Source organism: Saimiri boliviensis, chromosome 4, assembly GCF_048565385.1.
Source record: "Saimiri boliviensis isolate mSaiBol1 chromosome 4, mSaiBol1.pri, whole genome shotgun sequence".
In the NCBI taxonomy this organism is placed as follows: domain Eukaryota; kingdom Metazoa; phylum Chordata; class Mammalia; order Primates; family Cebidae; genus Saimiri; species Saimiri boliviensis.
Window position 1 is genome coordinate 89,673,562 of NC_133452.1, and position 143,867 is coordinate 89,817,428.

General features: G+C 46.2%; 1 long non-coding RNA gene and 1 other non-coding gene across 4 annotated transcripts; one reads left to right on the forward strand and one right to left on the reverse strand.

The window, feature by feature from the left end:
- Positions 1 to 31,598: 31,598 nt before the first annotated feature.
- Positions 31,599 to 80,569, forward strand: LOC141584296 (uncharacterized). 3 transcript variants are annotated; one of them, XR_012517265.1, is made up of 4 exons: positions 31,599 to 32,044; positions 58,705 to 58,803; positions 68,724 to 69,462; positions 79,419 to 80,569. It is a non-coding gene; the product is annotated as an uncharacterized LOC141584296 (long non-coding RNA). The 3 variants fall into 3 exon arrangements; XR_012517264.1 differs by lacking the exon at positions 79,419 to 80,569 and having other exon boundaries at positions 68,724 to 69,658; XR_012517266.1 differs by lacking the exons at positions 31,599 to 32,044; positions 79,419 to 80,569 and adding an exon at positions 34,966 to 37,634 and having other exon boundaries at positions 68,724 to 69,658.
- Positions 79,664 to 79,770, reverse strand: LOC120363388 (U6 spliceosomal RNA). Its single transcript, XR_005578944.1, has one exon. It is a non-coding gene; the product is annotated as a U6 spliceosomal RNA (small nuclear RNA).
- Positions 80,570 to 143,867: the final 63,298 nt, after the last annotated feature.

Sequence of the window (143,867 nt, forward strand, 5' to 3'; positions counted from 1 at the left end):
GTGGAGAGATTTCATTTTATAATAATTCATATAAATTGATTTAGTGTACAGTATTAGTTGACTACAAGCTCATTGTAGGCCAGCAATGTGTTGAGATCACCAAAAACATTTGCCCCGTCTTAGAATACTAGGGAATCTAGGAAGGGAAGGGAGGGATTCATTCATTCATTCATTTATTCATTCATCCATCCATCCATCCATCAGATATTGAATGTATACTTTGTGCCAGAGTCTTCAATCAAGAACAAAGAATAAAATAGGCCTAGTTCATGTTTAGTAGAGCTTTTAGTTTTTTAAGAATGACAATTAAAATCCAATGTGTCAGACACTTACTTAAGTGTTGGAGATAAGCAATTACTAAGAGTTCGTGCCCTCATGGAGGTGACATTAGTGGGGAGGAGATACTAAATATGTACAGGGAAAGTATCAGATCATGAGTTTTAGATTCTATGGAGGAAATTAAAGTAGAGTGATTATGAGATAGTGAATGAATGGCCATTTTAGATTGAATGATCAAAGAGACCTCTTGGAAGACAGCTATGCTCACCACTATACCACCACACTATACTGTACCTTATCACTATAAGCCGCACAGCCAAAGAGACCTCTTAAAGAAGTAACATTTAAGATAACATGTGATTGACATTTTGGAAGGGGCCATCCTTGTGAGATTCAAGGAAAGAACATCCCAGTCAGAGTGAATAGCAAGCATAAAGCCTCTTTTGTGTTTTTGAGGAGCAAGAAGGACAGTGTGGCTTTTCTGTATATAAGGCCTGATTTTATACAGTCACATAAATCAGGCTATAATAAGGAATTTGGATCTTTAAATATGGTAAGAAACTAAGAGAAGATTTAAGCAAAGGAATGACATCAGATTTGGTTTTAGAAACATCACTATCTCTTTACTATGTGATATCTCACCGGGCTGGAGATAGTGAAGCCAGTCCATTTAGGAGCCTGATGCAGTAATCCAGGCAAAAAATAATAGTGACTCTAACTAGGGTCCAGGTAATAGTAGGGGAGTTATGTGGAAAGACATGATAGGTATATACTTAGTAGTCTTATCAGACCATAGATTGATATTTTCCGGGTATACAGTCACTTAAATACTTTTTTCATTTAGTTCTGGGTTTTCTAGGAAATACTTCCATATCATCTGTGAATAATGATAATGTTTCTTCTGATAGTTTTATTTCCTTTTATTGCATGTTTTGTTATCTGAAATGTTTAGGACAATGTTAGATAATAATGATGTTAGATATTTTTGTTTTTTTCTCATTTTAATGGGAGTGTTCATAGTTTTTACCTTTAAGTTTGCTGTTGGGAGTTAGAGAGTCTTTATCTGAAAGATAGTGTCTCTCTTAGTTTTTAAAGAGTTTGAATTAGAAATGCCTCTGGAACTTTCAAAAACATGCCATTTGGGCATCTATTAAAACATTCATATAATTTTTCTCATTTAATGTTTTGATATGAGGTATATTAATAGATTTTCCCACATTAAATCATCTTTGCAGTCCTGGAATCAGGTAGATCAATTTTTTAAAGAAATTTAAAAGGATTTACAGTTTATTTGCATTTTTTTGTAGATTTGAATTATATGTATTTAAAATTTAATAAAGGCTACTTTGGTTTCAAAATTTGAAGTAATGCACATACTTATAGCCTAAAAAACCACCAAGAATTACAAAATTTCAAAAGTTGCAGTCTCAATGCATTGTAAACTGCATATGCATTTGCCGCATAGCAGTGCCACTTGAAATGGTGAACAGACACACAGTTATCCTTCGTTAGTATCCTGTAAAGCCCAGGATTCTTTACCAGCACAACTCAGCCATTTTGGTGATGATTTTAACATTCACATTGAGGCCAGGGGTGGTGTCTCATGCCTGTAATCCTAGTACTTGGGGAGGCCAAGGTGGGAGGATCCTTTTAGCTTAGGAGTTCAAGACTAGCCTGGGTAACGTAGACCCTGTCTCTATTAAAAAATAATAATAATAAAAATAACATTGACTTTGGTGTTGGTCTCTCACAGGCATTCATTAAGGTATTGTTGAAACTTGTGTTAAGCATGTTAAAGTCTCAGTAACTTTGGGACAGAAATAAAATGTGACAAAAAGCTGAAAGAAACCCCCACGAGGGATAGTCCTTTTTGAAATATTATAGACATAATGCTGTCTAATAAACAACGTCAAAGAGAAACCACACTACAATGATTGCAGAGTTAATGTTAGCCAACCATGCATCCTCCCTAGAAATGCATTTGAATTTGATTTACTAATCTTTTATTTAGGAAATTTGCATTTTTTTACATGAATGAGATTGGTCTTTTGGGCTATTTTTTTTTTGTTTGTTTGTTTTGTGTGTGTGTGTGTGTGTGTGTGATGGAGTCTTGCTCTGTTGCCCAAACTGGAGCACAGTGGTGCAATCTCGGCTCCCTGCAGCCTCTGCCTCCTGGGTTCAAGTGATTCTCTGCCTCAGCCTTCTGAGTAGCTGGGACTACAGTCATTTGCCACCAGACCTGGCTAATTTTTTATTTTTAGTAGAGGTGAGGTTTCACTCTGTTGGCCGGGTTGGTCTTGAATTCCTGACCTCAGGTGATCCACCTGCCTCGGCCTCCCAAAGTGCTGGGATGACAGGTGTGAGCCACCACGCCCAGCCTGGTTATTGTATTTTGACATTGAGATTTTGCTAGCTCTCTAAAATAAATAGGATAACTGTATATCTTTTTCTGTGCATTGGGCAAATATAATATGGGAATGATTTATTCACCAAAGGTGGAAAGTCTGTACTTGTAGAACTTTTGAGTTCACAGCCCTTTTTGGAAATAATTTCTTTATAACTGTCAGTTTCTTTTGTGACTATTATGTTATATATTCTTAAACTTAAGCAACTTTAAATTAAAAAATTTGTTTTAAAATATATTTTTCCTTTTATGTTTATTATTTAGTAAATTTAAGTAATGTATACATTTAAAAAAATATTTTTATTTTGTTGAAATTTAAACATCTGTTGTTAGCAGAGAATTCTAATAGCAATCTCTTTTCTATTAACCTTGCCATTTCTAAGTTCTAAGAAATTTACGTTCTCTTAATTCTTCCACTTTTTACTTGACTTGTTAAGGATACACATTTTCTGTTCAGGAAACTAGTGTTTTGATTTGCATATCGATTGTGATTTTATTTTAAAATATGTTAATTTCTCAATTTGACTTATTTTGCTTTCCGTAGATTTTTTTTTTTTTGACCAACTTTTTGAGGCTGATGTTTATTTTTTGCTTGTATACAAATAAATGTGTTGAAGGCTTTTGAACTATCTCTTAAGCTCAAGTATGTTCACATCCCAGCCATTATGATGTGTAGTAGTCTTGCTTTCTAAGTAGTTTATCATTGTGTTTTAAATTCCTGGTTCAATAATTCTTTCAAAATTTCCATATAGTTGGCTTAAAATTTTTTTTTTTTTTTTTTTTTTTTGCTAGTTGTAGGATTTTTACCTTGTGGAAAGAAAACGTGGTTTATGTTGTTTCTGTTTATTGAGGTTTGGGGGCCAGGCAGCTTTAAAAACTGTTCTATGGATGTTATAAATGAAGATTTATTTAGTTTGTTTAGGACAGAGGTAAATGCGTTTTTATTCAACCAGTTATTCAAATTTAATGTTCTTATTGTTGTTATAAGAATAATAATGTTTTCTTCAAGTCTCATAGTTATTTCCCTCAATTTCATATGTTTCTCTAGAGCTTTTGCTTTGTGTATTTTGATACTGTTATTTAGTATATAAATGCTTGTGTCTGTTACATACAATTCATAAGGGATACTTCATAGCCTAAAGCTATCCTTTTTGTTGTGTTTATGCTTTTTGCCCGGAATTTTACTTCCTTTGTTATTAGAATTTCTCTTCTTTCTTTGCTCATATTTGCATGATAAATTATCCTTTTATTTCAACTTTCATATATAATTTTTAGTTGTCTCTTAAACAGTGTATCTTGTTGGATTTTGTATTTCAAACCATTTGGAGAGCCTTTGCCTTTTTATTGGGTCTGTTTCATTTTTTTATGCTAATTAATGACTTTAGTCTTCTGTAATCACGTCTTACACTTTTTCACTGATGTCCCTAAAAGGGATTGTAATTTCTTGGTTTTAATTATCTTAGTGATTTAGAAAAGATATATCGTCTTTTAAGTCTTACCAATTATGGTATCATTCAGGGTTTAGAAACTGTTCAGGAGAAAGAAAGCAATTCGGTAATTTGAACAAGGAAGACTCAGTATGAAGATTACTGACTAGTAGTGGGGGGGTTAACTACTAAGAGGGACAAAGACATCTCTAAATAAGACAGGAATGGCAGATGTAGGGAGCAGCTGCTACCTATAGACAGAGTAACTGAAGAAGGACTTGAAAGAGCCCTTTCCGCCTCCTTGAAGGCTGAGATTCACATTTCACTGAAGAGAGTGTGGTTGGAGAAGTTTGCTGAGGTGCCACAGTCTGGGCTGGCAGGCAGGATGCCCCAGGGAACTTCACTAGGAAGTTACTTGCTGGGACTGTTGGTGATAGTTGGAGGAAAGCTGCCTCTGGGGCACTAGCAAAACTCCAGAGCACCTGCACCACTGGGTCTCCCACACCTCCCCGGCAGAGAGAAGTGCCCCATGTGGCAAGGAAGCTGCATTCTGAAAGAGACACAGTAGGAGTAAGAAGGAAAAGCCCAGAACCAGGAGAAATGGAGACCCTTCCACTTGTCGTGTCCCTCAGTGGCTGTGATATTGTATCTACTGGCAAAGCGGAAACATGTCTAGGTTGCAACTCCTGTACCACAAAGCAGGGCAAAAGGGTGAATTTGGAGCTGGCACGATAACCGTTGTTTTTCAAAATCACACTGAAGCCTCTAGTTTTCTGGACTTCTGAGTAAAGAATGAAGCAGTGGTTTGAACCAATTTTAATTCCGTTAGCAGCTCCTTTACATTGTGGTCAGGGGATGGCCTAGATATGTCTTTGGGGGATCTCCAGGGTATGCATCCTATTTCATTATTTAAGGCTGTTTATTTCATCTGGTGTTCCCTGGTGGCCAGTCTTTGAGTTTGGTTCCAAGTGTTTCACCTCTGCCTGGCCTCTTGGGCTTGGATTATTTGTTGAAAGTGTTTCTTTAGTTCCCCATCCTTCCTGCAGTCCTACATTATGTCCTTGGGCCTCCTTTGCACCTTTGCTGTCAGAGATAAGGCCAAGGAGGGGAGTTGAGGCAATACTACAGTAGTCCCCCCTTGATGTTTCACTTTCTGAGATTTATAATCTCAGGTTTCACCATGACCCAAAAATACTAAATTGAAAATTCCAGAAAGAAGTAATTCGTGCCTTTTAAATGACACACAGTTCTGAGTAGTGTGATGAAATCTCTTATGATCTCACTCCGTCTTGCCCAGGAGGCAGAATCATTCCTTTGTCCTCTGTATCCAGCACTGTTAGCAGATCAGAACAAACAGTACAGTTACTCATCACTTGATGGGGAGGATACCTTTTGAGAAATGTGTTGGTAGGTGATTCTGTCATTGCGTGAGCATCTTAGAGTGTACTTACACAAACCTAGATGATACAGCCTGCCGCACACCAGCCTACAAACCTGTACAGCACATTACTGAATACTATAGATAAGTGTAATATAATTATTTGTATACCAAACATAGAAAATGCATAGTAAAAATATGGTGTAAGGCCGGGCGCGGTGGCTCAAGCCTGTAATCCCAGCACTTTGGGAGGCCGAGGCGGGTGGATCACGAGGTCGAGAGATCGAGACCATCCTGGTCAACATGGTGAAACCCCGTCTCTACTAAAAATACAAAAAATTAGCTGGGCATGGTGGCACGTGCCTGTAATCCCAGCTACTCAGGAGGCTGAGGCAGGAGAATTGCCTGAACCCAGGAGGCGGAGGTTGCGGTGAGCCGAGATCACGCCATTGCACTCCAGCCTGGGTAACGAGCGAAACTCCGTCTCAAAAAAAAAAAAATATGGTGTAAAACATAAAATGGTGCACCTGTGTAGGGCACTTACCGTGAATGGAGCTTGCAGGACTGGCAGTTGCTCTGGGTGAGTCAGAGAAGGAGTGGTGATTGTGAGGGCTACGATATTACACGACTGTAGACTTACACTGTGCTACACTAGATTTATTAAAAAGTAAAGTAATTATGTTACACTTTATGACAGCTATGATGACACTAGGTGATACGAATTTTCAGCTCTGCTGTAACTTCATGGGGACTCTGTCATGCATGCTGCTGTTCACCATAACATTGACAACAGGTTAGTAATCTCAATGATTAATAATAGGTTACAATTTTAAAGATAGGCTTAAATATTTCAAAAGCTTTGTTCTGTCTCAAGATTTTTTTCTTTGAAAAAAAAAAAAGACAGTAACTTAGTATATGCATATTAAAATTAGCGGTTATAACAGACTTGTTAACCTACCATGTAGAGCTGTGCTGTCCTGTATGGGGGCCACTAGCCACATATGGTTGTTGAATGCCTGAAACATGGCTATTGCAAAATTTGAGGTGTGCTATTACGTGTAAAATACTGGGTTTTGAAGACAATATGAAAGTAAATGTAATACAGCTCGATTTTTTATATTGCTTACATGTTGAAATGAGAGTATGGTTGACCCCTGAACAACATGGGTTTGAACTGCGTAAGTTTAATTACACAAGGATTTTCTTTTCCCTCTGCCACCCCTAATACAGCAAGACCAGTCCCTCCTCCTCCACCTCCTCCTCAGCCCACTCAGTGTGAACATGATGCCAATGAAGACCTTAATAGTGATCCACTTCACTTAACTAATTCTAAATATATTTTGTCGTCTTTAACAATTTTTAAAATAACATTTTCTGGCCAGGTGTGGTGGCTCATGCCTGTAATCCAAGCACTTTGGGAGGCTGTAGTGAGAGAATCACTTGAGGCCAGGAGTTTGAGGCCAGCCTGAACAACATAGCGAGACAAACTATGTGTTAACCCAGTGTTTATGTAATGGTAAGACTTCCGGCCAACAGTAGGATATTAATTAAGTTTTAGAGTAGTCAAAAGGTGTACTCAGATTTTGACTGCATGGGGGTCCAGTGCCTCTAACCCCCAACATTAAGTGTCAGCTGTATTCTGGATATGTTGGGTTAAATAAAATGTATTATTGAAATTAAGTTCACATGTTTCTTTTTACTTTTGTGGCTAGTAGAAAAATTTAAATTACATATGTGGCTCGCATTCTATTTCTACTGCACAACACTGAGGTTTTTGTTTGTTTGTTTGTTTGTTTATAATTGGTTTCCAATTCCACTGTGGTTTAAGAACATACCCTGGATTATTTCAGTCCTTTTAAATTTATTGAAACTTGTTTTATGGGCCTGCAGATGGTCTGTCTTGCTGAACGTGAGATCACAGGTGTGTACCACCACACCCAGCTAATTTTTTATTTCTTGTAGAAACAGTCTCACTATGTTGCCTGAACTGGTCTCGAATTTCTGGGCTTAAGCAGTCCCTCTCATCTAGACTTCCCAAGTGTTGAGATTACAGGCACTGAGTTGCCATGCTTGATCAGGTGAATGTCATTCACTTGAAAATAGTGTGTATTCCACAGGCTATAATGTTCTATAAATACCAAGTAGGTCAAATTGATCAGTAGAGTTTCTCTTTCATATTCTTAATTGCTTTTTTTCTCCACTTGTTCTACAAATTACTGAGAGGGGTATGTTGAAATTTACAACTATAATTGCGGGTTTGCATGTCTCAGTTGTCAGGTTTTTTCTGGTTTTTTTTTTTTTTTTTTTTTTGAGATAGAATCTTCCTTTGTACCCCTGGGCTGGAGTGCAGTGGCACAAACGGCTCACTGCAGCCTCAACTTCCTGGGCTCAGGTAATTTTCCCACCTCAGCCTCCTGAGTAGCTGGGACCACAGGCGTGCATCAACAAGGCTGGCTATTTAAAAAATTTTTTTAGAGATGGGGTCTGACCATGTTTCCTAGGCTGGTGTCGAACTTCTGGGCACAAGGGATCCTCTCATCTTGGCCTCCCATAGTGCTGGGATTGCAGGGATGAGCAATTGTGCCCCCTCCCATAGTGCTGGGATTGCAGGGATGAGCAACCGTGCCCAGCCTCTGTCAGTCTTGCTTCATCTGTTTAGAAGCTTTGTTACTGCACATTTAGGATTATTGTGTCTTGATGACTTGACCCACTTGTCATTAGGAAATGCCCTTCTTTGTATTTGGCAACACTATTTGCCCTGAAACCTACTTTTTCTGACATTAATGTTGTTACTCCAGTTACAGTGTTTGCATGATTATTTTTCTTTCATCCTTTTAACCTCACTGTATCTATATAAAGTGAGTTTTTATAAGTATTATATAGTTGGGTTGTGGTAGGCATGTTTTTTACACTGCTTGACATTCCATAGGTCACTGAGGTTCTGTTATTTTTTTGTGTCTGTATAAATTTTGAAGTTTTTTAAGTATACTGATTTTTTTCCTGCCATGTCTAACTTGTCATTAATCCATTCCAGTCAAGTTTTCATTTCAGATATTGCATTTTTCTTCTTTAGCAATTCCACTTTTTTCTGTTTTTACATCATTTCTCTCCTCATTATGTTCACATTTTCCTTTACATCCTTAAGCAAATACAGCAGTTTATAATGGATTTTTTAACATCTTTATCTGCCAGATCCATGATCTGTCATTTCTTGGTCTGTTTCTATTGATTTTTCTCCTCGTTCTTGGTCATTTTCTAGTTCTTTGCAGTCTAGTACCCAGAAAGAATGGTACACATTGTGAATGTTGGATTGCTGGCTCTTGTTTTCCTCCTTTAAACTATATTAGACTTTATTCATAGTTAATTTACTTACAGATCAGCTTAATCCTTTTGAGGCTGGTTTTTTAAGCAAACTGTCCCATGCCCATACTCATTTATGTATTATCTATGGCTGCGTTTACAACAGTAGAGTTGCAATGGGGACCATGTAGCTTGCAAAGCCTAACATATTTACTCTCTGATCCTTTACAGAAAAACTGCCTTTCCTGGTCCTAATAAGTGCTTCTTCTTACTATTTTTTAATGAATTTGTAGCTAATTTTTTTTTTGAGACAGAGTCTCACGATGTTGCCAGGCTGGAGTACGGTGGTGTGATCTTGGCTGACTGCAATCTCCACCTCCTGGGTTCAAGCGATTCTCTTGCCTCAGCCTCCCGAGTAGCTGGGACTACAAGCCTCCTGAGAAGCTGGGATTACGGGTGCCCACCACCACATCCAGCTAATTTTTGTAGTTTTGGTAGAGCCAGGGTTTCACCTTGTTGGCCAGGATAGTCTCAATCTCTTGACCTCATGTTCTGCCCACCTTGGCCCCCTGAAGTGCTAGGTGACAGGTGTGAGCCACCATACCCGGCTGTAGTTAAGTATTTTAAAACATTCTCAGTTTAAATTACCAATACAGCAGATATCAATAGCTATCAGTATCAACTCCACAAACAAGTTTTTGGCGTCCTCAATTTTTTTTTTTTTTTTTTTTTTTTTTTTTTTTTTGTAGTACACTCACGTCATTACATAGTTCTGATCCTAAACATAGTTCTCAAATCTGTTTTTTGTTAGTTTGTGTCCTAGACCCAACATCTTTCTTTCTTTTTCTTTTTTTATAACGTTCTCTGGGAAGTAGGTAGCTGCCAGCGTTCTGTGGGGACTTTTAAGCTCTTACGCTGACCCAGAATCCTCCTGGCCTATCCTTAGAGTGATGTGGACTCTGAAGCACCCAGGGAAATTGTCGATGACTGGACAGTGAAGAAGTGATGGTAGATGTGCTGAGGCTAGCAGTTGCCAAGTGCAACATAATAAGCAGTGTGGTGTAGCAGTTAGAAGCATGAGCTCTGTGGCCAGAAGACTATGGCCCTGCCTCTGTCCTCTAGCTGGGTGATTCGCTGAGCCTCAGTATCCTCATCTATGGAATGGGGATGATTTTATTTTATTACTTTTTTTTGTATTACATTTGCTTTATTTTTTTATTTTTATTTTTATAAGAAAAAGAAAGAAGAGGAAGAAAGAGAAAGAAGAAGAGGGAGAGAGGATGGGGGTATTGCTTTATTGCCCGGGCTAGAATGCAATCTAAATATGGGTATGCCTATAATTGTCCTTAATAATGGAGATATAAAGAAAATGAGGGAAGAGAATAACAAACAAGGAGCCAACCAACATTTCGTTTAAACTTCTAAGTTGATATGATGTGGTACTGATCTACTTATTCCTGTATTGGGTGCGTATATATTTAGGATCTTTAGCTCTTCTTGTTGCATTGATCCTTTTATCATTATATAATGTCCTTCTTTGCTTCTTTTGATCTTTGTTGCTTAATTGTAACTTCTGCTTTTTATTTATTTATTTTAGCTCTCTGGTTGGTAAATCCTTCTCCATCCCTTGTTTTGAGTCTTTGTGTATCCTTGAATGTGAGATGGGTCTGGATGCAGCATACTGATGGGTTTTAGTTTTTTATTCAAATTGCCTGTCTGTCTTTGGATTGGGGGATTTAGTCAATTTAAATTTAGAATTAATAATAATATATGTGAGTTTAATACTGCCATTTAATATTAGCTGTCTATTTTGCCCATTAGTTGACGTAAATTCTTCATTATATTGATGCTCTTTACTTTTTGGGTTTTTTTTTTTTTTTTTTTTTTTTTTTTTTGAGACGGAGTTTTGCTCTTGTTACCCAGGCTGGAGTGCAATGGTGCGATCTCGGCTCACCGCAACCTCCGCCTCCTGGGTTCAGGCAATTCTCTTGCCTCAGCCTCCTGAGTAGCTGGTATTACAGGCACGTGCCACCATGCCCAGCTAATTTTTTGTATTTTTAGTAGAGACGGGGTTTCACCATGTTGACCAGGATGGTCTCGATCTCTCGACGTTGTGATCCACCCGCCTCAGCCTCCCAAAGTGCTGGGATTACAGGCTTGAGCCACCGCGCCTGGCTGCTTTTTGGTATTTTTTAGAAAGGCTGATACTGTTTGTTCCTTTCTATGTGTAGTGGTTCTTTCAGAAGCTCTTGTAAAGCAGGCCTGGTGGTGATGAAATCTCTGAGTACTTGCTTATTCACAAAAAACTTTATTTTTCCTTCACTTGTGAAGCTTAGTTTGGCTGGATGTGAAATTCTGGGTTGAAAGTTCTTTTCTTTAAGGATACTGAATATTGGTCCCCACTCTCTTCTGGCTTGTAGGGTTTCTGCTGAGAGATCTGCTGTAAGTCTGATAGGCTTCCCCTTGTGGGTAACCTGACCTTTCTCTCTGGCTGCCCTTAGTATTTTCTCCTTCATTTCATCCCTGGTGAATCTGATGATTATGTGCCTTGGAGTTGCTCTTCTTGAGGAATATCTCTGTGGTGTTCTCTGTATTACCTGGAGTTGAATATTATCCTGCCTTACTAGGTTGGGAAAATTTTCCTGAATAATGACCTGAAGCATATTTTCCAGCTTGGATTCATTCTCTTCGTCACATTCAGGTACACCTATCAAACGTAGATTAGGTCTTTTCACATAGTCTCATATTTCTTGGAGACTTTGCTCATTCCTTTTTATCCTTTTTTCTCTAATCTTGTCTTGTTTTATTTCATTGAGTTGGTCTTCGATCTCTGATATCCTTTCTTCTGCTTGATGAATTCGGCTGTTAAAACTTGTGCATACTTCACGAAGTTCTCATATTGTGTTTTTCAGCTCCATCAATTCACTTATATTCCTCTCTAAATTGTGTATTCTTGTTAACATTTTGTCAAATCTTTTTTCAAAGTTCGTAGTTTCTTTGGATTGGGTTAGAACAAGTTCTTTTAATTCACAGAAGTTTCTCATTATCCACATTTTGAAGCCTGCTTCTGTAATTGGAACACACTCGTTCTCCATCAAGCCTTGTTCCGTTGCTGATGAGGAACTGTGATCCCCCGCTGAGGGAGAGGTGTTCTGATCTTGGGTATTCTCAGCCTTTTTTGGCTGTTTTCTTGCCTTCGTTATAAATTTATCCATCTGTGGTCTTTGTATTTACCGTCTTTGTAATTGGTTTTCTGAGTGGACGTCCGACTTATTGATTCTCAGCGCCGAAATCTGAGCAACCCACTGCATCGACTAAATCAGCGGCATTAAGATTGATGGTGCTTTTCTGATTCTGCACCAAGAACCGATGCTCCAAGGCGCCGGCAAAACCACCTCGCCTGTCACAAGAGTCGCGCTGGCGACCCGTGGGGCTCCTCTGCTGGGAATCTCCTGGTGCGTGAGCAACAAGGATTCATGTGAAGGTATGGCGTCCTCTCGTTCTTTGCGCTTTCACTGGGAGCTACAATCCCGAGCTGCTAGTGATCAGCAATCTTGGATCTCTCTCCAGAATGGGGATCAATTTTTTTTTTTTTTTTAAGTGTAAAGGTATCCTAAGACCAACAAATTTAAGAACTATGAATTTAGATTAAACTTGCTGGATAGAAGTTACGACTTCTGCCTAGAGAATCTGTAGTTATCTTGTCTCTGATCAGGAGTGTTACGGGACACCCTGCTCTCTTAATCCCTTCCAGCCCTACCTACCTTGGCTGGGAAGGGGTGGGGGTGGCTGTCCTCTGTGTGCAGTGAGTGAGTCACTTTCTTTTTCTTACTCTCGAACTCCCGGCCTCACGGGATTCTCCTGTCTCAGCCTCCCAAAGTGCTGGGATTAGAGGTGTGAGCCACTATGCCTTGCCTAGACTAGAAGTTTCAGACGTCCATAGAAGTTTCCAGTGTCTTCCCTTAAAGTTCTCTTAATTGGTTCTGAAAATCTGGTGGAAGAAAAAGGAGGATGGTAGCTGCCCCCATTATTTTTTGTAGAGATGGGGTTTCCTCATGTTGCCCAGGCTGGTCTTGAACTCCTGGCCTCAAGCGATCCACTGGCCTGGGCCTCCCAAAGTGATGGGATTACAGGTGCCAGGCCACCACATTTTATTTTAGTGTTCTAGTGGCAGGGAACCAAGAGGCTTGGCGGGAGCGAGCCACCTCAACTGTGCTTGCTGAGTTAGGAGGAGCCCATGTAGGTAAACAGCTACTAAATACTTCAGGGAATTAAGGAATTGAGGCTGGGAGGACTGAGCTCCCAGGGAAGGCAGGATCTTAGCAGTGATAAGCGTGCAGATGAGGTAGGTACTAAACTAGAGGGATTTTCTTCCGACTTCTCCTGTAGAAGGTGTCCTTTTCTAGGGGTGAGGTGGAACTAAGGAGACTCACGACATGTGGACTCTGTGAGCTGCAGACTGGGATTTTCTAAATCACCTGTTTCGATTTTTTTTCCACTGTTGCCTTTATGGTAATTAATTACTAATACTTTGTTCTTGTCTTTAATAAAAATCGGTCCTAAAGTGACCCAGCTGGACGCCGTGGCTCATGCCTGCAATGCCAGCACTCTGGGAGGCCGAAGTAGGCAGATTACTTGAGGCCAGGAATTCTAGACCATCCTGGCCAACATGGAAAAACCCCATCTCTTCTCAAAATACAAAAATTAGATGGGTGTCATGGCATGTGCCTGAAGTTCCAGCTACTTGAGAGGTTGAGCAGGAGAATCGCTTGAACCCAGGAGGTGGAGGTTGCAGTGAGCCAAGATTGCACCACTATACTCCAGCCTGAGTGACAGAGCGAGACCCTGTCTCTAAATAAATAAATAAATAAAATGACATGCCTATATGGTTGGTTAAGGAAGTGGTTGGACACCTGGGCGACAGAGTGAGACCCTGTCTCTAAATAAATAAAGTGGCATGCCTGTTTGGTTGGTTAAGGAAGTGGGACATCTCTTCTAAATCTTCCAAATTCTATCCATCTCCTCTCCGTCCAGGCCTTCCTGGGGTGTGGTCCCAAACTGGAACCAGCTGGCTCAGCCCACCGCAGCTGTAGTGCCATCTGGTGGTTAAACAGAGGAATGCCTTTTAACCAAAGGATCAAGAACCGGGTTAAGAATTTTTGACCTTCAAATCTGAGAAGCAGAGCATGTTCATTCTCAACTGTCATCACTATTTTTAAGCGAACTTGCTTTTTTTAAAAAAAATTATTTTGTACTAGATGAATTCCAAAACAATACCAGGTCCTAAAATCCCTAGCAGATAATGAAACAAAAGCAATGCTTTTGCTTGATGACAAAATCGTAGCAAATATGTGCAGGGTAAAACCTAAACCAGACCAATGCCCTCTGAAAAACAGGATCGTTCGACCTGGGATTTAAGTCTCCTGAAACAGACTGAGTGTATACGGTGGAGCTCGCCGTATTTACCCTAGTCGGGGCTCCAGGGGTGTGGAGGAGACCATGAGACACGACTAGGGCGTGGCTTTAAAGTGCCACGGCTGATTCTGCAGCTGTTTCATAGGCAAGAGGGCGCATGTGTGTGGCTTTTGTCCATGTAGTCCCCTGGAAAGCCATGTGCTTACCGTGATCATGCTGCCAAAGAAAACGTCTTTGGAGCTGTTTACTGGGATTGTTTTGAACGTCTCCAGCGGTGCTCAGGAAAGACTGACCTGGAGGCAGAGCCTGTAATGGGGTTGGAGAAAAAAAGAGACTGAGGCAGGAAGATGGTGAGAAGTTAGCTGAAGGAGTCTGTGGGCGGGTGATGAGAGTGGGATAATGGAGAAGGAAGCGGGGTGTATCCAAGAGCTTTGGGGAGGCAGAGTGGAAGGTGTTGGTGCCCAGATATGTCTCTGATGGACGATGATGATACCTTTGACAGAAGGTGGCACGAGAAAGTCATTTTGGAGAAAAGAGGAAATGTTTGCTATTACTGGAAATATCAAGCAGGTGTTGGAAAACATGGATCTAGAGGTCAAGTGGAAGGTGGTTTTTGGACATTGATCTGTACTTATTTATAGAACAAACATTGTAGGTACCTCTAATTCTAACGGCTTGTATGGAGTAAGCATCTGACATACTAAGGATGAGGTTAAACCTGTCTGTTCCTTGTCTGATATGATGCTTACGAAACAGAAGTGTAAGTTCTCTGTCTTCCTCTTATAGATGGAGATCAAGTTTGAAAGGGCAAATTCAACCCATTTCCTTCCTACTGAAGACAAAATTAAGTGAGAGACAGGAGGAAACAAGAAGAAACATGAAAAATCAACTCATTCCTGATAAAAGCAGACAGGGCTTAGATTCATGCTAGCGGTGGCTTCCTAGAGCACCCGTCACCCTGGGCATCAGAACTGCCCTTTATAGGCCTGGGCGAGTTTGCAGAGTGGACTCCTTCACCCAGGCCGATGCCTCATTCTGGTCTAGGGTGAGAAAAAAAGGAGAAAGAGGCCTATTCCATGACTCTAGGATTTTGGCTGTCACCCGCTAGTCTGGTTACTCCTCCGTCTCTGGGCAGGAGACCAGGAGAATTTAGGGAAAACCCGTCTCTTAGAAAGCAGAGGAATGGAGAAAGAGGGTTCCCCGCGCCTTCCCAGTATGATTCGGTAACTTGCAGAGGACACACATGAAAGCAGAGGCTGCATTCAGAAGACAGACAAGCCACGATCCCCGGCTCAGAGGAACTCGGACTGCTCCGCAGGTGGGGAGGGGAGGTCAGGTGTGGCAACATGGTGACTATCATGTAGCAGGTTGTAAAACAGAGCTAAGAGTCAGGGGCCACGGAACACAGGTGGGAACCACAGCCTGGACAGGGCAGGTGGTGCATGTGGCATGTGGGGTTGCATTTGTTGTCCTGTAGGGCACATGGGCTTTTACAGCAAGAGAGGAGAGAAGCTCATTCAGGTTGAGGCATGAGTAAAGGGATGGTGATGTGAACAGCCACCGGGGGTTTCCCGGGGTGGAAAGGGCAGGGAGAAGTTCAGGATTCCAGGGCTGGACTCGATGCTCATCACTCATTTTGGCCTTAGAGTATGTGTAGTCTCTTGGTACGTTTGGGGAATCTCCTCCTTGCTTCCTACCGTTGAAGCTGAAAGCTCACTCTCTTGTCTTCCTGGCAGTGAAACCCACCAGTCAGGTGCTGCTGGGTTGTGGCTCAGGAACCAGGGATGCACAGGAGCACAGGCTGTGTGGAATCCACACTTTCCAGCTCAGAAGGAGCGATGCATGCAGTTTCAGAGACAGTGTCACCACGGGACGAATGTCCGGCAGAGGTGGTGGTGGTGGTGTGAGCCTCAGGGCGTCTACCCAGTGGGCATAGGACTGATTCCGCAGGGTGTCTTTTGGACATCATTCTGGGCAACACAGGCACCATGCCTGGTTCTCTGGGCCTGCCTGAGATAGTGTGAGCTATCAACTCCCTTTCTGCTGAGACTGGTCAGAAGTGGTTTATGTTGCTTGCAACCAAGAATTCTGGTGGGTAGCCCAGTAATGGGTCCATATGGGACGGTGGGGATGGACATGCAGGAGGCAGTGAAGGGAGGTTATATATTGACAGATTGGGATACTGGGCTCTCTGCTTCCTTGTTTGTGCCTAAAAGATCCCCTAAGCTCTATTTCTTCCACGGAGCATTCCGGATGCCTTAAGTTCCAATCAGTGAGTTCCATAAATTTTCATTGCACGAAAATTTCACACAATGAAATAGGGCCCAACGGTTCTTCATTCTTCCATTTCTTCATCGTTGATTTGACACTCGACCTAACCTGGGCAAATAAAATCCTCTCTACTGGGAATCTGGAGCTGAATGAGAGTTAAGTTTCCCTTAATGGCAGCATGAATGTGGAAAGCCAGGAGCAGAAGCGCTACCACGTTTCATCATGGGGACGGAGGAACCAAGAAAGCCATCTGCAGAAAGGGGCAGAGATGAGACCTGGGGAGAATTCTAGTGGCTTCATTCTTGCTTTCAAAATCTTCTTGAAAACTAGCTGCAGACCTCCCTTGGTTCCTGTGAGAACCCCTGCACATCAGCTAACTTGTGTTGGTTTCTTTCTCTTTTTTTTGAGATGGAGTTTTGCTCTTGTTGCCCAGGCTGGAGTGCACTGGTGTGATTTGGGCTAGCTGCAACCTCTGCCTCCTGGGTTTAAACGATTCTCCTGCCTCAGCCTCCCAAATAGCTGGGATTACAGGCATATGCCACCACACCTGGCTAATTTTGTATTTTTATTTAGAGGCAGGGTTTTACCATGTTGGTCAGGCTGGTCTCGACCTCCTGACCTCAGGTGATCCACCTGCTTTGGAGTCCCAAAGTGCTGGGATTACAGGTGTGAGCCACTGCACCCAGCCACTTGTGTTGATTTCTGTTACTTGGAACCAAACTATTCCAGCTAATGCCAAAATGAAAGACTGGGGAAAAAAATGGTGGAAAACTTTACTTAGAGGACAAGGAGAGTTTCCAGCAGAGGTGTAAGGAGGAGGAGTCAGCACAGGCAAAGGACTGCTGGAGGCCAGCTTATGGGTCAGCAAAGAGCAAGGCAGACCTGAGCCATGGTGGCAGTAGCGGTGGTGAACGAGATGCTGACAGGTCTGAGGGGTTAAGGCGAGGGCAACATTAGGAACAGGCAGCATCGGGGGTGACTTCCAGGTTTCTCGCCTCCATGGGCATCCAGGAAGAAGACTGTATATACAAATCTCCCAAAGCTAATCTCTCAGGGCTTCTGAACTACAAGTTTGTTTGTTTTAAAGACTGGATCTCCCTCTGCTGCCCAGGCTGGGGTGGCACAGTCATAGCTCACTGCAGCCTCGAACTCCCTGGGCTCAAGCAATCCTCCTTCCTCAGCCCGAGAAGTAGCTGGGACTACAGGTGTGCACCATCACACTTGGCTACTTTTAAATTTTTTTGTGGAGATGGGGTCTTGCTCTATTGTCTGTGTTGGTCTTAAACTCCTGGCCTCAAGCAATCCTCTGGCCTTGGCCTCCCAAAGCACTGGGATTACAGGTCTGAGCCACCACGCCCAGCCCTATCCTATACATTTGGATGGGTTCTGGCAACTTCCTGGAGGTCTGCCAATCGCTGGTTGCCGCAGGTGAGTTTATAAAGCAGAGCTGAATTCCTAGAAGGAGACAGGCTCCATTGATGCTTGTTTCAAAAGAAGTCTCCCTTCGGCAGGCAGAGAAGACCCAAGAGTCAGGGCTGGATGATGTGGACTCTCTCTGTGAACCTCAGGGCATTGAGGTCTGCCGCGCCACTGTGGACCACAGCGTCAGCATCACCGGCTCTGCTGCAGGGGATTTGCCTTTTAATGCAGGTGGTGTGCATGCACGTCGAAGTTTGGGAAACACTGCTGGAGCCTCACCTGGGAGCTGCCTATACATGAAGGAGAAGCTTGTTTTTCTCCTGGCTGTCCTCTGCTCTCCAGATGGCTTGATTAATATTCTCCTCCCTGCAGAGGTCTTCCTGTTCTGAAGGCAACAACCGGCCCTTCCTTCGATCACTCATGATATTAACAATTTGTCCGTTATTTGCAACCAGTGAAAAAAGCCTTCTCAAAACATGGCCTGAAACTCATGGGGCATATGTGATAACTTACTCAAACCAACCTGATACTTATTTAATTTCCCTGCATAGTCCACTCCAAAGAGTTTTTAAAAAGTAATTTTCTGAAAACATTGGATAGGCCATTTGTTGCACTACAAGACTTTCTCCCCAGAGGGATATGTGATTATACCTGGAATGAGAAAGCTCTGTTATTAGAAATAATATTTGGCTCTAGAAAGCTCTAAAGGCGTTGGTTGGAAGGGGGAATGTAGAGAGGGTGGGGGAGCCGGGCTGAGGGAGGGGAGAACAAGGGGTCTCGCTGTATCCACAGTTGCCAGGTTTGTGCTTTGACAAAGGGTCAGAAAAACCCAAGGAAAAATCAAAGTTCAGAAAGGCTCAGGTTCTTCCAGAACTTTGCTGTCCAATATGGTAGCCACTAGCTATGTGCAGCTATTAAAACTGGAATTTAAATGAGCTAAATTTAAATAAAAGTAGATATGCAGTTCCTCAGTCACCGTAGCCACCTTTTTGTTATCATAGAAAGTTCTGCTGGACAGTGCTATTCTAGAAAGTCACATAGGGCTGCAAGACAAGCTTGCCTAACCTGCAGCCCGCAGGCCACATGTGGCCCGGGATGGCTGTGAATGCGGCTCAGCACAAATCCGCAAACTTTCTTAAAACATGGTAAGATTTTTTTGGCCATTTTTTTTAAAGCTCGTCAGCTATTGTTAGTGTTACTATGCTTTATGCATGGCCCAAGACAATTCTTCTTTCAGTGTGACCCAGGGAAGCCAAAAGACTGGACATCCCTGCTGTAGGACGTACTGATTTCTAAGTTGTAATCATTGATTTCTGGTTCAAGACGGCACTGTATATGCCAAGAGGGGCCTCCAAGTCCGGACGGTCTTCCCTGAGGATGGGTGGGTAAGTGTACCTTTTTACTCTGCCATGCTTTGAAAACTGTCAATAAAATAGCAATGCTGTGGCCACTGCCTCTGTGGAATTTACAAGGAGCTGTAGGCCACATGGTGAGCTCGAAACCAGACACCTGGCTTCCTTGCCTGCCTCATGCCACACTGGACAATTGGTAAAATCTTGGTGTCTTTATACAAAGACAATGTCTGTCACCACCTAGCAGGGTGCTGGTGGACAAGTGAGAAAATGCAGCTGTGAATGGCACACAGGACTTAAAGGATGAAACCCTGTCTGAGGCTGGGCGCAGTGGCTCCCGACACTTTGGGAGGCTGAGGTGGGAGGATTGCTTGAGCCCAAGAGTTCAAGACCAGCCTGGGCAACATAGTAAGACACTGTCTTCACCAAAACTATTAATAAAAGAAAACCAAAACCTTCATGAACCCTCATTTAGTTAAGTAAAAGAGCAACAACAAAATTGAACAACAGCAGAAAATACACTCCTGTCTCCCGTCCGCCTACATTTCTGATGATGTGCATACTAATTGCTCTAGGGGAAAAATCACTGGTGTATGTGCAGAGGTAAGTTTTTTGTTTATTTGTTTGCTTGTTTGTTTTGAGACAGGGTCTTGCTGTGTTGCCCAGGCTGGAATGCAGTGGCGCCATCACAGCTCACTGCAGCCTCGACCTCCCAGGCTCAAGTGATCCTCCCACCTGAGCCTCCAAGTAGCTGGGATTACAGGTGCATGCTACCATGCCCAGCTAATTTTTTCTTAAATTTTTTTAGAGGCAAAGTCTGATTATGTTGCTCAGGCTGGTCTTGAACTCCTGGGTTCAAGTGACCCTGTCACCTCGGTCTCCCAAGGTGCTGAGATTACAGGCATGAGCCACAGTCCATGGCTTATAAATTTCTTTGTAAAACTGTATTAGAATATGAGGTATACAAGTTTAATACTGCTTTTGAGATTTAATTTTAACTGGCTTGAAACTAACCTTGAAGCAGGCTGTTTTACATAACAAAATCTTAGTTTGGCAGCTTAGCAAAATGATAGTTTAGACACAAAGGTATTTGCATTCTTATATAGCTGCACAATTCACATAAGGAAGGGTTTGCACTTAACGAAATGTGTCTGTTTCCTGTCTGACATTCAAAGCATCCTGGCCCCTGCAGTTTCTTCTGTGTCAGTGAGGGGAAAGCTTTCTTCCTCTGACTCTTTTGGCCAACACCGTTGATTGGTTCCCCTCGTACAAGTAAAACAGCATCTGAGTTAACTCAAAGTTTTTGCATTGGTCTTTGAAAGTATATTTCAACATATTTCAAACTCAGCTGAGATCACATCTTATAGATATTGTGTGAACACAAATACAAACTGCTGAGGGCCGCTGGAGGGGAAGAGATAGATAAGGAATGCCTACATTAGGATCAACATTTCAGAAAATGTTAGGATGGAGCACAGGTCAGTCCTGCTTCTATAGCCACACACTTCTCAGTCTTGCACCTGCTTCACCGCCTTGTGGCTGGGGCTATGGGGGTCACTGCAAGTCATGTCCTCCTGACACCATTACAAACAAGCCCTGAAAATGATGATACATCTGAAAACCTGGGCACTTTACTGAAGCACATAAAAGAGATTGTTCATTGTATTTGAGTCAATGTGGAGTTCACCAATTGGCCCAGGGCCTCTCCTACATTTGAAAAGCTTAGGGTAAGCTCATAAACCTTGATTTCTCTACATTTTCTCAAATACGTGATCAGGGCACACATTACCACCTCACTGAGCTGACAAGAAACAAGAGGGCAGCTCTGGGGTTGTTTTAGCACAGTGGAGACGGAGGGGAGCAGGGCAGAAGAAACCCATGAAACCCGGCAACACGAAATGCAATTAGAATACCTGGGAGAGGCTGGCACAGTGGCTCACACCTGTAATCCCAGCACTTTGGGAGGCTGAGGTAGGCAGATCACTTGAGCTTGGGAGTTTGAGATCAGCTTGGGCAACATGGTGAATCCCCATCTTTACAAATATTACAAAAAGTAGCCAGGTATGGTGGTATGTGCCTATAGTCCCAGCTACTGAGGAGGTTGAGATGGGAGGATCGCTTGAGCCCAGGAGTTTGGGACCAGCCTGGGCAACATAGGGTGACCCAGTCTCTACAAATAACTAAAACATTTGCTGCATGTGGTGGCACACACCTGTGGTCCCAGCTACTCAGGAGGCTGAGTTGGGAAGATTGCTTGAGCCCAGGAGTTCAAGGTTGCAGTGAGGTATGATTGTACCACTGTACTCCAACCTGGGCAACAGAGTGAGACCCTGCCTCAAAAAAAAAAAAAAAAAAAAACCTGGGAAACACTCTTTGTTCTTTAAGTGAGCAATTCCACATTTAGGGATTGATCTGGAAGGGAAATCCATCATTACCGCATTGTGATTGTGAAAGACTGAAACGTCTTAAACGTCCTTCAGTGAATTAAACTCATGGCAACACCCACGTGACAGAGGACTGTGCTGCCCCCACCCTCAGGGTGAGGGTGCCTCCCCCGTCATCCCCACTCCAGGCTAGTCTCCTCCCCATGCTCTCACTGGGTCCTCTCCATTCTCTCCCCTGTCCAGGTCTGGCCTGGCTGGCTTCAACCCACCCTCCGTCCAGAATCCCTGTGGAAGGGCAGCCCTACTCTCTGCTGAGCCTCAGTCCATAGCTTTCACGTCATGTCATAGTTTCTTCCTGGGGTCACATCTTGACTCCTTAGCTAGGTCCTAAGCTTCTTTAGACCACGCCTTCTGCTTATCTGCCCAGAAAGGGGACCACTGTCTCAGCCTCTCTCTCCGTCTCCATCTCTGTCTCTCTCCCTTTTGTCCGCTGGCATGTCTGGCCCCAAAACATCAGGCCCCCTTGGCAGTGTCCATCCCCAGCACCCACACAATGGATGCCCCTCAACTCTGGATATTACCAGTTACTTTTGCTGCTCCACACAGCAGGGAATGGGAAGAGGGTAAGACAGTGAGGAGAAACTTCTCAGAAACAAGAACAAGCTCTGTTCTCAGTCAGAAGTCCTGGATCGGAGTCCTGACTCTGTTATTTTTAGGCTGTGTGACTTGAGACAAATTACTTGGCATCTCTGACCTTGACTGCCCTGTGTGAAGTGCAGCTGTTACTGCTCAAGTAAAGGGGATCATGTGTCAGGTTGTTTGTCTCTGAGCCCCGAGTGCCCGCACCTGAAAAGCTTGAATATCACCCATGCCCTTCATGATACTGGGCTGTAGTTCATAGAGAAAGATATCAGGATGAGCCTCACACCAGATCAGGGCCACGAGTTTGGTTGTTTCGACCAAAACTTGGTACTTGGAGAGGAAGAGAGGGCTTGAGCACCTGGAGACTCATCATTTTGTGGGGTCTTGTCTCAGACGTCCTTGGTATCGGTTTATGGCTCATCTCTGGCTCATAGCTGTGCTTGGTGAAACAGAAGCATAACCCAAATAGGTCGCTCTGTAGTATTTTTAAAAATTAACGTGAAGAGCTCGTGTGGCCAGATGAGTGTGGACGCACATTTCAGTTTTAGTTTTCACCCATTTAGCAGATGTGTTCTGAAAGCCAGTCCGGTAAAACATGCTTCTGTCACTGGACAGTCAGCTGGGTGGTCTCTGCCCGCCTAGTGCTGACCTGGGTGCAATGAGGGTGGCACTTGTCATCGCCTGGCTCGGTCAGCGGAGTGGAAAGAGCTTTGAGTTCCTGTAGGCTCTACCATGAAGGAGCTGCGTGACCTTGGACAGGTTACTTCCCTTTGCCAAGCTTTGATCTCTTCACCTGTAAAGGAGCAGGGCGGTGGGGGGGGGGGCCTTCCTTTACCAGGGCTCGAGAAGGTGAAATGGAAAGCATTTAGGACCATTCCTGGCATGCAGCAGGCCTTCAGTCGGTGGTAGGCATTACTGCCATTTAAAACATTCAGACACGGGAAACAGAAGCAGACCACTGTTAGCCTGGGTTTTCTGTTACGACTGAACTAAATTCCAACGAATATACTTACTTTACAGATAAATTCCACACTTTGGAAAGGAATCCAAAGTTATAAGCCCCACATTTCCTACACATGGCCTAGCCTCCAAGCCTGTTTAATATTTTAGCAAAATCACCAGCACTCTCTCAATGGCCACTCTCTGCCGTCTTTAACAGTCAATCTTCAAAGCCCATGTTAAGAAGGTGGCGTGTCTAAGTCCCGGCTGGTGGAACAGAACAGGAATGGTGAGTGCGAGTCATGTTCTTAAGATGGGAGAGGCTGCGCCCCCTTCTTCCCTCCAGCCAGCTACAGACAGACACTAGTGGCTGCGACCCTGCGGCCACTGTACCTGCCACAGGGAGATACTGGGGAGGGAGGCCGGGCATGGGGGAGGACAAGACAGCAGGGGCCTGGGTCCCCGACACCACGGAGCGCCACGCCAGCCCGGTTCGACCATCTCTGGACTTTCTGAATGTGCCAAGATGACCCTAAAGAGCATGGTCATTTCCCCAGCGCAGACCTTAACATTTCTGGTGGTGGAACCAGGCCTTCGGGAGTGCCTGATGAGGCCGGGCCAACTGTGAATAAAGGAGAGATACAGGCATAGGGAACACTCCAGCCAGTGTTACTTTTCATGTAAAGTAAAACTCTTTATTAAATAACAGTAAACGTCAAGAGAAAGACTTAATGACTACCTTTGTGTTGATAAAGCTTTGTTTTATAAAATGATGTAACTATAGTCAAGATAAGATGATATTTAAAAAAATAAAAGCACCAAGGCACAAGGTCAGCACAAAAAGTGTTGCTGATTAAGGGAATTGTGTCATCCCCAAGGGTGGTATCTGGCAGTGTGCCCCCGACTCTGCCCTTGACCTTGGACTGCTTAACTATTCCAAGCATTAACTTGTATGAAAGCCTGAAAAGCACACTTACTGCATTCTGGGGTGATTTGATGCTGGTCGGGAGGGCTCTTTTTTTCGAAAAATGTTGCAAGATGCAAAAAATATTTTGACCAGAGTGACGAGCTGAACGTAACAGTATGAAATGAGATGATGACGAATAGAAGAATCTGACTGATTTGGGGCCTAGATACCAATGGCCTCCGTATAAGACTAGCAGGGGAATTGTGTTCAGTTGTGAATGTTTTGGGAAACAGAACCATCAGGGTGAAGAGATGGGGGTGATGGCTGGGCAGAGAGCTGGCGGGGTGCGGGAAAGAGGCGTGTAAGAGCCCCGTGTTAGGTGCCTATGACTGCCGTAACGCAGTGCCGCACATGGCGGGCTTCGACGACAGACTTTATTGTCTCTCTGTTTTGGGGGCTAGAAGTCCAAGGTCAAGGCGTCATCAGGGTTGGCTCTTCGGGGGGCTGTGAGGGAGGACCTGTTCCTTGCCCCTCTCCTGGCTTTGACAGTTCGCCGGCCATCTTTGGCATTCCTTGTAATGTAGTTCCTCACCCCAGTCTCTCTTCTCACCTTCCCATGGGATCTCCTGTGTGCTTGATTCTGCCCACAGCTTCCCTTTGTTATAAGGACACCAGGTGTATCGGATTTGGGGCCATCCTAATGACCTCATTTTAGTTTGCTCATCTGCAAAGACCCTATTCCAGTTAAGGACACATTCACAGGTATTGAGTTAGGACTCTTAACATCTTGGTTTGGAGAAGACACTGTTCATCCTGTAGCACGCCCTTTCCAGATTTGAAAGGCTGTCACATGCAAAAGGCCTAATGTTCTTTCATGTGACTCCAAGGAAGAGAAGCAAGGCCAGGGAGGGCGATTCCAGTCCAGCGAGAAGACCTCAAAGTATTAATTAACCCGTTGTTGGCTGTGTAGCTCCAGGCTTCTTTACTCTCTCACTTGTGCCTAACAGCCATTTTTCCCCTTCTGCCCCCAAATAAGCAAAAACAAAGATTCAAATAAACCACTGAGCATATATTTAATAATTTATGATCTAAACTGGGACACTTCTGAGAGTGGTAACAGTGGAGGTGGTGAAAGCAGTCCAGGAGGACTTACATTGACTAAAGACTATGTAAAGGGGTAAGAACTGGTCTGCTTTTCATTATCACCACGCAGCAGCAATCAGCAATTCTGAACCATGTCAGGGATAAGCTACCCTTCCTTAAAAAAAACCTTCTATTGGTTTAACTCCTAAACAATTGCTGTGGTTACTATTGTGTTAATATACAGGTAAGCTTCAAATTAGCTTGTTTTAATTTCTTACCTTTTTCACCAGCATGGTGAAATGCTGTCTCTACTAAATATGCAAAATTAACCAGGTATGGTGGTATGCGTCTGTAATCCCAGCTACTCAGGAGGCTGAGGCAGGAGAATCAGTTGAACCTGGGAGGCAGAGGTTGCAGTGAGCTAAGATCGCACCACTAAACTCCAGCCTGGGCCAAAAGAGCGAAACTCTGTCTCAAAAAATAAATAAAAATAAATAAATCCAGGCGTTTTCCCCTGGGGGTTGAAGACATGAGCTGCTCACTAAGCCTGATGACTTTGAATAATTATGAATTTATTCTCAAAAAACAAAATGTATGTAGCACACTCCAGGGATCAACTGTATAACTGCGCGTTTGTCTAATTAACTCCCATGTAAATGTGTTTATTTAGTAAAAGGTGCAGTGGTGTGATCTTGGCTGGAATGCAGTGGTGTGATCTTGGCTCACTGCAGCCTCCACCTCCTGGGCTCAAGTGATTCTCCTGCCTCAGCCTCCTGAGTAACTGGGACTACAGGTGTGCATCACTACGCCCGGCTGATTTTTGTATTTTTTTAGTGGAGACAGGGGTCTCACCATGTTGGCCAAGTTAGTCTCAAACTCCTGGCCTCAAATGACCCACCTGCCTTGGCCTCCAAAAATGAACTCTTAACTCAAGGTGGCGTGAGTATGAGCACGGTTATTACTCTTTATACTTCTCTGTACTAAATTAAAAACATTCTCAAGAGACAATTTGGATCATCCAAAGCATTTTTGAAAGACTTGAGTATATCTTTAAAAAATCAGCATAAACAAAGAAAACTACTGAAATATCATTTGGCAACAGCAGCATTCTTTAGCAAAATTGCAAATTATACAAATTTTACCTTCCAAATTCCTCATTCCAGTTCCTGCGCCCAGCCCCTGCCCTGTGATCACGTCCCTGTGGTTGCTGCTGTTCCCCGTGGTGTAAATGCCGCCACTCGTGAGTTTCCTGTACAAAAATGTGTGCTGCGACCTCTTCCTCATTCACCTGGCCTTCAGCTATTTTATTTTTGATTTGGGCCTCAGCATTGTTCCCTTCCCTGAAGACGATCAAAGGACCTGCATACATCCAAAGTTTTGCTCCGAGACAGCAAAGACTTCTTCTTGATTATGATTTTGTAAAAGCTGCGTTTCAGAAACAAAAGTCAAGATGCCAAGTTTACAGAGGATTAGCAGCTTGTAGCCCCGTTTTAAACACAAAGTAAAAATGAAATCGAATTGGCCAATTTATTATTTACTGACTAAATTATGTCTTTAAATGTAATACATCCAACTTGATATTAAATAACAAGTGAATACATTGCCTCAGTCCAAAAAGGATCAGAGGTGATATCAAATGAGATGATTTGTGAGCAAAAGATAGCACCAGTTATAAAATAATGAAATTATTTCATGTCTCTATGTTCATGTTCCTTGTAAACACTAGCAAACTCCCTTTTCCCCATCCCATTTTTTCCATTTACTTGTCTCCTCCATAGTTTGAACATTTTCAAAACTGTACAGTTCCTGCTTAAAGAAATGAACAACTCGTGGTGGAACTTTCAGGTGCAGACACCCAGTTTTGGACAGGTCATGTTGTCCAACATAAAATGACTCGTGTTATCTTTTGAACACTGAATCATCTCATTTGATATTCTCTCTGATCCTTTTTGGACTGAAACAATGTATTCATTTGCTATTTATTATCAAGTTGGATGTATTACATTTCAAGATATAATTTAGTCGGCAAATCATAAATTGGCCAATTGAATTTCATTTTTACTTCGTGTTTAAAATGGGGCTACCAGCTGCTAAGCCTCTGTAAGTCTGGCATCTTGACTTTTGTTTCTGGAAAGCAGTTTTTAATCACCGTCAAGAAGTCTTTGCTATTGCAGGCTGCTGTAGGTGAACAGGATTGTGCCTCTGGGAAGTGAGAGGCCTGGTGCTGATAACTGAACATCAGTGCAGGTGCAGACCAGGGTTGGGGATAGTCGGGAGAGAGGACAGCGGTGTGTGTTGAGGTCATGGAGGACATGCAGGGCAGCTTCCCTTGAAGCTGGAGGGACATACTTTGCATACCAGTTCCTTTTCTGGATCCTGTTAGTGGTGAAGCTCTGAGTGTCCTTGTCACTGATGGCATGGTACAGACCGCCTGGTCAGGGGACAGCCCTTGCATTATTAGGTTTCCAGGGGCTCAGAGGCCTTGATGCTTTCTTTGGAGGATCTCTCTGCCATTGTCCGTGATAGGATAGATCAGCTGCTCTGTGGCTTGGTTTTTCTGACATCTCTCTTTTGGCCCCCTCCACCTGGTACCGCCACCGCCTTTCCTCTTCCTGATAGGCTTCTAGAAACCTTCAAAGATGATTCCTCCTGCACCATTTGGATTTTAAAAAGAGACAGTGGAGCAGACACTCTAACCCAAAGAATAAAATGAAAACTACTCTGTAACAAGCACCTGCTGTGTATCAGGAGCTTGTACAAGTGTTACCTTATTTAATCTTCACTACAACCCTGCAAGGTTTTGCTTCCCTAATTAACAGATAGGGAAGTGGCGGCCTGGGGGTTTAGGGAGGTACAGTCGAGCAGTCAAGTTCACAGAGCTGGAGGCCCTCTGGTGGGGCTGGACTTGGATACACATTTGATAGAGTCTCAGTCTCTAGGCCCTTCTCCTGACATCGCCCCTCCCCTCCCATGCTGCTTCAGGGCCTGGGCCCAGAGCCCACCTGGGAGGCAGGACCCTTGCCCCTTGCCTGCGCCTAGGCTGCCGTGGGTGGCAGAGGAAGGGCTCTCTGGTCCAAGCTGCCCTTCTGTGGCTTGAACAGGAAAAGACAAAGGTCCCATTTTAAAGCTGCAGTCTGTTTCCATGTCTCTAGTTGCTGAACCACCAGGAGGAAAAGCATTTGAGGTATTTCCATGGGAAATGGTAGCCAAGGAAAGCGCCGTTGGGTGGTATTCTAGTTAATTGCAGGAAGGCGGGCAGCCCTCCAGGATATTACCTTTCTTGGGCTGGAAAGTGTTTCTTTGAAAAACGTTTTGGTTCAGCCGAGGCCTCCTAAGTTTTCGCAGATTCGCTTGTTCATAACTATGAAGAGAATCACCAAGCCGGTCCTTCGAGGGGGCAGGGAGGGGGTACGGTGGAGGCAGCATCGCTGGGAGGGAACTACTCCGATGACAACTCTTTGCTAAATGATGGCTGGAAAACATTGGATTATATTTCCCCCAGTATAAATTCCTAAAGGGGGCCATTCCCCCAAGGCCTGCCTCCCCCAGACAGAAACAGAATCTGTGACCCTGAATGAAATGTCTCATGACCCTGCGAAGGGGAGAGGGCAGGAAATGAAGAGAAGTGATCGCTCTTCTTAAACGCACCTTTTTTTTTTTTTTTTTTTTTTTTTTTTAACACTGAAAAGAAAAGCATTTGCAAAAGTGTATGAATCCAGGCACGTTGCTCCCGACACATCGGTTTTGCATGTGCCTTTGCCTTTTCGGAATGTTTTCAATTCATGGCAGCCCTGGGAGGCGAGCAAGGCCTCCATCCATTTCTGCACTGAGGGGTGAGAACACTGAAGTTAAATGGCTTACCCTGCAATGCAGGTCCTCCCACTGGTGAGACACGGATCTGGCACATTCCATCAGTCTCTCGTGGCCAGATTCCCGGGCACCTCTTCTGTGCCCAGCCCAGGGCTGTGAAAAGGACGTTGAGGTGGCCACTGTCTAGCTGTGGATACACGTGCCTCATTTAAGTAGAACGGTGCAGAGCGGCCCAGCAGGCGGTACAGCCCTTCAACTTGGAGCTGACCTGGGGCTCTGTGCTGCGGCTGCCGCAGGTGGGTTGGAGGGGGAGGACAGGCGAGACTTCCTGAACAGCTGCTGAGATGGCGGACCCCCGAATGGTGCTCTTTCCACCAGACGTCACGGAAATCTAGGTGCTGTTCCCCAAATGGGACATTTTAATTACTGCTGCCGATGACACATTTTATATCTGCTAGTTGTTATAAATGCAAAGATAGAGAAATAGGAAGTAAAAGATCCACGCGTCATTTCCTGTACTCCTGGCAACCCCAGTTGGCCCACGACCCAAGATGAACACAGTTTGATATGCTGGGGTGTCTCTTTTGGACATTCTCTTATGCATACAAGCTGTATGGGCCTCTGCCCTGCCTGCCTCCTCCACCCTACTCTCTGCTCAGAAGCTGACCAGTGTGTACTACATCAAAGGGCTCAGCCTCTGGAGGGGACAGGAGATGCGGCTGGCAGATTCTTTTCGCTGGCTCCCTATGTGCCAGGTCAGGCCCTGTGGTCAGAGGCTGGTGGCAGCCCTCTGCTGGGAGTCACAGCTCCTGTCAGGTGGCCCCTTCACACATTTCCCCTCTCCGGATTCCTGTAATGACCTCCTCCGTTTACCCTTCAGCCTTGGAGATGGTTACTGGTCCCCCTTCCCTTGTTAATTTCCTTAAACTCTATAAGAAAACTTTATTAAGCTCTTTTCAAGTCTCCTCACCCTATGTTTTTCAGAATCTTGCCTGAGAATAAGCACATATGTTGTTTTGTAATCTACATATTGTGTGTGTGTGTGTGTGTGTGTAAAAAGGAGTTATTATAAATATTATGTAAAGTCATGAAGTCGTGGAGGCCTCACATAAAACCATAGAAGGATGTTACTGTATCACCACATTATTGATTAAGAAACAGAGGCTCAGAGAGGCAAAATAAATGCAGGAGTGGCCATCCTAAGGTCAGTGTGGTATTTCACAGTATTCTAGTGGGTGGATATAGATTATTTATGTAATCAGTCTCCCATAGATAAACATTTATTGTTGTATTCAGTTTTTCTCTTTGATATCAAGGCATCCCCAAACACAATACATGACTTCTTCTGGAAGCCTGAAGCAGGCACAGAGCAGTGGGAGGCACAGAGGGTGAGGCTGAGCCAGCTTTGAGATCTGGGGCAGGCCGTTCTGCTTCTTCCAGCCTTGATTTCCCCAGATGTCTACTAGGAATAGCTTAGACCATTGGCCTTTGAGGCATGTGAGAGCCTGAGATTCTGCCGAGGCCTGGTTTTTGAACAGCTGCTGTCCTGAGGCTGGAGTGTGGGCAGTGGTCAGCTGGCCACCAGGGAGGTGGCTGATGACAGGGTGCCCTTGCCCCCATGTGGCTTTTGTGGTGCCACCCTCCCAGGCACGTCCCATCCTGCTCATGAGCTGCAGAGACATTTGCTTCTGCAGGAAGCACTAAGGGGAAAACCAGCTGTCAGTACTAGGATTGAAACAAAGAGAAAATGAAGGTTCTGAGAAAGTGATCGATCTTAGAATCAGGCAGTGATGTGGGGAAAACGATGTGTTCTTTGGGCATTTAGAGGAGGAAATAGGTCAGTTCAGGAGAGGGTGCTTGCCACCGCAAGCTGATCTAGCTGTCTGCACCCTCAGCTCTGTCCACGTCCCTCTTCCTTCTCGTTCTTGAAGGCTATGCGGGGCCTATGCTCCAAAGAGGACAGATACAGTGGCCACTTGTCCTTCCCTCCCCAAGGACCCAGAGCCCTCAGCTCCAGCAGCATCTCCAGCCAGCTGCCTGTCTGCAGCTGACATCACCAGGGCTGCAGGATTGGGTGAATTGGCCCCTCTTCTGTGGCTGACCAGGTCCCGAGCTTCCTTAGGGCTGCAGGCAACGGGGTTCCTGCAGGGAATCTGGGATGATGTGTATCAGGCGGCCAGCAGGTGTCACTGCTGCCCCAGAGACGGCCCGCCATGGGCTGCAAGACACGGGGAGCCGGACCGGCTTTGTTCCCTCTTCACAGGCTTTACCTTACAGCAGGGTTAGGAGCCTGTTTCCCTGCACTTCTGCCTAGGGAAAGGGGTAAAGCCCGTCTCCTCCTTCCCTCCAGAGGACCCCATGGAGGCCTACTGGGCTGTGCCCTCCCTCACTGGCCTGGCCAGGGCATGTGGGGGCACCCAGTGCCCGCCGGGCTCTGCCCTGGGAGCTGTGCGGCTCACAGCCCTATGAACTTCATACGCCTGCAGGGGCATGGGGCAACTTGAAGCGGAGTTGGTAGGTGTGACAAAGCGGGCCCCAGCCTGGGTCTGGCACACTGAGTCCTCCTTCCCGGCCGCCTCTCCTTACTCCGAAGGCTTCCCAGATGGTCTTGCCCAGGTTGTCAGGTGCTCCTCTGAGTGATGGGTTAAGAGGAAGCAGCTGCTGTGTGTGGGGCTGTAGGGAGACCAGCTGTTCTAGCTGGCTCATCACTGAGAGTTCCCGGATGCGCCACTTCGGTGCTAAACTCAGAAAGTCCTGGGCAACCCAAAACAAGGCCGTCATTCGGGCGGGGTACCAGCCGCTTTTCAGGATCCACCTTGCAGAACCCACAGTGGTGGTCGTGTATATCTACCCATTGTAAAGAAGAAACGAAGGTTGGAAGAGGCTAAACAAGCTGCCCAAACTCTCCGGATGGGGAGGGAAGAATGGACACTTGAATTTAGGACCACTGGACCCATGCTGTTTCTCCTGGATGCCTCTGAGGTTGAGAGATGAGAAGTGGCCTCCACCGGTGCGAATCTGCGATGCCCAAACGGTAGGCAGCTGTGGGCCGTGGGCATGGACAATTATGCTGTGTGCTGTGGCGGTCATCTGAACTGGGGCAGCAGCCCAGGAGCCCCTTGAGGGCATGGAGGTCTGAGGGGGGCAGCACGTTGGGAACAAGGGATGTGGGGGCTTTTAGGATCCCGTGCTTAGTGCACAGGTAGCAGAAAAGCACATACTGGGCCAGGCCGAGGGGGCACAGCCAGGCTGACAGGGCTTGGAAGGGAAATACCACCGCCAAGAAGGCCCCAATGCCTGCAGGTACCTCCTCCTCGGCCCAGACGCTTATCTAAAATATCTTTTAGGACAAGGACCACACCCCTAAGCCTGGTGAGCCCAGGACCTGGCAGTGTCTGGCTGGCTGGGGTGGGGGCTGCGTAGGCAGAAGCAGACGCTGGTGGAGGTTCACCCAGGCCTCCTTTGCCAGGTGGGCAGTGACAGCCTCGGCCACCTCCACAGGGGCCATGAAATGGTGTCAGCTTCTGACAGGCGCTGGAGGGACATTCAGCCTGAGCCTGGAAACCAAAACAAAGGGACCTGTGGGGCCCTGGATTCACTGGGGAAAATCCATTCCTATAGCAGCCAGGCAGCTGGCAGGCTGGATGCTGTGCTCAGGGCTACTGTTACAGAGAAGCCCCAGCCCTCCAGTGCCTGCAGAAGAAAGCGACCCGCCCAGCAGCAGACAGGCCCCTCTGCAAGTCGCTGTGAGGATGTGACAAGGTTATCAAGGTGGCTGCTCAAGGCAGCAGATGGCTACCCCCAGGATCTGCAGGTCTGCTGGGCAGGGCTGATGCCTTGACAGGGAGAATTCGGAAAAAGTGCCCTCTCTGGATGGGCACAGCCTTCAGCAGCACAGCTTTGCAAGTGGAGTTCATTCCCCACTAACCTCCTTAGCTGGACACATTTGTGCAGTGCATAAACTGCACAACTGTACATGGCTGTCCCGCCAGCAGAGGGTGTTTGCATCAAGGACCGATAGCCCTTTTGCAGGAGCGAAGTGAGAGGTACCTGAGACCTGGGTGATGCCCTCTCCATCTGGTCCCTTCTGTGCTCAGAGTGGTCAACTCTTCCTGGGAAGCATGTAGGAGAAGTTATACAGGAAGACAAGGAGAAGGACAGGCCGACTGGGTGAAGAAATAGAACATGTGCAAATGCACAGAGGCATAAAACCTCCCCATCCTAGAGAGTAGGGTGCAAGGTGAGGACAGCAGGAGAGGAGGTGGGCAGGGGCCAGAGTTAAAGGCCTGGTCTCCTGGAGGCTGTTCTGTATTTGAGGCTCAGGGAGGTATGTGCCAGGCTGGAGGGAAGAGGGCAGCAAGCGAGAGCCAGGTGGGAGGTAACCTTCCTTTTAGTAGGCTCCTCTAGAGGCTTATTTCCACACCACATCAATGATATTCCCAGAAACCTCCAGCAATAGTTCTGAGCTCTGTCTTCTGCCCATTGTGCCAGCTTCTGCTGGGAATCTTGGAAATAGAAGTTGGAGCCTTTACTCTCAAGCAGAAATGCCAAGGCTGAAAAGGGAAGTCATGACCACACACATGTGCCTGCTGGGACTAACCGGGGACAGAGGGCGCAATGGGGGCTTGGGAGGAGCAAGCCGCTGCCTGGGCTGGTCTGGGGGGGACTTCTCATACCCTTCCCACTGCTTGTGCACACCTGGGTGTGAGCGCAGCCTCCACCCCTGACCGGGGCACTGGGTGAATCACACCCCCCCACTTAGTTCCTCCACCTACAAAAGGGTATAGCAGCCCCCACCCACCCAGGGCCCAGGGCATAAACTGCCCCCATGCCATGATTATTTACTCTTCCTCCTGGTGGGTGGCAGCATCTCAGGGACCAAGTCTTGCCTCACCCATGTGTGCAAGAGTACAGACGGAGGTTTGATTTGCCGAAGAAGTTAACTATTTTCTTTTCCTCTTAAGTTCTGCTTTCTCCTTTTGGAAGGTGTAGGAAAGAGGCTGGACAGGGCCCCCTTGACTGCTGCCCATCAGGAAGGGGTGGGAGTATGTGGACAATGGCTGGTGGGCCAGGCTGGCCATGTCCCAGGGGCCAGGCCCCATGCTGGGCTGTTCTAACAAGAACTTGAACTGAACCGAACCATGACCCCCAAATTGGAAAACAGTGCCCTGATTCACTGAACCTGAAACCGAATCCAAATATTATTATTTTTTGACTGAACTCTGAATTGAACTAATGTTTTTTCTTAAATACCTACCAAACCAGTTCGAACTAGACACAAACATATGTGTTTTCTGAAACTATTGAACCTGAACTTCAAAATAATCTCCTATCCGAGGGCAAAGTGAGACTTTATTTACTCGGGAGTGTGCTGTTCACAGCAGGCCAATAAAGCCTCCTTTATGGCAGAAGTCACTTTCACTTGTCCAGCGCTTTCATTTTCCTTCTCTTTTTAAAAAAACCGGCGTAGAATTTACGGAGAGTGGAATGCATCCATCTTAAATGTACAGCTTGATCAATTTTGCCAAACGCATATGCCGGAGGAACTCGGAGCAACGCCAGTCAAGATCTGGTGCCTTTACGTCAGCCCGGAGGGTTCCCTCTGCCCCTGTCCCAGGCCATTCCCACCCCCACCAAGGGACCACTGCTCTGACTTCTGTCTCCTTTTGTTTCTCATTTGGGGCTTCGGAACAATCTCCCACCTCCACCGTAGAAGGAGGAAAGATGAATGTGAGGGTGCCCATTTCTGCTTTTCTTTTTTCTAATGTTTTATTCTAAGTTCAGGGGGTACATCTGAAGGCTTCTTACATAGGTAAAGTCTGTGGTACAGATGATTTCATCACCCAGGTATCAAGCCTGGTGCTATTAGTTAGTTTTCCCGATCCTCTCCCTCCTCCCACCCTCTACCCTCTGATAGGCCCCAGCGTGTGCTGTTCCCCTCTATGTGGTCTGTGTGTTCTCAGATTATACCCATTTTATGGACAAGGGAATGAAGGCTGAGCTAAACAGAAAGGGCTGTCTGAGCTCATAGAGCTAAGCAGTAGCAGTGTTAGACCCAGCCAGGTTTCTGGTCTTCTGGCTTCTGTCCATCTCAGGCCGTCTGTCCAATTAGATACCAATAAAGGATCAGTGCCTCCATGGACTTCCTAGGGAACGTATTCCATCTCTGGGCTCCAGGGCACGATGGGCCACACTCACCCCACAAGCAGGGTGGTTTTACCTATTTTTAAAGACCTCTCAGCAGAGAGCCTGGCGTGTCTCGTTCTGGGCTGAGCCACCCCAGCAGACGGGACATTCTCCTTGGGCCTCAGCACATCCCTCCGATGGCAGCCCGCACTGGGGTGTCTGTCCCCTGTCTCCAGCCTGCCTGTGTGTGGCTGTCTGCCGGTGTCTCTGGCTGCCTGTATGTAGACAAACTGTATCTGACCCCCGAGAAGCGGTGTTTGTCTCCCCTCTCAGTCGAGCAAGAGAATATTGACTAGGTTCCCAGGCTGGGTTTCCTAGGGAAACATTTTCCAGAGCCTACAACAATGTTGTATTTGATTTGATTCCCCCCGCCCCCACTCTTTTGCAGGCGATTGTGTGGTTTGGGGTGTTTTGCTCCTAGTTATAATCCAATAAAGAGCAGCTGCTGAGATTTTTCCAAGAGTACCGCTTTCAACCGCCCTCGTTGAAAACGCTCTAATTTATTTCAGTCGCTTGTGGGAAAACCAGCCTTAGCTCAAAACAAAGGCGTCCTGTGCTGATGTAATTGCCCCAAGAGTTTCTCCTCAGCGCTTTGGGCCTGCGGATGCTCACCAAGGAGACCCAGGAAGAAGTCTCCCTTCTCAAGGGCTGAAGTTGTCCAGAGGAACCTTGCTGTCTTCCAGCCTCTCAGGAGGACGCGGGAGTCTCAAAGCCCAGTGTGGGTTGGGGCCAAGGTGTTCTCCATGGCTAGTCAATTTCCTGTGGCTCTCAGGGGTCAGTTCATCAGTCAATCACACCTTAGCGTGAATTAATCTGATTTTTTCTGCTTATGTACTCGAGCCCTGTCCACTGAGGGGCTAGCACTGTGGGTGAAAGGATTGATTAAGAGAGAGTTTCTGCTATACAGATCTTCAGCGGGACCCAGGCTTAGGGGAAGCTATGGTAGGGTTCTGGGCAGTTGGAGGTGGGTGAGTGGGAAGAGATACCGAATAGGGGTTGGAGGAGGCCTCCAGGGTCAGCTTGCCCTGGGGCCGTTCACGTTTGCGTGTTCTGTCTCCCGTCTGTCAAGGCACCACTCAGCTCCTAACTGCGGTGATTAAAGCGGGCCTCATTGGCGATGACGTTGGATCGTGCCCAAACGCCTTTCTTTTTGGGAAGCACAAGGGCTTCCTGGACTCTAAAATTTCAAAATGGCAGCCCCATGGCAGAGTGACGCGTGAAATGTTTTTGTTACTTTGTCAACTCACAGATGCGACTCTGATCAAATTACACCTGGTGGTGCTGTGTGTTTGGCTCTAACTGTATTTCCAGGTGAGCGACTCTAGGGCTGTGCTTTGGGGTGGGCTCTCTCCAAGGCCCTGTTTTCCATTTCATTTGCAAAGCGATTTTCATAGAGCCATGGAGATCTCTTTCTTTCCAAGTCAGAGGAAGTCACCTGCCAGGGAGCATTTGCCTGTGAAGGGCCCTGCCTGGTCCACGGGCTGCCCTCTGCCCTGCTGCTCCCTCCCTTAGAACCACCTGCAGGGGCCAAGTGAATCATGTCCACAGAGTCTTGCACAGGCAGGAGCCAGCCCTCTTTGGGTCTTGGATTCTTAACAGTTATAAAGCACTGGTGTGGTGTAGACAAAGAAGAGGCTCAAACACTTTAAAAGTGCTGTACAGATCTCTAGCGCACATAGCCTTCGGAGATTCTGGTTTAGTCTATCTGATGCGGGATTCAAGCATCTTTATTTTTCTTTTGGAATGTCTTCAGTAAGTCTGTTCATCTAGAAAATTAAGACAATGTCAGCCATAATGGTTCCCTCCCTCAGATCCTCACAGTGAACGTTTTTGCGACGTTCCTTTCCTTCCAGGCTCTTTCCTGTGCATACATTTATATTCACATCCGTGCTGCACACTCAGGCTGGTGTCGTTTTCCTTTGGGCATCAGGAGTATTTTCCCATGACATTTACTATTTTTTGAAAGTGTGGTTTGTGCCGGCTGCACATAAGGGAATCTTTGTCTGCATGTCTGATTATTTCCTCGAGATGGGTTCCCAAGTGTGTGAGAAAGCTCTAGAGTAGTTTTAAACACTTAGCTTAGCTCATTTCCTTGTGCTGGATTCCATTCCCCCAGTGTACCCACCCCATCTCCTGCCAATACGGAGCATTTGCTCATTTATTTTCTTAGTTTTAGAATCACAAAAGCGGTACATACTCCAGCAATGAGGAGTCTATGAAACAAAAGCACCCAGTCTTTCGTTTCCCTGCCGTACCTGTCCCCCTGACACTGGCACCATCAGTTTGGGGTGTATCTTGGAGAACCTTCGTCTTCAGCCTTAGTTTTATTTTTAATATGCTTCTCAGATACTGCATGGGCAGCATGGGAACTGTTGGTGTCGGGGAAAGGACAGCCTGGGAACCTGAGAACCCGAGAGCCGTCCCTGCCCCGCTAGAAGGTGAGCACAAACATCCCGGACCTCGCTTTCCTCTTTATAGCGTGGGCATAATGATATATTTGCTGTCTGCTGGTAAGATTGTTCTGAGATTTGATTAACCAGCTGTAGCAAAAATACGCAAAACAACAATGAAACAAACAAAACCAAGGAGGATGCTTAGTTAAATCTGAATTTCAGATAATGAATAATTTCTGAGTATTAGCATGTCCCATGCAATATTTTACCTGCATTTTATCTGGCAGCCTACCTGAGATGAACACGCAGAAGTGACTCTGAAATGGGTTCTGGCCAGAGGGTCCTGGGGCCCCAGTTGGCTCTTTCCTTTTGGTGAGAGAGGGCTCCTTGCTTTAGTGGGGATCAGAGCTTGTCCATCCTTGGACTTGAGATAGTCCCTTAAGCACCAACAAGCGGCAGGAAGGAGGAGCCCCTGCAGCAGAGGGAGGAAGTGGGGTGCGCCGCTGTTTACTGAGCACCTACTCTGTGCTAGGCTGTCGGTAAACACCCAGTTTGTGTGTGTGCCCCACTGCTTGTTGGTACCGAGCCTGCTCCTGACTCCCATGCCCACCCAGTCCTCAGCCCCCCTATTCCACTGCCTGAACCCATTCCCAGCTCCTGCCTCAGCTGGCAACATGTTCAGAAATGCTCCTTGGACTTGAGCCCTTGGCTGCCTGCACGTGCCCTCAGGCTGCCCGACACAGCCCTGGGCGAGGGGAGGGGGGGCAATGAGGTTCCTCCAAGACCCTGCCCTCCCCTGGGGATGGGCCCATCTGGCCTCCCCTTGGGCTCCTCTGCTGTCCCTCAAACCCAGGCTCAGTCTTCGATGCGGGTCTAAGTGGGTGGCATTGGTGGTGTGATTTGAGGGCCCCAGGACCCTTGCCATTGTCTCCCTTCTTTGACGATTTGCATAGACGGCCCTTCCTGGACATCGCTGGGCAGAGGCAGAGGAGCGTGCGAGGTCCACTTCCTCTCTGGGGCTGCTTCCCGGGCTGCCGGGCGTGGTGCTCTCCCGCAGTGCCCTCTGGCCCTCGTCTGGCACCCCTTAGCCTGGCCCTTCACCAGCTACTGTCTGCAGCTGTGGGAGTCAGGACTTTGTGGAGCCCCATGAGATGCAGATATATTGTAGCCACAATGTCTGAGTGTGGTGCAAGTTTGTTCTAAATCAGATGCCATTTTAACCAATATTACACCATAGGCCAGTGGCATTTCAGGAGAGACACATGTACAGTAGGGGAATGCCTTCATCTGAAAACGTCCTACCCACCGTGGGTATTTCACTCAAGTAGCTGCGCACCTCCTTCGGGGGCTGAGTTTGAGAACCTCCTGGAGCTTCGCCATTCCTGCGCCTTCAGGCCCCCAGGGAGTGGTTAGGAACTCAGAAGAGCGGGACACAACGTTTTGCATATATTATTTCTCCTGGCTAAAGTCACTAGCGCTACTATGTCTGCCTTATAAATAACGATGGTAATATTATCTCAAGTTTATACAGCATGTTAATATTTTTCTAATTCATTTTAATAAGATTTAAAACAATATTGAGAAAACAGTAGCCTCTTCCCTGCTCCCAGTTCAGTTCCCTTTATCTTCGAGTTTGTTGCGAACACAGTTTGGGTTATAACCTTCTAGACTTTTCTATCCATACACGAACTATACGTGTGGCTTTTTTTTCTTTTTTTAACATGCCTGTCGTCACACTACCCATTTTGCTCTGTAATCCTGCCTTCGTACTCACAGTAGATCACAAGCATCCAGTTCTTGTTTTTCCTTCTTAATCGCACTGTCCGGTGTTTTCTGGGTGTATTCCAGTCTCGTATGAACCTCCTCCTGGTTGACATCTAGACTGCGTCTGTTTTTTCCACGATCACAAACAGTGTGAGGCAGTGAACACCTCTGTGTTAACTGTGTGCCCAACTGTGCCCAATTAACTTAGAGAAACTCACTTCCATCTGATAGCTGGTGTGTGTAGGTCAAGCACTAGCCATCCACTTTACAGATGCAAAAACCGAGCAGGGAAGGGCAGAAGGTTCCTGTGGCCACACGGCCAGCACGGAGCGGAGCAGCTTGCTTTTGAGGCCCGGTCTCAGGCCCTCTCCACGTCCTCGCAGCTGCCTCTTCTGGGAATGAGAGCATTTTAGACCAGCGCTTCTCATTGTCCCACATATGCACACATGCCCTGGGGACCTCCTTAAAGTACAGATTCTGATCCAGTGGCTGGAGGGTGGGGCCCAAGAATCTGCATTTCTCACAAGCTTTCCAGCAACGCCCGCGCTACTGGTCTGGACCCCACTTGAGTACTGAGGCTTTAGTTTAGTTAAAATCACAAATGTCTAGGGGTTTTTTAAGGGGTGAAGCGGGGAGTCGAGGGGAGACATGTGGTGCGTATGCCTTCATTGAACTTGAATCTTTGATGACAGACACTGTAAGCACCAAGGTTAGAAGTGGCTGCAGCATCACACGACCCACAGCAAAGACGATTCCAAGAGGCCTGCAGGTTCAGGGCACTGGGCCCGTCGGGAGCTGACTTGCCCAAGCCCCGCAAGAGCCAGGGCTGCACCAGATGCCACGGGACACCACCCAGGACTTTCCACCTAGGGGGCCCAGGGATGCTGGGATCTGGCTGCCCCCCATGGATGGCTCCTGGATCCTGGCCCCCAAGAAATCTCTGAGAGCCCTTTCAATATGAACATCCTGGGGTATGGTTTGAAGTGGGATGAGAGAAGCTGGGATTCTCATTGATTTTGATTTTGATTTTTAATTTTTTTGAGATGGGGTCTCACTCTGTTGCCCAGGCTGGAGTGTGGTGGCAGGATCATAGCTCACTGCAGCCTCAACTTCCTGGGGCCAAGTGATGCTCCTGCCTCAGCCTCCCAAGTTCTTGGGACTACAGATACGTGCCACCATGCCCAGCTAATTAATTTTTTTTTTTTTTTTTTTTTTTTTTTTTGGTAGAGACAGGGTCTCATGATGATGTTGCCCAGGCTGGCCTTGAACTTCTGGGCCAAGCAATCCTCTTGTATCAGCCTCCCAAAGAGCTGGAATTACAAGCCTGAGCCACTGCGCCCAGCTCAGGGTTATTTTTAAGGGCTTCCTTAGAAAAACCCAAATCATTCCTGGGTCCAAAGACCACACACGCATCACACCAGGAGAGACAGGCAGACAGAAGGAGGAAGAAAGAGAGGCCCAGGTGGCCAGGGGCAGACACGGCGAGGGATGCAGAGAATAGGAAAGACAGGAGTAGAGACAGACAGGGAGACAGATGGACAGGGGAGAGCAGAGGTGGAGTGGAGAGAGGGACGGGTTGTAGCGGGGAGCACAGGAAGAAACGGAGGCTCTCAGCTGGGCCTGGGTCAAGAGTGGAGCCTGCACACCACACCCCTGCCCGAGCATCCCGGTCCCCCAGAAGGGGGCGCTGTCTCCAGCTTCAATTGAGTCCACCTCAGCCCTGTTCCCATTATTTCATTTCTCATGTTCATGTTTGAAAAAAGACCTTCCCTTCTCCCTACCCTCCCCATCACCAGACTCTTGCCACCATCCCAGCCCTGAAGAGGAAGGACAGAAAGCCCCTCCATTCATCAGGACAGAGCCCGCGTAATGGTGGTGAGCGAGGGGCTGGAACTACCATCTGATTGAACATTAGTCATGCTGCACGTTATATTCTCTAATGAGAAAATTATTTCAAACTGCCTCAAGGGATGGTTGTGATTAAACGATTTGCCTTGACTTCCTCTGCTAAATTGAACGTGTGCGCTTGTGTGTGTGCGAACACACACATGCACACAGCTTCCCCCCACCAAATGTGCTCACCAAAGGCCTTGGAACACATCCTCTGAATTCCAGAGGGTTTAGCTTCCAACCTGTTCACAGTACACCTTTTCCTGCTGCAATTCAGGGCCAGCTAGGTCCTGAGAAGGGAGAGGAGGCTGTTGGCGGAGCTGTATCAAGCCCTGCCAACCAGCCCTCATTCCGCAAGGTCCTAGTTGCCCATATTCTAAAGGGCGCTGAGCTTCTGTGGACGAGCTTCTCTTGGGCGTCAGATGTCTGTCTCTTAAAGAGAGAAGCCTTTTTCAGGAAAGAATTTGGAGCTCTTTTCAGATCCCTCTTTATTTTCTCTGCTGTGAAACTCCAATTTTATTTGGACCGTCTATGTAGAAGCTGGGCCAAGCCATTAATATGCAGCCCCTGTTTGCCATTTTTGAAGGTTTTTGAAGCATATTTCAAAAGAGAACCAAAGCATACCATTAAGCAAGGAATTAGAAAGTTTTTATGCAGAATTTATAACATTGAAAAAGAACCCCAGAGTGCATGGTCTTGATTATCAGGACATCAGTATACCACTACCCCAGTTCTTTTCTCTCTAAATCCTAGCCACACTTCAAGGGCTAGCACAAAGGGTTCCTTCTCTGGAGTCTCTCTCTGACCATCGCCTCAGTCACAATGAAGCCCTCCTCGTTCTGGGCTCCCATGGCTTTGTCTCTGGTTGATAGAATTCAACAAATGCTTATTGAGTCCATATCAATGAGCTGTTGCTAGGTTATATTTGCTAAAAAGAAAACCCAGTGACTCAGTGGTTTATGGCAGTAGCCTTCCATGTCAGCCACACACTGGCCATGACACTGCCTGTTCTTCTGGGATCCAGGCTGAAGTCACAGCCCCTGCCTGGGACGTGCCATTCTCTAGGTAGACAGAAAAAGAGGACAATCATCAAACCATGTGTGACTTTTAAAACTCTGCACATATCACTTCCATTCACATCCTATTGGCCAAAGCAGGTCACGTGGCCAAGCCTGATGTCAGTGGGAAAGAATCATCCTTTTATCAGGAGGCTGTACCGTGAGCATCTCCATGTGCCCATGTGAGATGTCCTGGGGATATAAGGATCAATTCAGTGCCTTTGGACTCATCATTTGGAGCAGTTCCGTGTCTATTCTTAGCCCTCTACCAAAGTCCTCTCCCCATGATTATTAGAGTTTTTACAGTCACCATATTTAATAATCCTATTTTCTTTTTGTAGGCAAGTTGCATGCTACTTGATATCTTGGCTGCATGTGATTCTGTTGACCACTCTCTTCTCTCAGCTTCTGGGACGTAGCTTTCTCCCAGTTCTCTTTCTACACCCCTGAATACCCCGCCTCAGTAGCTTTTAGGTCCATCTCTCCCTCCTCTTCTTTCAATTTCTTTAAATGTAACAGTTCTCTTTGGATGGGGGAAATCTCTTTCTTGGAGTTAATTTTAGCCTCTGCTTCCATCTCTATGACCATAAACTCATTTTTTTCCCCCCTGAGAAACCTAGTCCTCCTCTTATGGGGCAGATTAAATATGGGCCACATCATCTTTGCAGCTCCTCCTATGAAATGTGAAATTGACTTCCTCTCCCCTGAATCTGGCTGCCCTTGTGACTTGCTTTGACCCATGGAATGTGATAGAAGAGGCGTTGTGAGAGTTTGAAAGCCAGCTGCCATGGGAAGAAGCCCATCTAGCCTGTTGGAGGATGAGAGATGGAGGAGAACTGAGGTATCTCAGGTGACAGCTAGTGCCAGCTTCCAGGCTCAAGAGTGGGGCCAACTTGGACTTTCCAGCCCTGCTGATCCTCCAGCTGAATGCAGCCAAGTGAGTGAGTCTAGGCATGGCCAGCGGAATAAACATCCAGCTGGCCCCCAAAGCAATGATAAAGCTTTGCTGTTTAAATCACTAAGTTTTGGAATGGTTTGTGACGTGTGGTAGATAACAGAAATATCCTGTATCCACTAAATGGGTTAATGGCACTGCTATCTAACAAGTTATATAACCACTGCTATCTAACGGCACTGCTATCCAACCCCTAAACCTGGGAGTCTCTCCTTTCTTCTCTCTCTGCTTCAACTCCACATCCAGTAGGTCAATGAGACCCATCAAAGCGATCTAAGGGGGAAACGGGAAGCTGGAGTTGAATGAGTATAGGGTTTCAGTTTAGCAAGATGAAAAAGGTCTGAAGACTGGTTGTACAACAATGTGAATATCCTCAACACTGCTGAACGGCACACACGAACTTGGTTAGAATGTTAAATTTTGTATGTGTATTTTGCCACAATTAAAAAAATGATCTAGGTATTTCCTGATTTTGCCCCCTCCTCTCAATCCCCACCCTCCACACTGCTTTCTTTCTGAAATGCAGCTCCAAGCTCAACACTTATTTTAAAACTCAGAGCCTTCCTCTCTGCCCTCAGAGTAAAATCTGAACTCTGTACCAGGAACTGTAGGGTGACCTGTCTGCCCCTGTGTCCCATCGTTTCTGTTCTAAGGTTCTCCTGTAGCTTGTGTGCCTTTCTGTCTCTCCCTTGCTTCCAGACCTCCTTGCCTTTGCACAGGAAGTTTCTTCCACTGGGATGTTCTCACTGCTTTTTATTAATGTTGGCAACACTCACTGGGTCTTCAAGGTTCCTGTTTTTTAATGCAACTTAAGCTACCAGTATATGCAAATGTTTACTTTTTTTTTAACCCTTTGATCTAGTAATTCTAATTTGAAAACTCCAACCCATGAAAAGCCTACAAATGCCAAAAATATAGCAAGACCTTGGGGATAATGGCTGGGAGTAGATGAGAGGGCAGGGAAGAAGCCATGGGTCACTGTGACAATCTCGTGATATCACAGGAGGTCATGATGTAAACACACGGTGTCGCGTGTCTCTCCAGCAGCTGTGAGTGTCTGTCACGTAAGGGTACTGCCCCAGACATCTTCCATCTGTGTCTCTGGTTCTTATCACACCCCCCACGAGGTGTTTACTGCTGTCCCTATTTCACAGATGAGCAAATTGAGGCTCACTGAAGTATAACACACATATAGAGATATACACATCATATAGAGGAAGCCACGTCCTGTAAGCTGAGAGAAGAGATTGGTTGACAGAATCAGATGCTGCCGGGATGTCAGATAGCATGCCATTTGCTTTAAAAAGAACAAGAGAACCATGCGTGGTGGTTCATACCTGTAATCCTGGCACTTCGGGAGGCGAAGGCGGGAGGATCACTTGAGCTCAGGAGTTCAAGACCAATTTGGGCAATAATGAGACCTGGTCTCTATAAAATATGTTTTAAAAAATTATCTGGGTTTGGTGGTGCATGCCTGTAGTCCCAACTACTTGAGAGGCTGAGACAAGGGGATTGCTTCAGTCTGGGACATCGAGGCTGTCGTGAGCTGTGATCGTACCACTGCACTTCAGCCTGGGCGGCAGTGAGAGACTCTCTCAAAAAGCAACTAACAAAAAACAGGAAAAAGAAAAAAGAATCACTAGATTTGGTGAACACCTCAATGGATTAGTACAAAGGGAGCATGTCTGTTGACCATTGCCCAGAACAAGAAAGAGATCCTGGCTTCTAACAAGTCGGTGGGCCATTTGTTGAAAGCTGTGCTGTGAGGAAAGGGACTGGTGGCTTCTCTGCTGCTCCGTTCTGTCACACGAACCCCAAAGGTGGACAGTGTTCTGGAGGCAGTGGGAATTTCTTTGTAAATTACTCAGCCTCTGGTATTCCTTTATAGTAGTGAAAATGGGCTAAAACAGTGAGTCAAGCAGAACCTCCCAGCTCTGCAGCATCCCGGTCCTGACTTCGCTAGGTGTGGGTCTGGCCATCAGTGCGTCTGGGGAGAAGGTCACTCGTTTCTCAGCACTCAGAGAAAGGCCTGCCAGGGGAGCCTCTCTCTTTTTGTCTGCCTCAGGCAGGGGCTTGGTCTTCAAGGTATGTGCCTGTGCACACAGACACACACAGACACCCATATGATCTGTCTCCAGCTTAGAGGCTATTGCAACTTGCAAACCTTCCTAATAAATCCCTGATCTCTCCCAGAAAGCTGTTGTTGAACTCAGTGGAAGGAAAGCTTTTAAAGTGACCCTCCATTTAAGCCCTGAGTCAAAGCCTTCTGTGTTTTCTTTCCTTTTCTTAACTGGAAGGTTATGTGTTTCTTAGCTACTGGTCAGACTGGATGAGACTGCCAAAAAGCTTTCAGGGAATTTCCTCACCATGTAACAAATTTATGAGTCATATGAAAAACTGGGAAATGCTTCAACCAGCTGCCTCTCATTGACTCAGAGCCTTTCTCGCAACACCTTGGTGCTGAGGCGTTGGATGGAGCTGGCAGCTGGGTTTATGGTAACTACAAATGGCCTGCCATTGTCTGGGAAGAAGCTGTCTTTATCTCTCTTCTTATCTCCATTCTCCTGTCCTCCCCAGCAGAAAGCTATAAACGTTCTCTGAAATAGTTCAGCCACTGAAAGGGCAACTGCAGAGGTCTTGATTGTCCTATAAAGGCCTGGTGGGTGGGTTGGTGGGCCAGCGGGTAGCTGAAGGCAGATTTGGGACCTCATTCTCCATCTGTGTTAGATAACCTTTGGGCTTCTCAGACTTAAGCTGCCTAAAACTGAGCTCTGAGCTCCCCTTCTTCCACCCCCTGCTGTCTTCCCCATCTTAAAATGCTAACTTCATCTGTGCCAGATTATATTTCTCAAAAGTGGCCCCTGTAATATCCCTCATCTCACATATCCTTCTGCAGTGTGACTTTACCACTCTCCCATCATTAAGGTAATTTTTCTACCCTCTTGACATAGGCCAGGCCCTGTGACTACTTTGAATTATAGAGTACATGGTAGAAGTGATGTGGTGCCAGTTTGGGGCGTAGCTCTTAACCAGCCTGGCAGCTTCTACTTCCACCTGGAAGCCAGCCATCCCCACATAAGAGGTGGGACTACCCAGGGACCACTGTGCTGTGAGAAGCCCAAGCCACATGGAGGAGCCCTAGAGGATGAGACAGCAGAGAGGGGATGCGGTGGGGAGGGAGATAGAGAGACAGACTAAGATTCTAGGAAGCACCCAGCTGCTGCATGGGGGTAGGGGTGCCATTTTGGAAGTAGAATCTTCACCCCAGCTTCCCCAGCTGATGTCACATGGAGCAGAGGCAAATTACCCAGCCAAGCTTTTTCCTAGTTCCTGGCCCGCAAAATAAATGCTTGTTTTAAGTTTTGGGGTAGTTGGTAAACAGGAAGAGGTAACCGGAGCACCATCTTCCCAGTTGCCAGACTAAAGACTTCCTGAAGTCACTTTGGACTTTCCTGTCTCTCATACTCACATCCAATCTGTAGGCAAATGCTGTGCATTTATCTTCAGACTATATCCAGAATATTTCCACTCCCCATCACTTCCTCTGATCCTGTGATTTCTAATAATATACATATCTGTCCTTCCCACCCCTCATGCCTGGCAGCCCCTGCATAGCCTCAAGATGGGAGCTGGTCACTAGAATGACCAAGGCAGGATCAGAGGGTTGGGATTTTCAGCCCTACCCCCATCTCTGGAGAAGGGAGAGGGGCTGAAGGCTGAGTTGATCAGCAATGGGTAATGATGCAATCAATCATGCCTGTGTAATGAAGCCTTCATAAAAGCCCCAAAGGACAGGTTTGGAGAGCTTCCAGATGTGTGAATGTGTGGAAGTGCCTGGAGGATAGTGTGCCAAGAGAGGGCATGAAGCTCTGTGCCCCTCCCACATGCTTGCCCTGCATCTCTTCCATCTGGCTGTTCATCTGCATCCTTTATTAAGAAAACCAGTAAACATAAGTAATATAGTTTGGATATTTATCCCCTCCAGATCTCATTGAAATGTGATCCCCAGTGTTGGAGGTGGGGCCAGGTGGGAGGTGTTTGCGTCATGGGGGTGGACCCCTCATGAATGGCTTGGTGCCTTCCTCACCCTCGTAGTGATGAGTGACTTCTTGCTCTGTTAGTTCCCTCAAAATCTGATTGTTAAAAAAGCCTGGGGCCTCCTCCCCACCTCTTTCCTCCTCACTCACCGTATGATGCCTTTCTCCTTCTGCCATGATTGGAAGCTTCCCGAAACCCTCACCATAAGCAGATGACGGCACCATGCTTCTTGTACAGCCTGCAGAACCATGAGGCAAAAGAAGTCTCTTTCTTTATAAATTACTCACCCTCAGGTATTCCTTTATAGCAATGCAAATAGACTAAGTGAGTCAAGTGTTTCTCTGCATTCTCTTTTTTCCTCGATGACAACTGTGTTTCTCTGCATTCTGTGAGCTGTTATAGAAAATTAATTGAACTGAAGGAAGCGGTCGTGGAAACCTCCAATTTATAACTCAGTCAGAAGTGTAGGTGACAGTATACTACTTGTGACTGGTGTCTGAAGTAGGGCCAGTCTTGTAGGGCTGAGCACTCACCATGTGGGATCTGATGCTACTTCTGGGTAGATGGTGCCAGAAATGAATTGAATTAGAGGACACCTGCCGGCGTCCGCTGGAGAACCTGGTGTCAGAGTGTCATGTTGCATGAGCATAGTGAGCAGGAGAAACACAGATTTTTTTTCTTACCTGTGTCTCCTACTTCACTGCTGTTGCTCCAGCCCAAGCCACCAGCTTATTTCTCACCCTCCTAACCACACCCTTCAGTTTGCTTCTGCGCAGACATGGCAGCCTGCAGGATCCTGACAAAAACCAAGTTAGCCCATGCCTCTCTGCTGCTCAGAACCCTCGGGAGGCCTCGCTGCACTCAGACCCTGCTCCCTCTGGCCCTGTCCCTCTATTGTCCTCCCCATTGCTCATCTTATTCTGGGGCACCTGCTTCATGGTTGCTTCTCTGTGCAGCCTCAGGCCCTGCATTTACAGCTCACTTTTGCGGACACACCCTTCACCACATGGTGGCACGGCTCTCCTCTGCACAGTCCTGATGCAGGTGACACTCCAGTAACACCCTTCTCTTGCGCTCACCCGCCCTGCTGTATGTACTCCTGCCACCCTTTCCTGTTTCTCTCCAAAGATGATTTTTCTTGATAGCATTTGCCCACCAGTGGCAGCCTGTCAACCTGGCCCACAGATTGGCAAATGCTGTGAAGAAAAATAGCGTTTGATTGCGTCTCAGCCTTTCGACTAAGATCGAGTGAAAAACAGTGTTTGGAGAAGCAGGGTAGGGCGATAGGAGTGTATTCAAAGGAATGAAAAGTAATGGCAAAAACTGCAATTACTTTTGCATCCGCTGAATATTTAGTACCGCATGTCTTCTCACTAGAGTGTTGTCTCCAGCGGGCAGAGATTTTGGTCTGTTTTGTTTACAGAAATAACCCTAGAGCCTAGAACAGTGCCAGCACCCAGTAGGGGCTCAAAACACACTTGCCCAATGTGTGAGCCTAGCTTTTCTGAGCCTCCGTTTCTTACTCCAAAAGGAGAGAAATTATAGTTGCTTTCAAGGCGTTGTGAGGACTAAAGAATAAAACGTATGTGCAGCGCATCGTGTTGGGTCTGGTACAGAACTGCCCCGAGAAGCTGGGCAAGGAGAGGGTACCATCTCCAGTGTCTCTTTAAATAATGCCTATCCTTTTGGGGCAAATAACATATTTTACGTTACCTTTAGAAATTCCTGAGTCATAATGGCAACTAACTCAGAATCTACGATATATGGACTTTGTGTCATTTTCTCCTAAGGCGTGTCCTTGAACTTGCTCCATTAAAGCTGCAGCTGCTCGTTCACACAGCCAGGGCTGGTCCCCAGGGTTCTTCCTGGTGGGATACGGGATGGACAATGTCACAGCAGTCAGAGAACTTAGAACTTACCTTCTAATAGCCCCATGGTGTCCTTTACTGGCAGGAGAACTGTCCAGCTAAGGGAAATGAGGTGCCCAAAGCCACACAGCCGGGTTGGTGGCCGAGTGGGGACTTCACCACATACCTCTGGACCCTGAGGCTCTGGCTCTTTCAATTCTCCCCTGATTCCTGGGGGTTAAATGACACACCAGGCAGAGGAGAGTGAGGCCCAGGGAAAAATCTCATCCCTCCCTTGTCCCCTCCGTTCCTTTCTTGTTTTGTGTCATTTATTTGCACATTCTAGTAGTTGCTGAGTGACTTTTTTTTTTTTTTTTTTTTTTTGAGATGGAGTTTCGCTCTTGTTGCCCAGGCTGGAGTGCAATGGTGCGATCTCGGCTTACCGCAACCTCCGCCTCCTGGGTTCAGGCAATTCTCCTGCCTCAGCCTCCCGAGTAGCTGGGATTACAGGCACACACCACCATGCCCAGCTAATTTTTTGTATTTTTAGTAGAGATGGGGTTTCATCATGTTGACCAGGATGGTCTCGATCTCTTGACCTCGTGATCCACCCACCTCGGCCTCCCAAAGTGCTGGGATTATAGGCTTGAGCCACTGTGCCCCGCCAGAGCCTGTCTCTTAAAAAAAAAAAAAGTGGCTGGGCGCGGTGGCTCAAGCCTGTAATCCCAGCACTTTGGGAGGCTGAGGCGGGTGGATCACGAGGTCGAGAGATCGAGACCATACATGGTGAAACCCCGTCTCTACTAAAAATACAAAAAATTAGCTGGGCATGGTGGCACATGCCTGTAATCCCAGCCACTCAGGAGGCTGAGGCAGAAGAATTGCTTGAACCCACGAGGCAGAGGTTGTGGTGAGCCGAGATCGCGCCATTGCACTCCAGCCTGGGTAACAAGAGCGAAACTCCGTCTCAAAAAAAAGAAAAAAAAAAAAAAAAAAAAGAACTTCCTTCAATTTTGCCTTCACGGTGCCTCTCTTGTCTCTTCTCATCCTGGCTGTCATGCAGCCAATGTGTTGCTGATTTCAGTTAAACAAGAAAGCCTCTAATGAAGTAGTTCCCAAACTTCAGTGAGCATCAAAATCACCTGGAGGGCTGGTTGAAAGGGGGGGTGATTAAAACAGAAATTGCCAGTTTCAGCCCCAAAGTTACTAATAGAACAGGTCTGGGGAAGAGCCCATGAATGTGCATTTCTGTGAGTTCTTAGGTGATGCTGATGCTGCCTGTCCAGGGACAGCCCTTTGAAAACCACTACCACAGAGACCTGCGGGGTGGCTTGAAACTCTTGAGTGGCTCCGGGAAGTTCCAGGAGCAGCAGCTCCTCTTCCCCATGGCCAGGCTGATGTGCGTTGGTTCTTTCTGTTCTCTGGACTTGGTTGCCCTGGCTGCTCGTGGTACTTCTTCTGCCAGGCTCCTGAGCCCAGAGACGCTGGCTTAATTTATGGGACTTGGCAGACACTCAGAGTCTGAGGAGGACAGAAAACTTCTAATACATTGCACGCTGGCTCCGGTGTTTGGGCGTTCTTTATTGCGCACTGGGGAGAACGTGCGTGTGGAAAGCCTGTTCCCTTACTTGCTATAAAACTTGGTAATGGAGTGAAACAGGCTAGTTATAGAGTTTCTCGGGGGCTGTGTCTTTGCCCACCCTGGAGCAGGCAGAGAGGGTCTCTCTGAAAAGTGCGGGAACTGGCGCTCAACGGCAGTTGGCTGGGACACCTGCGCCTGGGGCTGTTGAATGTCATTGTGTACAGCGTCTCCTTGGCTCTGGTTACTCCCTCTCTCCCCCTTCTCTGTGCCCATTTGGGTGGCCCAGGCAGGAAATGGCCATTTAGGCTGTCTGGTCAGGTGGTGTCATGGGGGCCTGAATCCCCATCCAGTAGGCCCTTGGGAAACTCGTGGCAGATGACAAGGCACCCAGGCGTGGCTCCCCTTCTTGGAGTAGTTGGATAATCAGCTCTCTGGGTGCTCAGTGATAACTGCTACCCTTTATTGATCACCTGAAGGTTATATTATCTCATTCTCTTCCTAACAAGAAACAGTGAGGCCCTAAAGCCGAGTGCCTCACTCCTAATGTAGGCTCAGTCACTCTCTGCTGATGAGGGAGTGTGGGCTTTGAAGCTGGCGCTTTCTCACCCCACGATCTTGTTCTTTCTGCATCACGAAGCAGGGATTACCCTCCTCTTGCCCACCCTGCAGTGACTGGTTTGTTACACACACTGCAAACACCACAAAAAGTCAGGGCTCCATGCCTTTCGGTTTTGGCTAAGTGTGAGCAGGAAAACCAGCAGATGAACGAAGAGGGACCAGCCATTTGTCCTTTGGGAAGGTCTTCCTTGAGCTCTACAAATAGCAGAAGAGCCAGCCAGGGTCACTCTCGTTGGGTGTTGGGGTCACATTCGGTCTTGACTGATATTATCTCTTTTGTAAAACCGACAAGAACAGCTGGAGGCAGTGAGGAAGCCAACCTCCAAGAAGTCACGAAGCTCTCTGGAGCAAAGGAAGAGCAGATGGGCACTGTCCCCGCTTCTCCCAACTTGGGCTTCCCCAGACCCAATGCTGCCAGTCACATTGCCAACTGCCCTCTTTTGCATTCTAGACATAGCGGGTGTGGGGGTGAGATTCTGTTTCCTCAGTATAGCTAAGACTGCTTGGAATTTTCTAGAAAAAACTTTCTTAAGAAACCAAGGATCAAGCCAATCCCCTTGATGGGTAATAACCAAAGCAGTCGGCACTTACAGGCGTGCTGGGCCAGGCACTCCCTCCAGGTCTCCCCCTCTGTGAACCCCTTTAATCCTCACAAAAGCCTAGGGTGGAGGTGCATTATTCGTTTCCATTTGTGGAGGAGGAAGCGGATGCTCAGAGAGTTTCGGTTGACATGGCCAAGGTCATACAGCTAGGAAGTAGGGAGCTGGGATTTGAACCCAGGCAGCCTGGCTCCTGAGAGTGGGCCCACCTGCCTTACCAGTGCACCTCCTGCTTCTCCCCCAAGTTCTCTAGAACCGAAATCCAGGATTTCTCTCCCTGTTTGTGAAGACTGAAGGCTTTTCTAGGCTTCTTGCCATTTGCATGCTTGGTCTCTCCTGAGGCAGGCTGTTTGCTTGAGCTCCTCTCTGCCGAGTTCCCACTCACCTGTCTGGGCCCGGTGGAAATGTGTCTTTTGGGAACAGCCTTCTTAACCCCCTGCATGCACTGGCCAACTGTCCTCTGTGCTTCTGGAGGCGATTCCATCACTGTGCTACACTCAGGAATAGAGACAGCAGCTGTCTCCCTGTGAGGTCCGACAGCAGAGGCTTAAGGCGGCATCAGCAGTCTGACTCCTGGGCCGGTAATTTCATACCAGCATTTGGTTCTGTTCGCTTCTCTGCAGCAGCCACATGGTCTCTGTGGCAGAGGTAGTGCGTTGACCCTATATCCATGTTGCCTTCTTCCCCTGTCAGAGAACTTTTGGCTGAGCTTGTCGTACCCAGAAGAGAAATTCTGTTTCCCAGCCTTCTTTGCAGCCAGGTGCATCCATGTGACCAAGTTCTGGCCACTGGAATAAGGGGAGAAGTGACGTATGCAGTGTTCGGGTTGTGCCCTTAGAGGAAAGGAGCACATGCCTCTCCCCAGCCATGTCGGTTGGTTGTTGGACATGGTGAAGAGCTTCCTTGACCATGTGAGTGGTGGGCACACTCTACAGATGGCAGAGCAGCAAGATGGGAGGAGACTGGGCCCAGCTGCTCTCCCAACTCAGACTTCTACTTCAAAGAGAAAGGAACATCTACCATGCTCAGGTGACTGATAGCTGAAGGCTCTGTCCATTATGCCCAAGTCTATATCCTAAATAAACACCCACTCTCCCATGTAGAGGATTGCCTTGCCCTGAGAGCTGCTCTCCAGTTTTCTTGGCAGTTGGAGGTTGAAAAGTCATTTCCTTTTCAAGTGCAAATCTTCCTACAGTTCATATGCGAGAGGCACGTGCAGATCATGGCCAAAGTCAGAGCAATGAATCCCAAACCTGGTCATGCATTAACACGCAGGGATTGGTCTCCCCGCAATACCCAAACCTGACAAGTTGAGAATCTTTGGGCACAGAACCTAGACACTGGTGTTTTTAATAAGCTCCCTAGGAGACGTGGCCCCCACTGGGCCTCAAAACCAGTTTGTTACGTTCATTTATGCTTTAGGATATCCCAGATTGGCCATAAACAAATAAATATTGTGTTTTTTTTTGAACAAATATTTACTGGGCAAGCATCTGTTATGTGCTCGGTGCTGCTGGGATATGGGCAACGTCCCTGCCTTCGTGGGGTGCACTTTCTAGTAGAGACTGGCCGTGAACAGCTGAGCATGCACATACATAACTACAGGTCGGGGAAGGGCTTTGCGATAACAGGAAGCAAGGTCGAGAAATGGAGGATAGGGAGGGGCTGGCTCAGGCTGGCTGAGAGAGAAGGCTTCTTTGAGCAAGTGGTAACTGAACAAGAGCAGTGTGGCTTGTGTTTGTTACAGGCTGAGCCGATGCGTCAACTAGACCCTCAAAATCAAATGGCTTCAAAAATAAGGCACATGGTGATTTCTCAACAGTCCTTCAGAGCTGGTGTTTAGACTGAGGGGCTGGCTCTCCTCTCCACACACATTCAGGGACCCAGGCTGATGGCTGCTCTACCACCTTTAAATTATGGCTTCCAAGGTCATCTTGACATCACCATCTGGTTGGCTGGAAGGTAAAAGAGCTTGAAAGAGCCTCTTGGGGGTTTTCTGTGGCCCAGTCTGAATGGGACAGTTACCATTTATGCTCATGTACCACTGGTGTGAACTTGGTCACATGGTCATCTCACCTGCAAGGGAGCCTAAGAAATGTAATCTGGTCATGTGCCCATGAGTTTGGTGGACAGCCAAAGGCAGGGGGCCTCAGCTAGAAGCAGAAGGGACAGCAGGTACAAAGACTTGTATGGGGGAGTGAGTTTGGCGTGTCAAGGAGCAGCGAGGAAGCCAGTGTGACTGGGGTGAAGTGAGACTGGGGTAGAGCGCTAGCGGGTAAGGATGGAGAGACAGGCAAGGCCTACAGCTCGGTTCTCCCCCTCCCACCCATCTTAGTAAAGGCTTAACAATTTTGATCTTTTTGAGCACAGAGCATTTTTCCCATGTACACAAAAGGAAGAATAACATAATCAACTGTGAAGCACCTATGAGCTTACCAATGTTTTGCTAAACCTATTATAATTTAAAAACAATGTACAAATTTCTCAAGTAGCAAGAAGAGAGACTGAGTCTCTCCTAGATTCCTCCTTACCTCATATAATCTCTCAAGGAAAATCATGACAAGTATTTGAAAGCATTTTGGGATTTTAGAAGAAAAAAATATCGTAACAATCCTGTGATTATTGCTGCTTTTATCAGAATTTCTGATTTTCATGTTAAATGATTAATTTTCATGTTAATATTTTTAGAGATGGCATTAGTTATCTTTTGCTGTGTGACTCATTACCCCAGAACGAAGTGGCTTAAACTGACAATACACATTTACTGTTTTTCACAGTTCCCATGGGTCAAGAATGCAAGGGTGGCTGAGCTGGGTGGTTGTGACTTGGAGCCTTCCATGAGGATGCTGTCAAGGTGTTGATCAGGGTTGCAGTTTGAAAGATCTGCTCCCAAGGTGACTTATTTACCTAGTTGGCAAGTTGGTGCTGGCTGTTGGCGGTAGGCTTCAGTTCTTCCTTCACATGAGCCTATCCTCAGGAATGCTTGAGTATCCTCACAACATGGTGGCTGACTTCTCTCAGAGTGAGTGATCCAAGAGAACGAGGGGGAACCACAATGCCTTTTATAAGCTAGCTTCAGAAATCACACACCATCACTTCCATAGTATTCTATTAGTCACACATACCAGCTTTGACTTGTGAAGAAAGAACTACACAAGGGTGTGAATAGATCATTGTGGGCCATCTTGGAGACTGTCTACCAAAGGCCTTAGCTAAGGGCATGATAATAATCTGTTTGGGGATGTGACCCACTGTAGAAGGGCCATTTTTGGAATTGGTACCCAAATAGGAATAAACAGATTTCTGATGACTGATTTAATAGGACTGGGGGACTTTATAGTTAAGAAGGAACTTGGAAGTAATTTATTTCTACACTTCTGTTGTTTACAGAGAGACAGAGCCGGGTGAGTTTGTGGCTGAATAAAGATTAAAGATCCAGTCTCCTAACTCTTGGAGCTGTGGTGCATGGGGCGTGAATAGAATTTTGGATTTGAAACACCGTATATTCTCACTCATAGGAGGGTGTTGAACAATGAGAACATATGGACACAGGGAGGGTAGCACTACACACTGGGGTCCGTTGGGGGGAAATGGGGGAGGGGCAGGGGGTGGGGAGGTGGGAAGAGATAGCATGGGGAGAAATGACAGATATAGGTGAGGGGACGGAAGGCAGCAAACCACACTGCTATGTGTGTACCTATGCAACAATCTTGCATGTTCATCACATGTACCCCCAAACCTAAAATGCAATAATAAAAAAAAAGAATTTTGGATTTGGAGACTGGAGATCTGGCTAGAGGTCTCTGAATGGGTGACCCATTCCCTGGTCCTTTCTCTCTGAGCTTGATCATCTTCTGGATAAAAATGTTGTCTTTCTGGAACAATGTTAAATATTCTCAATGAAACTCAACATGTTCTTTAAAATGTTAGATTCATGATGCTTTGTGGCCTTATCCATTTACTTATTCTGCCTCAGTAGACAGAAGTCACAGATGTAAGGCCATGTGACAACTTAGTTCAGTATTGACCTCTCAGACATGCTGTCCAAGAAGCAGTGTACTAGGGCACCCAGGGAATACCAGAACTGTCCTGTCCATTAGTTTAGCTTTTTTTGTTTTATTTTTGGTTGCATGCAACAGAAACTCCTTTGACTAGCTTAGGCAAAGGAAAAATGGACAGTAATTTCTTAGATGATCCATGGGAGTACCTTGTAAATCAAAGGAAGGCTCAAACAACTAAGATTTGGAATGAAATGTGGCTGACCCTGATAGTTTAGCAGCAGGAGTGTCTGGATCCTCTCTTCACTGGGCTCCCATGAACACAACACGATCCAAAAGATTTCCAGCCCATAGATGCTCAAGTAGATGTCAAATTCCCAAGAAGCAGAATGTGCCAGACCCACCTGGGGTCATGCATCCAGCTGTGGCCAGTGGCAGGATCATGTAGCAGAGACATGGCCTTTGAGCCCAACACGGACTTTGAAATGTCTGGCTGTGTCTACCACTGACGGGGGAGTTACAGTGAGCCAAGAGGCGTCTACAGTACCTCGTGAACTTCTACCACACCAGCAAGGCTGCACCTTGGACAGTGTAGAAAGTCATTCCCACCACCTCACTGTGCATCCTTAACACTGCTATCAACTCACTTGTTTTTACTTATTTTATGCCCAGAGCTTTGGGACTCTGGCCAGGACTCTTTCCTTCTTGAATTTACCTTCTCATCTATATATAGAGGAAGTCAGTCTTGCTGATCTTTGAAGTCCTTTTACCTTCTAATAACTTCTGGCTGTGGCAGCTCAATTGTCCCCCGCCCAGTGTTCATTATTCCCTGGCTGGGTCTCTCACCGTGCATGAGAATGCATGTAAGCAAATGTGAGTGAATATAGACTCTAAGAGATCACACGTGCTCATGCACTCCCACACCTTCTAAACCGCAGTGGTGATATTCTCTTAATGAGAAGGGCTGGTTGAGGCCACTGCCTTCGAACTGAGCTGGTCACGTGATGAGTAGGAACCATCTGAATGGATTATTACATATTCTAAGCAGGAAATTCAATGGCTGGTATATCTCTCTGTGTGATGTATAACTGTTGGTGCCATTTATGCTAGAACTGGGATTAGAATCCTTCTAGGGTTTGGCTGATAGGAACTGCAGTGATAAGTGGGAAATGGAATGGGACAGGCGGGTGGGGAGCAGAGAGGTAATGGGTGAATGAGAATGAGACTCCAGACAATCTTACACAAGCTCCTTAATGGTCCATAGGTTCATCAACTTGGAAGAAAAAAATCTGTGGGAGGCTTGGAGGAGCTCTCCAATCATCAACTGGGAAAACGCATCTTTACCTCATGATTCATCTAGGGTTGTGGGGTGGTGATAGGAATAGGGGTGAAGAATGTGTGCAAGGACCCATCCCAAGCTGGGAAACACCTACCACCAGACTCTCAGACATCACCCCAACTGTGTCCCTACCCACAACGTGAAGTCCAACTCGGAGGTGGGTCCTGAACCATTCCACCCTTTTCTCAGGATCCCAAGTCAGAATCTTGGAGTTAGACTATGGCAATCAGCCAAGTCCTCTAAGATAACACAGCTCCTAACACTTCCTTCCCAAGTTCTCCTAAACTCAAGGAACATCTTGGTGGGTGCACACAGGAAGGTAAATTTCCCCTCTGTGGTCACTAGCTCTGCGCCTTGCCTGCTGCTGCAGAGATAAGCATCTCACCCTCACACAATTCAACCATTCAGAGATTATCACTTTTTTTTATTTTATGGAAGAGAAGCTTTCTCGGAACCCCCCAACAGACCTTTCCTTTGGTCTCACTGGTCAGAGGAAGTGGGTCAAATGCCATCCTAAAACCGATCACTGTCAAAGAGCAATTGGTGACCACACCCAGCTTAGATTACTTCTGCTTCATTCTCTGGGGCTGGGGACCAGGCAGCCCTTCCTTGGGCCCTCGGCTGCTCACCAGGTGTATGCACAGGAATATGGCGGGTGGAAGCATGCAAGGTGGGGGTGCTTGAGTGGGGAGTGCTACTGGCTGACAGTGACATGAACTGTGATGGTGCCCCACTTGGCCATCTCATTCATCCTTGGGCTCTCAAGTGGCTTGACCATGGTTGCCAATAAACAGGTCATGTAGAATTTTCTAAAGTCTGTGTGTGTGTGTGTGTGTGTGTGTGTGTGTGTGTGTGTGTGTACAGGCACAAAAAGAGAGTTGACAGAGAGTTATGACCTTAGGCCTTATAATGTTCCTTCCTCAATTAGACTTGAGGAAGTGCACCATTTTTGCTTTAAAAGAAGTGTAATGAAGATGGATTATAGTTCAGGGTCTGATTGGAAAGAGCCAGGAACTAAGATTAATTGGCAGCAGCATGTGGTTTATTTTCAAGGTCGTTTTTACTTGGCTTCCAGAAATAACTGTCGTAATATCTTCAAACTCTCACTGAACTTTTCATGTGCAATGAGGTGGAGGACTTTGTGTTCTTGTTTGACCGGGAGAGGCGCTGGCCCTCCTGTAACACTCTCTGGGCGGCCAGCCCCTGTCACTAGCCACGTTGGGATGTCTGTGGATGGCCACCTCAAGCTCAACCAACCCCTCCCACTTCAACCCCTCCCACTTCAACCCCGTGAGGCTTCGAGGTGAATTGCTTTCCAGCTGACATTTCTCAGGGGATGTGTGGGTGCTAGATTTGAGGGTGGTTTTTAATTCTGCAAGCTGTTTAAAGCCTCCTAAAATTCCTCATCATCTTTTCTTTTTTATTAGAGCTTACAGTTTCCAAGATTTTCCAGAACAGAGTGACAGCTTTAAAATAGCCCAGTCACCCAGCCCCTGAGCCCGCTGAATGTCTAAGCAACACTACAGGTAATACCTTGGTTAGCACTCAGAAATGATGCTACTTGGTCTTTCAGCCTTTTCTTTTCTCCTATGACACTTTTGCTTCCTTCTACCCAGGGCCACCTCTTCTTCCTACAGGAGGACTAGCTGTTCCCCTGCTGGTAAGACCATCAGTAACTTCCCCCAGCCCTTAGTATAAAAGCTCGATTCCTCACTGTGGTTGGCGGGGCCCTGCCTCTGCTGGCCCCCAGCTTTTTCCCATTCTCTCCAGGCTCCTGGGACAGTGGCTTTCTTTGGGTTCCTAAAATAAGTGGATATTTTTCCTGCTTCACAGTCCTTACAGGCTGTTCCTTGTGCTTGGGACATGCCCCACGTGGTCACTGGCTAATTCCGTCTCACGTTCCAGGTCTCAGTGTAAATGAGAACTCCTCAGGTGGGCCTTCTTTGCTTCTTCCCAAAGTGGCCTTTTCTTTTCAACTGTCTACCAGCGCGTCCTGTTTGGGTCTTCCGGTGTACTCAGTGCAATTTCCCGTTATTTTACCTATTTGTGCATAGACTTGTTTGATCTGTCTCCCCTATGACAGAGAGGACAGGATCTTGCCAGCATGTTCATTATTGTATGCCCAAGGCAGAGCTCCACAGGTTCTGGGTCAGAGCTGGCTGATCAGTACTAAATTCCTGCCTCTTTGGGAAGCTTTCCTGGGGCCACCATCTGGGGTCACTCCTCTTGCATTAATTGCTCCTTCCCCTGACATGTCTCTGGGATCCTTGGAGGCAGTCACCAGATTGGATGTGTCTTTATACCTCTCAAGGCTCTTGCCTCTGGTGACTCCCCCTCCAATAAATAGTTATTGACTGATTAATTAAAAGAATTCTGTTTCCAAGGAAAAATCTTCAGCTTTGGCTCAACTAACCACTGTGAACTGAGCAAGAAACCAATAGACATTAGGCATTTGTATCAGTTAAGATGCATTTGGTTGCAAGAATGGAGGGGCTACTTGGTAGTGGTTTAAATAATAAAGATTTAATGACCTCACATACTCACGGAACCCGTATGGAGGATCTGCTGCCTGCCAGCCTTTGTTCTAGGTGCTTTCCATGTATTCATTCATTTAGTCTTGACATCATCCCTATGGGGAGGTGCTATTATGGTCACCCTACTACCAATGGGCAGACTGAGCCTCAGCAGGTTACACACTCTGCCCAGGTTCATGTGAGTAGTAGAGCCAGGACTTGACTGGTTCTAAGGTGATCTGGCCCTAGGGTCTACATTTACCTACCACTATGTCATGGCAGGTCTTGAGGTAGGTATTCTGAGTTTGATGGGAGCTCAGTGACATCAGGATGCAGAGTCAGTGTGTCTGATTCCCTGAGCCTCCCCCTCATGGCTCCGTGCCCCCCTCCACTACATGACTTCTAGAGCAGGAGGCTAGGGGTGAGAGGTGGGGTGTGTGAGTGTGTGGATGAGGCAGCTGGGGCAGGGATCAGGCAGGGGATGATGGCTGGAGGTGGCAAAAGGGACGCAGCATGTTTTTCTTCTCTCTAGAATTCTGGCCCCATTGGATGTGTAGTTTATGCTGGGATTTCAGGCTCCGCTGACAGGTAGTGTATGCATGTGGGGTGGGGGAGTGAGAAGGAGGGGCAGTCACTTCCTGTCCAGTGCAGGCCCTGAGCACCTGCTTGGGTGACCTGAGAATGCACACTGATCACTTGACAGTGCTGTGCTTGGTAGCAGGAGCTTGTGCCTATACCTCAGTTAATTTTCACAACTGCCCCATGAGATCAGTATTATTATTTTCACCCCTGATTTTAAATTGCTTCCTAGAGGCACCACTTTGGGCAGCAAGTTTACTTAACCTTTTCTGTGCCTCCTTTTCCTTCTCTGGGGAAAATGGGCATGACAATAATTGCCTTCCTTACACAAAGCACTTAGAACGATGCCTGACACATAGTAGCCAGTGAATAAAGGCTAGTATTGTTACTGCTGTTAGTTTTCAGATGAGGAATCTGAGGCTTGGTAAGTGTGGCACAAATGCCTGATCACATTCTAGGATAAGCTGAGTCAGGCTCTCCTGATAGCTATGAGGATGATGACAGAGGAAGAGGAGGAGAAGGAGAAAAAAAGAAAAGGAGAAGGAAGAGAAAAAGAGGACAGAGGAGGAGGAGGAGAAGGAGAAGGAGGAGGAGGAGAAGGAGGAGGAGGGGGAGGAGGAGAAGGAGGAGGAGGAGAAGGAGGAGGAGAAGGAGGAGGAGGAGAAGTAGGAGAAAGAGGAGGAGGAGGAGAAAGAGGAGGAGGAGGAGGAGAAGGAGTAGGAGGGGGAGGAGGAGAAGGAGGAGGAGGAGAAGGAAGAGAAGGAGGAGGAGGAGAAGAAGGAGGAGGAGAAGGAGAAGGAGTAGGAGGGGGAGGAGGAGGAGGAGAAGGAGGAGGAGGAGAAGGAGGAGGAGGAGGAGGAGGAGGAGGAGGAGAAGGAGGAGGAGGAGGAGAAGGAGGAGGAGGAGGAGGAGAAGGAGGAGGAGAAGAAGGAGGAGGAGGAGAAGAAGGAGAAGTAGGAGAAAGAGGAGGAGGAGGAGAAAGAGGAGGAGGAGGAGGAGAAGGAGGAGGAGAAGGAGGAGGAGGAGAAGGAGGAGGAGAAGGAGGAGGAGGAGAAGGAGGAGGAGGAGAAGGAGGAGGAGAAGAAGGAGGAGGAGGAGAAGAAGGAGAAGTAGGAGAAAGAGGAGGAGGAGAAAGTGGAGGAGGAGGAGAAGGAGGAGGAGGAGGAGAAAGAGGGGAAGGAGGAAGAGGAGGAGGAGAAGGAGAAGGAGGAAAAGAAGGAGGAGGAAGAGGAGGAGAAGAAGGAGGAAGAGGAGGAGGAGAAGGAGGAAGAGGAGCAGAAGGAGGAGGAACAGAAGGAGAAGAAGGAGGAGGAGAAGGAGAAGAAGGAGGAGAAAGAGGAGGAGGAGGAGGAGGAGAAGGAGGAGGAGAAGGAGGAAGAGGAGGAGGAGAAGAAGGAGGAGGAGAAGAAGGAGGAGAAGGAGGAGGAGGAGAAGGAGGAAGAGGAGTAGAAGGAGAAGGAGGAGGAGGAGAAGGAGGAGGAGGAGAAGGAGGAGGAGGAGAAGGAGGAGGAGGAGAAGAAGGAGGAGGAGGAAGAGAAGGAGGAGGAGGAGAAGGAGGAGAAGGAGGAAGAGGAGAAGGAGGAGGAGGAGAAGGAGGAGGAGAAGGAGGAGGAGAAGGAGGAGGAGGAGAAAGAGGGGAAGGAGGAATAGGAGGAGGAGAAGGAGTAGGAGGAGGAGAAGGTGGAGAAGAAGGAGGAGGAAGAGGAGGAGAAGAAGGAGGAGGAGGAGAAAGAGGAAGAGAAGAAGGAGGAGAAGGAGGAGGAGGAGGAGAAAGAGGGGAAGGAGGAAGAGGAGGAGGAGAAGGAGGACGAGGAGAAGAAGGAGGAGGAGAAGGAGGAGGAGGAGGAGGAGAAGGAGGAAGAGGAGAAGGAGGAGGAGCAGAAGGAGGAGGAGGAGGAGAAGGAGAAGGAGGAGGAAGAGGAGACAAAGAAGATGATCCTGGTAATGATAATGATGTTGGTGGTGATGACAATGTTGATGATGATGAAAGAGCAAGAGGAGGAGGAGGAGGAGAAGGAGGAGGAGGAGGAGGAGAAGGAGGAGGAGGAGGAGAAGGAGTAGAAGGAAGAGAAGGAGAAGGAGGAGGAGGAGGAGGAGCAGAAGAAGGAGGAGAAGGAGGAGGAGAAGGAGAAGGAGGAGGAAGAGGAGACAAAGAAGAAGATCCTGGTAATGATAATGATGTTGGTGGTGATGACAATGTTGATGATGATGATGAAAGAGCAAGAGGAGGAGGAGGAGCGGGAGAAAAGGGGAAAGATGATGTCAGTGCCTGGAATGATGTTGACGACGATGATGGTAAGATGAGTGTTGATGATGTTGATAAGGCTGATGACGATAGTGAGAAAGACAAAGACATGATGAAAACCAACAATTACTGAACATTCACCACGTCCAAGGCACTGTGCCAAGCATCTCACATTTATTGACTGAGGAAACCAGGGCACCAAGAGGGTAAGAGCATCACTGGCATCACGCAGGTGGTGAGGGTGCAGTCAGGACTCATGCCCAAGACTGCCTGACTCAACAGTCCTTAACTGCATGGGTGTCACCATTTTGAGAGACTCTAGACTGGGAGCTCAAAAGAATTGTCTCAATCTTCTCCATAGATCAGAATCGCCTAAGGAACTTTTAAAAAATACCAAGGCCTGAGTCTCAACCTTAGAGAGTCAGAATCAATCCTCCTCCTCCTCCTCCTTCTCCTCCTGATACTGAGCCTGGGTATTAGGTGGAGCCTGGGTGTCAACATGACTCATCCAGGTGATTTTGAAAACCACACTGCCCAGATGGCTACTAAGGTTGCCCTGTCCTGGCATTTCAGGCATCTCTGATCATCCTCTGTTCTCCCTGCTGAGGAGACTGCAGGGAGGGAAGTCTGTTGAGACATCTCCAGGAGGAGACGGGAGCTGGAAAAGCTGGAGTCAGGTGAGCCCTGGGCAAGCCAGGCTATGAACTGTGAAAGAGCACATGAATTGGCCCTGGGCAATGTCACCATTTTCCTCAACTTTCTGGCCATCTGCTGATTGTGGGGCATTTCAGAAATAAAAACAATATTCCCTGGGTGTTATTTCATAATAGGGTTCCTCCCCTAAAAGCAAAGGCAGTGTGTTGTCCTGGGAGTGAACTTAGAATAGTATGATTTTATTTTGAAACAGTCACCACCTTAGAGAGTTTGTACCACTCAAGCTTTTTTTTTTTTTTTTTTTTGAAATGGGATCTTGCTCTGTTACCTGGCACTATCATAGCTCACTGTCACCTCAGACTCCTGGACTTAAGCAATCTCCCCCACTCTCCATCCCCCACCTCCCAACTACCTGGGACTACAGGAGTACACCACCATGCCTGCCTAATTATTTTAGTTTTTGTAGAGATAGGGGTCTCACTTTGTTGCCCAGGCTGGCCTTGAATTCCTGGGCTCAAGTCATCCTCCCACCTCAGCCTCTCAAAGAGTTGGGATCACAGAGTGAGCCACGGAGCTCAACCCCAAGTTTCTTATTTGTAGTGAGGAAACTGAGGCCCAGAGAGGGACAGTGGCATGCCCAAGCCCAAGGGACCAACTTACTATCCCTTGGAATGGCCTGCTGGCTGCTGCTGTGAATGAAAGCACTCCAGGATTCTTGCTATGAAGCCCTTATTCAAAAAAAAAAATCAATATGCTTTATATAATTTTTGTTCATCTCTTGGAAAGATGCAATGTGGCAGTTAAGTCCACAGTCAATATTTTTATGAACTCTGTGGAAAATATGATGTTAAAAGCTTTTGGTAACCACTTCATTAAGCTTGGCTTTTTCTAGGCCACCACAAAAGGTAAATAAACCCTAATGAGTAATATGCCCAGATTGAGATCCTGTAAACTATCCAAAAAGTCAGCGCCTCAAAGCACATTCATCCCCCCACACCAAGCCTCAGAGGAGTCTGAGAAAGGTGATCCTAGCCCTGTGCTGTGCACCAAGACCTTCAGACAAAGACTTATTAACCCACAAATTAGATACTAACTAAATAGAGCCAGAAATTCCACAGACGGAAAAGAATTGCACAGCATCGGTAATACCGTGAAGTTAGCATGCTGCCAGCTGGGCTCCCAGCACAGTAGAATTCCCTGGTAACCAGCACATAGAGATTAATGGGGCTGCTGGGCCTAACAATGACCCCAGGCCTTATTCTTTCATTCTTTCCACAAATTAAATGCTAGGTATTGGGGATTCAATAGTGATTCACACAGAGTTCCAGCCCTTCAGGAGCTCATTGTCTTTTGGGGAGAAACTGGCATGAGTACAAGGAAACAGACTTGTCATCTAGGGGTACAATGGGATGTAAGGGGAGTGAATGCCCCAGACTGGGGAGCAGGGTCACGAATACTTCCTTGGAAGGACTGTAGAGTTGAAGGAAAGAGCTCATCTTTAAAACAGGAGAAACTTGAGTGTATTTACAGATGACGGGAAAAGCCACCAGAAAGAGAAAGGTCAGTTAATGGCGTGAGTTTCCTAAGATGGTATAAGAGAATGGAGCTGGGTTGGGGATGAGCCTTAGGAGGAAGGAGAACCTGCCTGTGAAACAGATGAGAACGAGACAAGGGTGGACACAGATGTGCGTGCCCTGGTGGACAAGAACTGGAGGTAAGGAAACAGGAAGGGGCGGCTGCTTTGGGTCAACTAGGAGGTGTGACATCATCTCAGAGTATAGGGGATGGTGAAGAGGAAAGGGCTTCATGAGAGGGGAGAGTTTAAAAAAGTGCCAGGAAGAACTGACATGGGATTTACTGTGTCATAGAGGATGTCTACTGGGAGGTGATGGGGACCCGGCTGTGACCATTAAAGAAGAGTAGGGCCACAGCGAATGGTTGGCTGGGCTTCTGAAGAAGTCCCCAGCAACATGAGTATAGGCACAAAGAAGGCTGGCTCCATTTAGGATCAGTTTGTCCAGGTAGATATAAGGGCAAAAAAAAAATCAGGCAAAAGAATAAAGAGTTTTCCTAAGACAGGCTGAAGTGATGGCATATGATGGAGTGGAGACAGAAAGGGCTGATGGAGTGGAGAAAATGAAGCAGCTGAGGGTCTTCAGGTCTCATCTTTAAATATAGGAGAAACTTGAGTGTATTTACAGATGATGGGAAAAGTCACCAGAAAGAGAAAGGATTAAGGTCAGTTAATCCGGTTAAAAACAGATGCTGTGACATTAGTGGAGGAAAATGCTAGAAGGACAGTGATCCTTAGAGGACTGTGAAAACTTCAGTTCCAGATAATGAGCTAAGTTATTTGGACCAACTGCCTGCTGAAAACAATCAAGAATGCTGCATAAAATATAAAAACATCTTAAAGGTAGAATCGTAAGGAATTACCAGGCCATTGTGGAAGGGAAAAAAAGAAGCCAGTGAGCGCAGAATCTGCTTTGGCCCTGAAGGATTCTGCCATCTTAGCAAATCTGAATTTTTGTTTTGTCTACCAAAATCAAAACCAAAGGCCAGCGCAAAGTGTAGGAGTCTAATAGGAGGCCTTTGGCACTATAAGCTGGGCTTTCTAAGACTATTTCCTCTAAAGTAAGAGGGGAACCGAATTAAACCAATTCTTACATGGTTTTACAGCTCAGATTTGTACCACCTAGGTGGTCCAGGGAAATTCAAACCTTGATTTTGGATTAAGGTGAGATTTCCAGACACATATCCTCTATAAACAATTTTTCAATAATAATGGCCAGCACACAGTCAAAAATAACTAAATATACTTAGAAATAAGATACCATGAGGAACACACACATATAACAGACACATAGATTTCAGATATTGGTACTATTAGATACAGACTATGAAAAACTATGCTTACTATGTTTAAAGAAATAAAGATCAGTCCTGCAGGGAACAGAAACCCCAAAAAAATGACATGGCGGATTTGAAAATCAAATAGAATTCTTAGAACTGAAAAATCCAATAATCAAAGTAAAGAATGATGTTGGCTTTTGAGGTTTCTGAGATAGACCAGTTGCTAGTGTTGATGTCCAAAGAATGGCCAGTGGGAGTTTGCAGCTGAGATGGAGTGGAGGAGTCATTCAGGGGATTGAAGTGATACAGAAACTGGGAGGCTAAAGGGTTGGGGGGATTTTTCACATGGCCTGTGAAGTCATCCAAAATTATGACAGGACTGGGGTGGGGAGACAGGTGCCCAAGATATCACTGGATGAAGGGAAGATTAGTGGACAGAGATGAAGAGAGAGTAGTCTTGACAGTGAGACTGAAACATAACAGAGTAAGGAATTCCAAGAGAAGTGAAGAAGTAATCTGGAAATGGCCCTGAGGAGTGAGAAGGATGGATCCCATCTCTCTGCCAAGAACTGTAAAGGGTCTGGGATTTTATGCTACTTACAGGCTAACAGCTGAGCGTGCCACAGCTTTGTGGATGCTGACAGAAGACTTGAGACTCAGGTTAGAGATGAAGTTCAGTGTATTACTCATGGCAATGGCAGCAGCCAGAGGATCTGCATTTGTATTGATTCTTTGAGTTGCAATTCATACAGGAGGATGCAAAGAAGGTCAAGTCATACCCACATGTGAAGTGAGTTATTTTTTTAGGAGAGGAACCCTGAATTTATGTACTCTGAATCTTTTATCACAAGCAGTAAGTCTGCCTGCTTTTTGCTCTGGAGGGAGGCATTATCTTTGTTACACTGGTCAGTAAGCATACTTGCCAGGGTTTAGAGAAAGTGGTATCCTCAGAGGCCAGCAGGATTTTAGGTAGAGCCAGGAGGTAGGATATATTCTATGAGAAAGTTAAGAATTTAGAAAATTTGTTCCTACTCACTAAAAAGAAAAGTGCTTGGATCATTAAAAATAAAAATGTGTACCAAAATTATGTTTAGTACAACATGCTACAATTCAACACTGTATTGTAGTGCATTCCAGAAAAGACAGAATGAAGGAGGGGCTGGGCACTGGACAAGAAATGAGACCTGCATGGTGGTCCAGCTCTCCATCAACAGCACACTTTCCCCTCGTGGTCATCGTTTCCTCATCTGTAAAGTGAAAAGGATGGAGATAGTGAATAGTTTTGAGATCTCTTTGTAGCTCTGTTAATAGAAGATTTTCATGCTTAGAAAATTGGCAATCTAAATATAATACCTAAAGAAATTCTCTGTTGGCCAGAAAATCCTACTTTCTAGGACAGAGTTTACTAAAAAGGCAATGAAGAAGGTGGCAGTGATAACAATGACTGCCAAACAGTAGATGGAAGCCATGGCTCCCAGCCTGTGCTTCCCTTTGTCTGCTTTGGATGCCAGAAGTATCCATGGATATTACTGCTGAGAGAGTAAGTTTGTTTTAACTTTCTGGAGAGGCTGACTGACCAACCCTGATTTCCTAATGTACAAATAGACACTTAGAGTCTCAGAGAGGCAGCATGTGTCAGAGAATGAATGTGGGCTTTGGAGTCCAACAGACCTGGGCATAAATCCAGACTGTTCCACTTGCAGGCCATGAGACTAGAGTGTTACTATTTTGTGGCCTGCCTCACATCCCTCTCTTTTGGGAGCTGCACACTCACTTTCTGGAGCTTGCCCATACCCCTACTCTATCCATGCGGTTCTTGTGGGAAGTGACACTTTCTTACATGACCAGGCCCCCTGGACACAATTGATTGGTTAAGGGGCAGGTATCTGGCCAAAGCTGAGCCAATCAGAGCCTTTCCCTGGGATTTCTGAGATCGGAACTGAGGAATGGCATCAGTCCTCTTGTGGGCAAAGGCTGAAGATGACAGGCGTGTGGGAATGTAGGCAGACACACACCCTGCCATGTGCAGAAAGCCAGTCCGCAGTGACAGCAAAGCTGAGAGGTAGAGAAACAGGCCTGGTGGCATCTGAGCCACTGCTTCTAGTTGTTCTGAGGCTTGGCTGCCCCTTGCCTTTCCCATGCATGGTTTGGTTCTTAAACACTTTGTTGTATTTCCCGAACCATCAAGTGTCCCTTTTTGTGTAAGTTTGTCCCAGTTGGCTTTGATCATTTGCAACCAAAAGAGGTCTGACTCATTTAGAAATCCTGGGCAAATCGCCCTCACAGTTCCTCCATTTCCTGATTTATAAAATGGTAAAAATTGGGATCAAAATGTATAGTATTGCCGTAGGGGTAGCTGAGAAGATTAAGTGACAAAACATATGAGAAAGCCTGGCACTGCGCCTTGCCAGTAGGGGAGCTTAAGAAATATTATTTTCTTTCCTTTTTGGCCTTAAAGTCATCCAGGGTGCTATTTTTAAAAGCTAACATTTATTGAGCACTTATTCAGAGCCAGGCATTGTACTCGGCGTTTACAATGCGTGATTGCATTTAGCCCCCACAATAATCCTATGCAGTAGCTACTATGATCTTCATTTTACAGATGTGGAAACCATCATGAGGGCGTGGATAAAGGGACTGTGAACTGTTTGCTGGAGTGAAGGCCTCCACCCCATCCCAAAGCCTGCACTGCTGGAGGCTCAGAGGAGGTGAGTTCAGACAGTTAAAACACAGATGTGAGAGCAAATGTTGAGAACTTACTACCTGGAAAAGAGATTTAGGCTGAAAACAGAAACAGTTCCGAGATGGTTTGGCTGAGATAACTAGTAATGGGCTACAGAGGGGTTATTAAGGGAGGGTGAGCCAGGTGGGGCCCACCTTTTGAACTTAACCTTATGGAGGAGACACCCCCTCCCTCACCTAATGGAATCTCCCAGCTCCCTTGCATGACACAGCAATGTCCCAAGAGGGCTTATGGCTGCCCAGAGTGGAGGGGAGAGAGATACTATGGCTTGGATGTCAGTGTCCCTCCAAAACTCCTGTATTGGTCCCTAATACCCAATGTGATAGTATTAAGAGGTGAGGCCTTTTCAGGTGAATAGGTCATGAGTGCTCTGTTCTCTTGAATGGATTAATGCTCTTATAAATGAGTATGAAGGGAGAGCCTAGATGCCCTTTTACTCTTTTGCCCCCTCCACCACGCGAGGACGCAGAGCTCGCCCCTTGCACCACGTGAGGACGCAGCAAGAGGATGCTTTCTCATCTTGAAAGCAGAGAGCAGGCCCTCACCAGATACCGAATCTACTGGCACCTTGATCTTGGATTTCCCAGTCTCTAGAGCCGTGAGAAATAAATTACTATTATTTGTAAATTATCCACACTAATGTATTTAGTTATTGCAGCACAAATGGACTAAGACAGGAGGGAAGTGGATTAAAATCCTGTTGGTGCTAAGATGCTGTCCTGTGCTTCAAGGGACATGAAGCTTGGACACAGGACAGAGGTGGGTTGGGAGCCAGGGAAGGTGAGGAGCTGAACTGGAGCAGCAATCAGGGTGGGTGGGGGATGGGATGAGAGCCATTTCTTAAGATGGTTTCTTGGACAGACTGAAGATATTGAATAAATTTTACTACAGAAAAAAAGAAGGAAGGAAGGAAGAAAGGAGGGAGAGGGGAAGGAGGGAGGAGGGAGAAGTGGGGGAAGAGGGAAGGAAGGAAAGAAAGATAAAAACAAAAAATCAGACTATAATGATTAATGATTGGCATGTTTTAGAAATTTCCTTTCTGATTTTGGAGGCCCAGTTTGCATACATTTCAAGAGACCTGTCGTTGTCACAACATGTGCATTTCTGGCTGCTTCTGTCGGGAATCTTTGTAGTTCTGGCGGTCTCCAGGAACAAAGCGTAATGATTTTGACATTTCAGAGGCTTGGTTTGGAGGTCGGGTGGTAGAAGCAACATGGTGTGGCGCTAGGAGCACTGAGTTCTGTGTTTGAATTCTAGTGGCTCTCTTAACAGGCTGTGTGATTGATACAAACAACTTGTTGCTTTTCTCTGAGCTGTGCAGGGAATAGTTTAAATTTCCACAGTGGCTGCCTCTGGGCCTGCTGAAGGGGCATGGAACCCCACCCTTGCCCCTCTTCAAGAGCCCCTACCTTTATTTGCTTTAGACTCTGGGATCTGGAAAAAAAAATTTCAAGTTTTTAAAAACAAGTATTTTTTTTTTTTTTTTTTTGGTTTGTTTTTAATTTGAAAAAAAAAAAAAACAACTTTATTGTGTATATTCAAGGTATACAACAATGTTATGGGAGATATATAGATAGTAAAAAGGTTACTATAGGAAAACAAATTAATATATTTGTCACCTTACATAGTTACCCTTTTTTTTTTTTTTTTTTGTGACAAGAGCAGCTAAAATCTACTCATTCTGCAGGAACCTCAGTTACTATTAATTGTATTTCCTATAAGCCCCTACACCGGAGAACTCTGGACTTGTTTATCCTACATATTTGCTACTTTGTATCTTCTGCCTACATCTTTTCATTTCCTCCTCACCTCCCACCCCAACCCCTGGTAGCCACTGTTTTGTTCTCTATCTCTGTGTATTTGATTTTTAAAAAAGATTCCAGGTTGGGTGTGGTGGCTTATACCTGTAATCCCAGCACTTTCGGAGGCTGAGGCAGGCAGATAACCTGAGCTCAGAAGTTTGAGACCAGCCTGGCCAACATGGTGAAACCCCATTTCTATTAAAAATACAAAAATTAGCTGGGCATGGTGGTATGCGTCTGTAGTCCCAGCTACTCAGGAGGCTGAGGCAGGAGAATTGCTTGAACCCAGGAGGTAGAGGTAGCAGTGAGCTGAGATCATGCCATTGCATTCCAGCCTGGGCAACAAGAGTGAAATTCCATCTTAAAAAAAAAAAAAAAAAAAGATTTCACATATAAGTAAGATCATGCAATATTTTTCTTTTTGTGTCTGGTTTATTTCATTTAGCATAATGTCCTCAAGGGTCATCCACATCGTGGCAGATGACAAGATCTCATTCTTTTTAAGGGATAAATAATATCTCATTTATCTATCTACTATCTATCATATTCTCTTTTTTTCCCTTTTACTGATTGTATTTACATATTTATAGGGTACATGTGAGTATTTGTTACATGCATAGAATGAGTAATTATCAAATCAGGGTATCTGGGGTATCCATCATCTTGAGTGTTTCTCATTTTTATATGTTGGTGTCATTTCAAATCCTTTCTTCTAGTTACTTTGAAATATAAACAATATTGTTGCTAAGGATAGTCAGCCTAGTCTGCTATCAATAATTAAAACTTATTTCTTCTATTAACTGTATGTCTCTACCTCTCTTCATCCCCTCTCCTACTAGCTGCGACTCTTTCCAGTCTCTGGTATCCTGTTTTCCCAGCACCGTTTATTCCTTTTCCCAGAGGATGTTCTTGGTAGCTCTGTTGAAGATCAGTTGCCTGTAAATATGTGCCTTTATTTCTGTATTCTCTATTCCGGTCCATTGATCTATGTGTCTGTTTGTATATCAATACCATACTAGTTTGGTTACCAGACCCTTGTAATATGTTTTGAAGTTGGGTACTGTGTCGTCTCCAGCTTTGTTCTTTCTGCTCAGGATTGCCTTAGCAATTTGGGCTTTTTTGCTTTCATATAGATTTTGGGATTTTTTTTTTTTCAGTTCTGTCAAAATGACGTTGGGATTTTGATAGGGATTGCATTGAATCTGTAGATTGATTTGGGCAGAATGGTCATTTTAAGAAAATTAATTCTTTTGATCCATGAGCATGAGATATCTTTCCATTTGTTTGTCGTCTTCAATTTCCTTCATCAATGTATTCTGGTTTTCCTTATAGAGATCTTCCACCTTTGTTAAATTTATTCCTAGATTTTTTTTTTTTGTCTTTGGTAGCTCTTGTAAATGCGATTGCCCTCTTGATTTCTTTTTTGGCCATTTCATTATTGGTGTACAGAAGCACCACTGATTTTTGTATGTTGATTTTGTATCCTGCAATTTTACTGAATTTGTTAATGAGTTTTAAGAGTTTTCTGGTGGAGTCATTTGATTTTTCTAGATACAAGATTATGCCATCCACAGAGACAATTTGACTTGCTCTTTTCCAATTTGGATGCCATTGCTTTTTCTTGCCTGATTGCTCTGCTTAGGACTTCCAGTACTGTGTTGAATAGGAGTGGTAAAAGTGGGCACCCTTGTTTTGCTTTAGTTCTTAGAGGAAAGGCTTTCAGCTTTTTCCTGTTCAGTATGATGTTAGCTGTGTTTGTCATATACAGCCTTTATTATTTTGAGGTATGGTTCTTCTATGTCTAATTATCATGAAGGGTGTTGAATTTTGTCAAATACATTTTTATCATGAAGGGTATTGAATTTTGTCAAATACATTTTTCTGCTTCTGTTGAGATGATCCCTGTGGTTTTGTCCTTCATTCTGTTGATGTGATGTATCATGTTTGTTGATTTGCATATGTTGCACCATCCTTGCATCCCTGGGATAAATCTCATTTTATCTTGTTGTATTATCTTTTTGATGTGCTGTTGGATTTGGATTGCTAGTATTTTGTTGAGGATTTTTGCATCTATGTTCTTCATAGATCATAGATATTGAACTTAGAACATAGAACATAATCTTCATAGAACATAGATATTGGCCTATAGTTTTCTTTTTTTGTTGCGCCTTGTCTGGTTTTGGTATTAGGGTAACGCTGTCCTCATAGAGTGAAGGAAGATTCCTTCCTCTTTAATTTTCTGGCAATAGTTTGAGGAAGATTAGTATTAGTACTTCTGTATACATTTGGTAGAATTCCATAGTGAATCTATCTGGTTCTAGGATTGTCTTTATTGGGAGACTTTTTTTTTTTTTTTTTTTTTTTTTTTTTTTTTTTACCAGTTCAATCTTGCTCCTCATTATTGGTCTATTCAGGTCTTCTATTTCTTCCTGATTCAATCTTGGTAGGTTGTGTGTTTCGAGGAATTTATCAGTTTCCTCTAGGTCTTCCAGTTTGTTAGCATATAATTGTTCATAAGAGTCTCTGAGGACTTCTGTATTTCTGTGGTATCAGTTGTAATGTCTCCGTTTTCATTTCTGATTTTGTTTATTTGGATCTTCTGTCTTCTTGCTTGGTGTAGTTAATGGTTTATCAATTTTGTTTACCTTTTTGAAGAACCATTTTTTGTCTTACTGTTGTGTTTTTTTAGACTCCGTTGCATTTAGTTGTGCTTCTGCTAATTTGGGGTTTTGTTTTCTCTTGCTTTTCTAGTTTCCTTTCTAGGTTATTTATTTAAAGTTTTTCTTTTTTTCTTTTTCTTTTTTTCTTTTTTTTTTTTAAATAAAGCTGTTTATTGCTATAAACTTCTCTCTTAGCACTGCTTTTGCTGTCTCCCACTGGTTCTGGTATGTTGTGTTTCTATTTTGATTCAAGAAATTTTTTGATATTCATCTTAATTTCTTCATTGACCAAATGGTTGTTCAGGAGCATGTTATTTAATTTCCATATATTTATACAGTTTCTGAAGTTCCTCTTGGTATTGATTTCTAGTTTAATTTCTTTATGATCTGAGAAAATACTTGGTATAATTTTTATTTTTGAAATGTTTTGAGACTTGTTTTGTGGCCTAACATGCGGTCAGTCATGGAGAACATTCCATGTGCTGATGAGAAAAATTTATATTCTGCAGTGGTTGGATAAAATGTTCTGTAGATGTCTGTTAGGTCCACTAGATCTACAGTCCCATTTAAGTCCAATGTTTCCTTCTTGATTTTTTTTTTTAATTTATCTTCCTGTGGTATTTCAGGAATCCTTGCTGATTTTCTATCTAGATGGTCTGTGTAATGTTGAGAGTGCTGTGTTGAAATCTTCTACTATGATTGTATTGGAGTCTCTTTCTTTCCTTAGATGTAGTAGTATTTGCTTTATGAATTTGGGTGCTCTGGTGCTGGGCACATATATATTTAGAATTGTTACATCTTCTTGCTGGGTTGATCCCTTTATCAATATATAATGACCTTCTTTGTCTTTTTTAAACTGTTTTTGACTTGAAGTCTGTTTATCTGATATAACTATGGCTACTCCTGCTTGCTTTTGGTTTCCATTTGCATGGAATATCTTTTTCCATCCCTTTACTTTCATTCCATATATGTATTTACAGGTAAAGTGAATTTCACGTAGGCAGCATATAGTTGAATTTCTTTTTATTCATTCACCCAGTATACGACTTTTAAGAAATAGAATTTAATCTGTTTACATTCAGGGTTATTATTGATATATGAGGTTTTATTCCTGTCATATTGTTCATTGTTTTAGGGTTGTTTTGTATAGTCTTTGTTTCTTTCTTTTTCTCTTATTGATTGTCCTTGTGGTTTGCCGATTTTCTGTGGTAATACCATGTGAATTTTTTAGATCTTTCTCATTTGTGTGTTTGCTTTATTAATGCATTTTATATTTGTGTGTGTTTTCATTATGGCAGCTGTCAACCTTTAGTTTCCAGGTTTAGGACTCCCTTGAGTATTTTTTGTAAGGCCAGTCTAGTGGTGATAAATTGCCTCAGCACTTGTCTGGGAAGGACTTTGTTGCTGCTTCATTTATGAAGGATACTTTTGTAGGATGTAGTATTTTTGAGTGGCAGTTTTTTTTTTCTTTTAGAACTTTAGATACATCACCTCATTCTCTCCTGGCCTATAAGCTTTTTGCTCAGAAGTCCACGTTAGTGTAATGCAGACTCCTTTTTAGGTTACTAGATGCTTTTCTTGTGGTTTTTAGAATTTTCTGTTTGTCATTGACTTTAGACACTTATACTCTAATGTATGGTAGATACCTTTTTTTGCATTGTGTCTGATTGGGGATTGCTGGGCCTCATGTATCTGAATGTCTAAATCTCTTGCAAGACTTGAGACATTTTTATCTGTTATTTTGTTAAATAGATTTTTGACCCCTTGTTCTCCCTTCGTCTTTGAGAATACGATTTGATAGCTTTGTGGTGTCTCATATGTCATGAAGACTCTGTTCATTCTTTTGTATCTCCTTGAGCTTCTTCTTGAGTATTACAGTTTTGAATTTCTGGGATTTTGTGAATTTCTTTTTGATTGGGATCTGTTGCTGGGAAATCATGTGTTCCTTTGGAGATGTCCTATTTCCTTGCTTTTTTATGCTTCCCGTGTCCCTCTGTTGGTGTCAGTGCATCTGATGTTATAATCTCTTCTTCCAGTTTTTGAATTTGCTTTCATAGGGGAGTTTTTTTTTTCTTTTCTGAAGATGTACCAGTGGTGTTGGTTGGATAGGGTCCTTTGGCTCTGATTCTGGGTGCATGCAGTAGTCTAGTCTCTGTGTGATTTCTTTGGCTGTAAACAGCATCAGTTGTATCTGTGATCTCCTTGGTAGTTTTATATGTGGTTATTAGGAGGTTACAGTGAAATTTTGCTGGGGACAGGGATGCAAGGTGGACAGGGATAACAAGTGGGCCTGAGTGGTGGCAGCAGTGGACTGAATGTGCCTGTTCTTGGGGCCCAGGGTGGTGTACACTGGCATTGATATTAGAAGAGCCAGGCAGGCTATTTTTGGGTCTCCTGATGGCTTGCTTAGATGCCAGTAGTGGTGGTTGGCTGGGTGGGTAAGCAGATTCTTGGGTCCCTGGGCAGCTGGTGTGGTATGGACAATGGCAGCACCAGTGGGCAACTCTCTGGATGCCAAGAAGTACACACTGGTGGTGCGGTGTTGGGTGGCCACCCACAGCCCAAGATACCCAGCTCTCAGGCTCACTCACTCTTAGCAGTAGTAGCACTGCAGCGCGAAGCAGTGGGAGCAGTACCTGCCTTTCATGCGTGGGCCTGGGCATGGAGGCCACATCACCACTGGGGGTACAGTTTCCACTCATAGCCTAGCTACTGTCAGGGTTTGTGTGGTAGAGGAGCTCTCTTGTGGTTTCAAGTACAACAGTCTGTGGGTGGGGAGGGTGTGGACCACTGAGGTTCTCTCATGTATCCATTCCCTGCGATACTGAACCCCTCCAGGCTCCTGGCTGATCACAGTTGTTCTCGCCTAAATGTTCTATTCAAGGTCAGTTTATCTATTCATAGCATTTGTTCTTTCTGGAGAGGTCAGGTGTCTAATGTCTCTAGTCAGCTATCTTGTCCCCTTCACCCATATCACAGTTTCTTTATCCATTTGTCTGAAGATGGACAAATGTCCCCTTCACCCATATCACAGTTTCTTTATCCATTTGTCTGAAGGTTATTTCCATGTCTGGGCTATTGTAAATAATGTTGCAATGAACATGGGAGGGCAGATATTTTTAGGAGGTGATAATTTCCTTTCCTTTGGTTATATGTCCAGGAGAGGGATTGCTGGCTCATTTGGTAGTGCTAGTTTTCATTTCTTTAGAAACCTCCACACTGTTTTACATAATGGCTGCACCAACCTACAATCCCACCAACAGAGTACGAGAACTCCCTCTTCTCCAAACCCTCGCCAGCATGTGGTATCTTTTGACTTTTCGATGTTAGCCATTCTAGCAGGCATAATATGGTATCTCACAGTGGTTTTGATTTGCATTTCCCTGGTGACCCAGGATGTGGAGCACCTTTGCATAATCAGCTGTTGGCAGTTTTTATGTCTCCTTTGGAGAAACATCTATTTAGGTTTTTTGCCCATATAAGAATATTTTTTGGTTTTTCTACTCTTGATTTGTATCAGTTCTTTATATATTTTTGATATTAACCCCTTATCAGATATATGTCTTGCAAATATTTTCTCCCAAACTCTAGGCTGCAAATTTCATTTTGTTGTTTGTTTTCTTTGTTGTGGAAGCTGTCTCGTTTTATGTAGTCCCATTTATTTATTTTTGCTTTTGTGGCCCGAGCTTTTTGTGTGATATCCTGAGAATCACTGTGAAAGCCAATGGTTAGGAGGGTTTCCCCTACTCTCTTCTAGAAGTTTTATAGTTTCTGATATTTCATTTAGGTCTTTTATCCGTTTCGAGTTGATTTTTGAGTATGATGTAAAATAAGGGTCTAATCTTACACTTTTGCAAGTGGAAATTCAGTTTTCTTAGGACCACTTATTGAAGAGACAGTTCTTTCCCCATCGTGGCCTGTCGGTGCCCTTGTCAAAAATTAGTGATCTGAATATATTTAGACCTCTTTCTGGGCTCTCTCTTTTGTTCTACTCATGTCTGCTTTCATTATAGTATATAGCCAATACTATAATGTTTTACTTACTATAGCTTTGTAATACGGTTTTAAATCAGAAAGTGTAATGTCTTCAACTTTGATTTTCTTTCTCAAGATTGTTTTGGCTGTTTGGGACCTTTTATGTTTCCATATGCGTTTCAGAATTGTTTTTACTATTTCTGTGAAGAATGCCTTTGGAATTTTGATAGGGAATGTGTAAGGCTTTTTAAATCAGTGGATGAGGCTATATACCTAAAGGTTCTTCCAGCACTTACATTTGTGGGTTTTCCAACCACAGAAGGCCTTAAAGGATTATGGCAAGAGCTAGACATGACTTCACCATGTGCTAAACTGGGGCACTCCCCATGTCCTAACTTTTCTGGTGTGAATTAAGAACCCCCCGTGTGCTAGGGATGCTGCTGACCCAGACAGGGAGAGAGTTTGTACCTGCACCTGGCAATCATTACCTCACTTGCTCGGAGGGCCCTGTGCTCACTGGGAAGCATCCGCCTGCTGCTAGCAAGGACTCGGTTTCGCTTTCAGCCTAACAATTTGGACATCAGAAGGTTTCAGGTTACTAGTGCTGCTTTAGTCCCACCTGAAGGAGTAAAAGGGGAGCAGTGACATCTGAAATCAAGATTCTGATCGTCTTTCGGGGGTTTTTGATGTTGGTTCAAGCCTGGCTGTTGGCTCAGCCAGAGCTTCCAGGGCAGGCCCTGCCCAGAGGCGCACAATGTGGCAGGAGTAGAAGGAGCTGTTACTTGAGCTTATGGCCAGGTAAGGAGAGACAGCTCCCTTTAGACAGCAGATCATGCCACCCACTCATTTATCCCAGGCTATGCATGGCTCAACCCATCCTTCCTGCCCAGTCCTGGCAGCTGTGCTCCTGCAAGCTCTTCCCTGGTCTCTCTCGTACACTGTGACTCCCTTCCTCAGGAGGCATTGGGAAGTCTCCCCTGGATGCCACTCTGCCGCCTCTGGGATTCTCTCCCACTCGAGGTGTGTCCTCCCACCAGTGGTCCCTGGACTTCCCGGGGAGACAAAGACCTGCCCCAGCTGGCCAACCCTTCCTTGCGTGTGGCCCTAGATGGTGGCCTTTTCTGGCTCTGCTTGCTTCCTGGCTCTGTCCTGACCCTGAAGCTCACCCTTGGCCTGCCCTGGGCTGGCTTCCACTGGAAATAAAACCACAGGGTCTTAGAGAGAGCCCCACCCTGGCTTACTCCCATTCACCAAATGAGTTAGAGATGAAGCTATTTGATATCTAGAACCCCCGAAGTGCCTGTCGTAGCAATCCCCATAGCCACAGCTTTGAGCCTGTTTCTTTTCTGTTGTGCAGTAAATAATAATCAAATCCAGTCTTTCAACACCTCCTCATTTTTAAGGAATTAAATACACACAACTCAGTGTGCAATTTGAGACCCTGCACAGTCTGGTCCCAGTCTACCTTCCCAGCTTCCTTCTCCTACTCTGTTAACACATAGCCTTTGCTCCCATCATTTTGCTGGGAGGCCACTTTCTGATTCCTGAATATGCCGTGAACTGCCTGCTCCGTACCATGATTCTGAGGTCTTCTGTCTGAATGGCCACCCCCACCCGGCCAACCTGTGTGTGCTGGATGCTGGACCACCCTCCCCAGCCCCTCCCCAGCTGCCCTGTCCCGCCCTCGCCCCAGCCTTCTCTGGTTTGGGGGTAGGTTCCTCTTCCCTCCCTTCCTCCCTGCCTGTCTGTATTCCTGAGGGCAGGGACTGCAATTTCATATCCCTCACAGTGCTCGTACAGAAAGGGGGCACCCTGAGTTTATTGTGTGAGTGGAAACGGAAGGGGATGAATGGCAGCTCCCCTTGGGCAACAGATCTGGCCTTGGAGTGAAGGGAGGAAGAGGGAGAATGAGGTTTCAGGGGTCTTCCTGGGCCCCCCAGACTGTGCTTGCCTGTGACCTCATGGTATGTAATGTTGGCACTAAGGCAACACTCATTACCATCAAATACACTTTTATGATTAAATTTTTTCCCTGATAGACATAGGTTTGGGAATATTTTGTCTGCCAAACAAATTGCATTTATTTACTCATCTATTTTCCTATCTTTGTCATTCAGAGGCCCATGTGGCCACCACTGAGAACTTCAGACCAGAAGAGACAACCAGAGATACTGCAACACACTCACCCAGAGCAGAGAAACCCTATTTTGAGTTTACCTATAGGACCTTATAACAGGCAAACAGATGATGTCTTCATAGTTTTAGAAATAACAAAATGAAAGATCATATCAGTGACCTCCTGAAAGGTTAATTGGAAATCTCTGGATTACTCTTTCTCATTTTCTCTTCTTTCTTTTAATTAAAAAATACGAAATGCTTCACGAATTTGCGTGTCATCCTTGCACAGGGGCCATGCTAATCTTCTTTGTATCGTTCCAGTTTTAGTATATGTCCTGCCGAAGCGAGCACAATGTTTCTCATTTTCTCTTAAAATACAAATTCCCTGGTTGGAGTAATACTTGAACACTGTTTGTTAGGTATACCTTAATGAATAGGGTTATTAGGGTTTAAGAGGATGAGGTCATCGGTGTGTATTAAACCATCAAGGGAGAGGACTAAGAGATGACCCTGAGACACCCAGTAAGGCAAATATTTGGAGACAAGTTTCCAAATATTGAACCCCTACTTGCCCTCAACAAGGTCTGCATGTTCAAATATTGGTTGAGAGAATTCCAAAGTCAGAGTGGGAGACCACGTTGGTCATACCCAATGTCCCAATTCTTCTACACAACGCAGTTTCACTCATGAGTGGGGCACTGCCCACTCTGGCTACAGGGGAAGAGCCTGGTTCCAGGCCGTTTCCCTCTGTCAGTGACTGTTTTGGTGATGAACGTGTAAGCCATTTCTGGCCGATGGTTTATAAGGGTGTTGGATCTCGCCCCTCTCTTGTAAGGTGAGGAGGAACTTCCTTCTTCACTCCAGCCTGCCTTCACACATGGTTCTGTGAAGATGTAACATTTGGTTTGTGACAGCCATGTTGTGACCACAAAGATAAACCACAGTAAGCCTTGGCATCACCATGGGGCCGAATCATCCCACCCACAGGCCCCTGACCTCTAGACTTCCCATTATGAGAAATGATAGATCTTATTAGTTAAGCAACTGCAGTCAGGCTGTTTTGTTCCTTAAAGGCACATCCTGATGCATCCAGGGGTGCCACAGGGAGGACAGGCAGCGGCATGGCAGCATGGGAGAGGGAATGCCCCCTTTGCTTGCCCACAGCCTTATCATTGTGAAGGCAGCCCATGGAGGGCAGGGCTGGGCCTTCCCTGGAGCTGGAGGTCTCTGGGGCACTCTCAGCCTCAGGAACAAAGGGCTTGAGCCCTGAGGACTCTGGTAGCTCTCGAATGTACCTAGCAGGGACCCACTCACCCAGCCCCACTTCCCGTCGCTTCCTGTTAGACCCCTGGAATGGGGTGTGAATGGTCTCTTCTGTGACAATCTTGCACATCCCGCCACTGATCCAGGCCCTTTAAAAATGGCTTTCATTCTTGTCTGGCATCTTCTCACTTCCTTCCCATGCCTTTGAAGTCCATGCCTTTGCCAAGTCTGCTCAGACTGCCCTTCCGCCAGCCCCTAGCCCTGGGTGATGATTTATCCTTTCACTGTAGAGCTCACCAGACCTCATTATGGTGGGGGATGAGAACTACATTTCCATTTGGTCATATCTGTAGGGGACCTTTCTGGCACCTGGCCATGCCTCCTGCCCACCTCCATTCCCACACACACTGCTGGGGTCTTGCTGCAGTACCTGTGACCAGCTGCTCGCGGGCTTGGCTGGAAGCCCCAGGGAGTCTACTCTGGGGAGCATTCCTTCATGGGCACCATGGTGCATACCTACCCCGGCTCTCTCACCCGAGTGGGGCAACTGTGAAGCACGCCCTACACAGGCCCTCAGGTACCCTCAGTGGTTACCTGTTCACAAACACACCCTACGGTGGCTTTCTTCCCTTCCTTGTCTCACTAGCCTACTTCCTGGGATGACCTCCCAAACAAACCACCTACCTCAAAATCCTTGTCTCAGGGTCTGCCCCTAGGTGAATTCAGCCCAAGTCAATATCTTACCCCCCTTACCCATGGGATCAAGACCTGAATCCATTGCCTACCACACCTCAAATTAGACCCAGACTCCATTATCAGCTCAGGGTCTGCTTTGGGTTCTCCTGCAAGGACAAACCAGCTAAGGATCTTTTGCTCTGTTTTTTTTTTTTTTTTTTTTTTTTTTTTTTTTTTTTTCTCTCTGACCACTGGCCTGGTCGTTAGTACTGGGTCCCCACTAGCCCCATGTTCATCTGCTACCATCTCCCTTGACCCCAGAGTCCAATCTTATTCCTTTGTTCCCTGCTGTGAGCTTCTCTGCCTTCCTAGAACAACTTCATCTTGTCTTCTCCTCCCCTGGGCCAGCACATCCCACAGCACGCAGCATGGTCAGCAGCTCTTCTGAGAAGCCATCCTCAGCTGCTCCACTCAGAGCCGGAGATGCCCCTTCATCCCCCTAGGATGCATGACACTCACCTCTGCTAGAGCCCTCCCCACATGGCTGGCCATGGAGACATTCATCTTCTGTACCTGGTGCGTGAATGAAAAAAGGTCTGCCCCGCCTTAACTACGAGCTTCCAAGGGACAGGGCACTTCCCTAATTCTTTATACTCACTGAAGGCACCTGCTCAACCAGGGCAGATGCGGTCCAGAAAATTGCCATCAGTGACTCAGCCCTCCCTTGACAAACAGGAGCTGGGGCCGAGCTGGTTTTGTGGGGAAGCAGGCTCCAGAGGATGAGGATCAGAAAAGAGCAGGAAGGTGGGGGTGGAGGGAAAAAGAAACAGAAAAACCTGCAAGTCATAAAGCAGCAGGGAGCCCTGCAAGTCATTAGATAATTAATCAAAGTGAAAAATCAGAAAGCCAGCTTCGGCTGCCATTACGGGGTTGCAGCTGCTGTTGGAGTCTGATTGAATAAAATCTTTATGAAGTTCACGTTTTGTCTCTAATTTCCTCCCTTGTTCTCTCCCATTCTGGGGCCTCATGTTCCCTGACTCCCAGATGTGGTGATAGGTGGTGGCAGGCAGCTGCCCTCCCCGACTCCCCTCCCGCCCACTCCAGGCTTGTCTGAGCCCCTCTCTGCCCTGGCTCCCGTTCAGCTTTCTCGGAGCTCTGAATACCCAAGCCCATGCCTCTTCCCATCTTTGCACCATTTTGGGCTATAGATCAAGTCAGGAAGGGATCTCCTGGAGCCTATTCTCCTACGAAACGGAGTGAATTCTAGAGCCCTCCAGATGCTAGCCCCTGCCCCGGAGTGTGAGAGTGGGCTGGGGTCCAGGTGGGTGGACTGGGGCATGATAGGTGTGGTCAGGCCAGGAGGTTGATTACTCAGTGTGTACTCTGTCAGACTCATCTTTGCTTTACAGGGGACTCAGTTTCTTCACTGGTAACCTTGATTGACAAAGACCCATTATATGGAGAGTAAAGAAATAAAGGCATTGAGCATTTCCTGAGTTCCAGGCACTTCTGCATATATGATTGAGTTTGCTTTTTAGCACAATGCTGCAAGGAAGGCATTTACTGAGGAAGGAGAGAATGTAGAATTGAAGAGCTTACGAGATGTCGAAAAGTTTGCAGAATGATTCGAAGAGGCAAGGCCAGAGCTCCCAACCAGGCTTCTTGTTTCTAAAATCTGTCAATCAATATAGCTCTGAAATATTGAAATACGCCCCCAACCCCAACCCCACCCCACTGCCGTTACAGGGGAGAAAAGCAGTATATTTTCCTTACCCATTGCAAGGTTCCTGGCTGAGACCCCGTAACAAAACACAGCTTAACAAGAGAAAAGTGCTTTTAGAAAAAGCCCAATATAGAAAAAGGTCCCTATTGCCCTTTAGACACTGGCCACCCGCTAGACTCAGCTCTGTGGACCCAGGGCCACTTCTTGTTCAGCTGCTGATTCGGGAGTGGCACCAGGGGGTGTGCTTTCTGCCTTGGACCCCACATGTGATGGAAAATGCTGCCACCTCTCCATGGAAAGTTATCGCAGGTTGGGTTCCCTGGGAAGCAGACTCTGAGGGCAAGTTTGTGTGCAGGATATTAGCTAAGGAGGCTGGGTGCCTGGGGAAGGGGAGGGAGAAGCCAAGCTGCTGGGCAGGCTGATGGCAGCCCTGGCCCCACAGGGAGCTCTGGAGCCAGCATGGCCCGTTCACAGTGGACCTGCTTTTGACCTAGGTGGCCTTTCCAAGTCCTCCAGTCTTGCTTAATGCTTGGATGTGGGCCGCCCAGGAAAGGACACGGTTTTGAGGGAGATGGGTCTCTGTGGGTGAGACAATGGCTGAGGGCCAACAGCTGGGACTGTCTGCTGCTAACGCGGCTCGCAGCTGCAGAAGCAAGTCCTTCCTTGAAGGGGGATGTGGGTGTTGCATGGCAGTGTCCACCATAGAAGGGGTCCCCGTATTCCCTGGAGTACAGCTGCTCTCATCTGTGCTTTGTCCGTGCTTGCATTAAAGCATTTGTGGTGTAAGGTGATGGTTATTGGGCCTGCCAGCTGTCATCACTCGGACAGAGGCTGTGATGACACACTCATATGCTGTCTGTAGTATGGGGCTCAGAAGGGGGTCAGTAGATATACACATGGTCTGCTCAGGTGCCCAGCAGCTCTGCCACATGTGCTATGACCCCGCCTTGTGAAGCCACTGAGCTGCCCCCTCATACTCCTGGATCCCAGCTCCTTCTTAGCAGCCTGCCCAGTGTAGAGCTCACCCCTCCCCCCGACACCTTTGGGGTACCCACATTTTGCCTGCCTCTGTTTTGGCTCCCAACTCTGCAATTTCAAGGCTATTTTCCTTTCTGGAGCTCTTTGGGTAGTGCTTGGATCACAGGGACCGCTTCCCGGATTCTGGGAGTGATATGGGGAAGGAGAAAAGGGGGTTGCTTGTGGGTACCCAAAGTGGTGCCAGCTCACAGAAGGCTGGGGTGGTGGTCCTGGGGCTCCGGACTCCGCCTTCATCAGAAGTTTCACTCTGCAGGGAAGCAGCTGTAGACAAAGAAGCCTTGTTCTGGGGGCACTCAGCAGGGAGGCAAAGGGTCCTTTCACAGCATCTTCGTCCCTGCCAGGGAAAGCCGGGGCGGGCTGCCATGTGGAATGCATTTGCTCCTGAAAACCACAGTGAGAGTGGTGGTGGTGCGGGTTGGTCAGGGCCACGTCCTCGGGAGGCACGTGGGGGTGCCGACAGGAGCGGCCTGGGTCAGGGGACTCCCAAGATTGACCTGCCTGCAGCACCCCAGAGGAGCCCTTGGGTGGGAGTTCTGGGTGTGGCCCATCTAGGCAAGTCTCAAAGCCTCCACAGCGTTCCCTGTCCACCTGGCTGCCGCGGGAGGCTTAGCCATGCGCTTGCCTCTGTGTCCTCTGTGGGGCTCTGTTTCCTGGGCTGGGTCCCGATTTGCCCTGACTGTTTTCTTCCCATCTCTTTTCTGGACTGTGTATCACCCACCTTTGAATCCTCAGGGCTGGAAAGCAGAGGCTGTGTCCACACAGTTCTCCCAGGCTCCTCTCTGTCCCCCTAGCTTCCCATGCCCATTTCTACCCTTGTAATTTCTTCTATAGATTGTATGCCTCCTGCTTTCTCTCTCTTTCCCATGCCCATCCAAAGTTTGCTCCTCAAGCTGTCACTTGAATGCCACCTCCTGTGTGAAGTTCACCTCGACTGCTCGAGCCAGCCTGTACTAGTTAGTGAGCTCCTGTAGGGCAGAGTGCATGATTTGCCTTTGTTTGAAGGCATGCTTATTCTTTTGCCCAGGGATCTTAACTCTTCATGGCAAGAATAACCTGATAAGGAAGACAGTAATAGCTAGCTGAGGCTCAGAGAGGTTAAGTAACTTGCCTAAGGCCACACAGCCACAAAGTAGCAGAGTTGAGGCTGGATGGAAGCCGCCTGGCTTTGAAGACTGTATCCACATTTGATGTGTTTTCTCCCTGGTACTCCGTTATGGCCTTGATAGAAACCACCTTTCAGGTTGTTCAGTTTGGAGTGTTGGTGTGAAGGCAGATGAGGGCTCTTCTCTTAAGAGGCAGGCAAAGGGGAAACTTATGCCCAAACCTTAGTTTCTCATGCCAAGGAGACATTGGTACTAGGATTCTGAGGTCAGACCCATACTTAAAAAATGATTGCTTTTGGCCAGGTGCGGTGGCTCACACCTGTAATCCCAGCACTTTGGGAGGCTGAGGTGGGTGGATCATGAGGTCAGGAGATCGAGACCAGCCTGGGTAACATGGTGAAACCCCGTCTCTACTAAAAATACAAAAAATTAGCTGGGCGTGGTGGCGCGTGCCTGTCATCCCAGCTACTCGGGAGGCTGAGGCAGGAGAATTGCTTGAACCCAGGAGGTGGAGGTTGCAGTGAGCCGAAATCTCGCCACTGCACTCTAGCCTGGGCGACAGAGCCAGACTCCATCTCAAAAAAAAAAAAAAAAAAAAAAAAAACAAAAAACCACCAAACAATTGTTGCTTTCTTCCCTTTACTTCTGCACCCCAAGAACTTGCTTCATTTCTTGCTTTCAGTGTAGGAGTTCCTCTTGCTGTCTGCAGCAACTTGTGCTTCATGTGAAACTTCATCCAGGTAAGTTTCCACTTCACACTGCAAAGAATAATAGCTGGGCATTATTTTCATAGAAGAAACTCCTCAAAGCTGAGCAGTCCTCACTCCTGGGCAGACAGCAGGAGGCTGCAGGGCAGCAATGCCTGGAAGGAGCTGGAAAACGTTCACTCCACGTATACATTTCCACTCACCCCTGACTACCACCACTTGTGGGGGTGAGTTTCAATATTCCCTTGTCATCTGAATCCACTGCTGTGTTTTTAATCACAGTCTCCTGGGTGTCTTGGGCCCTTCCTGCTCAGCCTCTCCAGGAATTTGGCACGTAGGCATTCTTGGGATTTTCCAACCCCTTTGGAGAGATTCAATTCAAACTGCCTTCACAGAGCTTCTTCCCATTTATTCCTCACTGAGGCAAGGAGGGAAGTGAGGCCTCTTAGCACCTACTGTGTGCCAAGCATATTGCTGGGTGCCTTGAGATCATAAATTATAATTCTCGTATTTTCTGTAACAGGTTGGTTTCTCAGAAGCAGATGCTGAGATGGAGTTTGGAGCAGAGATGTTTATTAGGGGTTAACACCTGGGCAGGGACAGGGCTAGGGGAGGAAGCAGGACATGCAGAGAAGATGTTGAACTGTGACATAAGCTCTACAAAGCTTCAGTCAACCCTGCATGGAGTGTAGAGCAAGAATTGCCCATCAGTGTCCAGAATTGGGCCCAAATGGCTTGGCCCTATGTGCCTTCGTCTGGCTTTGTAGCTGCATGCAGGTTGTCCTGGGAAGGATGTGGCCTTAGGGGTGGTACGGCCCCTGTCACTGAGTCAGATCCTGAAGGAGCCAACACCTGGGGCTGTCTGCTGACTGCACCTCCAGAACTAGGGGCAGTACTGTGTCCTGGAAGGGGGATCTGGGAAGTGCGTCGTTGTGTCTACAGGATATGAAGTGGTTTTCCTATCCTTATTTTTCAGATGAGGCTCTTAGAGGGTATGACGCTGCCCGAAGCCACACAGCTAGTCAATAGCAGAGTCTGGATTTGAACCCAGGCCTGCCTGAAGTCAGACCTCATGCCTTTTCTGTGAAGCAGTGCCATGGGCCTTGGGGAGGACTGAGGAGCATAGAGTAATGTATAACATTTGTTTTCTAGAGTTGTGCATCTTGGGGGAGAAAATTGTGTTCTAATAAGCAGATAACAGGTAGCAAAGGACACTGCATTACCCCCAGATGCCTAGGACAATGCTTTATGACTCTAGAGGCATGGAGGAGGTGGGTACTACATACATCTTTGCAATGTGCCTCTGATTTGCATACATGGAGGAAGGGAAAACGTACTCTAGGCAGCAGGTACAGCCTCCGCAAAGGGATAGAAGTTGGAATTGACAAGGGCTGGACAAGGGAAAGTGGGCAGAGGGGCCTGGTTTGATGGGAGCAGTGGAACGGGACTATGCAATCCAGTTTCATTCTGCTCACCTCCACAAGCTTTTCTGGAGCGCCTACTAAGTGCCAGGCAGCTGTCAGTCTAGAGGAGCCCTGAGCACGCACACAGTGGGCCAGAGGGTTGCTCTTCATCCCCGTGCTGACGAGGGCTCAGGCATCACTCTGTCCTCTAGGCTTTGTAACTGGAGCCAGAGAGCCCAAGCCAGTCCTGGGGATGTGTCCCTGTCTGCCGGGGCCACTGCAGGAGAAATGCTGGGGTCAGCCCTTGCCTGAGTCTAAACCCTCCTGGGACTGGGATGAGTCAGGCAGGGGCCCTGCTAGGGATGCAGGAGGAGGACCACTTTACTTGTCGTGGTGAAGGTAAAGCAGCTAATGCTGCCCTTTGGGTCCTGGGGAGAACAGAGTGAGGCTGAAACCAGTCCTCACCCATGCTAAGACCCCTCAGAGGGAGACCTGGGGGACCGGCCACCTTGGGGGTGAGGAGGCAGAAGAGTGGGTGCAGGGGACAATGGGTGAGTGCAGGGGACAGTGGGTGCTCTCTCCAGCAGCTTCCAGGTGGTGGGATTTCATGCGCCTGTAAAACAACACAAACATAAACAAAAAGCAATGCATATCTTGATTCGGCCTAACAGCTGCCGGTAAAAATGTTAGGAAAAAACCTCCCGCCGTTACGGGTTGAATTGTGTTCCCCCAAAATACATGTTGAAGTCTTAAATGCTGGTGCCTGTGAATGTGACCTTCCTTAGAAATAGGGTTGTTGTGGATGTAATTGGTAAAGATGAGGCCATGCTGGGGCAGCGTGTACCTCCTGATCCAATGTGATTGGTGTCCTTATGAAAAGGGAACATTTGGGCACTGAGGAGAGATGAGGTGAAGAGATGAGGCGGACATCAGGGAGAAGCCATGTAAAGGCAGAGGCAGAGGCTGGCGTGCTGCAGCTGGAAGCCAAAGAATGCGAAGAATTCCTCCCCTCTCCCCATCAGAAACCAGGAAGAGACAGGAAGGATTAGCAGGAACATGGCCCTGCCCACACCCTGATCTTGGACTTCTGGTTTCCTGAGCTGTGAGACAATAAATGTCTGTTGTTTTAAGCCAGCCTGGGGTACTTTGTTATCGCAGCCACAGGGAGCTAATACACTTGCCATCAATGTCACCCTCATTTAACGATGTTCTAACTCCCAAGGTAGGGATGACAATCTTAGGACACCCTTTGAGTTGAAAGCATTTGACTTTATGAAAATCTACTCTGAAGACCTATTTCTCTCCATTCAATCTGGACCAACGAAAATGCCGTCTCAAACCAGCCCCCATTCTCACACTGCTGTGGCTGAAGGAAATGGGGGAGGGCATCAGCCACCATGGTCCTTGTGGATTCTTGTCCTTTCTGGGTCTTTGTGTCCTTAGGGGTTGGACTGTGAAATTTCTTTGTTCCCACTCTCATCCGAGGCAGGGGGATCCGTATGTAGGGGAAGCTGTGTGAAGGCTCAGGTGTCAGTGAAACATTCCTTAGGTCCTTCTTGCCTCGGAAACCGCACATCCAGAGCTGTGGGATGTCTGCAAATCTGGAGAGGGGAAATTGGCCATTCTGAGGGCAGCATGAATAATGCTTGCATCCATGAGACACTCAGAGGGCACTCAGTGAGCACTGGGGAGGCGGAGATGAGGACTCGCATTTTCCAGGGCGTAGGAGTAGGATGAAAGAATAGGTTTTGTGATCGGGTAGTAGGACACACACCTGAAAAGCGTCCGTAATGGTGGCCCGTGAGCACACCTGGATCCATGGCATGGTTGCCTGCGCAGTTTCCAGCTGTTAGAGCCACGCTTCTCAGAGTATCTTCTGTGGAACATGTGTTCATTGTGATGTTAATGGAAGTTAAGTGGAAACAAGATTTAGTGATAAAATACACCTGAGAAGGATTGGGTTAAATAGCCTTAAACAGATTTCTCTCCTGCAGGAATTCTCAGAGCCTTTAGTATGTTAAAATGCATTGTCAGAATGCAGCCTTTCTAAAATTCAATTGGCAATGGATTTTTTTCCTCTTAAATATGGCATATCTCCTGGGATTATTTTCTGAAGATTATTCTTTGGAAACCATTCTTGTAGAAACTAGGGTTCTGAAGTTTTCTAGGCAGCGTCTAGTGTCCTGTGTAACTTCATACTTAACCTTCCTTGCTGATGCTAGTGGTCAGAATGATGTCAGAGTTGATAGTGACAGTGGTAAGATGGTTATGGTGCTGATGCTGAGAACATTGGTAATGAGGGTGGGTAGTTTGGTTTAACTTTAGTAATCCCCAAGAAGAAAGAGCTCCCTACTCAGATAGGCCTTTGGTATATCCAGGATATTATTAGGCTTTAGAGAGTTAATGACCCGGGATGACAGCAAAGAAATGGTGACTGAAGTGTCAGGAATGTACCACGTACAGACCTAGGGAGGGCTGTAGGCCCAGGACTAATAAAGACCTTAGCAACATGGGAAACCCACTAGGAGTGTGCACCCCTGTATCCTGGAGCCTCTGTGGACACAAATGCAATACAAAATTTCATCCCCAGGATTCTAGGAATGGTGAGTGGGTGGGTAGTGTTGTGAAGGCCAGTGGATCTTTCAGAAATGAGGCTGAAACACGTGTGGCTGCTTCTGAGCACGTGTCCCCTCCGTTCTCAACTCAGCCATGCTGGAGAAGGCCAGATGATTTACAATATGGTTAGGCTTTGTGTCCCCACCCAATTCTCATCTTGAATTGTAGTCACCATAATCCCCACGTGTCAAGGGAGAGACCAGGTGGAGGTAATTGAATCATGGAAGCGGTTTGCCCCATGCTGTTCTCGTGATAGGGAGTGAGTTCTCACGAGATCTGATGGTTTTATAAGGGACTCTACCCCTTTGCTCAGTGGTTCTTCCTGCTGCTTTGTGAAGAAGGTGTCTTGCTTCCTCTTCGCCTTCTACTGTGATTTTAAGTTTCCCGAGGCCTCCCCAGCCATACTAAACGGTGAGTCAATTAAACCTCTTTCCTTCATAAATTACCGAGTCTTGGTCAGTTTCATTATGGCAGTATGGAAACGGACTAATACAATTTGCTGCCCTCCAGTGTGACTCAGAGAATTGAGAAGGCAGCAGTAGAGCAGCTGGTGGAGGCTTTGATGGTGGAAAAATGGTGCTGAGGTAGGAGAATAGGGAACTGGGGTGACCAGGGGTTGAGGCAGGAGCAGGGGAGCAGCAGGTGCAGCATATTGGCCACATCCTTGCTGCCATGATAACAAGCCACTTCAGCCTCTGATTGGTTATGGGCCAGTCAAAATTCATGGGGGTGTGGCCAGTTGGAGGCCTCTGGAGAACACCAAAGGGCGTTGCTAGATTCTTTGTAGCTTAATAAAAACCCTAATTGAAGAAGCTATTGAGCCCGCTCCCGGTCTGGAAATTGTCTTCAGCAAATCTGTGTTTTTGTCACTCCATCCCATTGCTTTGTCTTTGGTTCCTCCTTTTTTTTACTTTGTGTGGTTTGGTCAATTCTTTGTTTAACACACAAAGAACCTGGACAACTACGCAGTCACAGTATTAACAATGGTTGTGGGGCCGGCAGGATGATAATGGCGGTGGCAGGTCATGATGAAGGCCAGAGCAATGCTGATGGTGACAAGGTTGGTAATGGGGGTGACAGTACAACGGTGGCAGGTGTGCAGTAGTGATGTGACAGTGATGGGGATGTCCCAGGCTGAGCTGCCAGCAACCGTCATGGGGAATCGTGGTGAGCACTGGGCACCAATAAGATTCCACAGTGACTCTCTGTCTTCAAAGGCAGGACAGGCTCTGGGAGGTGAAAGCCGGCCTGATAAGAAGACCTTGCCTTAGGAGGTGTTTAGTTGTCTTCTGTGTAGAAAAGTAGCCCTTTACTTTCTCCATAAATCAGCCCCATAAACTTTCCGCTTTGCAATTTGCAGGTAGTCAGCCCCATAAACCACTCCTGACTGGGAAATGGGGCTTGAACAAATAAATCACACTTATTATTTACGTCAGCAACAATGTCATCATCACACAGGAGTCCAGACCTGGACTGACCTACCCAGGGGAGGTGGGCCGCTCACCTCAATATTGTTCAAGTCAAGCATGCCATGATTCAACACTGAATTTTTAGACAGAGGCCCGTATATCAAAGTGACATAATTTAATAGCACTCTTCACCCTCCCTGGAGTGGGCCTCACCAGGGGCGGCAGACATACAGCTTCCCTGGGAGAGGGACGATGATTCTCAGACGAGGCTCGTGCCCTTTCCCTGTGAGAAGACCACTGTCAGGTCTCCAACCTATAATTCACGCCGGCGCAGCCACTGACATGCTACTGTGTACTCCAGCGCAGCCCCGCTCCCCTCTTCCTGCACATGCAAGAAGTACAAGCTCCTTCTCTTCAGCATGGCTTAGTCTGGGCCTGTGGCAGGGTGGCCCCTGGTCCCCTGAAGGTGGTGAGACAGGTGATGGCTGCATCTGGGTAGATTTTTAGCACCTTGTGTAACACGTTCTGGCAAGGGCTGCCATTTCCTCATCTTGGGTTTGCTATTTGGGGGTCCTCATTCCTTGAGCAGAATGCTTGATCCAGGCCTTGCCAACCTTTGTACAGATAGAGCTTTCACAACTGGCCACAGCTTTCTTGGCAGCAGTTTAATTAAATCTGAAATCATGGCAGTAGTTTAATTAAAGCCATCTCCCGTGTTTATATTGTTATGCAATGGGGCGAAGTGATACTGGGGTTGCCCTTTTTGTTCTTTTCTGGGGGAAATTATTTACCTGCCTGTGTGCCTTCCATTTTTGTTTCTAGGAATGAAATAACATCCCAGCAACCTCAGGGAGAAGTCTGAGCACTAGTTAAAAGTCAGCTACATTAGTTAGCAGTGTATTAAAGTAGGCATCACATTTGTAGACGTATCAGATATTTTTTTCATGACCTTAAATCATGTCTGGCCCTTTGGAATTCCAATTAATTGGGGGTGTGGGGAGAAGGGTCCTGCTAAGATATCTAGAAATGAAAGTATTAGGAAAAATCTCTGTGTTTAGTAAATTCAGAGTCCTGGAATATGTTAGAATTGGATGTTTTTGGTTTGGAATGTAAATGTGTAATATGTGGAGAATATGTTTTGGGTCATTTTAGTTATAATTTGGGAGGGCAGAGTCTGTGTATGTTTGGGACTGCAGCACTAAGGTTTCAATGCCGTGAAGTTTCAATGCCGTGAAGAATAGGTGATGTACAAAATACACCACATTCCTAGTGATTAAATCATCATCTGACTTTTGAAATATTTTAAAACATAGTCCACACCCCAAATGATTAACCAGCCTAAGTCAGTCATCCTATTCCATCCCTCCAGAGATAGGCTCAATGCCAGGCAGGTATAAGCCAATCTGGGCCAATGAAAGTCAAGGAGAGGCTCGCTCGGAGTTTCTGAGTAAAAGAAGCCCATCCCACCTGCCCTTCACCCATCTTGCTGGATGTGAAGAAGAAAGCTGTGATTCCAGGCTGTTGGCAGCCATGTTGAGGCCATGAGAGGAAACAGTATTAGGATGAACCAGCACCGCTGCTGTCAGAGCAGAGAAATGAAAAGAATCTGGGTTGAGTGGCTGAATCTACCAGTTTTGATCCCTGCTCTGCTTCCGGCCTTTCTGTTCTGTGAAACAATAAATGTCACAATAATTGAGCAAGTCTGGAGGAGAGTTTCTGTTCCCTAAAGGGGAAACATCCTGACACAGCTATTTAATACTCGATTAAGTATTCATTATTACTAGCATTATTGTAAATGCTAAGGGGAGATGAACAATAGAACACATGACAGAGACAGTCCGAGCACTTCAGAGTTCTCAGGTGCTTATTGGAGAGGTGAAATAACTACACAAAGCATGAAGTTATGTGTTGAATTGTGATGGAAGACACCATATAGGAGGGTTAGAGAACTCTTGTATTAAAGGGCCAGGTAGTCTTTGTTTTGACTACTCAGCTTGCCTGTTATAGCACAAAAGCAGTCATAGACAACATGTAAATGAGTAAGCATGGCTGTGCTTCAATAAAACTTTATTTAAAAAGACATGCTTGGCCAGGTTTGGCATGAGGACAATAGTTTGCCAGAGCCTGCTCTAGGAGACATCTATAGGACTATCCTATAGACATCTAGGAGACATCTATAGAAAGGAGACATCTATAGGGATTGGAGTCATGGGAGGATTCCTGGAGGATGTGCTGGACAGACAGAATGGAAATGTGTCAGCTGCACTTCCACATGTGTGCCTTAAAAGACCATGCTATTTCACTCTCTGTGATTGCAAAAAAAAAAAAAAAAAAAAAAAAAAAAAGCCAGAGTACATGTTGTAATTATACCTGACAGTTTTCCCAGAGATAAGTTAATTCTACAGAACTTCTTCCCCCATTTCCCAGTGATCAGCCAAGAAAAGATCAAATATCCATGGGTCACAGGCAGAAAGATTCCCTGCCAAGTCTGCCTCCTACCTGATGGGTCAAAGGTGGTATATACATGAGGCTCTTCAAATTGGAGTGTTGAGACTGCAGTGTCCACGTAAACTTGTGGGTCTTGCATGAAGCAAGCTCTGGAGTTTTCAAAAGCCAGAAGGTCTCCTGGGACTCACCTCCAGTGGGCCATGTCTTGGGGAGCTTGGTCCACAATGGCTGGCTGGGAGAGCTGCTTCTTAAGGGTGACCATGAGGATGGGTAGGCTTTGAATAAGAGGCAGGTGAGCACAGGTGGGTTAGAGCAATGCTGTCTTAGCCCATTTGTGCCTCTGTAACAGAATACCCACAGACTGGCTAACTTATAAAGAACAGAGTTTATTTCTCACAGTTCTAGGGGCTGGGAAGTCTGAGATCAAGGCTCTAGCAGTTGGTGAGGGCTGCTGTCTCCTTTCAAGATGGCACTATGAATGCACAGTCCAGAGTGGAGGAACATTATTTCCTTATGTGGCAGAGGGCAGAAGGGCAAGAGGGCCAAGCTCCTTCTGTCAAGCTCTTTTAGAATGGAGTGAATCCATTCCTGAGGTCAGAGCCCTCATGACCAAAACACCTCTCAACACTGTTGCATTAGGGGTTAAGTTTCCAACACATGAATTTTTGGGGTCACATTCAGGCCATAGCAAATGTTATAAGCAGGGGCTTGGAGGGGACCCACTAAAGTGTGTGAGGAAAAGCCTGATGAATGACACTCTAACAGGCTATGCTGGTGGCCTGTTCTCCCTTAACATCTTGGGACCAGAGCCCAAAGTTTAATTTGAGGAAGTATCTAGGACAGTAATACCCGTCAGTATTGACCTACAGGTGTAGGGTCTGGGAGCTATGAAACAATGACATTGATATAGTTTGCAGGGCTTGGATGAGGAGGGTAACCGCATAGATCTACCTTTCCTAAATATGGAGCAAGAAGTATGATGAAAATACTGGGTAGCAGTAACCAGGGGAGGGGGGTGGTAAGTAGGAGGGAGGACAGCTGGTCCTTCTGGGCCAGGAGCACCCTTTCACCCTTCAAGGAGTGGGGCAGGGTGAGGGTGACATGGAGAGAAGGCGAGCTTCAGGGAGGCTGAGGTTTGCACGAGAAGGAATAGCATTTCTGAAATGGACGACATTGTAGCCAATGGTGAGAGCTGGCAAGCCCCTCATTCCTGCCCCCTAAAGGCCACCATTTCGGGACTTGAACATTGCCATCCATGTTTTCTTACTTCCATGTATAAACAACACAGGCACACTCATTGGAGAGAGGAGAAAAATAAACCAAACTGCTAATAACCTTTTGAAAAGAAATACGGAGTTTCAAAATGGACCGAAACAACTTGTGGAAGCTTGGAAAGGGTGTTTTCGTATTTTTAAAAGCTCAAGGGTTTTGCTGAAGTCCGTGTTGTTTTCTCAGGCTCCCAAACAGATTAACATATGGGCAGCTTCAGCTTGTGGCTCAGAGACGAAAGAAACCACAAAAACAGCTTTCTAATAATTGTCCCCAAATATGTCTGTCGAGAGCTGGCTAGTACCAACTGCCCTTCGCTAATCAGAACTAGAGGGCGAGGCACCGGCTCCCCCATGCCCCCGCACTGCCATTCGTGCCATTCGCCGTCGCTCCGGTTACTGTGTTGACCATCCCCCTCACTCCCAATTGCTTCCCGAAGCTTTCCTCTGCTCCAATGCCCTGCTGGGCCCTGCTCGGCCACCACCGCTGGGGTTTGAGGCAAACCCTGCATCTGGTTTCTCTTTGCTTCTTTTCGACTTTGTCTTTGTTTACTTTCACGAGGAGACAGACGGTTGCTTTATTGACCGCCCCCCCCCCCCCCCCCCCCCGGCTTTGTTTTCTTTACGTTCAGTTGTTTTGATCTGCTCGTCAGCTATCCCAGTCTGCTCCCTCACCTTCTACTTCACTGGGCTCTCTGTGACCTGGCACTTGGGCCTCGTTTCTTGCCAGTTGGGTCCAGTGGCCTTGTTGATTCGTCTTGGCTGCTGCTGCTGCTGCAAGCTTGGCTGCGGCCCTCAGGGCTGTGTGGCTTCCAGGTTCTCATTGTGAAGTTCTTTTCTTCTTAGCGTTTCTTCGTGCTGGGATATGGGATGTTTATAAACTTTTCAGGAGAGCTTGCTTTTGAAAGGAGAGAACTGAATTTCCTGGGCTGCATGCTGAGATGTTTTATCTGTGAGATTCCTGTTTGAATGACTGGCAGCTTTCTGAGCAGTGGTGCTGTTTCCAACCTGGTCTGCTCTTTAAGCTGTGGACTTCCCTCTGTGTGTGCCTCTGTCTAGAGTAGAACCCAAATTAAGCCCAAACCACTTCATCTGTTCCCCTGCTTTCTCCCTCAAACCTTGTCCGTTCAACCTAATAAGGAAATAACACAAAAGGTCAAAACATGGAAAAAATGAAAATCTCTACAATTCTTCACCAAGGTATTAAAATATTGTAGTTGTGCGACACAGATTAAGAACACCAATTACTGGCTGGGCGCAGTGGCTCACACTTGTAATCCCAGCATTTTGGGAGGCCGAGGTGGGCAGATCACTTGAGGTCAGGTGTTCAAGACCAGCCTGGCCAACATGGTGAAATTCCATCTCTACTAAAAATACAAAGATTAGCCAGGTGTGTGGCACATGCCTGTAAACCACTCAGGAAACTGAGACAGGAGAATCACTGGAGGTGGAGGTTGCAGTGAGCTGAGATCACGCCACTGCACTCCAGCCTGGGCAACAGAGCGAGATTCAATCTCAAAACAACAGCAACGAAACATTGATTGCTCTTAATCCTTATGACCAGCCCTCTAAATTTTTGCTATTCAAAGTGTGGTTCCTGGACAGCAGCATCAGCATTTCCTGGAAACTGGTTAGAAATGCACATTTGGGCTGGGATGGTGGCTCACGTCTAGCACTTCGAGAGGTCAATGTAGAAGGATTGCTTGAGCCCAGGAGTTTGAGATCAGCTTGGGCAACACAGCAAGAACCTGTCTCTACCAAAAAAAAAAAACCCCAAAAAGCCAGTTGTGGTGGTGCTCGCCTGTAGTCCTAGATACACAGGAGGTTCAGGTGGGAAGATTGCTTGAGCCTGGGAGGTCAAGGCTGCAGTGAATCATGATCACGCCATTGTACTCTAGTCTGGGCAACAGAGAGACTCTGTTTCAAAAAAAAAAAAAAAAAAAAAAAAAAAAGAAATGTAGATTTGGGCTCCATTTAGATAAACTGATTTAGAACTTTTGGAACTTCCACTTTATAAAGATCCCCAGGTGATTTGTGTGAACATTAAAATTGGAGAAGTCTCACTTTCATAACCTTTAAAAACATTAAATGAAGCATTATACCAAGAGAAAATCGGCCAAGTACTGAAACGATCACATTCTCCAGCATGAAAACTATGGTCATAATAATCTAGGTTGTGCCTCTAGTTACAGGTAAGTCATTGAGTTCACCTGACCTCAGGTTTGGGATGACAAAAATGCCTCCCTCTTCACCTACCAGGGTTGATGCAAGAATTTAGGTAGTGGTAAAGTGAAACAAATGGGTTAATGCATTCCGTAAAGCACCATAAAATGTTGGCTATTACAGTTTACACACTGCTTTATTCTAATTTGGGGGCATTTTAGTTCTCTCTTGCCACAGCTAGCAAAATGCACATATTAGCTGTGAGAAGATACAGCCGTCATGGTGCATCACGGACAGGGCATGTCAGAACACCTCATCTGTAAAAGGGGATAACTGTGAAAGGATCAACCTCCCACCTTCCTTTTGCTGCTGCTTTTTCTTTCCCTTCTCACTAAAAATTCTAGTTTTAAAAACCTGAGCAACCCATGCTCTAGAGAATCTCCTGTGCATCTGCACGGAGAGACCTACGTCTGACAGTATGTTGTTTAAAATAGCAAAAGACAGGAACCTCCAATATCCCTCAGTAGGAGAAGGGACAAAACATGGAGGCATATGATTCACACAATGGAGTTCTATACAATAGTGAACATGAATGAGAATCAGCTACGTACAATAACATGGGTACATGTTGGAGACATTTACCATGGATGAGGAAAAGCAGCTTGCAGAGGACAGTGTAGCACCTGATGATGATTATTTTTCTTGGTAAGGCTCAAAAACCCAAGCAAAAAGTGAAGACTATGTTGCTCAGGGCTAATATGGAGGAGATTTCCAGGGCTCACCTGTATCAACCCTGGGCTTCTCTCCTGAGCACATGGAAGGATCACATTTCTCTCCCCTGGCAGCCGAGTGAGGCCGTGTAGCTGTCCTGGCCAACGGGCTGTGAGTGTAAGGGCCACAAGTCACTCCTGGGCTGAAGCAGCTCATTGCTGCTGAAGTGATCTTGCAGAATGCCTCATATTTAGGTGGTGGCTTTGACTATAGGGTCAAAGCAGCCTGGCTCGTGGAGTTGCTGCATGGAGGATAGGAAAGCCAGCTGGACTTGCAGGAGGTAGGTTTTTGCTTGAGCAAGAAAAGAATGTTTGCTGTTGTGTTAAGCAGTCGAGATTTTGAGAGTGTTTTGTTTCTGCAGCATGACATAGTCTGCCCTGGGCAACACAGACACATACATAAAAGTTACCAGAAAGGTGAGAAAGAGAATAATAAACCCACAATTCGGGATGTGGGTATCCTGGGGGAAGGCAAATGGGTTGGGAACAGCAAAGAACACATGGGGAACTGTAAGAGTGAAGGTGGTGTTCTGATTCTTATTTATTCATTTGCTTTTAGAGACAGGGTCTCACTATGTTGCCCAGGCTGGTCTCCAACTCCTGGGCTCAAGTAGTCCTCCTGCCTTTGCCTTGCAAATTGGAGCTAGTATTACAGATGATGTTCTGATTCTTAAAGTGTTCATTGCGTAGTTAAGCTTTTATAGTGCCAAATATTACGTCATAGAAAACAAAAGCTTAAAAACACTTTAATAACTGAACAACCTTAAAGGCAGAGTCTGTGTGTCAGGTAAATGAGTGGTCAGTGTAAAATGCTTGCAGTTTTGCTGTAGGTTTGATAATTTTCATAATAAAATGTTGGGTTAAAAAGCCCCGAATGGACCAGTTACATTAAGAGCTTTTTGAAAAAACTAGACTATAATTCATTAACTCAACAAAGCAGCTATTTTGATCTTTTGAGCTCTTATCTCTGTAAATATAGAATTTTCATACATGTGCTCTCAGTATATATAGTATTTGATGGCTTGCTTTTTTCACCTAACATTATCAATTCTTCCCCAACATTTATGCTTTTTTGGTGAGTACATTCATGTTTGGGAATTCTTCCCATCCCAGGCAAGTGAGGGCCCCCTTCAAATCTCATGCTCCAAAAGCCAAAGATACTTTTAACTTGGTGTAAGATTCAACAAAGTTCTAACACACACTGCTCCTTCTGAAGTTTTTGTAGGAGATGCTGTGTCTATCTGCCAACTACTATTTCCTTGCGATAAAGGGAAGCTCTTTAAGACAAGCTGGGCCAGTAATAGCATTCTCCATATCATGGTAGCATGCCTGTTATTTGTTAGGCCAGGGGTTCCCAATGCCCCCATCCCACCCCTTCCTCCACTATGGCCTGTTAGGAACCAGGCCTCACAGCAGGTGGTGAATGGTGGGTGAGCAACCATTACTGCCTGAGCTCTACCTCCTGTTAGATCAGCGGTGGTGGTAGATTCTCACAGGAGCGTGAACCCTATTGTGAATTGTGAATGAGAGGGATCTAGGTTGTGCACTCTTTATGAGAATCTAATTAATGCCTGGTGATCTGAGGTGGTACAGTTTGATTCCAAAACCACCCCCCACCTTCCCCAGCAGTGGAAAAACTGTTTTCCACAAAACCAGTCCCTGGTGCCAAAAAGATTGGGGACAGCTTTGTTAGGCGATGCCAGGGAAATCTCAGTCATTTCCTCTTTGACTTTTCTCCTTCAGCGTTCCTCTTATTACTCTATCTCACCACTGTCTCAAAAAGCAGCCCAGGCTGGGTGTAGTGGCTCATGCCTGTAATCCCAGTACTTTGGGAGGCTGAGGCAGGAGGATCACTTGAAGTCAGGAGTTGGAGAGTAGCCTAAAGCAACATAGTGAGACCCTATCTCTATAAATTTTTTTTTTTAAATTAGCCAGATGTGATGGTGCATGCCTATAATCCCAGATAGTTGGGAAACTGAGGATTTCTTCAGCCCAGGAGTTTGAGGCTGTAGTGAGCTATGATCAAGCCACTGCACTCCAGTCTGGGTTTTTTCCTGATGATAAAAATTATTCTTGGCCAAATACACAGAAATAAAAGTCGTCGATCTTTTTATCACCCACAAGTAGACTGCTGCTAGTAATTTAGTCTTTTAAAGAAATGTATGCTTTTGAAGTCTCCTTGCCTGAAGCCAACGTGTTAAAAACAAGACTCTTCTACTTGTTCAATTCCTACCTTATTTCTGCACATCCACAGCTCAGATAAATTTAACATTAGTACTGGGTGGCTCATGCTTTTTAGCCATGTGGTAGCTATAACAAGAAGTCTTCCTAGCCATCATTAAGAGATGATTTAAAATGTCCTCAAGTATATGAAAGGCTCCTCCACTCAGAATGGCAAACAGTTGTTCACCATCTCCAGTGGGCCTGGAGCCAAAGAAAGAGACTAAGTGACTGGGACTCTGGGCAACTCCTGGCCCTAAACGAGGAGGGCAGACAGTTCCTGGAGGGTTCTAGGTGAAACCCACGCCCTGTTTCACTTGTCCATTTAGCTGAGACTGGGATATTTTGGATTGAAACTACAGAGCAATTTCATTCTCTGTCTCTGACTTTTCAGGACAGCTTGCTTGGTGGTTTACAGTGGGATGGTCGGGAGTTATGTAGTTCTCTGTAGCTACTTTTTAAAGTCTTTAAAAGTAGCTCATGGAGTTTTCATCTGAAGGGCTTAAGTGCGGTCTTGCTCAAAAGCAGTGGGGTGGGTTTACAGCCTCTGGGGGTTCTCTCCACACAGATTCGACTATTTCTGCCCTCAGATTTTTTCCCCAGAATTCAGTGCCCCTCTGTTCAGCTTCTGATGGCCGCCATCTTGTCCGCCAATCCTCCAGTGCTGACGGTCTCTCCTGGAGGAGGTCTGGCTCTATTACTCCACCAGTTGGAGGAGTAAAAGAGCCTTTGTCTTTTAGTTTAGTCTATGAACCTTTATGAATACCTGACATGTACTCTACTCAGCACCAGGGATTTTGGGTGGCAGGTGAAAGCATAAAAATCACAGACTGGGGGGCCTTGAGGCCATCATAGCGAACCTCCTAAGATTACGGGTGAAGGAGAAAAGGCCAGAGAGGGCATGCCGCTAGCCCAAAGTCAGAGCAAAAGAGAAATATAAAAAAGCTGCTCCTCTAAAGGATTTTACAGTCTCAGTTCATATCATGCACATCTTGGTAGATCATACTACATACTCATTTGGAGCTGCAAGATGTTAGAAGATTATGAGAAAACTCAGGCTGGAAATGACTGTAAAAAGGGGCCCAAAGCTACCAAAACCCAAGCTAAGGTTAGGAAGAAATTCCATGTAAGGGAATATAGCAGGTGCTATTGGTACTCATTAATACCCCTTGGTCTTTATTTCAGTATGTGCTAAGAGCATTTTAACTACTTTGTATTGAAAGCACCAATGACGGAGGGGCTGAAGGCTCTTTCTTAGTGTGAGCATGTAGTGGATGGAAAATTCCCAGTTCATGTGTCCAGAAGCAACCGTCAGCCACTGATAGATGGGAGCTGGAGGATAAATACCCCAGCTCCCTCGCACATAAGGTAGATAATTCTGAGCCATGTTCTACACTGTCTCCCAGAATTCCCCTGAAAGGTTGAGCCCCTTAGCTGTTATCCGGTTGCCCCCAGCGGTATCCTGCATATTGACACTTCCTTCATTGGCTTCATTCCCTTCCATGTCTCACTTTCTCACTTACCCACTTCCCTGCTAGTGTTTTCTGGGGTTGCCCCCAAACAAATGCTACGTACTCGAATCCTTGTTCCAGGTTGGCCTTTGCCGGAACTCAAACTAACTCAGGAGGTATCACCACCCATTGACCTATTTGAGCATTTGCCCAAAACTGTGCCTCCACAGAGGGATGGTTGTTATCACACAGGACACAAAGTGAAAACCTACAGAAGATGGTTTGGGTGTCTATTTTGAGCCAAAACAAACAAAAAACTGTGCAGGCGCCCACACTCTTTCGTGTATTCATAACCTCAACCAGTTGTCCTTGCAAAGGGGCAAGAATGGGTGGGTAAGGACGCATTTACTAAGCCCCTACTCCATGCCAGGCTGTGCTACATACTCTATGTGCTATAAAATCTTATTAAATTCATAGATGAGCCCTGCGAAATACTCATGGTCAACCCCATTTTACAAATGGGAAAAGTGAGGCTAAGCAACTTGCTGAACACTGCCAGTAAGTGGTAGAGCCCAGACTTGAATCCAGTGCTGTCTGATGCCAAATCTGGCGATTTTCTGTGTTCTCATGCTGCACCCTGGAGCTTACAAATATGTGCATCAGCCATGGCCCTGGACTTGTGATGCCATGCTGCTGGCAGTGGCATTTGTAACCACATCAGCAGTCCGTAAATGTGCTGTCCTCCCTCTCCAAAAACAAGTCCCCATGGCAATAATCCTGTGTGTCTCCTTTCACACTCACGTGCCCCAGGCTGTCCTTTTGCGGCTCATTTTCCTTTTTGTTTCACTTAAACCTTATAGGTCACATGTGCAAATATTCCATAGCAGGAAATAAAAGGGGGCTGGAGGCAAGGGGCCCCAAGCTTTCTTCAGGGGGGACTCTGGTCATTAGCCAGCCTTTGGTGCCTCTAAATGTGCCTGTGGTGTGACCGTGTGTGTGTGCAGTTGGTTAGTTTTGGCTGAGCTGGTCAGGGGTTGGGGCCAGTGGAAGAAGCCGCAGAGTGCGGCTGAGCCTCAGCCCACCCCAGCTGTCCCCACATCTCCCCTGCAGTCACATCTGCCTTGTTTTGTGGCTATGTCAGCTTTAATCTCATTTCTCTCCAAGTTTCTTAAAGGCACTGGCTGAGTCTTTTTCAGTTGTTGTGCCACTGAAGAATCTAGAACATTTTATCAGCAACAAAAGCCATATGCTGAATGATAGGGCTATGAATAATGATATCGAATGATGTGGCTGTGTTCTAGAACCAAGCTTCACGAGCATGAGCGTTTTTAGGAATCAACTTTAGGCTGCTATTAATTTTTTTTGACTTATGAAGATATTTAACAGAAAAGTATAATAGTTTTTAATGTAATGAATAGCCTCATGGATGCCCATATTCCCATCGCCTAGACTTAGCAAATAGTATTTGCCATATCTGATGCAACTCCCAGAATCCAGGTTTCTTACAATAATGATCCCATCCTGTGGTACAGGGCCATCTTGTCAAGCACTTCACAGGGATTGCAGACACAGGAGCTATGCCTCAGGATCTTCAAAGCTGTCTTCACCCGATCTCTCTATACTTACTCAAGACCCCATATGTGTCAGGCCATGTGGAGGGCACCCAGTGACAAAGATGAGGAAGTCATGGTCCCCATCCTTGAGGCATTCACCTCCATTGGAGATGGGGAATTAACCTGTAAATAGACAATTGCACTGTGATGTGCCAAGCCCAACATTCCATCTTATAGTCCCATGAACCGAGAACCTAAGAAGGCTGTCGTCTCGTCTACAGTGAGCATTATTAGATCCCAGTTGCGGAAGCATGGCAGGGACTGGGGCCCTGCATTCTACCTTTGTTGTTACTTAGCTGCGTGACCCTTAGTGAGTCACTGGCCAGTCTGCATCACAGTTTTCTCATCTGTACATGAAAAGGTCAGGCTGAAATATTTCAAAGGCTCGCATTCAGATCCACGTTTCTGGAACTTTTCATGGTGAAGTATTTAACCCATCTCACCTCCTAACTCTGCTTTTTGCCTGTATTCTCCACTCTGAGTCACAGCCTGCAGGGATTCCCAGCTCTGCCTAGGTTCCACGACGGGTTCTAATTCCACCCCTAGGAACCTGTGCCAGGGCTAATCCTCCCAGTCAGGAATTCCTTTTGTGGAACTAACCCGTGTCTCCACTGCTGCAGTTTCCATTAATTTCCTTTGACCTGTCCTTGAGGGGAAGCTCATGATTACTGATAATTCTAGTTAATCCTTTAACTAGAAAAAGGAAACTAACCGTCTAATAGCCAGAATGAGGGAATGACTTGGCACACCATCTGCAAAATATAAACCTAAAATATTCCAGAGTGTTCTCTGGGAGGCCACAGCCATTAACGCCCTGAGAGCCGGCTACTGCAGGGCCTTGCTCCTTGTGGTGGGCATGCTTCTGAGCCGAGCCAGGAGTGGGCACAGGCAGGGCAGCCCCCACCACTTCCCCCTCTCTGCATGTTTGTGGCATAACCATCATCACCGTTTTACTTGCTCAGGCAGAACATCTCAGACAGCCTCATAAAGAGCTTCCTGACATCTCTCAGAGCTGCTGGCTTCCCCGCTTTCAGAAGATGCCATGGTTTATTAATTCTCTACAAAAGCAATAAGAACTGGGTATTGGCTTAATTTGGGGCCAATTTACTGTTATGGTAGAAAAATTGGCTCTGTCTCCTCTTATTTACCACAAGGGCCTGTAGTTCCCCCTTTAACCCCTCCTGTGCTGGGCTCTCCCCAAATCCACCTCTACTTATATGTCTCCAGGATAGTGTTTAATTAACCTCTCTGTGCCTCCGTTTCCTCAACTGGGATAATCATAGTACCTATTTCCTAGAATTGTTTTGAGTAAATACTGAGTTACCGAGTTAATTTAGGGTCTGTCTCGCTCTACCAGAAACTTCAAATCGACACACAGTTTTTAAAAAATCTGGAAATTTCACTTACTAAAAACCCAGGTTTTCAGCTTCTCTTGAGTGACTGGGAGCCACGCCGACCTTGTGTCCACACTGGAGCCGAGTAGAGGTGGCTTCCGTCAAACAGGACATCTCATGTCTGTCCTGGTCCTGGTCATCCATTCTACTCAGGGGCAGGGCCTTTCTTCATGTCCTGGCTGACCCCGACGCCCCAAGTCTGTGGTCTGGGTTCCCCTGTTTCCTTAGGCTGAGCTGGGTGTATCCACAAAACCCGATTCTCCTCCACCCCTGAAGCTGCTCGGAAATGTCCTTCCAGCGTTACCTGCACCAGGGGTAGCAGGCAGCTGTGCTTACTGGGAAAGAAAATCCCAACGAAACAACAGGAACCTCTCCTGAGGCAGAGCTACCTTAGAAGGTTGAAGATGAAATTGTAATTTGTAGACAGAAGAAAAGAAGAAGATAATAAATGGCAGCATGATTCGCATTTTCTCTGCATACTGACATCATCGAGTGCCAACTAGACAGGTGCCTCACGTGCCTCCCATCCACGCCACACAGTCATCCCAGCGAGGTGGGTGTCGTGGTTCCTGTGTTATGGATGAGAAGAGTGAGGCTCAGAGAGGTTGAGTAACTCGTACAAGGTCACATAATTAGGAAGCAACAAAGGCAGGCTAACCCCACACTTGATCGAAAACTGGATTGGGTGAAATTTCTCGCAGAGAGGGCCAGGGTGGAGGTCACACTGGTGGAACTCCTGAAGCCAGGAGTGATTTTCCTGATATCCTGTAAAAGGTGCCAGCAGTGCAGGAGATTCCTGCCCTGGGGAGAAGAGGTAGCATTCAAGGGAAGTATGTAGGAGTGCTACTATCAGCTGGTGGGTAGAGGCCAGGGACACTGCTAGACATCTCACAACGCACAGGACAGCCCACAACCAAGAGCACAAAATGTCGGTGGTCCTGAGGCTGACCAACTACCTAAAGCCTCTTTTCTACCCCCCCCCCCAAACCCCACCCCGAGATAGGGCCTTCCTCTATCATCCTGGCTGGAGGGCAGTGACACAATCATGGCTCACTGCAGCCTTGCACTCCTGGGCTTAAGCAGTCCTCCCACCTCAGCCTCCTGAGTAGCTGGGTATGTAGGTGTGAGCCAATGCACCCGGCCGTCTCTTTTAATTTTAAGAGTCTGATTCTAAGATGAATTTGAGGGGTCACCAGAAGACCCTTTTCTGGTCGTGGCCTGAGACTTTTCTTCACTGTCACCAAGACTCCCACAGAAACGTGGATGTTGTCTGGAGGAGGATTTATGGACGTATCCTTTGGCATAGCATTTGAGAATGCCAGACACAAAAGGACATCTAAGCAAATCCCTCAGCTGTACGGATGAAGAAACTGAAGCCCAGAGGAGAAAGTGCCTTTCTAAGATCAACTGACCAGCCTGATACCTAATTCCTGTGGGTCAGAAAGTAGATCACTGGATGCAGTATAGTTGGAGGGCAGGCACCACTTCTGTGTGAATTCAGGGTACAGTGTGCCCTCCGATGGTCCTCAGCTTCTTTAATAGGAGGTGGAGGAGGCACAGGCCTGGAGAGTTTCTGGGCCAGCTCTAGTGTTGGAGACAGTTGAGGGCAGTGGTCCTGAGAATCGAGCAGCATCGGCACACCCTGGAGGGTTTGTGAAAACCCATATTGCTGGGCCTCACCTGTGAGTTCCCGGTCTAGTAGGGCTGCAGTGGGACCTGAGAATGTGCATTTCTAACAGGTTTCCAGGTGATGCTGCTGCTGGGACCATACTTGGAGAACCACTGGTCTAGGAGGTGGGGATGAGTAAATTGAGAGATACCAATCACGGGAAAGGAGGTGAAACCTTGCCTCTGATTGGGTGTGGCCGTAAATCAGGTGGGTGAATCCTGAAGGCCACAACCTTTACTCATATTTTGGCCTAAGGTGGGTCTGTTTCCCTGAACTTGGTACAGTGAGATGCAAACTCTTATTCCTGGGAAGGCCACTCTGCGCCATGGGCAGGTCACCATACACTTATCTTCCAAATTCAGGCACACTTGAGTGTGAAAGGAGGCAGTGCTAATAACTGTGGGGACAGAAGGCGCAAGCTGGGCTGTCCACGGCAAATTGAGCCATGGGAAGTCAACCGGGCAGCTGGGCCTCCAGGAAATAGCTGGGCCCACACAGAGCCTTAAATCTTCACAAGCATTTTGATGTGGCCAACTTGTTTCCACTGAGATCAGAGGAAGAGAGGGAGTTGAGATGCTGGCTGCTGCAAAAGTTTTCAGGGCGGCCTCTAAAATATACAGCATAGAAGCCAGCAGAGCCATGAACTGCACCCCGCTGTGGCCCATGGTGGCTGGTCAGCATGTGGGAGGCCAGCCCGGGTGGCTGCCTGACTCCCTGGGGAAGCTGTGCCTCCCCAGAGCCAGCCTCACTCGCAATGTCCTGTCCTGCATGCCCCAGCAGTCAGGGCTGGAAGAACATGGGAGGTCCATGCAGGGCAGATGTGAGGCCTCCCTCCATGTGCAAAAGGCCCTGGGACAGGCGGGATGTTCTCTACGTTACCCTGATGGTAGTAGAGGGACCTGAACCAGGAGTTCCAGGGCAGAGACCTTTCACTCACACTGATCTCTAGATACATAGAATTTGGCCATAAATTCAAAGGGACATTGTGCTAAATATTAGGGGGTATAATATTAGCTCAGAGCAGACATCACTGTCTCTCATACAGATATAGAAAACTGGGGTATGATGTCTGGCTGAAACTTCTTAGCCTATTTTCCATACTCAGCAAAGACCTGTGTGTTGCTTGAGAATATGCATTTCTAACTGGTTTCCAGGTGATGCTGCTGCTGGGACCACCCTTGGAGAACCACTGATGGAACCATGGACCTAGGGTGAGGGTGCTTAGGGGCTGGAATGCCTTAAAGCACTCAGTGCACTTCCTGCAGCACCAGACCTCTCCCCTGCCTCCTTATCTCCACTCTCCATTTCCTTGGCATTGTCATCTTGGAGTGAAGGAGCCCCATGAACAAACCTGGCCCTAGCATTCAATCTTATTTCCTCAACAGGTTTAACTTGGGGTAGAGCTGCAGTGTGCCAGTGCAACCTCTGCTTCCTCGGTTTGAGTGATTCTCCTGCCTCAGCCTCCCAAGTAGCTGGGATTACAGGTGCATGCCACCATGCCTGGCTAATTTTTTTTCTTAAGTAGAGTCTGGGTTTCGCCATGTTGGCCAAACTGGTCTTGAACTCCTGATCTCAAGTGATCCGCCCACCGCGGCCTCCCAAAGTGCTGGGATTACAGGCGTGAGCCACCATGCCCAGCCGGCCAGTTGCATATTCCTTCCAGGAAATGGGAATATGCATTTGAGCACAATGAATATGCATATTGAGCTTATTCACATACGTATACTCAGTGTGCTCAAATGCATATTCCCATTTTCTGGAAGAATGGAATCAATGTGTCTTGAAAGCTTATTTCATGCCCGCACATTCACAGGCATCATCCAGTTTGATCCTCACCAGTGCTCACCACCAAAAGGAATTGAAGGCAGGCTGAGAGTGCCCCCAAACCATCCCAGACACTGGACACTACTGCCATGGATAGCGCCTAAGTTAAGGGCATTGATTGGAGCCGCAGAAGTCAGAGCACCATCCACACATCTGTCACATAACATCTTCCCATGCCATTAGTGAGCAATCCTGACATGAAGACGCACGATCTCTCCCTCCCTAGCCCCTCTGAGCTGCAGCTCTCTGCGAGCTGTGCCCTATACTGGCTGACCCAACTCGATGAGAACCTGAAAGAGGTGGGTTTAAGGACTGGATTGACCAGCCTTCTAGCAGTGTGACCTACCAGGACAGGCCACTTTCCCTTTCTTGGCTGAGCTATCCTTTCTGCAGCACAAAGTCATAATCACAGCCTGCCCATTCACTGGGACCTTGTGGAACCCAAGCCTTACGGAGAGGTAAGGTGTGTTATGAGGGGAAAGTACTTTCCACTAGCAAAACCCTCACTTGGCTGGTGCTGTTCTAGGACAGACTGATTTTCCTTTCCTTGGCCTCCTGCATTGAATTTGCCTTTCTCCCCCCAGCCCCCTGCCCCAGCATCACGGGCTCCTCAGGAGCCCACCTCACAGCTCCCCAACTGCTAATGCTCACTTCGGTGGAAAATGATAGGTGACAAGTTGCTCTCGGAGATGCCCATAATCAGATAAGCCAGGAGGGGAAACGAGTTCTTCTGGAAGGGAAACAGCCTGTGCTATGGAAATTAAATATTCCTTAGAGGAGAGCAGGAAACTTTAGATCCCAGCCACGGGTTTCTGAGGACGGCTCACCAGAGAAACTGGGGCACCCCTGGGGTACGGGCTAGGAAGGATGGAAACTGTTACTCCTGACATCTGCAACTGTCATCTGGAGCCTGGATCTGGGCTCTGTGTCCCCCCCACCCCAACACTGGCAACCTTATCAAAGTCGTCCTTCCCCTTCTCCCCCTGCGGGGGGCCCCAGTGCCCTTTTCTTAATTCAGCAATTGGAGCGCGTGTGCTTTCCAACTCCGTGTCCTGATATTTATCTTGGAGCAGGGATGAGAGGCAGCCTCCTTCTGCCATTGCCAACATGGGGAAACTGAGTCACAAAAGGGCTGAGGCGAGCTGTTGAGTGAATGTCACTCTGAACTGAGCTCTGGATGTACTCTGATCCTCTCATCCCATGTGCACGTACAGACACACAGACAGACACACACTGAGTTTTACAGCTCTCTAAAATTTATGAGCGAAGTCAAGTACCCGGAGATCTCTTAATTAAGCAGCCTTCCCCTAGGAGAAAGGAAATGGCCTTCCATATTCTTAGCACCGACATTGGACTGCATGATTTACTACACGAGGCTTGCACTTCTCCCCAAATCAACTCCCCTCTAGTGCAAACATCTATCACTGTGAAGGCAGTTAGGACACCCCCTTCCCCTCCTCTTCCCCTGTCCCTGGTGCCCTCCAGGCCCTTAGCATTTCCTCAGATCTGCCTCCTTGCCCCAGAAGTCCAGGATCAGGCTGGAGCCCTGAACAGACACCCTACTGTCACCCGGCCAGTGAGAGAGGAAGCCCCGCAAGCCCAGGGCCGGCACCGAGGGGGTGCCCTGCTGCTGGAGCATGGGGCTGGTTCGGGGTCCCTCCTCAGCCCACTGTGGCTCCTGATGGCTGCCATGAAGATATATGGATTTAATCAGACCCCTGACAGGTAAAGACTCTGACAACGAGGACAGTTTGTTCTCCCAAACTGTCGAGTATCTAAGCCCAATGTTTACTTTGGAATTGAATGAATAACATTGTTCTGGGAAAGGAAATTTAAAAAAGCAGGCTTGTAATTTACGTAGAGAGGAGAGCAGATCTGGAGGTCTTGTTACCCCCACCCCAGGCCCCCTTCCTGCAAACCCTCGCTCTGTCTTTTTGCTGTTTTAAACTTCTAAACACACCACAACCAACCAGCTCATCTTCTCAGTCCTGCCAGTAAAGGTCCCAACATTGCCAGGCTCCTCATAGCTGCCAAGAGAACTCATTGCTTCAAGGCAAAAGGTTTTTTTTTTTTTTTTTTTTTTTTTTTTTTTTTTCTCCCTCTTCCCTTTAAAAATCAAAACCAAAAGCCACTGAAATTTCAAATGCTGTGAGACCCATTCAAAATGTGGAGTGATTATCTGGGATGATTATCTGGGGTAGGCCAGAGGTTCACCTGCACCCACCCCCACCAGGTCAGGACAGAGTGACTTTTTATCAAAAAAAAAAATGAGGAAAAGCCTACCAAAACCCCAAAACCCAGAACTAGCAAAACAAGCCCTTCTTCTGGGGTTGAGGAATCCCTTTGCTGAGGAAGGTCAATTTACTTTAAAATTCTTGGGGGTGGGAGAGAGGGATAGTTTCTTTGTACCCAGCATCTAGAAAACTCCTGGGGACTTTCTTTGAACAGAGACCAGCAGCTCCTCTTGCTTGTGCTAAGGCGTGGGGTGATACTTCCTAGTAGTGGGCATCTTGGCCGGCTAGAGGGTGCTCGAGACCAGCCTGTTACCCTTAAACAGGAGAAATCTCATGTCTGAAAAGAAGCACTCCTTTGATTAGGCAGAGACCAACTCAGAGCCCTAAAATTCCATTTCTTCCACCCACCTTCCTCTCTGGACTTGTCCCCAGATGTAAGGCAGGAGGAAAGGGTTGGGAGAGAGTCTCAGAAAGACTCCCCCCACATCCTCCAGAGTGGCCATAGACTGGAACAGGACCCTCAAACTCTTCGCCTGACTTTGGGCAGGGACACCTACCTCTCCCATACTCCTCCATCAGCCAGGACCTCACTGCCTGCCTGCCTGCTGGCCTACCTCTCGGATGCCTCAGATTAGCTAATTGACGTGGAGAGGCCACTTTGAACATTTCAAGGCCTGGTCAGGGGCCAAGTCTCATTACTTAGCTTCAAAGTCAGAAACTCCATAAAAAGTTCATTGGTGGAGCTGATTGTTCCAGATTGTCCTAACGGAACTGAGCCTACCACGGCACCCCGGGCTTCATGTTTTAATGTGGGGCGACAGCACGTGTGTGGTACTGAGCCGGGATGGGGGAGGGGGGGTGCAGGAGGCCAAGACCCAGTTTGCATTTTCTTTTTTCAAACACTTAAACATTACAAAAAGACTATAACCACACTACACAGCATTTAGAAAACAGAGAAGAGAAAAAAGAAAAGATTCCAGAAACCCACACCCTAATACAACAATATTTCTTTATGTATATTTTTATATACTGCTAATCAGCATATGTATACAAAAATGGCTTTTTTTTTTTTTTTTTTTTTTTTTTTGCTAAGCATTAAATCATAAGCATTTCCTGCCTTTTCATGACCAGTATTTTAAGTGGCTATGTGATATTCTGTCCCAGAAGTGTGGACTAATTGTTACACATTTAGGTTGTTTACAGTTTTGTATTTTTACAAATAACAGGAAACATATTCATATTTTCCCACGATTGGCTTTTAAATTTTCCTTTGTTTAAAAAAGTAACATTTTCTCTGATTATAAAAGTCACACCTTTTTTTTAGAGTGTGGAAAATCTGGGAAAGTATAAAGAAGTTAATAAAAGTCACCTGTGATTGTTCTACCAAGAGAGAATCCCTGCTAACCTTCGGGGGTATTTCCTTCATGTGTGTATATTAGTAACAGGATCGTGCTGCACAGAAGTTTTGTGGGTCCCTGGGGCAGGGAGAATAAAACTGGCAGAGGAAATATTTCCAGGAGAGATTCAGCGTGTGTCATGTGTGCATTTGAGGTTGGATGACATTTTCGTTGTGAATGTGGGACACCTTGTGCCAGCCCCAGGGCCAGGCGGTGGCCAAGGTGGCGTTGATCGGGCACCGGACGCTCCCAGTCCCGCAAGACCACGTGGGCGCGAGCAAACGCACTTTCCTCATTTCTTCTGACAGGCGCCTCGGAGCCCCTGATTTATGGCCACACTTCATGGGACACTAGTAAACGTCCCATAGTATATTTTGTAAGAGTAATGAAGTCTCGGGAACCCGGCCCTCCCAGCAGCCTCTGCTAATAAATTTCCTTGGGCAAGGGGTGAGCTGCCAGGCGCTGGGCCAGAGTCGAGGGCTGCGGATTAGCAGAGGGGCACCAGCCCACCCCTCCCCCACCCTCGCCCCCCACCCGCCCATCTCCCACCCACCCCTCCCCCCAGGGCCGCCGCTCCATCCCGGGCTCTCGGAGGAGGTGGGGGGCTTTGCTGTGCCCCCATCCCAGCCACACCGGGTGCGCAGCCCCGTGGAGCTCCATGCGGAGCTCTCAGAAGGCAGGAGGAAGATGAAAAGTGAGTCGAGAAGCTGGAGAGGAGGGGGGAAACCCCAAACCATAATTGCCGCTTTCCTTCTGCAGCTCAGGTTGCTGGCCCGGGGCTGAGGGGCGGCCAGGGCTGTTTCTCTTTTGACTACTGTTTTCCTGAAGTTCCAGGATGGACTATGGGATGAAAGAAGACCGAGGGGCGACTGGGATGGGCTGGGTTGTGCGGGGCCGCCGCAGGAGCGGGTGGGGTGGGAAAAGGATGGGAGGGGCTGAAGATTTTTATACCTCCCCCACCCCCATGCCACACACACTTCAAAGGGCTGAGGACAGGGAACACATTTGTCACTCCAAAGAATAGTGCCCCCCACAAACTCTCCCTTCTCTTCATAGATCTGCTTCGGAGCTGGATGTTTCTTCACCAATTTTAATTCAGTTCTCCTTTCAGCCAGGTCTGCCGGGTCCCACACCAGGTGCTGAGGACACAAAGATGAAAAAGGCACACCCCTTGCCTTAGGGAGGTCCCATTCTGTGCTGTCAGAGCACCCAGAGTGCAAGCTGACATGGCTTCCCATGGGCCAGTCGCTGTTCCAGGCACTTTCCATGGACTCAGCTGTTCACTGGTCACAAAACCTAAAAAAGCAGACGTTTTGTTATCTCACCGTTAATCAGGCACTGAGATGGTTAGTGACTTGCTGGGGATCCCTCTGGTTCTTCAGTCCAGGTTCTCAGAGACCCCTTGAGTTGCAGGGACTCGAAACAGGCAGGCGACCCCGACTTCTCCAACAAGCAGCGAACTCCACACAGGAGGAAACCGAAGCTCAGAGAGGAGACGTGACTTGCCCAACGCCACACAGCAAAGGGGGAAGGCTGGAGCCAGACCCTAGCCAGCACCCCCACGGACACATCCAGCTGCCCTCTTTAGCTATGTGGATGCCCCTCACACATATTCCAAGACATGAAGTGAGAACCATTTTCTGGCATCTGGAAAATTCCTGTTTGCAAGGACCACCCAACAGACATAGAAGGAACCCGGAAGAGCGTGGTTTAAGGAAAGAAGCAAAACAAACTCCAAACCAGAAAGCTGGGGTACATTTTGGTATCAGTGGTATTGGGAATGGTGTCTTTAAGTTAAAAATTTATATGTTTGTAACCAGAAATTTCCCATCTATTGGACTTTTACTAATTTTCAAGGAATCAGAAAATGATCAAGATGACTACATTTGATACTGAACAGTGCTGAATACCGAGTGAGGTTTTGTGGTTGTGGGTCATCGCCAGGCACGTCAGTTAGTGTGGAACCACTGGTGAGCAAAGGTCTCCATTCTCCACCTGGACTCGCGGCCCATGGCCTGACAGCCTGGGACAGAACACCCGGTGTGAACATCAGGGACAAGAAGCTCCTCAGTAGCACATGTGAGAAATGGCAGGAGAACCCTTGCTGGGTGTCAGAGCCCAAGTGACTGTGCACAGAGTGCTTGATCATGAAGTTACTCTGGTGACCCCGCCAGAATTCCCAAGCCCTAAAAGCAATTGCAAGTGTCTGCAACAGACCTCCTCGTGGAAACGCAAACCTCGCAAATAAAATCTGGGATTTGAAAAGAAAATGCCTGGCCTAATTCAATGGTGACTGCTTTCCGGGTTGATTTGTGTGGGGGCACTGGGACATCGGGGCTCTGGTTCTTCTTAGAATTCTCTTGTGCTCTCAGGATGGGCAAACTTGGCTCACTGCAGATGGGTCCCCCGGCAGGGCTGGGAAAGGGCCCTCAACTGGAGTCCAGGCCCTCAAATGCACCAGCCAGCACTGGCACATCACACCTCTGTGATTCGGGTGAGAAATAAGGGCAAGATCTTACAGCCCACAAGGGGTGGCGGGGCCTCACCTGGTGAAGGAGTTATAAGACCCTGTCCTCACTAGTCCCCACAGCAACCCTGGGCAGCGCGGGTGATTATGGCCATTTTACAGATGAGGAGACCGAGGCATTGAGAGATTACGAGGCTCACTGTGCTCTGTGGGTGTGTGTGAAATGACTCAGATAAAAAAGTGCTGTGTCAATACAGACGACCATTGTTACAAACTGTCCCAATATGCGTGCGTGTGTGAGCCAAGGCCTAGCACATTGCCGGCAGATCTATTTGCTCAATTGTGTGAGTCCCTCCCGGTCTCTCTTTCCTGTCTAGGGCAGGGGACATCAGAAGGAGGATGAAAGTATCCCCTATTACAGCTGGATGATTCATGCTACCCGTGCCAGGAGAGTAGCCAAGGAAGGAAACCCCAGCTCACGCCCTCCTTCGTTCTTTACAAGGACACGTGGGAGTGGGGAGCATGCCCTGAGCAGAAGTGGACTCAAGCTCGGGCCTCTCTTCGAGGAGTGTTAAAAAATCTTGTGCCCTCTGTATGCTTTTTGAAATTGCAAAATGGATGAAATAGTGACTTCAAAAAAAATCAATGGTAATTTTAGAGCAGGCTTTTTCCAGACTTCTCACTTCCCCCTGGAGAGCCTGATAAGCACACGTCAGGCACTGACAAATGCTATTTTCATTCCAGGAAGATGTGGAAATTGAGTCTGTTGGGCATTGCCTGGGCTTCAGGTAGGAGAGAATAAATGGCCCTTTCCTAGTGACGACTCCTCTCACTGAGAGACTTCAGGGCTTGGGTGGAGTAAAGATGGTTCAGACCTGCCCTGGCCAGCAGTACTTGGCCACAATGGAGAGGCTTTGTGACAAAAGAGTGTGTGACACAATGTGCATGTCTTTTTTTTTTTTTTTTCTTTTTTTTTGAGACGGAGTCTTGCTGGAGTGGGATGGCATGATCTTGGCTCACTGCAACCTCCGCCTCCCGGATTCAAGCGATTCTCCTGCCTCAGCCTCCTGAGTCACTGGGACTACAGGCACATGCCACTACGCCTGGCTAATTTTCTGTATTTTTAGTAGATACGGGGTTTCGCTATGTTGGCCAGGCTGGTCTTGAACTCCTGACCTCGTGATCCGCCCGCCTCAGCCACCCAAAGTGCTGGGATTACAGGCATGAACCACCATGCCCAGCCATGCGTGTCTTGATGTTGTTACTAATATTACTGTAATTATTCATGATTCTGTGCTTTTCTAATAGACCACACTGCTTTGTAATTTTGGCTTTGACTTCTCAGCAGGAGTGAGCTGCAGGTGACATAGGAGGTTTCTGTTTGCTCATCATTGATTCTGTTCACTGCTTGCTTTTCTTTCTTTCCTTCTGTTTACCTGATATGGGCCAACATTTCCTGGGTATCCATGACACAAGAGGAATCTTGGGAAAGGCCCCGGCCCTGAAGGAACTTAGACTGGCCTAGAGGAAACCAGGCATAGACCAGTCATAGGTAAATGATTAGGTGTCACTATATGGTTGAGTGCAGTGAAACTCAGGCTTTCTGTCCAAGGTAACTATTTTTTCCACTTTCTCTTCCATTCTCTAAGGCCAGAACAAATCTGGCTTAATGACAACATGGCCTCTTTGATCATCAACTGACTTGAAACCAAGGTTCCATGAGATGGTGTTTAAAGGCTCTTCTAGTTGTAGCCGAGGGGGCCTAAGAGACTCATGTCAGCACAGGAGAGGGGCCCATGGCCCTTGAGTCTGAACATCCCTTGTCCCCGAAGCCCTCTGCTTCCAGCCGAGCCTCCACCCTGGCTGGCTCCTCACGTTGGCACTGCCCTGCTGCACTACCCGGCTCCTGTGCTTTTCCAGCTCCTTGTCATTTTTTCTTCTGTCTTTAGGGAAAAAGTGAAAAAGAGCAGACATTTCTAGCACGCTGTGGGTGGCCTGCAGGGGAGATGATGAATTAGAAGGCTGGTGGGGAGAGACACGCTGTTGACTCACCGGGTCACCCCTGGAGCCATTTTACATCACCAAGAGATGATCCCTGATCCCTGGACTCACTGTGACTCTGCTGGCGGCCACTGTCCTATGCCCTGCAGGAGGCCTCCTGGGAACCCAGAGCAATGCTGGCTGTGTGAGCATAAGGAGGGTTGGTGACTCTGCAGAGGACTAAGACCCTTCATGGGGCAGACAACAGAGAGCCCCATGGGGGCTGTGGTTCTCACCATCTCCAGGCAACTGATTCCAAATGCCGCCTTCTCTCCAAGTTCTCGCCCTCCACCCTGCAGACCGGCCCCACCCAGAGCCACACAGGCCACACCCTGCCCTATACTGGGCACTCAGGGTGAATAGCTGCTGCTTAGCACAGTGTCTGACCGCATGGTGTGTAGATGGCCAGAGAAATTCAGCTCAATGAATGACTGCTTCAAAGCCACAGCGTATTAAGTTAAAACAGTTATTAAATGAATAGCAATCGACAAAACACTTTTACATGTCTCTTATTTTCTTATTATGATTTACTTGTCTTTTCCTGTCTTGCTCTCATTGTTTTGAAGACCCAAGGATAATGAGGTATACTTAACTGACAATCAAGAAACCCTAGGGGCTGGGCACAGATGGCTCAGTCTTGCAATCCCAGTGCTGTGGGAGGCTTCCTTGAGGCTTGGGAGTTCGAGACCAAACTGGGCAACACAGTGAAACCTGATCTTTTAAAAAAAAAATACTTAGTTTGGTGTAGTGGCACACAAGTGTAGTCCTGGCTGAGGTGGGAGGATCCCTTGAGCCTGGGAGGTCGAGGCTGCAGTGAGCCATGATTGTGCCACTGCACTCCAGCCTGGGTGAGAGAGCAAGACCCTGTCTCAGAAAAAACAAAAAGAAAAGAAACCCTAGGACAAGGCACTTCACCTCCCTGTGCCTCTGTTGCCTCACCTATCTAGACAGTGGTGAAAATAACATCGGAACATATTTCTCCGCAACCTTGAAGGGAGGATCGAGCCCACTGGCGGGTGGGAAGTGTCTGGGGCAGTTAAAGAGGCAGTGACGCAGCTGGGCACGGTGGCTCACACCTGTAATCCCAGCACTTTGGGAAGCTGAGGCGGGCAGATCACTTGAGGCCAGAAGTTCGAGACCAGCTCCCAACTCTGACATCTATCTAGACTAGCCTTCTTGAAACCACACTCTGGCACATGAAGCCCGTAAGATGCTTCATGAGAAAGGGTTCCTAGATCCAAATAATTTGGGAAACCCTGCCTGCCTTCTTGCAGATTCACAGCATCTATGAAAGGCTCTGGGAAGTTCTGCAATGAAGAAATTTGTTTCATTCTATCGAATCTAGTATTTCCCACACTCAAACTCTTTCATCACCTTCTCATATCCTTTGTATTGGGGTTTCCCATAGAGCCCACACAGGTCCTGAGGCTAAGCTTCTAGAAAGACTGACAATTGGTTTGGCCACTTGACACCTTTAGTCCCAGACGCCACGTGATCTTCATTCATGGCTGCACAGCCTTCCACAGAAGCCCACCAGCATGGTAGGGAGCCTCAGACAGTTCAAGCTCACTAATAAGAGCCAGGAGCAGAACCTTGTTGTCTAGACAACCAAGCCTTTTCCCCAAGCTGTTTTCTTGTGGTAGGGTGTTTTCAGCATCCACTATGTCAGCACAGATGAGCCCAGACCCTAGCAAAGTTAAAAGTGTATGTAGGTTTGGCTTTAGGACCCTACCCCCTCTTCCCTCTTCCCTTTCAGCACCTCCGCTGGCCGCACTCTCTGGTGCTGCCATCTGCTCACCCTACCACGGCGATGCAGTGGCCCAGATTAAGGCCTTTTTTTCTCTTTGTCCATCACACGGCCTTCTTTACCCAAAAGGCAACAGTTGTCAAATCATCCACTCTGAATAATAGGATAGTTTCCCCCTAGGGTCCTAATCCCATAGCTTAGTGGTGATAACAAATAACCAAATAATTTACATTTGTAACTGTACCTCAATCATTACAGAGGCTTTTCTGTATATTATTCATTCAATGGACTTTGTCGATTTTGCCTACAACCAACTTTATCTACAGCGCTCGGGCTCCTCACTGGGTACTGCTAACACAATAGCTTAAGAAAGAGCCAAAAACTAGCTGTAACGGCAGAGGGATGTGCTGATGGCTGTGGGATCAGCAGGAAGTGAGGATTTGCATTGTTCTGGAGGAGGGAAGGTGGAACGCAGAAGTCGAAGGATGACTGGCTCACCAGGGGAATAAGAGAAAGAAGGGTGGCAGAGGCTCATTTGGTTCTCAAGGCAATCTTAAGAGGTTGGCAGAATTGGTATAATTGATTCATTTTTGCTACTCAAAAATATGAGGTACAGTTGTCAACCCTGAATTCATCTTGATAACCAGGAACAGGACCAGGAACTGAGCCCAACTCCCCTGAGCTTACATCTCTTCCTCAACTACTCTGGGACCCCAAGGCTATCCTCCTATGCCAAGGTGGCTGACTTTGGTGGTGAACATTTCTTTACAGTTTATCACACAAGCATGGATCTCTAAGCTCTGTAGTTCTGTTTCGCCCATTTCTTCCATATATATTTTTAAGCCTCTCTAATCGAAACATGCCTCCCCCATTCCGTTTTAATTTATCCTGATGGATTTGTTGAACAACCAGTGTCATTTAGCCTGCAGAGCTTCCTGCAGCCTAGAGGTCACTGATTGCATCCTTGTGGTGTTGGTTAGCATGTTCCTCTACCCTGTGTATTTCTGCTAAGTTAGTTGTTGGAACTAGAGGCTTTATCACACTCAAGTTTGAGTTTTTCTCCCAGATAATGGGTGGTGGTGCTTTTCCATCAGGAGCCACATACTTTCTAATTGTTTCTCTTTGTGATGTCAGAGCTGTTGTTATTCAACGCCTCCATGGATTAATTCATTCATGCTTTGTTTTGGTGTCTCCAGGCTGTGCTCCATGGCCTTGCATCTGGCTTTGCCTCTGTGCTTAGCCCTCTGGAAGAGAACCATTCAAAACATGATATATCTATATGATGGGATATTATTTGACCATGAAAAGAAATAGAATCTGTTTTTCTGATATCTCTGGGCCGCACCCTCTCAGTATACACATCCAACCCCAGGCCAGGCCAGTCTCTCAGAACCTGTTCTGATTTTTGACCCAGATTAGGTAATTAGATATTTGTAGAATTCTTTTATTTATTTTATTTTTTTGAGACAGGGTCTCACTCTGTTGCCTAGACTGGAGTGCACTGGCATGATCATGGCTCACTGCAGCAGCAACCTCCAGGGCTCAGGTGATCCTTTCACCCTAGCCTCCCAAGTAGCTGGGACTACAGGCATGTGCCACCATGCCCGGCTAATTTTTGTAATTTTTGTAGAGATGAGGTTTCGCCACGATGCCCATGTTGGTCTTGAACTCCTGACCCCAAGCAATCTGCTTAGCTTGGCCTCCCAAAGTGCTAGGATTACAGATGTGAGCCGCCGCACCTGGCTGGTATTTGTAGAATTCTTGTTTGACAGCCATGAACTATTATAGAAAGGAAAGATCCTGCCAGACTCGCCTCACTGCCTGACTTACAGACTTGCCTTGAGGCTGTCTTCATAATAGATCTGGTCACACTTGATGAAAGCAGATGACCAGAGAGACCTTTCTGAGCTCAGAGGAAAGAATACACTAGGATAGCTTGGAAGCATCATATAGATTTTGTCATTATGGCAGCTGAACTCTGCATCTTGATATATGGTCACCAAAATACATTTCCCTTATTTCCTGGGCATAGGAGGCCTTGTCCCCCAGCATCTTTTGACTGTGACTCAGTTCTGGCCAATGAGTTGTGGCCAAAGTGTATTACTCAGGTCTGGTGTATGAACATCAATGAAGGGATTCTCAGTCCCTCTTTTTCCATCTTTTAGCTGCATAGAAGGATCTAGCAGAGGACTTAGAATCCTAAGAGTATGGCAGAGACACAAAATGGAAGGACCCTGGGTCACTGAATGACCATATGGAAGCCTGCTCTGTTGCACTGGACTTTGTGTGAGAGGGAAATCATCTTTTATTGAGTTAAACCACTGTAATTTAAGAATTGCTTGTTATAGCAACTGATGTCACTTACTCTGACTTATACAAGCCCTTTGAGGAGTGAGAAAGTGGTTCATGGTGAAAGTAGAGCAAAGGAAAGCAAACTCTGCTAGGCTTCTTCAAGGCACAGTAGTTGGGGCTTGACCAACTACTTCAGGGGAGTCCCTGAATCACCAATGGGGCAGAGTCTGGCTTGATGGGCAGAAAGTTATTGTATTAACAGTTGTGACAAAGTAAAGGATAACCCTAAGGTCTCAGAGGAAGGACTGAGAGAAATCATCCCAGATCTGAAACTCCAATCTCACCATTGGCTGACTCCATCTGACTTGATGTGTTCATTCACATGTGTCTTGGGCAGAGAATGTTAGATCCCATCTATGAGTGACCATAGGGCATCTGCCAATTTAACAGCATGCACTTCTCATGGAGTTGTCTTCTTTCTTCCTTGGGAGATTTTCCTTTTAAAATTTTTACTAAGACCCCATCTTCTTTCTAATGGTGTGTTTCAGGCTTCAGTGGTCATTTGGGTAATCTGGTTTTGGTCTTATTTCATCATCTTTACTCTTTAGACTTTTAGACATCTGATGATTTAACTTCAGATGAGATGAGCATTCTAGTTCACAACTTTGCTGTAGTTTCTGCCACTTTTTGTGATACACACACACACACACACACACACACACACACACACACACAGACAGAGAGAGAGAGCGAGAGAGAGAGAGAGGTATTTATACCCCAAAAGCTTCAAGATAGATAGTTGAGTATAGTAGTCAAGAGAGGACTTTGGGATGCCAAGACCATTCAGTGAGGAAGGAATAGTCTTTTCAACAAATGGTGCGTGACAACTGGATATTCACATGCAGATCTAAATATGAAACCTAAAACCTTAAAATTCTTAGAGCAAAAAATTCATAAGAGCAAATCTTTGTGGCTTTGGGTTAGGCAGACTTCTCAGATATGACGTCAAACATACAGCATCAACAACAAAAATAAATAAACGTGACTACATAAAAAGTAAACTGTGCTTCAAAGGACATCATCCAGAAACTGAAAAGACAATCAACAGAATAGGGGGGAAATATTTAAGAAACATTTAGAATATATTAATACTAAAACCCCTTATAACTGAACAATAAGAAAAATAACCATTTTTAATGGGCAAAGGATTTGAACAGACATTTCTACAAAGGAAACATGTATACAAATGGCCAATAAGCACATGAAAAGATGCTCAACATCGTTAGTTAATAAGAAAATGCAAATCAAGACCAACCACAATGAGATACCACTTCACATCCGCTGTGATCACATCCACCATAATCAAAACAATGGAAAATAATAAGTGTTGGTAAGGATGTGGAGAAATCGGGCTCCTTATGCATTGATGTGGGGATGTAACTTGGTGCAGCTACTCTGAAAAACAGTGTGGCAGTTCCTCAAAAAGTTCAACACAGAGTTACTGGGTGACTTAGTAATTCCACTCTGAGGTACATAACCAAGAGAAAGAAAAACATGTCTCCATACAAAAACCTGTACAGAAACATTCAGGGCAGCATTATTGTAATGACCCCAAAGTGGCAATAACCCAAATGCCCATCAGTTGATCAATGGAAAAGCGAAATATGTGTATCTGTACAGTAGAATATTATTTGGCCACAACGATAAATACAAAGGAATGAAATACTGATAAATGCTACAACATAGGTGAACCTGAAAAACATGCTAAGTGAAAAAAGCGAGACACAAAAAGTCACATACTGCATGCTTCCATTTACATGAAATGTACGGAATGGGCAAATTCATAGAGATAGAAATTAGACTAGTGATTGCCAGGGGCTGGGAAAAGGAGGGAGTTGGGCATGTCTGCAAATGTGTATAGGGTTTCTTTTGAGTAATGAAAATATTCTTGGATTAGACAGTGATGACAATTGCACTACTCCGTGAATATGTTTACAGAAAACACTGCATTGTACACTTTAAGGGGGTTAATTATATGGTATTTGAATTATGTATGAATACATCTGCTTGCAAAAAAAGAGAGAGGGTTCTCTAGAGCCAGACTGCTTGAGTTCAAACCCCAGCATTTTCTGTTGCTATGTGTGCGATCTTGGCCTAGTCACTTGCCCGTTCTGTGCCTCAGTTTCCTCACGTGTTCAATGAAGATGATAGTAGTACCTGCCTTCTGTGGTGGTTGTGGGGATTTCATGAGTTAATGAAATGGCTCCTGGCCCAGAGCAAACACTCCGTAAGAGTTACCTACTCCTTTTACTCTTGATGACGAATGTCATGATGTACAATAATCCCGGCCACATGCCCATAAATCAAGGACTAAAGAAGACTTATAAAATCTTGTCAGCAGGGAGAGCTTGGTCCAGGGTGATGTCCACAAGCGGGACCATGGTCTGGCGATCTGGGTAGCTTCCACATTGAAAGAACCACTCAAGAAAACTGTAGGACACTTAGTACATCCAAACACATGTAAATATAGAGTCTGCCTCAAGATTTTTGGCCAGAGTCCACTGAGAGTTATGAATCCCTCTTTGAACAATGGCAGCTATTATTAAAATCTAGAGACTTTGAGTTGGATTCTTTCTCCAGCCCAGACACTGATTCAGAGCTGCAGCATTCTAAACAGTGAGGCTAGAAATTGATGCCATTTCTGAGCTGATTTATTGAGAGGTTTCTTGATTTGGGTCAGGTTCCTGCAACATTTGGAAAGTGACGACTATAGCATCATTATTTCCCCCAAATGACCAAAATTATAGCCGGTAACTTGAGGCCAGTAAATTTCCCTGCAGCAGATGTTAAACTGTTTTAAAAGATGATTAACAATGGGAGACTCGGGCCCTATGGCAGAGCAAAATGGGCTGGTGTTGCTGAAGTCAACGTGTGAGGTAAGGGGCAGGTCCAGACCCCACTGTGTGCTGGGGCGCTCAGGTTGGAGACTGTAAAAGCTCACAGGTTGTGGTGTAAATCAAGCCTGTGGTCCTGGGTGGCTGAACATGTGGTGCAGTGACAAGAGACCTAGCCTGGATGTTGGGAGGCCTGGGTTCCATGCTTGCTTCTGCCAGAATGTGACTCAGGGCAAGCTATTTTCCTTCTCTGGGATACAGTTTCCCCATCCTTTAACACAAGGACGGGTCACATTAGGCAGTCTCTAAGGTATTTTGTGAGCTTTAGACTGATTTATTCTATTGCTTAAGAAGAAAGCAGATGAATTATCCATTCACCTCCCAAGAATCTGTGAATTTCAGATGAAATGATCACAGAGGAATCAAGATGGGTTATGTAATTGTGATGCTGCTCACTTCACATCGCCATCGCCAGAAAGTATGACAGTGAACAGGAGTGAGGATGGATCCAGAGAGACTCCCCTGAGGATATGCAGGCCAGGCCTCTCGAAGCAGACACAAAGGTTTTGCTGGTCTAGGACCCCATCCCATCGACGTCTTCTTGAGAGACGCTATCCAGTTTTCACTCATCTTTCCAGCAGTCAAGGTGTCTACCTGTTCATCTCTGTTCCCCATTTCCTGAAGGACTGTCATCTACCCATGACATTTGTGGGTCAACTACTCAAAGTGTACCCCTCCATGTATTTATAGGTACACATACATACAATTGTTGGCTAGAACTGAATAGTGTTCTCATGTACTTCTCCAATGAGGATGTCCTGGGACCCCTTCCCCATCAACTCGTACCTCTCCAACCATCCTCCCAGCTCAAGGTCACCAGAGTGGGGAAGGAATTAACCCGATGGACATGAGCACTGAGATCCTTTGTAAAAGTCCTGGAGGGGCTTTTCTTTTTACATCCCTCTGTCTTTTCCCCTCAGATTCAGGAAAAATGGTCTGGATCCTATACCTCGCAGTACTTCAGCCATGGAGCTCTGGGAAGTGAAACTTGAGTTCTCCCAGAATCCCTCTGCTGTATTGTAAGATTCAACACAGCAACCCCTTCAGAAGAATCACCGATTATTTATTCATTCAATCGATATTTATTGAGCACTTACTAAGTGCCAGTTTCAGTGCTGGCCGTGCAGCGACAGCACTGAGCCAATAGACAGGAAAGAGGCTGGAACGTTCTAGGAAATGAAAGAAGAGCTGTGTAAGAAGCAACATAAATGAGGGGGAGAGTGATACAGGACAAGACTGGAAAGGTAGCAGGGGTAGGCCACAGAGGGTCGAGGTGACCTGAGAGGTCCGTGTGCCCGCCCACTGTCCTGAGGGAACTGAAACACACAGAGAGACCTGGTTGAGAGAGGCCACGGAGAGGTGGGGCATCCCATGGACATTTCTTGGATTGCTCAGACTAAATTCTTAAGTCAGTTTTAAACACAATGAAAATTGGCCTCTTAATGAAGCGAATTATTGAATGTACATGTGAGATATCTGGAAGAGAAGGAGGCCGGGAGGATTTGGATTCAGACTTCAGTTTGAATCTGGGCTCTGCACATTTCTGGGTGATTTGGGGCAGACTGCCTAACAACTCCAGCTTGAGTTTCTCTCATCTGTATGGTGAAGGCAGCAGTGTATCTCTCATGGCTCCTTAGGTGACGATCCGCAGTTTGTATTTGCACCATCTATAGTTGCATGTGGTTGGTACCCTGCCTCCTGCCTCAAGCTCCATTCTACTCTATGGACATGAACATACTATGGTTCTCAGTTGCAAGTCACAGCATCTACTCTGGCTAGTTTCAACAGAAAATGAATGTATTGAGAGATACGCGCTAACTCCCAGACTTGGGAGGGCTGGAGAAACACACTTAGGACTGAGCATCTAGGAACACTCTGAGAAGCATGCTGTGGAACTGACCAGATCTGGAAGCTGCTTCCCCCACAAATGACCTAGAACCACTCAGCCACCGATGACCTTTCTACCCATGCTGGTAAGAATGGAAATCCCAGAGCCACAGAAGTTTCTGGCACTTGGGGATTTTAGGCATGTATTTCAGGCAACATTTTGTTCAGAAAGTATCTGGGTAATAAAAGACTGGAAGCTCCCTGCTATTTCTGGACACACTCACTTGAGGCACCCCTGTTGGCCCTTCGTAAGCTGGTCATCTGATTCTCCACAATCTTAGTTTGAGGTTGCACGTTCTGTAACCAAAAATTTTGGTTATATGCAAGTGACTGATGTCAGTCTGTTTCAGAGCTCCTCATAATTTTCTTGCCTTTTCAATCCCTAGTCGGTTACAAAGATTAATTGTACCATGTGCACTTTTCTTTTTTAAGGCAGTTGATCTTCTCTCTGTTTCTCTCTCTCTCTCTCTCTCCCCCACCCCCGGGTCTTCCATCTTTCACTCTTTATTTCTCTTTCTCCTTAATTGCCTTAAAACCCAACCAAATCACACACTTATTTCTCGAGAGACCTTTGCCATCATGGAGCCCAACACTGATTCAGGCTACAACATAGGTAGCATGTATCAGGTATGTATTCCAGAGCAGGGCTGTGGCTTGTCTGAGGTCACACAGCCAGCTGAAGTTCCTTGTGACCTGCAGAAGTGGAATCAGAGGCTCTGGGTTCTTGCTTCAGCCCAGCCACCAACAAGGTGGGAATGCTTGGCAGGGCACTTCCTGTACTAGCCAGGACTCCAGGCTGTAAATGACAGAAACCCAGCTGTACCTAGCCTTGGCAAAAAGAGACTTGAATCACTCATGCGATCTGGAAAGGCAGAGGTGGGATTGGGGAGGTAGCAATCAGGGACTTGAAGTCACCAGAAGTCTCTTGGTGGCTTGGCTCCACTTTTTCCTACCTTGGATGGGATTTTTCTACACAGTGAGGCCATGGCTGCTGCCTACTTTTGTTTCACTTTTCCTGGAGTTAGCCCACTGAAAAGGAAATAAACGGCTTCTATCTTAGTGCCAGCTTAAAATGGCCAAGCAAGGTCTTAGGTCACATGACTTACCCGTTAGACTAATCAAGAGGCCAGTCAAGTGTGACTGGCTGAGTGTGACAAACCACCATGGCCAAGGACATGGGGTCATGTTTGAGAGGGAAATGTGGTCTGAGAGGGAAAGGGGGACAGGGGCCCTAAAGAAGGTAGGTGGGAGCACAGATATGACCACAGGGGAGTCACTGGCAGTCTGGTGGCCCCACGATTTGTGTGGGCTCCACTTTCTCTAGGTTTGCTCTACTCATTTCTCCTGTGCATTCATGTGGGGGTGGGGGAGGTCTAAAGTGGGATGAATAAGATATCCTTAAAGAGAAGTCCCTCACTGAGTTTCCTAGAAGAAATAGCACCTTAATACCCATTGTCCCATGGGTATGGGCTACTTCATTCTTGTCATCTGGAAGAGAACAGAATCTGAGGGAATGAGACACAGGACTGGTCATTTTTACAGTGGGACAAGAAATCAGAGTGGTATCTTAGAACTGCCGGGGCATGGAACCGTGTTTTCTCCTGCCAGCAATGCCGAAACCCAGTTCCACTCCCTGGTCCTTAAGTTTTTCCCTTTTTGCTCAAACTCACTAAACCATACGTTCTAGCTCGACAACAGGCTCTTTTAGGAAATAATAGCATCGCTCTCTAAACTGAAAGCATCTGACTCTGGCTTGAGAGTATTGTTGTTGCTGTTGTTGTTGTTATTATTATTATTTTGAGATGAAGTTTCGCTCGTTGCCCAGGCTGGAGTACGATGGCATGATCTAGGCTCTCCGCAACCTCCGCCTCCTGGATTCAAGCAATTCTTCTGCCTCAGCCTCCTGAGTAGCTGAGACTACAGGCATGTGCCACCACTCCTGGCTAATTTTGTATTTTTAATAGTAGAGACGGGGTTTCTCCATATTGGTCAGGCTGGTCTCAAACTCCTGACGTCAGGTGATCTGCCCACCTCAGTCTCCCAAAGTGCTGGGATTACAGGTGTGAGTCACTGCACCTGGCTGTTACTATTCTTTAAAGCTTGCTAATAAAAACAGCTTCAGGATCCTGAAGTGATTTTATTACACTACTGTAGATCTAATCATTGACTACCTCTCAGGTTTAAAGGGCTTTGTTTGATTGGCTTTTCAGATTAAATGATTGGCTAACAAGAAAGCTTTTTGTTTGTTTAAAATCTCAGGAATGAAAATCCTGATGGAACTTATTAGACCCTATCCCTGTCTCAGCAAGAAGAATGTAGCAAAGAGAGAAGCTCTGGAGGCTGGAAGGCTCAGGCAAACAAGCAGGTATGAAGCCATTGGCGCTCTCTGAAATTTATCTTTTTTCTATTTTTAAATATAACCTAGTCCAACAATGTCTGCCGTTGTCAGCTTCTCTACCACTTCTTGATGTTTTCTGTCGAAGGTAGACCTTTATTGCTCACTGGCCACTGGAGTTCACTTTTCAATTATCTGAAATGCCACATCAATGGCTGCTCCAGCTTTGTTCTGGGTTCATGCCTGCCTAGAAACCAGTGACTCTGGGCGTGAACAGCGAGGGGGTGAGACACTGCTGAATCCCAGATTTGCTGAAATCTGGCTGGGGCCAGTTGGGGGGCAAATGTCAGTCAACCTCACACACTCAAGGTGGTGGGGTAACAGCTCCAGAAGGGAAGGAAGGTTGCATTTAACTGATCCCACTGTTGATTCCGGAAGCTGAGCTTTTAAAGAAAATGTAGATGATTTCCTTTTGAGAACACAGACGTTGTATAACCTCAAGTTCCTGGCTACCTTCTGAGAACGCAGACGTTATATAATCTCAAGTTCTGGTTACCCTAGGATTTACTATACTATAGAGATTGGAAGGGGTGGGGGTGGAGAGAATTTGGAGTGGGTTGTTATGAAACAAGAAACATGGGCAAAAGCCAGGCATAGGCATGCCTTAAAGACACACTGATGAACTCAGACTGTCTTCAGAAAGCCTTCTCTGGCATGGCTCTGTCCTTGACACCCCACTTTTGATTGCATTAAGGAGATGTTGCATTTATCCAAATCCTGAACATTCACTGAAAAAAAAAAACTTCCTTAAGAGAAATCAAATAGAAATAGATTGGCCCTCCCATTCCATTCAAGGCCATATAGGGCCTAGTCACAGCACTTTCACAAATCAGGGCTTGTTGCCCAGAGACCAGGCATTAAACAAAGCCGAGCTTTCATTTCTCCGTTAGATGGAAGGAAGTGCCTCATGTAAGGGAGGTCAGGCTCCCTGTGTTTCGGTGGTACATTGTTTTAATCTGCCGTGCTGGGGTTGATGAGGAGAGGACTGCATTGTATGGTTATGTATAGCTGGAAGAGCCCAAAGGTACCATCCCATCATCCAGTACTGTCTCCTCTGTGGAGCCTTCCTGGATTCCTCAGGTCCTCAAGTCTATTTTGTCTAATATTAAGTTTGCTTTCCTAGGCTCCTTTTGATTAGTACTTGACGTATCTTTTTTCATCCTTTTTTACTTTCAACTTTTCTGTGTCCTTATGTTTTAGGTGTGTCTTTTATAAGCAGCATAGAGTTGATTTTTTAAAAAAATTGCAATCTGACAATCCTTGTCTTTTTAAGTGATGAATCTGGTCTTTCCATACTTATTAGGACAGACATATTTGGACATACCTATTGTTTTACTTAGCACTTTCTATTTGTACCTGCTTTTTCTATTATTTTTTTCTTCTTTCTTGATCTCTTTTGTTGAATTGTTTGCTTTCTTATTCCACTCCTCCCATTCTCCCACTGATTTGGATGTTATTTTTTCTTTTTTTAAAATTGCATTTTAGGTTTTAGGGTACATGTGAAGAATATTCAAGATTGTTGCATAGGTACACACATGGCAGTGTGATTTGCTACCTTCCTCCCCTTCACCTATATCTGGAATTTCTCCCCATGCTATCTCTCCCCAATTCCCCACCCCCCACTGTCCCTCCCCTATTTCCCCCTGACAGACTCCAGTGTGTGATGCTCCCCTCCCTGTGTCCATGTGTTCTCATTGTTCAATACCCACTGATGAGTGAGAACATGTAGTGTTTGATTTTCTGTTCTTGTGTCAGTTTGCTGAGAATGATGGTTTCCAGGTTCATCCATGTCCCTACAAAGGACACGAACTCATCATTTTTGATGGCTGCATAATATTCTATGGTATATATGTGCCACATTATCCCTGTCCAGTCTATCATCGATGGGTCTTTGGGCTGGTTCCAGGTCTTTGCTATTGTAAACAGTGCTGCAATGAACATTCGTGTGCATATGTCCTTACAGAAGAACGATTTATAATCCTTTGGATATATACCCAGTAATGGGATTGCTGGGTCAAATGGAATTTCTATTTCTAGGTCCTTGAGGAATTGCCACACTGTCTTTCACAGTGGCTAAACTAATTTACACTCCCACCAACAGTGTAAAAGTGTTCCTATTTCTCAATATCCTCTCTAGCATCTGTTGTCTCCAGATTTTTTAAGGATCATCATTCTAACTGGCGTGAGATGTTATCTCAACGTAGTTTTGATTTGCATTTCTCTAATGACCAGTGATGATGAGCATTTTTTCATATGTTCTTTGCCTCATGTAGGTCTTCTTTTGTAAAGTGTCTGTTCATATCCTTCGCCCACTTTTGAATGGGCTTGTTTGTTTTTTTCTTGTAAATCTGTTTTAGTTCTTTGTAGATTCTGGATATCAGCCCTTTGTCAGTTGGTAGACTACAAAAAGTTTTTCCCATTCTGTTGGTTGCCGATTCACTCTAAAGACTGTTTCTTTTGCTGTGCAGAAGATGTGGAGTTTGATTAGGTCCCATTTGTCTATTTTGGCTTTTGTTGCCAATGCTTTTGGTGTTTTGGTCATGAAGTCCTTGCCTATGCCTATGTCCTGAATGGTTTTGCCTAGATTTTCTTCTAGGGTTTTTATGGTGTTAGGTCTTATGTTTAAATCTTTAATCCATCTGGAGTTAATTTTAGTGTAAGGTGTCAGGAAGGGGTCTGGTTTCTGCTTTCTGCACATGGCTAGCCAGTTTTCCCAACACCATTTATTAAACAGGGAATCCTTTCCCCATTGCTTGTTTTTGTCAGGTTTGTCAAAGATCAGATGGTTGTAGATGTGTTGTGTTGCCTCCGAGGCCTCTGTTCTGTTCCATTGGTCTATATCTCTGTTTTGGTACCAGTACCATGCTGTTTTGATTACTGTAGCCTTGTAGTATAGTTTGAAGTCTGGTAGTGTGATGCCTCCTGCTTTGTTCTTTTTGCTTAGAATTAATTGGCTATGCGGGCTCTCTTTTGGTTCCATAGGAAGTTTAAGGTAGTTTTTTCCAGTTCTGTGAAGAAGGTCATTGGTAGCTTGATGGGGATAGCTTTGAATCTGTAAATTACTTTGGGCAGTATGTCCATTTTGACAATATTGATTCTTCCTAACCGTGAACCTGGAATGTTTCTCCATCTGTTTGTGTCCTCTCTTATTTCTTTGAGCAATGGCTTGTAGTTCTCCTTGAAGAGGTCCTTTCCGTTCCTTGTTAGTTGTATTCCTAGGTATTTTATTCTCTTTGTAGCAATTGTGAATGGCAGTTCATTCTTGATTTGGCTCTCTTTAAGTCTCTTATTGGTGTATAGGAATGCTTGTGATTTTTGCACATTGATTTTGTATCCTGAGACTTTGCTGAAGTTGCTTATCAGTTTCAGGAGATTTTGGGCTGAGATGATGGGGACTTCTAGATATACAATCATGTCATCTGCAAATAGAGACAATGTGACTTCCTCCTTTCCTATTTGAATACCCTTTATTTCTTTTTCTTGCCTGACCTGGCTAGAACTTCCAATACTATATTGAATAGGAGTGGTGAGAGAGGGCATCCTTGTCTAGTGCCAGATTTCAAAAGGAATGCTTCCAGTTTTTGTCTATTCAGTGTGATATTGGCTGTTCGTTTGTTGTAAATAGCTTTTATTATTTTGAGATACATTCCATCAATACCTAGTTTATTGAGGGGTTTTAGCATAAAGGGCTGTTGAATTTTGTCAAAGGACTTCTCTGCATCAGTTGAGATAATCATGTGGTTTTTGTCTTTGATTCTGTTTATATGGTGAATTACATGTATAGACTTGCATGTGTTGAACCAGCCTTGCATCCCTGAGATGAATCCTACTTGATCATGGTGGATAAGCTCTTTGATGTGCTGTTGCAGTTGGTTTGCCAGTATTTTATTGGAGATTTTTGCATCTATGTTCATCATGGATATTGGCCTGAAGTTTTCTTTTCTTGCTCAGTCTCTGCCGGGTTTTGGTATCAGGAAGATGTTGGTCTCATAAAATGATTTGGGAAGGATTCCCTCTTTTGGATTATTTGGAATAGTTTCAGAGGGAATGGTAGCAGCTCCTCTTTGTACATCTGGTAGAATTCGGCTGTTAACCCATCTGGGCCTGGGATTTTTTTGGGTGGCAGGCTCTTAATTGCTGCCTCAACTTTAGACCTTATTATTGGTCTATTCAGGGTTTTGACTTCTTCCTGGTTTAGGCTTGGGAGGATGCAAGTGTCCAGGAATTTATCCATTTCTTCCAGGTTTACTAGTTTATGTCCATAGAATTGTTTGTAATAATCTCTGATGATGGTTTGTATTTCTGTGGAATCTGTGGTGATATCCCCTTTATTGTTTTTTTTAATTTCATCTATTTGATTATTCTCTCTTTTATTAATCTGGCTAGTGGTCTGTCTGTTTTGTTGATCTTTTTGAAAAACCAGCTCCTGGATTTATTGATTTTTTGAAGGGTTTTTGTGTCTCTATCTCCTTCTGCTCTGATCTTAGTTATTTCTTGTCTTCTGCTAGGTTTTGAGTTTTTTTGATCTTGCTCCTCCAGCTCTTTCAATTTTGGCGATAGGGTGTTGATTTTAGATCTCTCCCTGCTTCTCATGTGAGCATTTATTGCTATATATTTTCCTCTAGAGACTGCTTTAAGTGTGTCCCAGAGATTCTGGTAGTTGTGCCTTCGTTCTTTGGTTTCGAATAACATCTTTATTTCTGCCATTATTTCATTGTTTATCCAGTCAGCATTCAAGAGCCAGTTGTTCAGTTTCTGTTAAGTGGTGCAGTTCTGAGTTAGTTTCTGAATTCTGAGTTCCAACTTGATTGCACTGTGGTCTGAGAGACTGTTTGTTATGATTTCCATTCTTTTGCATTTGCTGAGGAGTGATTTACTTCCAATTATGTGGTCAATTTTAGAGTAGGTGCGATGTGGTGCTGAGAAGAATGTATATTCTGTGGATTTGGGGTGGAGAGTTCTTTCAATGTCTATTAGGTTTTCTTGGTCCAGGTCTGAGTTCAAGTCCTGGATATCCTTGTTAATTTTCTGTCTCATTGATCTGTCTAATGTTGATAATGGGGTGTTAAAGTCTCCCACTGTTATTGTGTGGGAGTCTAAGTCTATTTGTAAGTCATTAAGAACTTGCTTTATGTATATGGGTGCTCCTGTATTGGGTGCGTATATATTTAGGATCGTTAGCTCTTTTTGTTGCATTGATCCTTTTACCATTATGTAATGTCCTTCTTTGTCTCTTTTGATCTTTGTTGGTTTAAAGTCTATTTTATCAGACACAAGAATTGTAACTCCTGCTTTTTTTTTGCTCTCCATTTGGTTGGCAAATCTTCCTTCATCCCTTTATTTTGAGCCTTTGTGTATCCTTGCATGTAAGATGGGTTTCCTGGATATAGCACAATGATGGGTTTTGGCTTTTTATCCAATTTGCCAGTCTGTGTCTTTTGATTGGGGCATTTAGCCCATTTACATTTAGGGTTAATATTGTTATGTGTGAATTTGATCCTGCCATATTAATGCTAGCTGGCTGTTTTGCTCATTAATTGATGCAGTTTCTTCATTGCGCTGATGCTCTTTACCATTTGGTATGTTTTTGGAGTGGCTGGTACTGGTTGTTCCTTTCTATGTTTAGTGACTCTTTCAGGAGCTCTTGTAAAGCAGGCCTGGTGGTGATGAAGAAATATATACGCACCCAAGTACTCAGAGATTTCTCTGAGTACTTGTGCGTTCACAAAGGATTTTACTTTTCCTTCACTTATGAAGCTTAGTTTGGCTGGATATGAAATTCTGGGTTGAAAGATCTTTTCTTTAAGGATGTTGAATATTGGCCCCTACTCTCTTCTGGCTTGTAGGGTTTCTGCTGAGAGATCTGCTGTGAGTCTGATGGGCTTCCCTTTGTGGGTAACCTGACCTTTCTCTCTGGCTGCCCTTAGCATTTTCTTCTTCATTTCAACCCTGGTGAATCTGACGATTATGTGCCTTGGGGTTGCTCTTCTTGAGGAATATCTTCGTGGTGTTCTCTGTGTTTCCTGGACTTGAATATTGGTCTGCCTTGCTAGGTTGGGGAAGTTTTCCTGGATAATATTCTGAAGAGTATTTTCCAGCTTGGATTGATTCTCTCCATCACATTCAGGTACACCTATCAAACGTAGATTAGGTCTTTTCACCTAGTCCCATAGTTCTTAGAGACTTTGTTCATTCCTTTTTACTCTTTTTTCTCTCATCTTGCCTTCTCATTTTATTTCATTGAGTTGATCTTAGACCTCTGATATCCTTTCTTCTGCTTGGTCAATTCGGCTGTTGAAACTTGTGTATGCTTTGCGAAGTTCTCATGTTGTGTTTCTCAGCTCCATCAATTCATTTATATTCCTCTCTAAGTTGTTTATTCTTGTTAGCATTTTATCAAATCTTTTTTCAAGGTTCTTAGTTTCTTTGCATTGGGTTAGAACATGTTCTTTTAGCTCAGAGAAGTTTCTTATTACCCACCTTCTGAAGCCTGATTCTGTCAATTCATCACACTCATTCCCCATCCAGCCTTGTTCCCTTGCTGGTGAGGAGTTGTGATCCCTTGTAGGAGGAGAGGTGTTGTGGTTTCGGGTGTTTTCATCCTTTTTGTGCTGGTTTCTTCCCACTTTTGTGGATTTATCCACCTGTCATCTTTGTAGTTGTTGACTTTCAGATTGAGTCTCTGAGTGGACATCCAGTTTGTTGGTGATGAAGTTATTTCTTTCTGTTTCTTAGTTTTCCTTTTAATAGTCAGGCCCCTCTGCTGTACGACTGCTGAGGTCCACTCCAGGCCCTGCTTGCCTGGGGGTCACCTGCAGTGGCTGCAGAACAGTAAGGGTTGCTGCCAGTTTCTTCTGCTATCTTTGTCCCAGAAGGATACCCACCAGATGTCAGTCTGAGCTCTCCTTTATGAGGTGACTCTTTGGATATACGGGGGTCAGGGAGCTGCTTGAGGAGACAGTCTGTCCTTTATAGGAGCTCAAATGCTGAGCTGTGAGCTCCATTGTTCATTCAGAGCTGCTGGGCAGGTACGTTTAAGTCTGCTGTAGCAGAACTCATAACCCCCCCAACCCTTTTTTTTTTCCCAGTTGCTCTGTCCTGGGGAGTTAGGGGTTTATTTATGAGTTTCTGTTGTGCTGCTGCCTTTTTTCAGGGCTTCCCTGCCCAGTAAGGAGGCAGTCTAGTCACTGTCTGTCTGCAGAGGCTTGCTGAGCTGATATGGGCTCCGCCCAGCTGCCTTGTGAACTTCCCTGCAATCCTGTTTATGTGGGTGTAGTTACAACTGCCTTGGCAGTGGTGGCCCACCTCTATAATGGCAGACTCTCTCTGTATTGGGGGGCTGCCTTGGCAATGGCAAACTACCTCTGTAGTGGTGGACTGCCTCAGTAATGGCAGACACCCCTCCCCCACAGAGCTAGACCATCCTGGATACAGCTGTGCTTGCTGTGAAACTCTCAATCCAGAGTGTTTCAGATTGCTGTTTTTTTGTGAGGGTGGGACCAGCCAAGCCTGATCACCTGGCTTCCTGCCTCAGAGCCCCCCCCCCCCTTTTTTTAAGTTGAATGGTTTACTCTGTCTCCCAGGTATTCCAGTCGTCTGTTGAAAAGGTGGCGGGATCTGTGTGATTTCCCATGTGGTGACCATGTGGTGCTTTTTTACTTGGGAATCTCCTGGCCTGGCTCCCTGTTTCAGTCCCCTTTTTAATCAGATGAATGGGTGACTTTGTCTCCCAGGAGCTCCAATTGTTAGCTAAAATGGCACCCGGACCCATGTATTTTGTATGGAGAACTGCTGTGCCAGGGCGCCAGCAAAACAGCTGCACTGGGGAAAACAGCCACACTGGCCAAACAGCCATGTCAGCCAAAACAGCAGTGCTGGCCAAACCAGCTGTGCTGGCAACCTGTGGGGTTCCTCTGCCTGGGAATCTCCTGGTCTGTGGGCAATAAAAGTCAGTCTGGAAATGTGGCATCCACTCACCCTCTGCACTTTCGCTGGGAGCTGCAATCCTGAGCTGCTCCTAATCGGCCATCTTGGATCCCTCTCCTGGATGTTATTTTTTGAGAGAAATTTTGTGAGGCATACTAGACAAATGCTAAGTTAATCGATATCTGAACCCTCTTTGCAAATAACACAAGAACCTTGTAAGGTATTAACTCTTTGTGCACACTTTCCACACATACATGCTTTTTATACTCAGTATTTATGTATTTCAAAAATACTAGAAAATAGATATTGTTATAACTTTTATATAAAAAGTTTGTTTAGATTTATATAGAGATTTATTAATCTCTTTGTTTACCAATCCTCTTATATCTAAGAGCTCCTATCTGGGATCATTTGACTTCTTCCTAAAGTATATTATTTACAAGAATCCTTTTTTCCTACTAATGGCTTGTTGAGTTTACTCTTAACTTTTGCATATCAGGAAATGTCTTTATTTCATCACAGTTCTAAAAGGTAATTTTTTCAGATGCGCAAATAAAGGTAGACAATGATTTTCTCCAAGCATTTTAAAGATAGTTTTCATATTTTCTGCTGAGAATTTTGCTGTCTGGTTGCTATGTCTTTTTTTGGATTAACTGTCTTCTCTCTTTGTGGTTGCTTTAATATTTTCTCTTTATTGTTGGTGTTCTATAGTTCATTATTGTATGTTGAGATTGTGTGTGTGTGTGTGTGTGTGTGTGTGTGTGTAAAATCCTGCTTAAAATATTTTGTGCTTCTTGTATCTGTGGATTCAGATCTTTGATCAGTTCTAAAGAAAGTAAGGCCATTATCTTCTTGACAATTACCTCTTTTCCATCTTAATTTTTCTTCCTTCTGCAATTCTGTTTAGGAATGTCAGCCTCCCCATTCTATCTCCCATGTCTTTTAACTGCTTCTGGTCCCCATTGATCTTCCTCTGCTCTAGACACAGACAGCTTCTAGTTTATATCATTAAAATTGAATATAGACATAATTTCTTCCATTATTTCATGTTTCAGTCTGGTCTCTCTAAACTACAAGCCCCTTGAATACAGCACCCCTGTCTTATGTGCCATTTGTATTCTCATGGCACTTGGCTCAATTCCTGATATGTTGAGTACTCAGTGAACACCTTGTTGATAGAGGCCCATTATTTCATGTTCCCAAATTGTCACCTAGCTTGAGACTTACACACATGATCTCTTAGGAGCAAGATGTATGCTTTGGGCCAGGACATGCCCATTGTCTCTCTATAAACTCTGAAAGTATATAGTGGTCTAAGCAACTTGCTTCAGCTGACTTCCTTGGATTGTACCTTTTACCCTCATGACCCTTTCAGCATGGAAACCTTGCCTGCATTATTGAAACTCACCCTTGTCTTTTCTATCTGAGCTTTTCAAGTCAACCCTGTTTGCCTGCCACCCCCAACCCAGAAGTAAAATTCCAAGGGCCAGCCTTGGAGCTATGTGGGAATGAGTGCTACCTCTGAGCAGCAATTCAGAGTTTGAGCTTTGCCTCTATTGGTTCTATGGGCCGGGGCTCTGAGTCTTAGTTTCTGTATCTGTAAAATGGAGATGATAGAGTTGTGAAAAATAATAGACATAGTGAACATTAAAGTGCTTAACAAATGTTGGGTACAGCAGTTGTCTGCAAAAACAAAATGATGGCTATAGACACAGGAAACAGAAAATTGTCGTATATACCAGCTTCGGAAAAGTAAAGTCAAAACTATATTATTTTGCTTATCTTTTAATGGATCGTTTTTTAAAACTTCTGTCAATCTGATTTTAATAAAAAAGTACTGAAAGGAAAAAACACAATTTTTTCTGGGATGTGAAACAAAATTTTTTAAAGGGGGAATTGAGTGGTTTATTCAAAACTCTGAGCACCTTGGAACTATTTGAAACTCCGTGTCCCCTTTAAATCTTGTTGCTTCTGAGTTACTAGGTAAGATTATAACAAGGAAGAATAGGGTAACAGGAAATACAGGAGAGGATTTGAAACATAAAAAGTGTCAGCTTCAGAACTTCAAGAATGCTGAATTCCATCTCAAGTCCCAGCATCCTGCTCCTTAAGCCTTTGGTGAGGCCACTGCATTCACAAAGATCAACTCTGTTGCAAACTGTTTGAAATCAAAGCCATGTGCAAGGCTCCCTGCTCCACCCCCTGACCTGACTTCAGCTGTGTGTGCCATTTCCTGCTCCTTGTGGGGGTCTGAGGATCTTGGAATCTCAAAGCCTTTCCAAGGAAGAATTTCATCCTTGGACACTCTTATGGCAGCAGAGATAAAGCAAGTGATATCATTAAAATGGATGCAATGGGTGTCTCTTATCCTTTTTTTTCTTTTTTATTATTTATTTACTTATTTATTTTTGATATGGAATCTTGCTCTGTTGACCAGGCTGGAGTGCAGTGGTGCGATCTCGTCTCATTGCAACCTCCACTTCCTGAGTTCAAGCAATTCTCATGCCTCAGCTTTCTGAGAAGCTGGAATTACAGGCATGCACCACTACACCCGGCTAATTTTTGCATTTTTAGTAGAGACGGGGTTTCACCGTGTTGGCTAGGCTGGTCTCAAACTCCTGACTTCAAGTGATCTGCCCTCCTTGGCCTCCCAAAGTGTTGGGATTAACAGGCATGAGCCATCTCGCCTGGCCTTTTTTTTTTTTTTCTTTTTTAAATAAGGCATTGTTACAGACATGAGATTATTTCTTCTTCTCAACCACCAATGCCCTGTGTGCTGAACAGGAGAGTCTGAATTCCCATTTCATAGATGAGAAAACTGAGAGTTGCTCAAAGTCACATAGCTCACACGTGGCTGAGATGGAATGGTGGTTCAAGTTTTTCATCTCTACTCTTCTCCCAGGGCTGCATAGGCAGAAGCAGCAGCAGTTATAGTATCATCGCCCACGAAAAACAATCATAGGCCTCCCGGCAGGAAAAAGCCTGCAAGAGAAATCAGCTATAAATCCAATTTCATCAATAAGAAAACTGAGACCCAAGTACTTACTCATGAAAATACCCACAGGGGGTCATTTTCAAACCTGGATTTTGTGACTTTTGTTCCACACTCACTCTGGATTTAGTGTTCTAGATTCTGATACTCTTAACCACCTAACTCAGAGAGCTTCTGAGCAAACAGTGTGATTGTGCTGGGCTCAATGCCTGTCACACAGAATGTGCTCAGTGGATATTAGTTGAATTTGGATCTTCCCAGGACTTACTTTTCTAGTTTGTTAAAGAGGGTCAGTAATCCCTGCCTACCTTCTCCATAGTGTTGTTAAATGCCTCAGATGAGATTGTGCATATAAGATAACTTTGAGAAATAATGTTAAAATGCTTTGCAGGTATATGAACTTTCTCAGTTAAAACTGTGTGGAAGTTGCAGGCATTCTCCTGCAAGTGGGATTCTAGGTGGCTTTTTCTCACACGCCTTTCACAGCATTAGCCTTATTTTGCAGACAAAGCTATTGAGGAGTGATTTGCTGGTATCAACACAGAATGTAAGACTGACCTTGTATTAGAAAGATATAAGTGCCCAAAGAGAGGCAGAAGGCAGGAGGGTTTGTATTCTTCTCTCTCCCCTAGGGTTCACAGAGGGACAGAATCTATGCGGGCTCTTAAAAGGTGGGTAACATTGGGGTATATGGAAATATTAGGGGCAGTATCAGGCTCCAGAAACCCCTGGATGCAGCAGGGAGACAGGAAGGCATCAGAAGATGTAGGGGAGACAGTGAGTCCCCTCATTCAGCTGGAGCAAGAGATTGGGGAAAACAAAATTCATCAGACTCCACCCAGACATAGAGTCCAGCCTCTAGACCAAAAATTGACTGGAGGGTTCCGGCTGTGTGACAGGAAGGAAGACCCCACCCAACCTCTGGGAAGCGAAGGAGGGAGCCCAATCTAAGGATTTGCTCTGAAAAGAATATAATTTCAAAGCTTTAGGAGGTGTCTTTATATTGCTAACGGTGAGAACTGGGAGGATGTTCCTTCAGTTTAGCAAAACAGTTGATGGGATTTTTACCCTGTCATTACTACCTTCGATGAAGAGTTAGGCTCAGATAACGATTAGGTCTAATAAGAGTTAGGGCCAGTAATCACAGTTGCTAACATTTATTGAACATTTACTATGTGCCAGGCACTGTTGGAGTAATTGTGTTAGTTTCCTGGGGCTACCACAGCAAATTACCACACACTGGGTGGCTTAAAACAACAGACATGTATTCTTCACATTTCTGAAGGCCAGAAGCCCAGACTCAAGTGTGGACAGGCCACTGCCCCCCTACAGGCCATTCTCCCTCCCAAGCTCTAAGGGAAAAGCAGGTTTCTCTCAGGTTTGCTCCAGGCATTCCTTGGCTCGTGGCTGCATCACTCCAGTCCTTGCCTCTGTCTATTTTTTTTTTTTTTTTTTTTTTTTTTTTTTGTGAGACAGAGCTGTACTCATCACCCAGGTTGGAGTGCAATGTCATGATTCCAGCTCACTGTAACCTCCACCTCCTGAGTTCAAGCGATTCTCCTGCCTCAGCCTCCCAAGTAGCTGGTACTACAGGCAGCACACCACCACACCCAGCTAGTTTTTGTAGTTTTAGTAGAGATGGGGTTTTGGCATGTTGGCCAGGCTGGTCTCAAACTCCTGGTCTCAAGTGACCCTCCTGCCTCAGTCTCCCAAAGTGCTGGGATACAGGCGTGAGCCACTGTGCATTATGTCATTTAACCCTCAAAGGGTTGTTGCCCTGTGGGGTAGGCAATATCATTACCTTGGTTTTATAGATGAGGAAACTGAGACTCAAGAGGTTAGGTAACTTGCTCAAAGTCATATGGCCAGCAGGTGGCAGAGCTGAGATATGAATCCCTGCACTCTGGCTCAGGGGTCTGTGTACTTCTGTTTTTTTTTTTTGTTTTTTTTTTTTTCTTTTTTTTGAGACGGAGTTTCACTCTTGTTACCCAGGCTGGAGTGCAATGGCGCAATCTGGGCTCACCACAACCTCCGCCTCCTGGGTTCAAGCAATTCTCCTGCCTCAGCCTCCTGAGTAGCTGGGATTACAGGCACGCGCCACCATGCCCAGCTAATTTTTTGTATTTTTAGTAGAGACGGGGTTTCACCATGTTCACCAGGATGGTCTTGACCTCTCGACCTCATGATCCACCCGCCTCGGCCTCCCAAAGTGCTGGGATTACAGGCTTGAGCCACTGCGCCTGGCCAGGTCTGTGTACTTCTAACCGTCATACTAGTCTTGTCTCTTTGTGATATGTGAGAGAGCTATCTTCTGGGTGATTAAAGAAAAACAAACAAAAATCCTCCCCCAAGCCCAGGAATCTGGAATCTTCCACTTGAGGCCAAGAGTTTAAGACCAGCCTGGGCAACATGTTGAAACTCTGTCTCTACAAAAAATCAAAAATCACTGAGGCCAACAGTTCAAGACCAGCCTGGGCAACATATCAAAACCCTGTCTCTACAAAAAATCAAAAATCAGCCAGGCATGGCGGTGTGCACCTGTAGTCCCAGCGACTTTAAAGGCTGAGGCAGGAAGATCACTTGAGACTGGGAACTCCAGGCTGCAAAGAGCTATGATCATGCCATTGCACTCCAGCCTGGGTGACAGGGCAAGACCCCATCTTTAAAAAATAAATAAACAAATAAATAAAAGAGAGACTCCTTTGGGTGTTGTGTGACCGAGTGTGAGTGTGAGTGTGTGTGTGTGTGGGCATTCAGCCCCTCTGGAGCAGCAAGGGCTCATACTGGATGGGGTTTTGGTTCCTGTTGCATCCTGGACTGGTATCTTCTCACCTTCATCTGCCACCCACAGCAGGCAGAGATTTGAGGCAGGCTGAGGAAGGGAGGAGAAGCTGGGCGAGTCACATGAGGGGTGCTGGGAGAAGACCACAGCCGCTGGGAGGGCAGCACTGAGGATGGACACCTCCCAGGAATCTCTGGAGCTTAGGGACAAAGCAACATTTTTGACATTCCTCTGGGATGAGACTGGAGTCATTTCATTCGTTCGGCTGTTAGAGGAAAAGGGTCTGCAGCGGTCTGCAAGGCCCACGTGGTCTGGGCCACAGGAGGTCAGAGGTCACCTAAGATGTAAGGGGAGGGCGGTCCTCCCACACTTGCTGCCAGAAACCACCCCGTCCACAGGAGAGGAAGCAGCCCCTAGCAGCTGCAGCCCCGGGAGGAGGGAAAGCTGCCTCCCCCACTGATCTCTTTCCTCCTCCCAAGCTATTCTGGGAAGGAGGGGCTGTGAGTGAGGGCTGGAGCTAGGTGGGTGTGGGGGACAGAATTTACCTGGACTTTCTCTGCTTTGTCTCTTTGACATGTTGGTTCTTGTTTCTCACCCCCAGTGCCCTGCTGGCCTTCAAATGGGAAAGTGCCCTTAGCAGAGAGAGGGACAGCCTAAGGAGGAACCTGCCCTGTCCCCAACCTGTCGTGGCTGCTCTGGCCAGATTCTCACTAAAGCCGGCACCTAATGGGAGTCACTTGGAGTTTCGTGGGGAAGGGGTAATGGAACAAGGTGTCTTAAAGCCCCACAGGGACTCATAGTCCTATACAAATGTCAAGTCACTATGGCCACTGCATCAAGGGAGTTGACGGTCAAAGGTCCGAGAGACCCAGCCACTCTCTGTCACTCTGATCCCTATGGCATTGTCCCGCTGACCTGGTTCGAGGTGAAACTCTGTCACTCAAGTTTACTCCTGGCTGTGCCTTACCCCAGTTAAAACAAATCAAGGCCTGAAGAGGAGGGGATGGCTGGTGGCAAGCTGACATCCTGAGGGCCTGCCCCCGGGGCAGGTGGGATGAGGAGGAGATCTCTTTGGACTTCTCCACTGTTAGCATTTCATTTTCCATGACTGCTGCCCAGGTCTCAGGCCAGAAAAATTAAGTAGACATTTTTGCGGGTGGCAAAGTGTGCAGCCTGGTGGGGGTGATACAATGGGGGTGGTGGCAGAAACCTGGGGCAGAGACAGAGTTCTCCAAATATTCCAGGTGCCCCTTGGACTCTCCAGCATCCTGTGGAGTTCAGGTCGGTCACTGGGCTAGTTCTGGCCAATGGACTATGGGCAGAGTAGTGTGTGCTGCTTCTGAGTTGAGGCAGGTAAAGGCTGGTGTACCTTTTCCATACCCCTCTTCCCCTGCTGCAGGAACCCTGGAGACCACGTGGTCCAGACAGCAGGACTGTGAGATGGAGAAAGGCTGCCCAACTTGCCCTGGAGTTTCCCCAGGGAGAAATCCACCTTTATTCTGTCCAGCCACAGAGATTTGGATGTTTGTGGCTGCTGGGACTAATTACTTAGCTTAATGCAATCGCTTATGTCAGTGTAGCTCCTGGAGTTATCCAATATCACTTGCTTTTCCTAACAACCTGAGGAGATCATTTCTCCTTTTTCCATTTTACAGGCGAGCAAACTGTAGCAGCGACTTTCCCCAGGTCACGTAACTAGATAGAGAATCAGCAGACGGGACTGTTTACTGCTAAGTGCAAGTGGAGAGGTAGCAGTAAGGGTGAAATGAAGGGGGCACCCCACTTGGTGTAGAGAGCCAGGCAGGAGGTTGGGTCGAGGCGGGGAGAGAAGGAAGGCAAGAAGGGTATGCTTTAAGGAGAATCTTGACTCCTTCCTCCCTCCATAGCCTTAGCTTCGAGGCAGACTTGGGACCCTTTGGAGTTGAGGGGGTGCCCTTGTGTGACCTCAGGTGGTGTTTAGATTGGGGCTTGGGGGAGAGGGGTGGGTTTGTCACCAAGGCATGGAAAAAGAGATGAGGGAGGGGACCTCAGAGGTGGGGAGAGAACACCATCTGTGTATCCAGAACTGAAAGTTGGCAATTTCGGACAAAGATAGAAAGACGGAGGCAGGCACGGAGGGCTGTGGGTTACCAGGGAGGTCTGCGGGAAGGAGGGGAGGAAGAGAAACCAGGAGAGAAGGGCAAGAGCAAGGTGTGGGGCAGGAGGAGGAGGAAGAAGAGGAGGAGGAGGTGGCCTCTGGGCAGGAGAGGGGTCCAGCAAGGCCCAGGAAGCAGGTGCAATGGGGACCGATGAGACCGGTGGGCAGAAGGGACAGAGGAGAAGGGAGGATGGATGGCTTCTCAGTGCTTCTCTTCCCTCTCACTTCAGCTCCCTTCCCTAAGGAGACTATACCCTCTTCAAAGGCTGGGGAAATGCCTTCGCTTTCAAAATTATTCTTTTTTTTTGTAATAAATGACATACATATAGAAATGCATAAACATATAAGCACAGCTTACTGAATGGTTATGAAGTCCTCTCCTTTGTTACCACCACCAAGTCAAGAAATGGAACATTGACCAGCCATGGTGGCTCATGCCTG